At 39.7% G+C, this 144,179-nt stretch overlaps 1 protein-coding gene across 1 annotated transcript; it reads left to right on the top strand.

Moving 5' to 3' along the window:
* The first annotated feature begins 39,845 nt into the window (after positions 1-39,845).
* On the top strand, positions 39,846-98,988 carry SACK1B (scaffolding CK1 anchoring protein B). Its single transcript, XM_087777199.1, has 5 exons — positions 39,846-40,076; positions 44,886-45,389; positions 79,980-80,144; positions 88,323-88,447; positions 90,583-98,988. The coding sequence occupies exons 2-5, from the start codon at positions 44,946-44,948 to the stop codon at positions 92,939-92,941; spliced, it is 3,093 nt and encodes a 1,030-aa protein (XP_087633325.1). The 5' UTR covers positions 39,846-40,076; positions 44,886-44,945; the 3' UTR covers positions 92,942-98,988.
* The last annotated feature ends 45,191 nt before the right edge of the window (positions 98,989-144,179 follow it).

The following is a 144,179-nucleotide window of genomic DNA, read 5'->3' as shown; positions in this document are numbered from 1 at the left end:
GGCATGTGCCCACAGCTGGGCTATGTGTCTACAGAGTGTCCCTCTGGCTGATGCTGGCTGAAAGGAGGGGAAGTTAAAGTCCTTTTGCTTTCAGTAGACCTGTGCCTGAGCCACATACATATACCAGACACACTGTGGTCAGGTAGGAAAACACCACTCGCCCAGATGATCCTACAGGCTGATTACAACCTGTAACAGAGGAAGATTACTGAGATAGCTCAGCTTTCTTTTTCCAGTGAGGATGACTTTAGGTAAAGAACAACACAGAAGTTCAGCTTACTGCATTCATTTTTAGTTGAGTTCTTCCAGAAAAGGCACTGTGCCACGGAGATCTCCTTGTTACTTACTGTTCCAACTCCACCAGGACCTGAAGAGTACAAAGTTCCCCATCCTCTCTTTTTGAAATAGTGTTTTCTCCCTAAATGAAATTATTACCTACTCCCAACACTATCTTTCTCTTCTCAGTCTCCAGTATAACTCTTTCAGGATGTATAGAACTTGAGTTTTGACAAATGTGTTTTGGACATGTAAACAGGTATCCTTTTATAATTTGGTTTTTGCTCTTCAATTTCTATAAAAATAGGGAAAATTTCTATTTCTATGGGGACTGACAGTCAGTCACTCCCTATGTCTAATAGCCAAGGCTATTTGGAAAGATTATTTGCAAAGCAAGAACAATTTTTTTATCCTGCTGTTTACTACTTCGTAGTGAATGATAAAAAATAACCAAAAACTTCAATAAAATTTATTGTCCTTTTTATCATTTCTTTTTTACATTTGGGATACCAGAACTGCAGCATAAGAATCAGTATTATTTCACCTGTGTCCTCCCTTACATCCATCTCTTTGAGGGACGACAGCTGCAATGTGACATCTCAGGTGAATTTTATGGTGATCTGTCTGAAACTCTATCCAAGAGAGACTGACATTTCTAGTGTAAAGCAAACAGAAAGATATGAGTTTTTTCCCTTATTAAAGTTTGAAGGAGCGATGGAACAGTCTTTTTAATACAGGAAGCATTACAATGTAAGGCCAGTTTATTTTGCTGTGTTACAGTTTAGATTTTTGCTCCAAGTGGCAAATGCTTAAACAGAAATGCAAAAAATATAAGCTGTATTTTGTTGTTTGTTTAGATTTCTCCAGAAAACAAAACAAAACAAAGAAGTCCCACCATTGCTGAAATATACTTAATTCTCCTATTGGCAATTTATTAAATCTTTCTCCTGGTAACACATAAGATTCAAATTAGAGCCCAGTAAAACCATCTGGAGTCAAGAGAAATGCTCCTGGAGACTTTAGTGGGAAGCAATGATTCAGAATATTCGTTGCCAATGTAGATTGAAGCTGAAGCTGAAATGAGGTTGATGATGAACATAAGGAGAGGGCTGCATGATAATGTAACCTCCCACACCTATATAATGGGAAGTTCCCTGTATCAGGTAGAGCTAGTGGGTAGTCAGGACAATGCTCTCTCTTTTCTCCCTCTGCCCTCTATGTCAAACTGTGCTGGGTCTGCGCCAGCCAGACAGCTGAGCTACTCCTGGAACAATTCCACAGATGCCTTGTCACACATTCCCAGGAAGACATTAACTTTATACACTTCGACTGATATTCTTAAATGGTACCACAAAATGCAGAGAGAAGAAAAAAGATGACGTGTATTCTTGTAAGAAAAAACATTACACAAAAATGTCTGTCCATCTGATCCAACAGGATTTTCCAACAATGATAATAAGGTTGGCTACTGCATAGATGTCTTCTGAGAAAACTGGCGTGAGTAGCCTATACAGGACGACTGGGAAATAATTGTTTACCATTTCTTGGAATACAATGCAATACAACACAATACATTTAGGAGTTACTCATCTAAGTGAAAGACAGCCATCCTTGGCTCTACTTTTGGTCACTGGGAACTCCTACAGAACAGTCCATTTCATCTGTCCTAAACACCTACATTAGGATAAGTTGAATAGCCTTTGGGGAGTGTAACTTTTCTTTCACTAACTGTATAAAAGAGAATTTATGGTGATTGTCTTAGACAACTTTTAGAAGTTTAAAAGAGGTCCATTCTTGGTTTCCTTATGAATAGTGAATGAAACCTGAAGTTATCAGGGTCCTAATAAGAGTCAATGTGATTTATGTTAGGTGTTGTGTCCACCACATTAGGACTAATCCATATGTAACTTGAAAAGAATGACACGGTATTAACCTTTGTTGAACATTCAGGGTGCTACAACTCTGGCTGAATAAAAATGTTCTGATCTAAGTTGAAATCTAATTCTTGTGCAAACTAAGATGTCAATATCATTTGCAACATTAAGTGCAAAATATTGATTCCCATTTTGGTGGCACAAAAGTTTAAATTAATTAAAAAACCCCCAAACCTACAAAGGGAAACCCTGTTTTTATTGGATTCTACTATTTACTATTTCTGTCATAACAGTACTAAAAAAATCTCCATTATGATTATACTACTGAGCTAGGTACTCTGTAAATTTGAGAAAACAGATTCCCTCATCTGCAAAAGCATAACTCTAAGGGAGAGTAATTACAACTGACTTTTTTCTTCATAGCCTCATCACAAGAACATTTTTTTTGTTTTCAAATTCAATCAGACATATGTGAAGTATTGCATATAATAAATATTGAAAAGTCAGTATCCTGGTCCTTTTAAGTAACATTTTGGAAAGTCCTGAGCACCTTCAAATTTTATATTCCATAGCTGACTTTGAACTAATTTTTCTTTCTCTTCGCATCAAGGCAAACCCACACAACTTCCAAACCCTCAGCCTAGATCTGGAACAAGCATGAGACTCTGTAGCAAGCAGTTCTCACTCCTTTTTTGTTTGTTTCTTGAAACAAAAAGGATCAGAAGGAGAATAATGAAAAACAGCCATGTACTTGGGGTTGATGCAATAGAGACTGACCTAAACCAAAAATTACAGAAATTATAAATATCCCATTCCATTACTGGTAATTGTACATTCAAATCATATCTTAATCATAACATAGTCTCATATTTTTCTAATAATTTGGAAATTAATTTTACTGTGTATATTAAAAAATCCTAAATATTAAAAATTAACTACTGAATTAGTTGGATTTTATTGACTTGATGACACCAAAATCTTTCAATCTTTACTCAACAGATGAAGGAACAGGTTTGATTTGATTTAAACAGTATAAACAAGAGGTTTGTGATGGATCCTCTAACTGTCACATTGGTTTTTTTGTAAAATTACCTCATTCTCATTTTGCTGTTGAAAAAGAATTGTAAGCAATGGTTAAAACACTACAATATGCATAGTATGACAACAGCAAAAATACTTATATAACAGTACTGCTCCATTTGGTTTGTGGTTTTGCTTTGAAATGTAGAAAATATTATTAGCAGATGGAAAAGGGTTAATCAGCTTTTAAAAAATGTTGATTAATAGTCAAAAGCACCAAAGGTAGAGCTGTATCTTCAACACAAGTATTTAATGCAGTTTTATTCCTTACAGTTTCTGGGTGAATAGCCTTTGTGGCTTATTATGTTTTCATTACTGGCTGAATTCCTGAGACTTTCCATATGCATCAATGCGATATAGCCAACTTTCAAATCTATATTCCTAAAACTAAGCTCAATGCTGCATGATGCAGAATATGTTAGTCTAGTCAAAGAACAGAAGGCAACCAGAAAAGCACACTAATCTTTAACAAAGCAAGGCACATTAAAAAGAATGAAACCTACTTCAGCTGCATTAGTCATACAATCACACTTCAATAATGACTAGATGTGTTGCTGGGTCAGACCTAACAGCTATAGTATCATACAGATACCACTGAGATCAGCTACCCAAATACTTCTTTCTGTCAATGGAAACACCAAAATGCATAACTTCTCAGCTTTTATTTTGGAAATTTGTCATCTTATATCTTCTTCTTCCAAGCTTGCAAACTGTGATAATGCATAATGAGGGGTTGTCTTGTTGGCTTTGATTATTTTTTTCCCCTTTAAAGTTGCCTTCTTTAACTATAATACTGCAGGAAGCACTTTTTTAATGTTTGGCACTCTGTCAAAAAGGTAAATGTCATTTTCCAGAGAAATACCAAAACCTTATAGGCTCTAGTTGTGTACACAGCCAAGACATTTCTTTTCAAGAGCCCTTAAGTATAAGGATGATCATCAGGTATGAGAAAATTCAATTGGAAAAGTACTGATGTTACAGAAATATTTTTTCCATGTTGTAACATGAATTTGAAGATTCTTTACCTAAGTATTGAGTTATGCGTGAGTACGCTGTGAGACAGCCGCCCTCGAGGCATAGTACAGCTGAAGGTGCAGACGAGTGAACTCCCCAGAGGAGTCAGGATTTACTGCTGACCACACCTACAGCATTTATAAAACGTCAGTACAGCACATCTTGGTGTGGGAGAGAAAAATACAGCCAAGCAATGCTTCCTTTAAGAGCTCTTCTTTTCCAGCATTTATGTCTGCTGTATGTTTTCACTGAGTTCAAATGCTCTTTTTTTTTCACATCAGAATTATCATGCTAATGACATTTACAAAGTAGCTGCTGTGTACAACTCCTCCAGAGGAATTTTGTGGAAGGATTCCAAGTCCTCCTTTCTTTACATATTTATACATATGAAAGAAGTTATGGTGTTTGTGGATAAGATAGAGTTGGAACTGCTTGCGTCTAGATGCCTTTTATTGTCCACGGGGAAAACCTTGGTCGGTGTCTGGGCCTCACTACTCCATTTGACTCCTCTTTCTTAGACACTAGTGCTGCTACAGCTTTCAGAGGGGAATGTGGTCTTGGTATGAGATCCCACTAATGTCAAAAGTGGACACCACATAAAGAAGACACATTGTGTCTTCTAAGTCTACAGACAAGTTCTAGTAGAGCTGCTTGTGTCATGGTCTGTTTTGTGGGAGGAATAACAGACTGGCAAGAGATCAGGTCAATTAACTATGTCACTTCAGATAACCTTCTAAACAATTTCTAGAAGGTAGCAGCTTCTTACTGTTAACAGCCTGACAGATGAAATGGTGAAGGGATCAATACTTTCTGTTGTATCTCTCATAAAAAGAACACCTGGTCTTCAATGGACATCTCCAAAGTATTGTCTGTGAGTGCCTGTGAGTGTCAGACCTTTTAAAGCAAAAAATTTAGCATGAAAACTGTGATAGCTCAGGAGCATTTTTACTTGCTGAGCAAGTTTGTTTCTCTGTCAGAAATAAGCGTTGTGTTTAAAGGTATTCAGTGAGGATCTGTATGAACATGTTCACAACAAGTACAGTCACACCCTGCTGCATGGGTTTTACGGCATGAATCAGAGACGGAAACACAGTTTGAAAGTTTGGCCTGTTCTTTTGCAGAGCGCAGATATCCCACAGTAGTGGAAAAAATTATCACAGAATGGTTGGGGTTGGAAGGGACCTCTGGAGATCATCTAGTCCAACCCCCTGCTAAAGCAGGTTTACTGAGAGCAGGTCTCACAGGATCGCGTCCAGGTGGGTTTTGAATATCTCCAGAGAAGGAGACTCTACAACCTCTCTGGGCAGCCCATTCCAGTGCTCTGTCACTCTCAAAGTAAGGAAGCTTTTCCTCAGATTCAGATGGAACTTCCTATGTTTCAGCTTGTGCCCATTGCCCCTTATCCTGTCAACGGGCACCACTGAAAAGACCCCCATCCTCCTGACACCCACCCTTAAGATAATTATAAGTGTTGACAAGGTCCCCTCTCAGTCTTCTCCAGGCTAAACAGACCCAGCTCTTTCAGCCTTCCCTCATAAGAGAGATGCTCCAGTCCCCTAATCATCTTCGTAGCCCTCCGCTCGACTCTCTCCAGTCGTTCCTTGTCTTTCTTGAACTGGGGAGCCCACAGCTGGACACAGGACTCCAGATGTGGCCTCATAAGGGCAGAGGAGAGGAGGAGGATAACCTCCCTCGACCTGCTGGCCACACTCTTCCTAATGCACTCCAGGATACCATTGGCCTTCTTGGCCACAAGGGCACATTGCTGGCTCATGGTTAACTTGTTGTCCACCAGGACTCCCAGGTCCTTCTCCGCAGAGCTGCTTTCCAGAAGGTCAACCCCTAACCTGTACTGGTGCATGAGGTTATTCCTCCCTGGGTGCAGGACCCTACACTTGCCTTTGTTGAACTTCATTAGGTTCCTCTCTGCCCAACTCTCTAGCCTGTCCCAGTCTCGCTGAATGGCAGCACAGCCTTCTGGTGTATCAGCCACTCCTCCCGGTTTTGCATCATCAGCAAACTTGCTGAGGGTACTCTCTGTCCCTTCATTCAGGTCATGGATGAAGAAGTTGAACAAGACTGGACCCATTACTGACCCCTCGGGAACACCGCTAGCTACAGGCCTCCAACTAGGTTCTGCGCCACTGATCGCAACCCTCTGAGCCCTGCCATTCAGCCAGTTCTCAATCCATCTCACTGTCCACTCATCTAACCCACACTTCCTGAGCTTGCTTGTGAGGATGTTATGGGAGACAGTGTCAAAAGCCTTGCTGAAGTCGAGGTAGACAACATCCACTGCTCTCCCCTCATCTACCCAGCCAGTCATGCCACCATAGAAGGTCATCAGATTGGTCAAGCATGATTTTGCCTTGGTGAATCCCTGTTGACTATTCCTGAAAATGTTCTTTTCCTCCACATGCTTGGAGATGACATCTAGAATGAGCTGTTCCATCCCCGTTCCAGGGATGGAAGTGAGGCTGACTGGCCTGTGGTTTCCTGGGACCTCCTTCTTGCCCTTTTCGAAGATAGGAGTGGATTATGTACAAACTTTACTTGGGAACAACCCAAGGAGGACATTTCCCTGTTTCTGTAATGTTCAGCTTAACAAGAAACTTTGCCTTTGGGATGTTACTCTTCCAATTAGTAAATCCCAAGACAAACTTCACAACATCATGAAGTGCCTATTATGCACTCTATCAAGGGAAGACTATCAACAGATGACTTACCATCTACAGCAGAGGATGGAGAAAGGAGCTAAAAGATAAAACATTAAACATAAAAAATGGCAAAGACAAAATTAATTATAAATCACACAAAATTCTATTTTAGCCACTCTAGGGTTACCGTGTAAGCACTCTGCTTAGAGATCTGCTGGGATGCTTCTGAAATGAATTTTAAGCTTGTGTCATTTTTCAAATTTAGATATTTTGAGAAATCGGTTTAAAGCAAAATTATTTTTTAAATTTAGTTCACTGCCTGATACATTTATATTATTTATATTTATATTTATATTTTTTATATCCTGAATTTATCTATTTGTTGGACAGCTGTTCATAAATGACTCTGCAAGTGAAAACCTGGGTTCAATCCCTGACTGTCCTCATCCTCTTGGTTTCAAGAGAAAGAAATCAAATATTCCTGAAAAACCTGGCCAGGAGTGCTCTGCAAAGGGAAACAAATATACCAATAAATGCCTTTGCAGATAACAAAATCAAAACAGAGAGAGGTGACATGATTTACCCAAGGGCAATAAATGACCAAAAGCAGAAAGGGGAATGGTTCCTGGTCTCCTGGTTCAGGTGAGTTTGTCTGATTCACAGTCATGTGTACCTCTTGGAACACTGCTGCAGAGGACAACTCCTTTAACTTACACCTTAAGGACAAATTATGAAATTCAACAAGGATGGACAAAGGCAAATAACCCCTGTCAACAATCCAGCTGGGGCCTGGCTGCCTGAGCGGCAGATCTGCTGAAGAGGCCTGGGAGGTCCTGGTGGGCAGCGAGCTGAGCCTGAGCCCTAGCAGCAGGGACGGCCAACAGCATCTGGGGCTGTGTTAACAGAAGCATGGCTGCTGGATTAGGGAAAGGTTTATTCCCCTTTGTTTAGCACTCATTAGACTACATCTACAACATGGCATCCAGTATTGTGCCCCCCCCGTCCCCCCCCAAAAAAGACAAACATTGATAAACTGGAGTGATTTCAGAAGAGGCCACCAAGATGGTCAGGGCTGGAGCCCTTGCCCTGTGAGGAGAGGCTGAGGGAGCTGGGCTTGTTCAGCCTTGATTAGACACAGCTCCAGGGAGACCTATGGGGAGGTTATTGAGGAGATGGAGTTAGGGTCTTCACAGTGGTGTATCACAGGAGGATGAGAGCAAATTGGAAGCTGAAATGGGAGGTTTGGAGTGGATACAAGGAGAAACTTTGTCACCATAAGGATAGCTTGGCAGTAGAGCAGGTTGCCCAGAGAGAGACTGTGCACTCTCCTTCCTTGGAGGTTTTCAGACCCAGCTGGGTAAATCCCTGGGCAACCTGTTCTGACCCCAGAGCTGACCCTGGTGTGAGCAGGAGGTCTGACTATAGACCACCTGAGGTCCCTTCACACCTGAATTATCCTGTGATCCTATGACAGTGACTGTGACTATTTATACCTCATGTGAACATTTTGTACTGGCAATAACACTAGAAGTCAACTCACTCATAGCATGCAACATTCACGTTTTGTACAGTATTCTTGAATGGGTTTTCACACTTTCAGACTAATTGAAGTGAAAATATAAGCTTAAAAATATCAATTAATATCTGTAAATATTGTTCAATAAAATGAATGCTTTCCAATAGTTACTATTAGAAAAATGCATAACTAACTTTAACCTAATGTTCCTAATAAACAATAACATAAATCATTCCCTTAGTGACATTTTAGGGGTACCCTTCTCATGTCACTTGGTACAGCTGTTGGGTCTCTGCTTTAGAAAAAAAACACTCTGTTGAAACCACAGTAAAAAAGAAGCTTCCTGACTGTGTTGGCAGAGTTCAGTAACATCCAGTTACAAAATACACCAGGGATTGCTCCACATAATTGTGGGTGCAGTATTGGTAATATACTGGTAATATAAATGCTCAGCTATGTTGGCATTGTTTGTGAGGACACACCATTTCTAATAATTTTGTTATTTTCATTTTTTTTAATTGAAGCAACACGTACAACACGTAAAAAGGGATGGCAAAATCCTCATGGACAGTCTGCACTGATGCTTCAAGGATATAATGGAATTTTTTTGACAGAAATGAGTTTCATTCTCAGGCAGTCCAAAGCTGCTTATAACTAACACTGAGGTCCACTATCAGAGAGAATCCCTCCAGAAGTCTGTAGCTGGCAGAAAAGGGCTTGAATTTGTGCATTTCTGCTAGTACTAAGTTCCTGTTGCTCAGGCTTCTAGTTCCAAAAACCCACTGTTGCAGTCCTTTTCAAAGATACAGCCCATGATGCCACGCATAAGCAAAGGTGAACTCTACTGGTTCAAATCTGCTAGATGGTGATTCAGACACAGCTGATCCACAAACCATGTACTTCCAGGTTTTTTGTGACTGTGGTGGATTGACCTTGGCTAGATACCAGGTGCCCACCAAGTAGTTCTATCAATCCCCCTCCTTAGTTGGACAAAGGAGAGAAAATATCATGAAAGGCACGTGGGTCAAAATAAGGACAGGGAGAGATCATTCACCAATTACTGTCATGGGCACAACAGACTTGACTCGAGGAAATTAATTTATTATCAATCAAATCAGAGTAGGGTAATGAGAAATAAAAAATAAATCTTAAAACACCTTCCTCCCACCCCTCCCTTCTTCCTGGGCTCAACTTCATTCCCGAAATCTCTGTCTCCTCCCCACCAGCAGCGCAGGGGGATGGGGAATGGAAGTTGTGGTCAGTTCATCACATGTTGTCTCTGCCGCTCCTTCCTCCTCAGGGGGAGGACTCCTCACACTCTTCCCCTGCTCCAGCATGGGGTCCCTCCCACGGGACACAGTCCTCCACGAACTTCTCCAATGTCAGTCCTTCCCACGGGCTGCAGTTCTTCACAAACTGCTCCAGTGTGGGTCCCTTCCACGGGGTACAGTCCTTCAGGAACAGACTGCTCCAGCATGGGTCCCCCGCGGGGTCACAAGTCCTGCCAGAAAACCTGTTCCAGCCTGGGCTCCTCTCTCCATAGGGCCACAGGTCCTGCCAGAAGTCTGCTCCAGCACAGGCTTCCCACAGGGTTACAGCCTCCTTCAGGCATCCACCTGCTCCAGTGTGGGGTCCTCCATGGGCTGCAGGTGGATATCTGCTCCACCATTAACCTCCATGGGCTGCAGAGGGACAGCCTGACTCACCATGGTCTTCACCACAGGCTGCAGGGGAATCTCTGCTCGGGCACCTGGAGCACCTCCTCCCCTCCTTCTGCACTGACCTTGGTGTCTGCAGTGTTGTTTCTCTCACATATTCTCACTCCTCTCTCCACTGCTGTTTGTTGCTGCAGGCTTTTTTTCCCCCTTCTTAAATATGTTATTCCAGAGGTGCTACCACTGTCACTGATGGGGCTCAGCCTTGGCCAGCAGTGGGTCCATTTTGGAGCTGGCTGGCATTGGCTCTATCAGACACAGGGGAAGCTTCTGGCAGCTTCTCACAGAAGCCACCCCTGTAGCCCCCTTGCTACCAAAACCTGGTCATGCAAACCCAATACAGTGACACAATGAAACCCTTTGCTACAAACCATGATTAAAAATGTGGCTCGCTAGTAAACCTAGAATTTAGCAGGTATCTTCTCACACGTCTGCTCAGTATAACTGCATGACTTTCAACCTAATAAGATCACACTGCAATCCCATGCAATTCTGGTAAGGACAGACAATAAGCTGTTGGTTCCACATACATTTATATGTAAGCTAAAACACAACAGCTTAAATGAAAAACTAAACATCTTCAGGTGATTACCTCGTTGTCTTTCTTTTTTCTTTTTGTGGGTGTTCCAGAAAGCTATTAATACTGGCATAAAGAGGGATTAATTGACAGTAGTAGTGACTGAAATACAAGGCTCCTTTTAAGCTAGGGCTTCTGTCTTTTCACTTGTTGCTCCTATGTATTTCTTGTATCAGGCCATTGCATACTATATTGCTTAAACTTCTATCTCTTCTCCTGGGCTGACTCCAGTGCTAATGTCTATCTGCTTTTGCTGCTGTTCAGTCAGCTAAACCAAGAATATTGGTGGTGAATATATAATTTAGGCTAAGGATAGCTTTAAACCTAACCTGGTTCCAAAATTCTTCAATTAGTTATAGAGGATTGCAGACTCAGGGAACCTAAAAATGAAAAGGCCAGGTCTTAAAATTGTTATTATTCCAAGTGCTTCACCTCAGAATCAACCTGACATTTGCACAATTCATTCTTCTTTTTCAGTCCCCTTCCCAACAATTCCAATGTCATTTCAAACCCAAATTTATGGAAATAAATTTGTAAATTAGTACATTTACTTGAAATATGTCTACATCTAACTCCTTTCCTTATGTGTAAACTAGCATAATGACAAATTCATCTAAATGTGAACAAAGCTTTATGAACAAGGGGATTCTCTGAACCTCAAAGCAAGGACATGGCCACAGTTCATAGATGAACCCCACAATAACAAGTCTCCATAGTGCCCCTGATAGCGATGACTGGCAGAGTGCCATATGATACATCATCTCTGCAGACAGATCTTGCTCATGTTCCTGGATCCAGAGGGCTCAGATGCTGCATTTGAAAGCTAGAACACCATGGGTTTTTATGTACTTCCCACCCCCACCGCTGACAAGCACAGGATGCTCTAATGTAGAGATTTCTTCTGAGCAGTAAAAGAGAAGAAAAATAACACAGGATCTTTGAATAGAACTATGTGACACAGTGTGTCAGATGCATAAGAATATTTTTATGTTTTACTCCAAGAAAGACCTGCCTCACATCTGATACCTTTATTGGCTCTGGCTGTCAAAGTATATGTGCTTGCTTTAAGTTACTGTCCTTACTGTTGTTTCTATTCCTTGTCATCCCTCTTATCTCTGCCTCCTTTAAACTTAGATCATGGTGTTTATCCAGGGAGTGATGGGGTGCTGATATAAAGATGTGATAATCAAAACCCTTCTGGGTTCCTCTGTGGTGTGACGACCTAGCGCTCTACCTCAGCCTGCCTTCCTGCCAGCACTGCCTGGACGCAACAGTGTTGATGGCAACTTTGGGATGTGCCACGAGTCCTGGCAGCCTAATCGCATGCATCGAACTTTGCATTTGTCAATAAAACCAACTGCAACTGTGTCGCTTAACATTTTCCTTCTGGTAACCAAATATTCTACAATTAGGGATAAAACATATCCTATGTGAGTGTTTATAATTAATAAGGGATACATTTTTTGGGTATCTATAATCCAAACCACCAAAATACACTAGTGTTAAATGGCCAAATCTATGCCTAAGCTGTGTGGCCATGTCTCTTTACATATGCTTTTTTAAACACCTGATGCAGCTTGCTGTGTATCAGAATATACATGGAGGGGAATGGTGTAATTTTAACCTGTGGGAGACAAGCCCTATATAGTAGGGAACAGGGTACACATTTGTAGATACTGAAACCTCTTAAGTGAGAACAGCAATAAGGTTTCATTTTCACTGTTCTTGGGGAGATTTCCATGCCAGCTAAAGATCAGAAGAAGCATTGGTAACTCAGCTTTTTATTTGTGTTCACTGAAGTAATCTTAGGAGGGATGGAAAAGTATCCATGGACATAAGACTCTGTGCAGAGGGATTCTCAGAAGCCATGGCCAACCATTGTAAACTGCTGTAAGCCATTATTTTGATCAGCATACACAGTTTTAAGGTCATACATTTTTGAATGACTTGAACCAATTTTGGCCTTGGATGCATTGGGATATAAAGTATTTGTGTCTGTTCATACAAATTTTTGGAGAGTTGAGTGGCAAGGCATTTTTTTATTAAGTATCAAAACCAGCTATATGCCTATTTCATTAGAGGTCTTCATCAAAGCCATGAGGTGTGCATCAAAGGAAACTGTCTTTCCTGGTGTCATACACGTCACACAACCTTCACCAGAGACATTGCTAGAATGGGAAACCCCCTTGGGAAATGAGTCTGGAGAGATAAAACAAAGGTGAATGATGAAACAAGGACAAAAAGGAATAAGAAAAGAATTTCCCCTTTGCTATTTAGATACCTGTTGTGACTCTGTTCAAAGCAGCAGTCTACCTATGGTTCCTTAGATTTCTAAAAAAGTAATATTTTTTGCCAAGAGAAACATAACCACCCCACAGCGAAGCATACTTACTTGGGAACTTTCTACAGGCCCTTGAAACATCACCAACATTTCATTTTGTGTAAACAGTCAGCTATGCTGCAGATGACATGTAAAATTTGTACATGTAAATCACTTGAAGCCTGAACAAATGCATAGGTCACGTGAATAGTCCTCTTAGCATCATCTGAGCTTCCTGGGGCCTGGGAGTGTCAGAGAACGATGCCTGGATCCGTGAAGTCTAGTAATTGTGTTTGCAATGGAGGTGACAACAGTAACATTATGCCCACCTGAAGTTCACGTCCTCTTGAGAAAGAGATTCCTTAGCAAGAAACAGTTCAGAGAAATGGCAGGGGACTTATTTTTACTGAGAAAGAACAAGTTATAGAGAAAGAGTAAAGGACATAAGAGCCTGAAAATACTCAGAAGTTATAAACAGAGAACATATTTATCAGTATGGTGTTGTATCTCCCATGAGACCAGGTCTCCTAAGCTCTTGCTTCCTATTTCCCTGCTGACATGCTGGCAGCCCTGAAGGCAAGGAGAAACTGCACCTTAGCCAAGCAGCTGTGTCTTTACACAGTTACCGTGTGAAACTGTCTCTCTGCCCTCCTCCACACAGTGCTGTGCTCCAGTTTCAAGCCACATGAGCCACCTGGGAGATGTAGGCCAGGTGCATGTAAGTAAGATGGCATCAGCCTCACTGTCCACAGATGAACTGCATGCACATCCAAAAGTAAAATGGAGAAATGTATTCAACTTTTCCTAGAAAAATATGGAAAAAATTGTGGAAAAGGAAATTTAGACATTCTGCCAGAAGAATCCAGCCTAAATTAAATATGGAAAAATATTATGGAGCAGCAGAAAAATCACATTGCTTGGCACGTTTAAAATCAGCCATGCTGGTTTAACTGATAAATCCACTTGTAAGGAGCAGTCCTACACTGCTGGAAGGTGACAAGGTGACCTAGTAATATCTTTTCACTTGCACATTCTTTGGCACTAATCTGTGCTACTTCACACCAATTTTGGGCATCAGCAAAATTTATTGCTCATTCTGAGACTGCAAGTGAGAGCAGAACTGAACAACTTGACTCTCTGATAACCCATTAGCTAATATGAAGTTACGTGTGTGATTTTCCAAGTGCTTGTTTTCTGGACAGAAGGTATTTCTTGTTCCAAGTTACAATGGCTGCTAAGAGTGAGTAGCTTATATTAATACATCAAAATCAGACATTTGTCACACATTTAAAAAAAAAAAAAAGTTAATGTCGTTGGTAAATGTCTAGGAAACTCAGTTGTATCTGTTTCCATACCCTGTATGAACCAGATCCATATGGGTCTTCAAGAATCAGGTAAAAATGTGGCAAAGGGAAAGAAAGTAATAACTTTGACCGTCCTTATATTCCACTGTCTTCAGGTGACTTCTTATCCCTAAGGGTGCTGTGCAAGTGACAGGTGTAATCTGCTCTAATAAAGCTCAGTCTGCTATGAATGGCTGTTTGAAGGGGCAGTGTAGGAGTCTATGAATCAGACGACCTCAGATGAATGGCCAATGGGAGTCAGAGCTAGTGGACCATTTTTCAATTCTCGTTTTTAGCAGGAGATTGTTCTTTCAGCAGCAGCCGATGGCTGGTGGCAATAAATGTTTGTGTCACGCAGATTCTTCACGATTGTTTTTCTTTCTCTGAAATAGAGATAATTTCATGTTCTTCCTACGTATGGTAAGAAAACACCAGTATTTACATTAAATTGTCTTAAATTAATATAATAATATTGTATATACAGCATAAATGAAAGATGAGTTCTCATTAAGTAATATAGCCTGCCCAAAGTTTTGTGGCATCCTACATTATAACACATGGTAACTGAAAACATTTTTTTTCCTCATGCTTGGCTTCTTTTGTATTTGCATTCCTACCTCAAATAGGGTGCCTGGGGCTTTCCTTGGATGATGAGGACTCTTCAGTCATTTTAAGGATTTCTGTGGTCTCTAGAGACTTCCTACTTGAGGCCAGAAGTGAGAAAGAAGATATGAATTCCACATTCAAACCTGGGGATTGAGAGGTGGCTAACCTATTGTGCAACTTCCTCCTGTCTGAGTAAGAGAAGTCAGGTAGAATATGCGAAAACAGCTTGTGGCTACTGACTGAAAAGGACCCCTTTGTAGTCTAAAAGGATATATAGGTTTAGTACCACTGCAGTCTTTCCCAGAAAAGGACACATCATCTGTCAAAGAGATCATATATTAGAAAGTAGGAGAATTTGGTTTTATTTTCACACTGGCACAAGAGATAAGGAAGCTTCATTTACCAGCTGAGTCTGATCTCAGAAATACCAGGGATGTCTGTTCAGGAAAGAAACTTCAAGATCAGATCGAGCTGACAGCAATTACATCCACAACTATGTCACCTGCCTGTATAGTATCACGATTTTCCTGACATTCTTCCTTCTCTTTGTTTCTGTTCACCATAGCTGAGCAGAAATAAAAAAAATGTTGATATTAAAAAAATTACAAATACAAAAATTGGAAAAACATTTTTGTTGGAATTTTGTTTCAAGAATTTGCTTCTGCTGAAAGATTAAAGCCCCAAGTTGGAGGTGAGGGAGAGGTGAGAATAGTCAGACTTCAGCTGCTAAGATCTGAAAATATTTTCATGTTCTGAGTATAACATTGAAATATTGACATTCTTGCAGATAATATTGGTTTTTTGAAGAAAATATGTTCAAAATTCAACTGAAGTCTTTCAAGTAGGTCTACAGTAAATGTCAGGATTTTATTTTTGTTTTTTTGGAAGAGAGAGGGTTATTATTGATCACAACTTGCAATATCTTCATGTATAAACCATTTTGTATGTTCTGCCATATAACTAAATATTTAGATTTCTGGAGGAGTTCTGTAGCTTCCTATTTCTCCTCTATTTTTAAACTGAGATGGATATAAAGCATCTGAGTGAAGACAAACTCTCACACTCTTGCCATACAAGGCACAATCTAACCACAAAAGTGTGGATAAACTCTCTCTGATTTCCTCCCACATGTGAGAGTGATGCACTCTGCTCATGATGGGCACAGTCTTGTTTTCTCCATGAATGATGACATTAGGAGATGATTTCAGGAAGAAAGAAGCAAGCTCATAATTATTTTTAACAGAAATATACAGTATTTTTGTCAGATACTAAAAAGAGCTGTCTACCTCAGCAGCTAAGGTCTGAGTAGATTCTTGAGTAACAGTTGGTTTTAAAAATAATTACCTGAGTTCAGGGTATATGATGTTATGAAACAGAACAGCCAAGTACCAGATTAAAACAAAAAAATTTGTGCAAGATCAATTTACACTTTATTGTAGTTTTTCCAAAGTATTTGTAGGGAATTGTGTACAGTACTGCACTAACAAGTAAGGTGTTTTCCCTGTTCCAAAGAACCTACAGCCTTAAAGTAGCATGCCAAAACATAGGATTAAAGGCCAAAATAAGTAAGGGTGTGAGATTATTACTGTGGCTTATAAAGAAGAGAGTTAGCTTGGAGATAGATGTTTGGGGGAAGACTGCAGAGTGCGTGAGAAGAGGGTCTGATAGATGAAAGCAGAAAAGGTATTCTAGCAGGATAGAAGGAAGGAAGCAAAGCAGATAAAAGGAGCAGGAAAATGAAAGGATTGTGAAGAACAAAAAGAACAAGAGAAGGAAGATAAAAGCAGGGGTGAGGCGATGAGATATGCAAAATTCTACATAGACACTTATAAAATTAAGAACACACCCTGGTGTGTGCAAAACTTACCCACACCTTCTTTTCATCCACAGATCACTCTTATGCCACCTGACAGTCCCATAGATATGCACCCCATTTCACAAATATAAAGGCATATAAAATCCACATGCAATTAACTTCTATTCTAAATCAGATACAACCCTCAGCTGAGCGGCAATTTATATACACATTGAACTTATTACCTTGAGAAATCATATTGATTATTAGTAGGGCTATACACCATCCTGAAGCTTCATATGTAAATAGATACAGGTTGACCTCTATGTGTATGCTTCCTACTTTATTTCCAGTCTAGTGCTATGTCTATAACAAAGAACTTAGCTACCACTAAAAAATATAAAAGCACACTGATGGTACCCAGTGTGACATAGCACATGAAAGTATCATCATCTGAGATCTTCGGGTGGTGAAAGAAGTGCGGTGATAAAGTCAGAAAGCAGTGTTTGGGAGGCACTGCTTTCATGTATACTCAAGGCTGCAGACAATGCAGGTGAAGGTTTTCTTTTTCTTTCATTTGGTTTGGTGGTCAAACCCATCTTGCTCTGCGGGCCAGCTGGTGGCAGGGTGTCAGTGGGAAAGAAATTACAACAGTGGGCTTTGAGATCATCTTTGAGATGTAACCTAACAAATGGTTTCAGAGCTGGAGCGTGGGGAAAGTCAACTATTAGAAGATGCCTTGAGCAAGAATCCATCATTCTGGCTCTGTGGATGTGCAGTAAAATCTGAGAAGGGATTTGAAAGCTTACATAAATGAGTATGGTGAATGTTAACCCAGACACACATTCACGTGGGTGTACACAGTCTTCTATGCAGAGAGACAAACATACAAGTAGATGTAATAGTTAAAAGAGGGAGTGATAGCCATAACCAAGTGCCTACACATTTTAATCCTAGGAACATTTAATCAGATTCTTACAGCTCTGAGACCTCCATTTTTACTGTTACTGCATGTGGTGTTTGCAGCAGGGTGATCTGGCACTGAAAAAGTTTATCCTGATCTACTGTATCCATGCAGTCTAATATGGGATGTGACTGTAGGAAGAGGTAATATCACTCCCAAAAGATTCCTGTATCATTTGGGATATCTGTTTTCTGGCTCCCAGAATAAGGAAAATAAAGTATAGATAGAGATGGTCAGCTTCTCAGGACCACTCATTTTTCATGGGTCTGATCAATACGTACCGTGTTTAATTAATCTAATAAATCCTGTCACACTTGACCTGGGTTTGTACTTCTCTCTTAGCCATACAAATACAGCAGTATCCTCACTGTCACTGGCCTGCTGACTCACTACCAAATAAAATTGCCCTGCTGGATGAGTCTGACCCTTGGATCACCAGTGGCTCAGCTCTGTAGCTGATGAGGAAGAGGAGAATGCTTACTGTGAAGAGTAGAACACGGGGCTCGTCTCTCCTGCTTTCCGTATGGCAACTCCTGCCTGTTGGCCGAAGCCCTGAATGTTTGCTGAACATTTGCTGGAGCACTGAACGTTTGCTGAAGCCTTTGCCACAGCCTAGTTAGGATGGCTGGCAGCACTGCTTGCCTGTGTTGTGGGGAAGGGGGAAAGGAGAAAAAGCAGTGCTGGGCAAAGGGTTACATCAGGAATGCCTTGCACGCAAGTGCTCCTGAGGGTTGTGGTCCTCCTCTGCACAGAGCAGGTGAGGGTAGATGGTTAGTCTTTTCCAGCCTTACTGACCTTTGGTTCCTTTCCAGACTTTTTGCCACAGAGATGGCTTAAAATATCATCAATCATCTGGTGTGTCTTTCATGCACTGAAAACAAGCAAGCTAAACGTGCCAGTGTTACGTACTATTGCTATGTCTTCGCCAGCTTTAGGGCTTTTCTATCAATTATAGTGAGGTGCCTATCAGTTTGATTACAGGCACTGTCAAGTTTGCCACTTCCCTTCATTATGTGCATCAACTCTGTTACCCCAACACCAGTGGCAAAGGAGATAACATCACACACTTGTTCTTTCTCCTGTCACCACATCCCAGATATTTACAAGCAGTTTGGCATGCTTAGAAGTGATGGTGGATAAGTTCTGTTTAACAGGCCTGAGTAAGAACTGCAGCAGCACACATTAGGAGGGACTACTGTGGGAGAAAAAGGCCTCGCATTATAATGTGTGTCAGATACTGGCTCCCATGGACAGCCTCACTGCTTGTTTGGAAGTTTCGAGTACATCCAGAATATCTATTTGGAGATCCGGAAGAAATATGTGGCAAATAACCTTATCTCCAAGCGAGAGATGCAAAACAATGAGATGTCTGTTCCAGAAATAACAAAATTGGTCTAATGACTGACCACAGTGAAGGGCTTGGTACTAGAAGGTAGGAAGCGAGTGCTTCTATCATAACATCCATAAAAATTTCCATAGTGTAAGTTCAAAAGTGAGTCTGAACAATTTAAGATTCAGGCAGCTGCTCCTCTGTGAGGAAATAATTTCTTGAAGGCTTTGTGGTATCTTTTTAGTGGTAGTGGTTACACCACTAAAAATGACAAATACATCTGAAAACCATTGGCACTGCAGCCTGCACTGTCATCCTGCATGTCCAACAGGTTTCATGTAAATGCTTGAGGAGGGAAGTTTATAGGTTTCTTTAAGTAGTGTTTTGTCTGTCTATTACCCATTGCTTCTCCGTGCTCTGTCAGAATATTTGGTTAATATTGCATCATCATGCTCAAGTAGTATCATGTTGCTGGGTTAGTATCTGGATTAGCATGTGGATTAAAAGCTGCAGAAAAGTCTAATAAATGAAACAACATTGTTCATAGCTAAACAATGTTCACTTTTACATGCTGTGTCCCTAGCTAAACAATGTTCACTTTTACAGGCTGTTAAAATATTCTTGTTTATGTGCCAACATCATTAAATCCATCATTTCGGTGGAGGTCACCTACTGTTGGAATTCAGTAATTTTTACTTTGTGTACCTTTGTTTATGAATGAAAAGTTCAATAAGACTTATTGGTATGACAGAGTCTAGGTCTAGTTTATTTTTTTGGAACTACCATACAGTTCTGTACTTCTTAATGTTATTGCCAGTTGAACTTTGCGGAAGAAAGCATCTTTTTATGGCTTTTACTTTTTAAGGACAGTTACAAGTATATTAAGCAGGACTGTATAATACAATTGGCAGGGGAGAAATTGTATATACAGAGGATTTAAAATAAAAGAGAATTTGACAGGTAACATATGTTCACTTGGTATATGCAATTTCCATTTAACCCGGGTTCTGTTTTAACAAGATACAAGAATCTCATGTCTCCTCCTCTTTCAAACCCAGAGCAATTGTTATAATTGTAAGTATTTGACAATCTACTGTTTGAAAAAGTATTAAAATAGATGACATTATATCTAAGTCAACAGATGATAACTTCAACATAGTAATTTTTAGCTTAGATCTATTATCAGTGTATTTAATTTTCTTCCAAACTTTTTGTACATTTTAGGACAAAGCAGAATTCCCTGTTTCTCGAGGCAGTGAGGTCTTCAGAGCATCAGTGAAGGCATTTTAAATCTTTATTACTGTCTATATTTGCCTATACAGCTGCTCTAAAATACTCTAACGTGTCTATTTGTTTTAAGTTTAATTTCTTTTCCTGAGCACAATATCTTACACAACATCTCATAAGAAGTGTAATATGTCCTGGAAGCCCTTGCTATGAAATTTTTAGTGTTTGATTGGTTGATGGACATTTTTAACTGAAATTATCTGCTCACCAGAAGATAATGTGTAAAGCTTATCTGAATTTCTTCATTTTTCAGTGTTAAAGGCCCATGACGCAAAACATTTCCTTTCTTTTTCTTTTTAATAATTTTTTATTGCAATAAGTGACTGACTCTTCTTTTCACCACCACAAAGCTCCATTTGGTCCCAGCTCCTGAGAGGGTCTTATATCAGTGTTATCCACATTCTAATTAGATGAAAACACAATTTTTTTCTCTAGGATTATTTAATTTTTTTTGCAATGTTACCTGAGTTAAAGATCCTGTTGTTTGTATTTGAATTGCTACCCTGTTTTCTCCCTGACATTAGTGGCTGTAGGAGATAATTTCACCTTAGGGATATATTTACACTGCTGGTTTTGCTGTGACTGCAGATGGTGCCGACATACCTGAGCAAGGCTGCAAAATCCACCAGGAAAGCTGAATAAATAGTTTAGAAGTCAACCAACACCCACCACTTCACGCTGCTGCACTACGCTGCTGCCACCTGAGTGCCAATACCCATCTAATCCATTTAAAACTAGCTTAGATATGTCTTTTGAGACTGCAGCCAGCCTTCAGTGAGTGCCGTTCATGTCTGCCTTTAGAGGAACCAAAAATCATTCAGGAACTAACATGCCCATGAGCTTGGTGAAGTAACCAGTGATGTTCTCAGTGCAACAGCGACGGGCACTTCTAAGACTGCAGCCTCATAAACAGCAGTTAAGCTTCATGGAAAAATAAGAAGCAGAGGAGGCATTAGGCCATTTCATAGGTACTAGACTGAAATTGCAAACCCCTACTTACTGGGAAACAAAACAAAACAATAATTTATATTCCATGATTCCCTAACTGCAATGGGATTGATCTGACATTGGTGCCCAGACTAGTAGTTCTCAATAGACCTCAGCTAGTATTCCAAGTCAGTTATTACCTTAGTTTGATCAGTGGATTAAATTACACAATTCTGAATAATCATATTCCATTTACATAGCCAGTCTTTTACCATCATGGTTTATAGGGACCTTATTACATGAAGCCATGTATCTCTGTGACTTCGACAAGCACAGACCCTCCTCCTTGGCCTTTAATATTAAAAATTATGGATGTGTGATGAATTACATTCTTTGTCTAAAAAATATGTAATAGAGCTTTTTCTTCTAGCTTATTTCACACTACTGAAAGGACAAAACTTAGAAAACATGAATGGGCATTTCAGAGCCCAAGGAAAATGGTAGCTAGTTGTTTTCTGATTTCAGAGAAAAGCTATGCCAATAGTTGCCTGGGCCAACTGTACATAATTCCATGAAACAGCAGTGTAAACTGGGAAACACTCTGTCTGCCAGAAGTATTCTTCCCTGTTCTTTACTTCAAACAAATTTCACTTGCAACATAAACTTATTTCTAAATGGATTAGCAACACCCAAACACTATTTCAGCCTAATACAAGAAGTGAAAGACATATAAGTTACTGCCAATCTAAAACTGAAACACAATGTCTTTTAGCCTCACATTGTCATTGGATAGGTCACCTACTGGCCTTTGTAGAAATACAAAATCTCACTCATCTATTATATCTAAAACAGTATGACTTCTCAGATCGTATCAAAGTGTCGGCAAACTGCACTTTTTACCACTTTTATCACCACTTATAACAATGGTTCTAAACTCCTAAAAACATCTAACAGCCTTTGTACAATTTGCCCTTCAAATACTGTAAGCTTTGATTAATATCTTTGAGCTTAGACATGCTGCTACTTTGGAGATGTTTCTTCCAGTGTAAATTATGCTTTGTTTCTTAGTTTGCAATATTGGGCAAAAGGAGAATTTAAGCCTACTCAGTATTTACACAAGAGAGCACAAACCGGGGAACAAGCGAGGCTGTGATTTCACCATTCTTAATACCAGACGTGCATTACCACATCCCTGAACAAGACAGACTCGTCCTGGGTCACACAGGGGTACAAAATCACACTGCAGAGGATAAATGGGCAGGCAGCCACAAGACACGATGCACTGATTTGGTCAGATTAATGTTTTTAATTTCGGCTTGATGCCAGCTATTGGAAGACATATGATAACATAAGGTGAATATCTACATTAAATTCCATACAGCATTTGATCTATTTATCAAATACTGGTGTCTGTTCATTACTATGACATTATAGTCAATTAGAACAAAGTTTCACAAATCTCTACTCTTAAGAACAGCCCTTATTCATGTTGACTTCATTTGTGGTTAATAAGAATGTTCATCTTGCTTGGGCAGGTAATATTGTCTTTATTTCCTTGTGACCTTGTAAGAACTGAGAAAACAAAAAGGCCATAGCAATCAATTGATCTCTAAATTTTATATTTTCAAAATAACACCTAATCAGCATTTCAACACTGCAAAATCATCACAAACCGATCTTTGAATAAATGTAAAACATTTCTATTATATCTGAAGTTCCTTTTAATAGCAGCCCTATTTTAGCTTTTACCAGTTCTAGTGTAAATCAAAGTATCTGCCTGAAGTGGCATAAAAGGTCACTCTCCCTTTTACGTGCACTGAGAATTTCAACCATGTTCAAAAATTCCTGAAGAGTTCATTTGACAATAGGAAAAAGGCTACACAGATAATGGGCAAAGCCTTAGCAGCTGAATATAGTACGACCTGTTATCTGCTGACGCTTACATATAGGCTCAGCATTGTTTACTCATTGATGGAGATCATTGATTGCTACTAATGAATTATGTTATTTGAAGCAGCTAGGCAGAAAGCTAGAATACCAGCACTGAACAACACAACCTGTCAGCAACACAAAATGGTTTTACAAGCCTGTGCTCAGAAGTTGGAGGTAAAATAAGCTTTCTGCCACCACAGTAAGAATGCAATGGAATTGTACATCTGTAGATCTGTACAGGCTTATTTTAATTATATAAACCTGTGGCACAGTATATCTCAGGGACCAGACTCAAGCGCAGGAATTTAAAGTAGCTGACATAGGGAATCATTCACATGGAAATTAAATTCTCATAATTTTACTAAAGCCTTGTCAAAAGGCTTGGATTGTGATAATCAGCCCAGATTTCCAGGGCTGAGAACAATCTACAGCACAGAGGTGGCTCTAGTGGCTCTAAATATTTTTCCAAGTTCTGCCTTGTTTACAAATTACCGTTCTTGGGCAAAATGATTAAGAACAGATCAATGCTAAGTTCCAACAACCTGGTATTCCAGAAATGAACTCCAGTTTCCAGCATGTTATATCTGTCAAGATCCTAGACACAATTAGTGTTTCTGACCCTGGCAAAGCATCAAAGTAGCTCTGATGGTTGTAAAAGATTCAACAGGGAGCAGTCACTAAACACAAAAAATTCTTCAGGTATTTTAAACAAGATTCAAGAAATAAGTCTGTAATATGTAGTATGACATTTCCTTTTAATCCTTCCTGCACTGGACACTGAACTAGAGCTGGGACCAAGCTTGGCCAAATCCTTGGCAGTGGCAGAGAAAAAAACCCACACCCCTATTGTGCAACAACTCAGATATGAGCATTAGCATGCTAATAATATCACTGTTTCTTATCAGTCCTAAGAGTGGGTTTACCTTCACTCTGAATAATAGCAATGATAAAAGTGATCCCATAAGACTCTACAGAGGAGTGCACTAAAGGTTGATTGCATATCATCACACAGGCTTAGTGACGCATTATTTAGAAACATACAAAAGGAAGGATACCACAGGATATTTGTGGAAATAGTACCACTCCTAGCTTCCTTATGGATTGTCCTCCCTTGCCTTGTGTACATTTGCTTGAAGGAGCACAGAGAGCTGGGGACAGGAACCAACCTTGCATGGCCTACATTAGGTCAAACAAACACTGCAGTTAAACTTTAGGGCACACTGGAACTACTCTACTATTAATCCAATTTAGGAGCATGGATCTTAAATTGAGATGTGGAAAGAGGCAAAGAAGAGCTTGGTTTAATCTTTCCCAAACATCGTGCAATAGTGACAGCTTTTCACACAAGGAAAATCAAGCTGTACTCCAAAAAAGGATGTAGTGATGGGTTCAGAGAAAAGCAATCCTTGAAAGCAGGCAACAAAGTCCTTCATACTGCTTTTCCTGAGGTGGTATGCTTCAGTGTAGCCCCTGTCCTGAAGAACTGCCAACAGCACCATGTAGTCAATGCTATTTTGGAGAAGGAACAAATAAAACGAGGATTATTTCATGTAGCAACATAATGTTGTGTTTCAAGGATACAAAGAATGAGAAATTGTAGGAAATGTTTATGTCAAAGGTAGATATGCTAAATATCTATAAAATTTGATGGAAAATTCATGTAAGTGAAATAAAAATGAAAAAGAAAGATACAAAATGCATGTTAATTCATCTAAAAGAGCTTTAAAGATGCACATAAAATATATGGGATGGTAAGACATAAAAATGGCAGATGCGTTTAATATGGCTACGAGTGCAGGAAAGTACAGAACTCTAAGAAAAAGAAATGTAAGGAAAATAAAGGAAAGCAAAACTGGTAACACCTGAAGATGATAAAAAAAATTTTTTTAAAGCACCATAGTAAGAAGACACAGGGTTTTATACAGAAACTCTTTCTTTTGAGAGAAAATAAAGACACTTATAACCAAGTGAAAATACTTTAACTCAAGTCTGCATTCATTCCTTCATTCAAGAGAGAAAAAGCTTTTCCTTGGTGGTGTTTGCAGTTACAAGAATATGTTTCTATCACTTTTCCTTATAGTAACATCTTTTCTGCGAATAAATCTGCCAAACAGAAGATTGCTTCCAGGCAAATCATAAAAGCTGCAAAGGTATGAGTGTGTTTCATAGCAGTAAGGTGTTCACATCTCAAAATAATTGAGGCTGTTCAGGTGCTAACCTAATTAAGGATGCCTGTCTCAATTTAAGTTTTGACTAGATGCAAGTTGGGACAGTAGTTATCAACAGATGATCTTCTTTCAGATCAGTTACTTTGGTTTCCATTAAAGGCCACAAAAGCATTAGAACGTAGGCATTGTTATTAAGCTCCATACTAATTTATTCAGAAAGGATTCTCCATTTACCTACCTATTTCTTTAGCAGGAATTTCCTGATACACTGCTTCAAGTTAAAAAAAGGATTGAGACATCTTCTTGGCTTTTTTCCCCTTTCATCAGCAAATTTCCCATTCCTTAGTGTGACTACCCTTTACTACTGTAAACACAGATGCCAGCAAATATCTTCCATAAATCCTAGACGTTGGGCATTATTTCCTCAAAGGTTGGTAACTTAGTCATAATAATTGAAAAATTAATTTCATTAAAAGCTTTTGTTTATTTCCTTTAGTGATCCAGTTTTAATCCGAAGTATCTACTGAGCATGTTTTACTTAAGGACTAGTCTGTCTGTGATTTTTCTGTCTGTTAGTCCATCTGGTGTACTTGTCCACTCTCCACCCCTACAGTGCTATTAATCCATTGGCCAACTGCACACAAACCTGCAGGTAACACCTTATTAAATTGCTCTGGATTTCATTAAAATTGATTCCTGGGGAGGGAAAAGGAACACAGATAAATGCTCTTCCTGAGCAAAAGCCTCCTGTGTGCTCCATTTCCCTGCCTGAGTGGCCTGGCCAGTCAGTCAGAAGCACATGCTGATCTTGCCCTGACAGTGTGCGCAGTATGGTGGAAAAGCTTGAAGCATGGGGCCTTCAGAAAGGAGCTGAGGTTACTGTGTCAGATGCAGCCTTACATGGGACCTGTGTAAGGAGCCTTACATGGGACACATATCCACTAAAAAATAAGAATTTAGAAAATTATTCTAAGGAGTCGTTCATAAGAAAATAAGAGACCTTGGTTTTGATTCATGGAAAATAGAGAATTTTCAAACATCATCTCAGGGTTAGCTTGCAGACCACCTGGGGAGCTCTGTTGCCTATCCTATGCACAGATTCTGCTTTCACTGCTGATACTTTCAACACCAAAAATAAGACTTAAGTATGGGACACCATGGTCGCGACAATTGTTCAAACATTTGTATGATTCTGAAGTCTTCCTTAGAGGTCTCATAAACAGCTCTGGGTACAGACGTTGCTGAACAGTGTCTCCCCTGAAAAGACCTTAATTTCAGTTGCTTCCGACTTTGTCAAATGTTAACTGGTTGGCTGGAATCTCTCATCTTAGATATCTCTCTTGTTGATCATTTTTTATCTTCCCATCTCTATTCTTGCACTACCCAGCAGAGAAAGATGCCTCCCTGTGCTTCATCACAATGCAGTAGCTCTGAGGAGGGTGCTGCTAAAGGATGAAACCAAACTCACATGCCAGCTGGCCAGAAGAAGGTCAAGCAGAAAGAGTTGTGAGTAGAAGCACGTGGGCTCTTTCAGAATGGCAATGGGAAGGAATTGGTGTTAGAGCCAGAAGGAATGGACAGGAAGGGACGAAAGAGGGAGAAGGTGGAAGGGGCACAGGGGCTGGACTCAGTTGCTCAACATGACTGCAGCAAGAAGCCACTGAGCATTAGTGGAAAACTGAGACCAGAAACAGAATAAGGCACACTAAGAGAAGATAAACTTGACAGGACTGATCACCTGTAATGGTAGAGAGGGACGTGAGTTCTGGGACTGATGGAAAACTGGGAGGCAGGACTACAGACACACTGCTGGGACAAAACATGAGCAACAGAGTGGCATCAGTCATGATTAGGGAAAGCGGGCACAGATATTTCTATGGGCAGCCTACCCTGTTAGCAGAGTGAGACAAGTGAGCTGGGTCCAAAACAAGGTAACTGTTGCCATTAAGTTACTATGGGTGAGCTAATTCGTCCATCTGGAAATTGGGGCTTGTTACTAGAGGTGTGTCACCATGCTGATATAAAGATACCACTTACCTGGTAGCACAGGATCTGTGCTTGTATTTCCTAATGTGTATAGCATCATGTAGACATTTCAGCTCAAGTGGCACTAGCTTAGCATCTCTATAATCTGCTCCATACAAACAAATGCGTGTCCAAAACTATCAGAGCACGCTCATTTCCAAAGCCCAGAACAGAACTGAAGCACCATTTTTCTCTTCTGGCAAGGCATATTTGTGACACTGAGTGTACCTCATCTCTCAGATACAGAGCTATAAATCCATTTGCTTAACATTCAATCTCGGTCTCTCCAGGCTGAGACACAGCTACAATACTGTTCTTAAAGTAAATGAACTTCAAGTTGATTAAAGCTGTGCTTTGAAGATAAAAAGTGTGATAAAAGTATTATGTGCTTTGAAAATGAAGCATGGGACATCTCATGTTGGGCATCCAAAATTAGGGGATGATTTTGACAATTCTGGCCTTAATTTTTGCGTGTCTCAATTTCTCAGTTATAAAATGAGGATAATAGTGGCACATAATTTTGTAGGGAACCATAGATGAGCTAATTTTATGAAGCACTTACATGCTATGGTGAGAGCACAGCACAATCATCCACGAAGATATCAGATAATTTTACATTTGATGCAGGATCTGCCTGTTGGATGTTGAGTAAGATCTGATACCAACCAAATACTGAAGGAAGAAGAAATATGAATTAACTGCCCCTTTATTGAATAAGGCAGGATTTCCCAAAGAGGGAAAACCCAATGCCTATACAATCATGTAGTCAAAAGCTGTCTGATAATGTGGATACATAAAAAGGGCAGAATGAAATTTGCACAGGAAGCCTTTATTTTTACATTCCTCACATTTTAAGCACCTGACTTTGCAATTCTCGTCACTGTTTTGGAATGGTTTCTCCCTGTAGGCAACTCTATTATAATTACATAAAGAGTTTATTGCATAAACTAGTTAAGCAGTTTAAAAGTTTGAAAGTTCTGGTTTTCATACACAATGTCATTAAAATTATTTTGATTGTCCTTTTTATCTTTACCATGTATTTCTGATTCCTTTGTAAGTATTTTTATATTATGATAAAATAATTGATTGCTTTCATTATTGTTGCTGAAATCTTATCAGGAAGTTTACCAGTTCATTAAATTACATAATGCATGAAGTATGTGGAATCAATTAAATTAATGGAAAAATAGACTTCTGACATTTTATTAAAATAACACCTTTCATTCAAAAAAGATCCAACTGGTATCAAAAAGTTGTAAATGAGATTTGCTGTTCAATACAATGCTTTTATGAATTTATGTGCACAACAGTCCAACTTTCTCCCTAAGGGTAAAGTGAGTCTCCAAGAGAAGAAATTTTTCGTAGGTCATTTCAAGACATGTAAAATTATTTTGGACAGAAAATAATAACCATTGCATGTTTAGCAATTTGCATTTCAGATGCAAAGCATGTCTCTTCAGTCTTAAATTTTCTAGTAAAAACATACCAGTTCTTTGTTTGTTTGCTGTATTTGTTTGTTTATTTTTTAAACCCCCAATTCTTTCTGGGAAAAATCCAACAAAACCAAGCAGTATAAAATGTAAACAACTTTCCTTCTGAGGGAAAAGGAACAGAGTGAACTGTATCTGCTGTTTCATATACCATTGGCAAGGCTTAGACAAAACTTGGTGGGGTGATGGATAAAACAGTGAAGGATAAGAAATAAGATCTGTATTGATTGGAATATGGTTTTCACTGTATTTAAGAGTATTTAATGCAGACTGTAGTACATATGCATTCAGACTTAAAATATGTCTACTAGCACTAAATGTCATTTAATATTGCAGAAATCCCATTACAATTGAGGTACAAGATCTGAAATATAAAGCTGCCCAGTGTAAACAATACACAAAAATATTGACCTTAATTCACTACAATCTTTCCTGCATTACGATCTTTGCTTCTCCTCTTAGTAACTAATGTTAATTGAAGAAAAACTGTATTCCAAGTATAAGCACCAGCATATTCTGGACAAATGTGTTCATTTAGTTCTATGAATAAATTAATTAGTTTTTTCTTATGAAATAAACCATCACTGTCATATTGATTTCCTTTTTTTCCTTCTTTTTCAATACCTGTGCTATGCGCATCATTTTTGTGTTAAATTTGCTGATCTGAATATTTTAAGCTCCACCCTGAATATTTTAAGCTCCATATGGATTATTTGTATTTTCAGCTGTATTTCCATTTACTATGATTCCAGTAATTCACTCGAGTAATCTACTTGGTTCCACTGTGACAGCTCTCCTCAAAGTTGCCAGTCGCTCCCACGCATTTCTAAGCATTCTGGTTAATGCATGTCTAGAATGTACTTGCTAAGAAAACAGATTCCAGTAGCGGTTATGAATTATAACACTGAATTAGAACTTTAATTTCACACTACACAGAATTAAAACTTGTATGAACCTCCTTTCTCCCTGTCTTCATATTTCCAGTCTCAAAGGCCAAGATTACCCTTACAGCCAGGCATTTTCAGAAATCTCTCAAGGCTTCTTCTAGGGATAGTGTGACTCCTACGTGTCAGCTGACAACATGATGATCTCCACTGTCCTATTTTCTCTCTGGCCATGGAGTAAGAAGAATTCAGTCAAACACATAGTTACTCAAGCACTTCTTACCATAAATATTGTTGACGTTTGTTGTACCTGGCTTTCTGCAATGCCCAATCTGAAATTAAATCAAATCAAAACTTATAGACAAGGTGTGGAGCCTCAGTGCTATGTGCATTTTTGCACTTTATTAGGCTATGGAGGAATGTCTTGTAACAATAATGGACAAGCCCACAGGGGAAAGGAGGATGAAAATTTAGTATTTTCATTTCAGTCTTTATTGGGAAACTGAATGACGACAAGGAAAGAGCAAAATTCTGACAGTGAAAACTACATTGCTAAGAAGGTATGTTACAACAGTATGTATGTGCACATTCAGGTAAGGGGATAAGGGAGATTACACAGTAGGCTTACACAAATGTCTTAATAGACATTTGCCCATAAAACAGCCCTCAAGGAACACTTTTGTTCTTATCACATCTGCAATTACTTGTATTGATATTTCTCACTCATCCTTTTGTCTCTCACTCTGTGTTGCTTTTGACATAGGCAGTAGTTTCCCAAATTCAGACCATGATTCATTATGAACCTCCTTCACAAAAAAATCTATTTCTGCTATGAATAATATAGCAATTAAATGCCTAATGTTACTGCCAATTTGGAGGTTATTGATCAAAAACTAAGTGTTGTTGTTTACTTGTCTTCCAACTCCACTATTCTTTTATTGCTTACTACTACTAGGATATGAATAATAACAGCTGGACATAACCTTGTATTTGTTGTTCTTCCTGTGGGTGTGGACATGTTGCATGCTGGTCCATGATGCAGAAGGTCACCAGCACTGCATGTTTCTGAGGTCACCGGAAGCCTTCCTTACTCACTGCAGTCTATGCACCAGTCTTCTCTGATGTGCTCTGCTCATGTCTCTGCTGAGATTTGCGCTGTTTATTAAGGGTCTGAACTAAAGACGATTGAAGGAAATTACAATGGGAGCATTTTCTTTCATTTCACTGCAAATCACAGTAAATGAAAACTGAAAGATAGCTGAGAGGACTAGAGCCAACAGAGGACCTAAGTACCTAAAAACCTTTTGATCTGAGCATTATGTGGGATGTAAGAGGAGGAATTCAAAGCTTCTGGATGTTGATCAGGCTTCTGAGTTAGGTGTGAAGGTGCCCAGAGGGGCCAAGATCTGTGTATACACAGGCACAGAGCAACAGGCACCCTGGAGCTTTAAAATGGAAAAGTAAGACCCTGTGGAGTCAGTTTAAATAACAGTTGAGAAGGGTTTATTTGATGAGCAATTTTCAACACAGGTGCCTGAGGTCCTGTGTTAGTCATCAAAGTCCCTTGTTAGAGTTGAAATCATTTTGGCTACTTCATTCAGAGGTTGCTTAGGCTTTGATAAAAAATGAAAGGATAGTGTTTACTTCATTTGGAGAAGGTTTTTATGCTGCCTTACATTTTTATGATAGTCTGCCTCATTCTAGCTTGCCATGCATTTATAGTTCAGCATGACTGAACTTTAGATATTTTCTAGATTCAAAACATTTTTTTTTTTCTGTATAAATGATTCCATTTTAACACAAGTTTAATTCTTGGCAAGGGCAACTGCCAATTTCCATGTTCATAACCTAGCCATTTTTACTGAATTACTCCTTAGTCTATGTATTTTTTGTCCTGAGTTGAACTACCCTTATTCATTTACTAATTAAGTACAAGTCAGATTAGGATTGCCACTTAAATGTTAATGAATTTGTTTGATCAAAATGAACTGCAAGCACATGATGTCTCATAATTGGTAACTGTAAGATGATAGCTCAAATCCACCTCTGGGCCTTTATCGCACAGGTTAACAATTTTCCATTTCACATAGCTGAAGGGAAGGGAGAGAATCCACAAACGTTTGAATTTATGAGTATATTTTGCAAAGATACTGTTCAGGAGCTTGACTGTTTCAGGTTAACCATTAAATATCATAGAGGACTCTAAGTGTTGAATTATTTCAAGGTTTGATGCACAACACAATCTCTTGCAGCCATATCTATGTTATTCATAAAGTACGGAAACTTTTCAGCTTGTTTGTTTGTAAACATTTGACACAAAATTTCTCTCTGACATGAGATGGTCCAATAATAACCAATAAATTCTCACATTATTTGTTTTGCTTGACTTGCAGTTTAATAAGTGATAATTGTGTATATTCCGTATATAAGGAACCCACATAGCATCACAGAATTATGGTTTCAGATCTAAGCTTGTGTTTAGAAACAATACATATTTCTGGGCTTCAGGATTTCAAGACAGACCTTAAGGACATTAACAGCTAACTGAAGACTCCAGTGTTGGGAGTGGTCTCCATTGGTCTCCATTACTCTTGCTCTTTTAACTCCAAAGCCAATGTAAGTATCAGAGAAATTAGCCATTCCATTGCTCATAATATTAGTAGATACAATCAGGTAATAACATTATTTCATAATCTCAAGCTATTTCTTCTCACTATTTCTCAGTTGCTTCTCTTATGAACTGGCAAACCCCTCAGTTTCCTAGAGGTAACTTCTACAGTGCTCTTATGTGCTGATAATATAAAACTCTGAAGCTCGTAAAACCAAAATTTTGATTATCACCAGTAATTCCAGTTAAAGACTGGGGACTATAATCTAACACACAACAGAGAAGCATAAAGGAAAACTGCCTTTTAGTGAAACTCTGGTGAGGACTTTACCACTCTAGGGATGGAGTAAACTCTGTCAGAATTACAACTGTTACAGGAAAGAGAATAAGTATAGAATCACAGTATCACAGAAAAATTAAGTTGGAAAGGGTTTCTGGAAGCCATCTAGTCCAATCTCCTGCTTCAAGCCAGTCTAACTGAAAAATTAAAAGAGGATGGCCAAGGCCTTGTCCAGTCATGTTTTGAAAATCTTCACGGAGGTGGATCCCACAGTCTGTCCAGGAAGCACAACCCAGTGCTTAACCACCCTCACAGAGAGCAGTTTTTCCGGTGCCCAATTAGAATTTCCCTTGCCGCAACTTGTGATTGTTGCATCTCGTTGTCTCATTGTCACAGACAGCACTGCCTAAGTGCCATCACAATGTATCTCCTTCCTCCCACAACCTCACAGCAAGAGTTTTTAAAAACATATTGAAACAAGTGATTCTGTATTTTCTCTACTTGGGTTTTCAGTTATGTTTGAGTTTTCAGCGCACTTTATCCGTCATCTCCAACTCACATATGCCTCTGAAAGAGCTGGCAGCTGAAGATGGGAGACTACAAACTTGCCCAAATATTTTGTTCTAACCACTTACATCAGAGACATGATGTTGAATTAGATGGACCTACTATATCTACTCCTGTATTTGTATGTTCTTTCTCTTCTGTACTTGAAACATCTTTAATTCAACTCAGAGCAATTGTTCAGAATTTGTACTTGGATTTGAAGTTTGCTCTGTCTGTTTCAGACTTAGAGAAGCTTCAGTGTCCATAAGCTTGTCTACTGTTCACAACAGCTGATTTGATGAAAGACATTGCCTCTACTTAAAAATCGGTATCAACACCCTTAGTTTATCAAGGTCAGAGTAACACTACTTCTACATTAATTCTGAAGAGAGCTTGATAAATGCAGAGTAAATTATATTTGTTTCATTAATTGTACATATAAGTTAACAACTTCACCAGTAAAGCATCGAATTCAGGGGATAGCATTTGCTGAGCTCATGTGTGAACGCCAGCATTTGCTTTGTATCATTCAGCCAATGACCAGTCCCTAATCATAGGCCATTTGTGTTTTCTGGACAGGTATGTGGACAGTTAAGAACACCTTGTCTTTGAGGATGGAATATGTTTGGAACTTGTTTACTGCTTATACCATTCATAATAACTTCCTTGGCTATAACTTCATTGGCAGTTCATGAATCTACCCAGAAAAGAATAAGCCTGCCATTTCTAGCAGCTGCATTCAAACTTACGATGTTGAGGCTTTGGAACATTAACATAACTTTCTGTGCTGTTGAGACTTTTATGTGATTTTATTATCTGATATAGGCTGCTCTATTCCCTGGTTTATTTTTCCCTTCTACTTCTGTCAGTATTACTACTGATGGCCAGACATCTCCCAAAGGCATTAGGAAAACTTTAATCCTTCCTGAATTTCGGCATTAGAAAAAGGTTACATGAAAGATGGGCTTGGATTTACAAAGCTCATTAGGACCACAGGCACCCGAGCGAACAGTAGGGTAACATTGAACACTTTAAGCATCCACTGACCAGCAATGGGAAGAAAACTAGCTTCAGGCCCTTCTGGGAATGGAAAGAGACAAAGACCTTTCATGCTTTTGCCAACCTCACCTCCAAGCAGAGAGGTGAATACTAGGCCAAAAGCAGGTCCTTGTAAGTGCCAACACAGGCCTGTCAAAGTGGTTATAGAATCATAGAATCATAGAATGCTTTGGGATGGAAGGGACCTTTAAAGGTCATCTAGTCCAACTCCCCTGCCTTGAGCAGGGACATCTACAACTAGATCAGGTTGCTCAGAGCCCCATCCAGCCTGGCCTTGAATGTTTCCAGGGACGGGGCATCTCTGGGCAACCTCTTCCAGTGTTTTACCACCCTCATCGTAAAAAATTTCTTCCTTATATCTAGACTAAATCTGCCCTCTTTTAGTTTAAAACCATTACCCCTTGTCCTATCACAACAGGCCCTACTAAAAAGTCTGTCCCCATCTTTCTTATAAGCCCCCTTTAAGTATCGAAAGGCTGCAATAAGGTCTCCCCGCAGCCTTCTCTTCTCCAGGCTGAACAACCCCAGCTCTCTCAGCCTTTCCTTATAGCAGAGGTGCTCCATCCCTCTGATCATTTTTGTGGCCCTCCTCTGGACCCTCTCCAACAGGTCCACGTCTTTCCTGTACTGAGGACCCCAGAGCTGGATGCAGTACTGCAGGTGGGGGCTCACCAGAGCAGAGTAGAGGGGCAAAATCACCTCCCATGACCTGCTGGCCACGCTTCTTTTGATGCAGCCCAGCATATGGTTGGCCTTCTGGGCTGCAAGCACACACTGCTGGCTCATACCCAGCTCTTCATCCACCAGTACCCCCACGTCCTTCTCTGCAGGACTGCTCTCAATCCCTTCATCCCCCAGCCTGTATTGATACTGGGGGTTGCCCCGATCCAGGTCCAAGACCCTGCACTTGTCCTTGTTGAACCTCATGAGGTTCACATGGGCCCACTTCTTGAGCTTGTCCAGGTCCCTCTGGATGGCATCCCGTCCCTCAGGCGTGTCAACTATGTCACTCAGCTTGGTGTCATCTGCAAACTTGCTGAGTGTGCACTTGATCCCACTGTCTGTGTCACTGATGAAGATATTAAGCAGTACTGGTCCCAGTACGGACCCCCGAGGGACACCACTTGTCACCCATTTCCATCTTAACATTGAGCCATTGACCACTACCCTCTGCATGCAACCACCCAACCAATTCCTCATCCACCGAACAGTCCACCCATCAAATCCATATCTTTCCAATTTAGAGAGAAGGATGTTATGGGGGACCATGTCAAAGGCCTTCCAGAAGTCCAGATAGACGACATCCATAGCTCTTCCCTTGTCCACTGATGTAGTCACTCCATCATAGAAGGCCATTAGGTTGGTCAGGCAGGACTTGCCCTTGAGGAAGCCGTGCTGGCTGTCTCGAATCACCTCCCTGTCCTCCCTGTGCCTTAGCACAGCTTCTAGGAGGATCTGTTCCATGATCTTCCCAGGCACAGAGGTGAGGCTGACAGGTCAGTAGTTCCTAGGGTCCTCCTTTCTACCCTTTTTAAAAATGGGTGCAATGTTTCCCTTCTTCCAGTCACCAGTGAATTCACCTGACTGCTGTGACTTTTCAAATATCATGCAGAGTGACTTGGCAGCTACATCAGCCAGTTCCCTCAGGACTCTGCAATGCGTCTCATCAGGTCCCATACTGTTCAGGTTCCTCAGATGGTCACAAACCTGATCTTCTCTTACAGCGGGAGGGACTTTGCTCCCCCAGTCCCCATCTTGCAGTCCATCCACTTGAGAGGTGTGGGAAGAAAGGTTGCCAGTGAAGATGGAGGCAAAGAAGTTGTTGAATACCTTCACGTTCAATCATCCCTCTCACCTTGCCCTTTTACCCTATCTCTCAGCGATATATATTGGGGGCAGAAAATAAAGACTGGTGGATTTTTATTTATTTACTTGTGTCTCAAAAATAAGATGTTTTGCATAATTTTATTCATCTCTTACCATAAATTCCTTAAAACCTCAGATTCTCTTCACAATTGAACTACCTGAAGTCATTTCAGTAGGTTTGCACAAGGCTTTCACACGGGACCTGACCTAGGACAAAAATCTACCATATAGTATATAGCATATATACCCAGGCCACCATATATGGGTTAGAAACCCTCTCTCAGTGAAAGATCTTGACTTTAATTCTTTGTATTTCAACTACTGGCCATTTCTTGATAGAAGCTGTGGGGGTAATTGATAAACGAATCGGTGTTTGGACATTGCCAAGTATTTCCATTATGTCACTATGACCAAATTAATGTATCCCTGATTTAAGAATATGATACCAAATAGAGTAGGTTATGATTATTTAGTTTGAAAACACATGTGCTGAGAGTAGGACACCTGCTTTTCCATATTAATTTGTACTTTTCTCTGTCATTTTTCTCTCTGCTACTTTATGAAAGGTGGGGTTTTGTATCAGTACTCATCAAGCTTTGTATAAATGCAGTGCAGCTCCTTTTATATCTGTAATAGTACATTTCCTCTAATTATAAGATTAGTGCGTGAAGTCTCTGTGCTTATGCTTTAGGTAAGATGGCCTTTGATTTGTAAATAGTATGAATCTTCAGGACTGTACTTTTCTTCATCTGTTGAAAATCTAATGAAGCTCAACTCACAGATGTCATGAATTGTATAAACATCCACTGCTTCCAAACAAATGTCCCCTTTAGTAAATCTAAATTAAATCTTAGTAAGCATGCAGAAGGAATATAAGTATCATTCACATAAATATTTATCCTTAATAATTATTCATATCATAAACTTATGGACTGGTGTCTTTGTATATGTGATAACCATCTTTTATCTTCTGCTTGTATTCAGCTAGACCCATTCATGGGAAGATGATCTGTCAATACAAAAAAAAGTCTCAGAACTGACAACTGGAAACTGGATGGAAGTCACAGAGATGATCATCCATCAGCACCATCATCTGACTCCCCAGGCCACTTAAGACAATTGGTGTTCTTTCTGATTACATTCTCAAGATGCTGGTACCAAACATACAGAGTTGATTCTTTTTTCCCATGAAAAGCTATGTCTATAATAAGAACTTTTTTTGTAGTTTTGAGGCTTCATGAATCAGTGGGATTCCAGTAAAATGCTTCCAATCAATCAGATGCTTCAACTGGTCTTGCCCAATGTTATGTTTCCAATGGCAAAAGGGAAGGCTGTTTAGGCAAATGAGAGCCTGGCCAGTTTCTGCAGTCTATTCCCCTCAAACTGCTGCAGCTCCACAACTCTAGGAGTAAGAATGCTGAAGGGCATATCCCTGCCTCATCCTTTTAGAATCCAGTTTTATACCTATTATTTAAGAATTTCTTACCACTTATTGAGCTTGCTCATACCGTCTGCCTCCACTGTCTCCTGTGGCTGCAAGACCCCGAAGTTTACTACCTGCAGAGTAAAAACATTCTTTATTTTGACAGTTGACTGTGGATAGCTGATTTCCAAAACACATTATCCAAACTAGGTTTTACGAAATGTCTGGTCTGGTACAGCTGCTGGAGGGCTTCAGTTGATAAACTCAGGCAGCCCCCAACTACGTGGAAGAATCACCAACAGTATTTGCCATCCCTTTTTTCTATCTTCTATTCAAGGGCTTTCTCAGTATTTAAAAAATCTGTTTAAGTTTTCTTCATCTCTTCTCATCGCTCTGTTTACCCATTAATTTTAAAGTTGTCACAGTGTACTGGCTACTTAGAGATCCCATCGTTCTCCTTAGTAAGAACAGCAACAATAATGCCTTATTATTACTGATATTATTGTTGCTGTTTTATACTGTAGTGTTCATTTGTATTGCATGTGTGCATGCATGTTGCTTACGATCTCAGTATTAGATCAGTTTCCCACTGAGCTGGGCGCTGTAAAGGCACAGAGTAAAACCTCTTCTTGTACAGATACTAATGTAGCAAAATAACCTAGGTCCTTTTTTTCATGCAGATTTCCTTATTTAGAAAGCTATTACTGGTCTTATTACAGCTTTTTGTTTATGCTAAGCCGGTACTCAACCACTGACTTCTCTAAAAGAAAAACCCAGTAATACTTGTAAATTTTATGTAATAAAAGTCCAACCGATTCAGTCAAGGTCAAAAGTGCTTTTGTGATCATCCATCTACCTTCCTACCCTTTCAAAAATAATTTTAGAAAATAGATCAGCTCTGTTAAAAATTTACATGGCCCCACCTCTTTATGGACAAGTTTCCACAGAAACATGTTCTCCTTCCTGACCACACATTTTCATGGGATAAAAAGTGCTGTGTACTAACTAACTAAAAAGTACTAAGTACATTTTAAAAGTTTGTTTGTTTTTGCAGCAGTTTTTCCCCTTTAGTTTTCATCAAAACCAGGGAAATTCTTTTTCGGGTGTGAGAAGAGTCTAATCATTTAATCCAGGCGATCCTATGTCTGTAAAGGGTAGTCCATGAATATATTGACAACAACTATTTCCTCTTGTACATTCCATTACCTAAATTAACTGTACAGAAAAAAGTCACTGCCTGGTGGCCACTAGACTTATATGTTTATATACATATATTGTTGTACAGATATTGCATATTTTTACCTTTTTTTTTTTTTCTTAGAGAACCGTCATCAAAAAGTTGCAGTAGAACCATGCTTAGCTTCAGAAATAGGATATACCCTGCACCTACTATTGGGCGGTAAAGGTTAGAAAAAACGTTTGTGCCTAAAGCCAGACTGGATGAATTATTGCTGATAAAGCATAAGTGTCATGGTTACACTGCATTGTCTAAAATGGCCCAAGAAAAAGTGGCCTGCAGTTATGTACCACAGGGTATGATACGGACAAAGCCTATAAAAAGTTTTCTATCTATTGCTGTTAATTTAAAATGACAAAGAAAACTGGGTGTGCTTAAGCCTCGGTGTGCTTAAGTCATGCACACATGTGACGTGCTGATCCGTTGGCGGTTGCATGATCCTGCAAAAAGATGATCGTGTTTTGGAAGAGCCTTTCAGAGAGGACTCTCAAACGTTTCCAAACACGGGACTGTGGTGTTGGCGTGCCCAGCCTGCGGGCAGGTGAGGAGGATGACGCTGGCTGCAGGAAGGCCTGGCTGGCACCACAGCCGGGATGGGAGAGCTCTGCCTTCAGGTCCGTTTCTCTAACCTGAGACATGACGAATAAAAAGAAGAGCATTTTAAAGCAACTGAGCTATGGAAAGGGGGCTCATCCACGTAACCTAATTTAAAGGTCTCAAACGGGTATCGCTCCCTTGCCGTGACTTGCTCCCCTGGAGTTAACCTGGAAACCGTGACTCGAGGCTGACGGGTTTATTTTTTCTTCAAGCCAACCTTTGCCTTGAGTTTTATCTCCCACGCACACGCACACCCCGCTTCCAGGGCCCCCCCGCGGGGCTGCCGATCTGCGCGGCTCGGCCCGGCCCCTGCCCCGCGGGACCGCGGGCGCCCGCGGCTGCCGGCCCCCCCGGGGGGCTGGGCGGGCCGGGGCCGGGGCCGGGGCCGGGCTGGGGGGCCCCGCCGCGCCCCTGGGAAGGTGCTGCCCTTCGCTCCGCGCTAGGGCCGGGCTTCCCCAGTTCAGACAAGTCCTTGCCCCGCTCCCGCGGCGGCGGGTTTGGTGCGACACCGTCCTGACATGTTGTAACTGGTTTCCACACCCACCGCGCCTGAGAGCGACGGGAAGTACCTGCGATGAGCCCTGCGCCGCCTTGACTCCGCCGCCGCCGCGATCGCAGCAGCCGGGTCCAGCCGCCCCGCCGCTCCGGAGGCGAGACCCCCACCGCGGGGCACCGGCGCGGTAAGTGGGTCTCCCGGCTGCCTCCCCCGGGACGGGCAGGGGCAGGGACAGGGGCAGGGGCAGGCTCTGCCCCCGCCGGCCCCCGCGCTGCGGACGGGCGGGCGGGCGGGCGGGTGGGTCGGCCGCCCCCCGCCCCGCCAACGGCCCGCTCCCTGCGGAGCCGCGGGGCGTTTGAAACGGGGGCGCGGCGATCGCGAAGTGGAGGGGCGGCGGCGGCGGCGCGGCTCCGGCCGCGGGCACCTGAGGGGAGCCGGCGCCGAGCGGCGGGAGAAGGGCCGGGCCGGGCGGCCGGCAGGGCCGGGCTCCCACGCCGCGCTCCCCCCCGGGGCCGCCTTGCGCCAGCCGCCCCCCGCGCCGCCGGGGTGCCGGAGGGGCGTGGGGCGTCGCGGCCCGGCGTGGCCGGGGGTGACACCCGTGCGGGGTGTCCTCCAGCTGGGGCGTCTCCGAGCACGTGGCGGCGCCAGCGGAGGGCTGGTCGCCTCCGTTTTGCCTGAAAAGTTAACTTTCTGGTTAAAAAAAAAAAAAAAAAAAAAAAAGCGGGAACGCTTGCGGTGTTGTTTTTCACTTGAATTTGATGCCCTTTGCATCCACGGAAAATACTGTAATTTCATTAATGATTAAATAATTGCCTGTCACTGCTTAGTGTAGGTAATTATTATTTATTCTTGATACAATTCCTTAATACAAAGGTTGGTGGAAGGCAGCTGTCGTAAAACGCCTGCTTATTCTGTTAAAAGCTGGTCTCACCAGGCCCTTAATAGCTGGGGAGGCTCCTCAGCAGAGCCGCGGGTCAGAGGTGCTCAGGTGAATGCCCCAAAAACCATACCTGAGAGAGGGGCCAGCGACAAGATGTTCCCGTGGTTTAAATTTCCTTTAGCTGAGGTGGCAAGGTTGAAACTTTATGCAGAAACTGTCAAAGCAATGACATTTCCTTTGGAAAAGAGAGAAGGACGTCCTGAAGGGAGCACCATGGCCAGGGCCTTGCCAAGGACCTGCTGTTTGAGCCTGGGGTTAGAGCTGCTCCCCAAAGTTGCTGAATAGGAAATTTTTCAAATCCTGAGAAAAAAAGGCAGGGAAGTTGCTTGTCTTTAGCTCTAGCCTGGAGGACTGTTCTCCTGGAACCACCACGGAATGTTGCATCATTTTCTTCAGTGGGCATTTGTCATCTGCTGCTTTTGTAGAAGCTGGGATACTCTCTGTATCTTTCTGCAAAAAGGCACGTTTACTTTTCTGTCAAAGAAAAAACTCTCTTCTTGCTGGGTTCCTGATAACGGCACTGGAAAGGTCCGAGCACGTTGTTAGTAGAAGGACAAGATGATCACATCAGTGCAGGATTCAGTATTCATGTTCTTCAGCAAAAGATTTAGTTTTAGCAGCTGCACTGGAGTTTAAATTCAATTTAAGCCCATCAATGGCACTTAATAAAAAAGTTTTAAGTAATCGATTCCTGTGCCCAAGCAGAGAAGATGGCAGATACACTGGGCTGGGATTAACAGCCAAGGTTATTTCTCAGAGGATGAACAACAGCTTTCCTGGTGCTGGTAAAAGTTGTAATCATGTACATGAAGTCTGATAAAGCTCTGGAAGCCTCCCGAGATGGGCCTCATTCTGCACAACCTTGCTGATAGAATTGTTGACCTGACGAGGATCTTCGAAGAATCAAGTTGGTTATGCAGAAATCATTATACACAGTTGAAGAAGACACCAAAAAGTTTATTTTAGAATTTTATCTGAACCTCTGCCTCTCTATCCAAAATTATATTGGTTTCATAGGTACATTTCCTACAAAATAGTTCTTACCTTCTAAGGAGGACAATACCTGTGTCAAGACATCTAGAGCTTTTGTTAAACATACCTGAAGCCATCATTTTAATTTGGGCGTTTTCTTTTGTTTCTTCTTATGAATGTATCGTATGCTTATGTCCTTAATTCAAAAAACCAGAATTATAATTTTTTCATTTTTCTCATCTGTTCTGTGATTTATTTCCGTGCTGACAGATTTTACATTTACTTTCTTAAATAAATGTGCACTGCTTTAAGCTTCTTTTATAAACAGCACTTGCAAATCAAAGATCAACATCAAAGATGTTCACTGGAAAATAACTATTCTTGTTTGGAAGACGCTGCACTAGAAGTCTCACCTTTCCAAGATTATGGTAAATTTATACCCTGCTTTCAGCATAAGTCTGAGCATAAGTTACTGCATTTGACCTATGTCGCAATTAATTAATTCATTGTTTTCAATGAAAAGTCAAACAATATACTATACTATACTGTTACAAAAAACTAATCAAAAGAACCAAACCAAACAAAAAACGCACGTGAGCCAGCACACACATGCAATCATGTTTTGCCTTTTATTTGTTCATAACATTCAATATTTTATATTGCACAACTTTACATGTTAAGTATAGCCCTGTTTCCTTATATTATTTTCAAAGGAAAGAGTGAGAAGAAGAAAAAAGGGATTTAGATAAGCTTTTGAAATAAATACTTCTGTCTTTCTCAACTGCATAGATGAAATCAGTGGCAAAATTCCTATTTTAGAAGTATATCCATTCGAAAGTAGTACGAATTTTGGAAATGTCTTTCATTTGCCTTTGTAAAATCAGATTTAGTCTCAAATGTCATGATATGACTGACTTTTACTACACTGTTTAGAGAGTTACTTGTCCTGGAGGGCCCTACAAGAGCCATGTATTAGATTCTCAGTAAAGTCACCTGTATCAGTGTTCAGACTCTTGAGAACAACTCAGCTGAGTAATCCTGCATTTTGTACTCTTGGTAGTTTTTCATTCTTCATCTAAAATGTCTTAAAAAGCTGTTTCAGATGCTTGGCTTCCATGGGACACTGATGCGAAAGTTGTAATTTTGCAATACTGTGAGAGCTTGACCTTTGAATCGGTCTGTCTTGTCAGTACCGCGTGCTCGGTTCTGCGTCACCTTACACCACGGGCTGTGTCAGCATCTGGGCAAAGTGAAACGGTATCACTCCTATTTTATAATGTTTTATTTCTGCCTGTGAGAGCAGCGTAGAGCGAAGTCCTGGATACCTGTCACAGGAATACATGTAATTCTCACAATCAGATCCCTTTTGCTTGCTGCTTTCCAGTTCACCACAAAGAGCTACTCTGGAAGCAGCCAGAAACACTCCTTTCCCCCAGGCTCGAAAGCAATCCTATCTGGGAAGATCTACCCTGCTACTTGGCTGAGAGACAGGATTCAAATGGAATTATTTCATATGACATGCTGATGCCAGCCTCAGATCTGGATTTTTCTTTCTTGGTCTTTTTTTAACCTCAGACTTCCCAAGTTCCTCAGAAATCTTGGTTTAATTGAACATTTAATTGGACTTTGGAGTATCAGTAGCATATGGAGATTTTGATTTTCATTCCTTTAGGTTAATGTAGCTAATTTATGTTTCCTTTCAAGAAGATTTGAACTGTTCCCAGCAGACAGTAGGAAGCAAATGCAGCGTTTGCAAAAATATCTGAAAGGTCTTGATGTGAAGGGAGAATTGTGTTACGTTTATGTGCCGGTAAATGCAATTAGAACTCCGTACAACTATTCCTTGCTATTATACTGCTGTACTATTAATTAGGCTTGTAGGGAAACCCAATGTTAACTTTTAAGCTATACTTTGTATATGCTTTTTGGAACTATTCTGCCTTCGTTGGATGTCCTTCCTACTTCTGCTGTCTTTCTCTTAAGCTTCATGCCCTAGCCCTGAAAGATGAAACAGTGCTACCATGTATCATGTTTCTATTTTACATGGCCATGCTCATGACACTCTCATGAAAATCCCCCCCATACACACTTTTTTTTTTTTTTTTATGGCTTACCTGCCCGGTGCTGAAGTTCATTGCAGTTTAGGTTTTAGGTGAATGGTAGAGTTGCTGGAGTCCCGTAAGGTTGCACAGAGATGAAGGAAGAAACATTGGCTATTTGTCCTCTCTCTACCTTAAATCCCAAACTGTTGCAGCAGGAACCAACCCTCTCAGCCCTTGTTAAATGAAATAAAAAGATGGTAAGAATGAGTTTTTAAATCATAAGCAGTAAACAACTTATTATTAAAGTTTTGGGGAAAAAAAAAAAAGGTAAGATTAAAGCAGCCGCTCCTTTTGGCAGAAGGAAGGAGCAGGGTGGAAACTAGACATCAGATTGCTGATTCAGAGTTTGATCCCAGATGTGGGAGGAGAAATCTTTCTGGAGTTCCTCATAGCTCACTGAAATGAGGTAGGCTGGTCCTGCTTGGGAGCAACAAGTGGATTAGATCAGCATGGGAGAACAGATAGATAAGAAGAAGGACCAGAATAACTGTTGTTTCAAAGAAGCCAGAGAAAAGGAATGCGTTGCAGAGAAAGATTAATGCATGAAAAAGTAGGAAATATAATTGGTTTCTGAAGTGTTTCTTTCAACACTACTCTTGTCAGTTGTTAGAAAAAGAATTTTGAAACCCAGCCTTCAGTAGTGTATTGGAACATGCATTGGGTATGTATTGGTGTTAGTGGTAGAGATCTTCAGTGTATTATGAGCTCTGCTGTACCTTTTAATATAAGAACTTCATCAAATCACTTAATTATGATGTGTTTAGTTTTGCCTTATATAGAAGAAGCTCTTTATCTAGCTCTTTAATATTCATTTGGCAATATTAATCCCTGAGCCTTTTCAAGACCTTTTTAAATTTTTGGAAGGTGCTAGAAAAACTTAGAGCAACATTACCAGAAAAGTATTTTGAATAATATCTGTGTGCATGTCATAGATCTCTAGAAATATTCTGATTGTTTTCTTACTTTTCTCTCTTTACAGATACATTTCATCAGCTCACGAATGGAAGTTTAAGAGACTTTATACAAAATATATGTGAAAATGGAAACTTCATCTTTGCTATCATCCTTACATGATGAATGCAGATCAGACAACTATATTGAACCTCATTACAAGGAATGGTACCGAGTAGCTATTGATGCTCTCATTGAAGGAGGTTTAGAAGCCTACAAAGAATTTCTTTCCCAAGAGAGATGCTCAGAGTTCCTAGCAGATGAGGAAATTGATTATATTTTGAACAACGTTCACAAACTTCCCCAAAACACAGTTTATTCCTCTAACCATGCCATTGATGACACCTCTTCCTCAGGAACCTACTGGCCCATTGAATCTGATGTGGAAGCTCCAAATCTTGACTTAGGTTGGCCCTACCTGATGCCTGGAATTTCTGGTGGCACGAATATTGATCTGCTTTTTCATCCACCACGAGCACAGCCTTACACCATAAAGGAAACTATTCGGAAGATGATACGAGATGCAAGAAAGGTAAACATGAAAAATATTATTGAAAAAAGCATGTGGCAATAATAATCTAGTTGGTGTTTTACTAGAGGTTTTTTTTTTTTTCTTTTGGAAGGAAAAAACAGTCTGGCTGCTAACAATTCAAACGGAAAGGTTTTCCCAGACTGAGACTGGTCCCTTGGTACCACAGGCACCAATGTTACTAACCTTATTTACAAGGAATCAGGGATTAATTGGAGGGATTAATGAAGCATAATTACCTTTTTGCTGTAATGCTGACCAGTCCGTGAGAAATTTGTAGATAATCAGTACACCTTTTCTTTGACCTCAGTTGAATATACCTCAAGTGATACAATTCTATCTAACTTCAGGATATATCCTAAGGTTTCTCTCTTGCGTCAGTGGGAACATGCATCGGTTTGGCATGGTAGCCAGTTGTTGTAAGAAAATAACACCTTGGTGTACATCTGACTCATGTACGCTGAGAGTGTCAGGTTTTGTGATTTTGCATGCCAACTGTCCTTGCAGAAATTAGTCAGAAAGTATTAAAGAGAGCTCAGAAGAAAAAAAATGAGGTTTAGGCAACAAGGAAATAGTTTTTAGTTGGGTGACTTACCGTCATTTCTGTCTAATGACTAATTTATAAGAAATGTGGACACTTCTCCAAATATACTTGTCTCCACTTAGGGGCACTTGCATCTTGAGTTTCCTAAGGCACACACTGCTTACACCTCAGTGACAGGGTGCTGTATGTACAAACCACCTTTTGTTTTCCAGTGTCAATTTTAAAAAAAACACCAAAAAATGCATTAGCATGCAGATCTGTTTGACCCTGGGCCACGTTACCTCTTTAAACAGATCTGACAAGGTTTCAGAAGTATTCCTAGGAAGTACGTCACGCTCTCCTTTTTTCGCGGTAAAATAAACTGGGTTCTGTGTGACTTTACAGGCTTTAAATTGGTAGGATGGGCTCTAGCTCGAGTCCATCCATAAATACTTCAGTGGCTGAAATGTGTGTGTAAATATGTGCAATAGAAATGGACTGAAAAGGGTGGGGAAGGGAAGGACAGCATCTTTTTACAATGTGTCTCCTCTATTTAGATAGAGCATATAATTTGTTGCCATAATACAGTTATCACTAGGCCTTTTATCCTGCAGTTTACCGTCTAGAATGACTGTATGCACAAGGAAGAGGAGAATTAATTACTTCTCTCCCTCTTTGCCCCCTTTGAGTGAGATTTGGTGTTTTCTGCTTTTGTATGTGGTGAGCCTTGGCCATGACTTGCCCAAGATACTCCATGATCTTTTTCAACTGCAGCACCTGAGCTACCAATGAATCCACTGTAAGGGAAATGACAAAAACACAGTCAACTCTGTTGCCAAGACTAGTTCAGTTTTGCTATGAGGTCTTGAAATGCCATGAAGAAAGGCTGTTTCCCATTAGTTGCCATGCTTTTTGTGCCTTGCTGGCTAGCTGCATGCAATCCAGTCCCTTTCCGACAGCTCCCTTAGCTGGTGGTACTGCCTTGTAAAATGCCATTTTAAGGAGTTTGCCTCCTTTGAATGCAGCTATGAAGAAAAATTAGGTGTGATTCTTACCTCTCTTTGGAAAAAGGTTGAGTGCATACTATATTGGGGCTCCAGTGTGCTTGTGGTGCTTCCACTTTATAAAGAGGATGTTATGTATGTGTCACTGTCAAATCTGACAGCTGAAAGGTTTGTTTAGTTGATCCGCACAACCTCAACAGCAACAACCATGACACTTTTGATACAGTGATATGGGTTGCTCACTTCAGGAAGCAGCAATTAAATCTAAAAGACATAGTGTTGTTCAGCCTCTTCTGTCTGCAGATGCATAGAAGAGTTTAAACGATTTCTAAGTAAGGTAAAGTCAGGTATTTAAAACATGCTTACAGCAGGCAAACACTTTGTAAACAGGCTAACCTACTTCTCCTAAGCCACTTATAAAAATATAGTTACATTAAACAGGGTTCTTTGTTATGTAGTAGTGGAGATGTGTAGTCTTATGAGAATATTCAAAGGAAATAGGAAAAGGTTACACATGAAAAACAGAAACCTGTAAAGAATAAACAAGTTCTTCAGCAAATCACATTAAACCCAATACAGCTCTAAGCAAAATCCACGGGAATTTCGGCAAACTTCTGTGGGAAAATAAACAGACTGTTGGAGGCGGGCATATTCATACCACCTAACTTTAAGCACCAAACTCGAGTGCCTGATTTCAGGCACTGATTTCCCTGGGCTACCTGAAAGCTCAGTGCAGTAGGTAACCAGCTCCTGCAAGGGCAAGGCAAAGAATGTTTCTGCACTGATTCACCCCATTCGATATATATTTATATGTATATACTAGCCCAAAAATTCGTGAAGGAGACTGAGCCAGTTGAAACCTAGATTCTTTTGAATATTTGGAGATATATAAGGATAAGATGACATTATTAGTGGACTTACTCTTGACCTCTTTCATGCTTGATGCATCACAGTGTCACTCCTTAAAATGATCATTACATATGTTAATTTTGACCTTAAGAAGACTTGTTGTAAACAACATTAAGCAACTTGCTTGCTGACAGTGATTTTTCCTGACTAAAAAGGAAAATCATTTGTAAGGCTATGCTACACTAGACTAAAACCAGTGACTATGAAAAAGTGTCATAAGAAAATCTTGTCACTTATGTGTTTCTTAAATGCATAATCTGCATAAAAATTATGCACATCACCTTCATGGTAAGTACAGGCAATATAATAATGGAGTTCTTACAGAAAAAGATCAATATTATTAAATCCTAGAAAAATGAGCTAACCATTTTAAGGAGATGAATCCATGCTTGTGATACATGTTTCTGAACTCATATTAGAGCAGGGGAACTCTGTTGTACATAGGATGGCATTACATTGCAGTCTATACTACAGCACTTCTGCGGAATAGATGTGATGTTAGCAGAGTGCCTGAGGTCAAACCTATCATGTCAACAAAATGGGTTTACTGTTGGTGTAACTAGACCTCATCTCCACATGATACAGCTTGCCAACCACCCTCCTCTGTCAACATAACCTGTGTTCATACAAGAAGGCTGTTTGGCATGACTGTGCCAGCTGGGGAGACACGAGTCTTTTTCAGGTGTTGATATAACCATGTGGGGAAAAAGCACTGCAAAGTCTGTCTGACCTTAATGATGGACAGACTTTTGCAAACAAGCCAGTAGCCTTATTTCTCGTGTGTTTTGGAGGCTTCTACCTTTAATCATTGGCAGGTTTCCGGCTTCCCTGAAGCTTGAGGTGCTCCTACAGCCTGACTCATCCCAGCTGGGCTGTCTGAACTGCAACTGATAATGTTTAGCAGTTTTTTCTGAGACGATTATTCATCTGGGAAATGGTATCAAGATGATTACTCATCTGTGTCAGGTTAACGTGAAACTTCCTTCTCTTACTCTAAAGTAACATAGAGACTTCAGTAATGAAGTGTCCTCTCCCTATATGAATTTTCATAAGAGTTGCCTCAAAACCGTCAGTTACGAGGCTTGTACCTGTGTGCAAGAAACAGCTCATGCTATCTTCTCAGGCATGATTGACAGGGTGAGGCAACAGGGAAAGGACAGGACAGAGCACCGAAGGGTCCTTCTGGCAGTATGTTTTTCTCTTACTTCATTAACTGGATTCCTCTCTCCACCGCCGAGACATTCCTACACAGTTTTAGAGAGAATGCATAGCTCTGAGTCTTTTAGATGGATATCCAAATAAGGATCAGCTCTTCCTGGAGAGAATTCAAACCTGTTTTTTAAAGAATCATGTTGTTTAGACAACCCAAGGATTGATGATTTGCAGCACAAGCCAGAAAACACTGAAAGACTTCCCTGACATACTTCTGGGATTTCTGATGGAATGTATGAAGTTGCACGCTGTTCGATAAATATGCAATACTTTTCCCTGACTTTATTTTATTCAAATAGACTAGCAGTCTTAAGCCTGGGTTCATAAAAGCAGTGATAATTGTATGACTTTTAAAAAGAGTTAATTGTTTAGAAGCTTAAATAGAAATTTAGATGGTTAGTGTGTTATCATTTCAGAAGATCAAAAAAGGAAGTTGTTTTTGCTGAATTACTCATGGTTGGGCTTTTTAATGTGAGAAAGGGTTGCAAAACTTGGACCCTTGGGAAGGAATGAAGTTACACTGTAAACGAGTTAAGTCTTAACTTGTTAAGTCTTGCTGGACCCACTGTAGGTAGGCCCTTAGTAAGTCAAAAAGGACTTTCTTTGAATTCTTGTGAGAGAGAGTTATGTACAAAATCTGATGCCTGTGTTGTCTTCTAGAGCAGTGGACTTAGTCAAATAAACAAAAACAGTTGACTCATTTTACAATCATATAAAAAGGAAAATATTTTCTTATAGTTTGGGTTTTTTTCGTTTTCTTTTGTTTCAGACAAGAGTGAGAGGTTGTGTATTGCAGAAAAAATGATTATTCACTATTGATCTCGTTTGGTCATGTGTATAATACAATAATAATTTAGTACTGGCTGCAATATAGCATGAAAGAAAATCAAATTCTTTACACGCCTATATGAAGAGTGATGTTTCTCTACAGAAGGAAACTTGTAGAATATGGGTGCGTTGAGCAATCTTTTTTTACTCTCTCAACAATACCCTTTGCCAACTATTTTAAATATAATTTGAACACAGAGTGGAACAACGATAATGAATCGCGCTTGTGGCAATGCTTGACTTAGCTCATTAATTGCAGCAGTCCAAGCAGATGAGAGAGAGGGGCTGCATTTTTTTGTTTATAAAAGCTAGAGCAATCTGCTGAATTCAGGGAAAGAGAATAGATAAATGCAATAGTCATTCCACTCAAAAGTTTTCTATATTATCTGTAGAGTGTCTGATAAACAGTAGATATCTTTTTTTAAGCTGAGAGTAACATGTAGTACTCAGTTCCCAGCTGAAGACATATAGGCAACATTCTCCCTGCCAAAATATTCTACCCCACAAGGATTTCAGCAGGTGCTTTTTGGTTCAGCTGCTACGCTGAAGGGTGCATTCATCATCCACTTCCACTCACCTTCTGGTAAATGACTTCCTGTTAGTTGAAAACCAGCATGGCAGTCATGCGTGTGGTTTCCAGGTGAAACATGATTTTTAGCTTTTGATAGATTTATTAGAGAGAGTGAGGTCATGTCCCAGCTTTTCTAATCACACAGGGTGCATGCCATGCGTTGGAAGAGGACATGTGTCTTGCTCTTGGTGCTATTATTGTGTGACCTGGTATCAATTTTTTGTCATCTGCTCACAACAAGTAATTATTTCAGGTATTTTATCTGCTTGGATTTGCCTTTGGAGCCTTCACGCTATTTTACTTGCCTGTCCCCTTCTCCCCCTGTCATCCCACTCCCTCTGCATAAGGGTTGTCCCAGAGCAGTGCACTTATAATGCATACAGAGAGAACTGCCATCGATGGGACACATCTGCAAGCACTTTTATAATGTGGAAAGCCTGGGACTTCTGTGAAATGCATTTCTTATATGCACTTGCTCTAAACATGAAACCCACAATTTTTCCTGGTAGCCCTCCCGTTAGGTAGGAACAATCCAAAACTGAAAAGCAAGCAGAGGCTAGGGCTATCCTGGGGAGTGGGAATCTGATAAAAAAAAATTTAATCAGTTGCAGTGGTTTTTTACTCACAGGTTTCTATCAGGTCAGAGGTTTGCAAGACTATTTCAACATCTTTGATACTCATATTTTATATTTAAAAATGTAATTAATTTATAGGCATTGCCATTTTTATGTCACAACTGTGCTAATGTGTTATCAAAATATCACACCTCGGTGATGGATTTAAAACTGGAATAGGGAAAATTAAAGACCACATCTTACAGGCAGCTGTATTTCTTTATTGCTGTCTGTCTCATTCACATATATATAAGAATTAAGCATACACATGTGCTTTATAGCAATATTTTTTCATTAAAACCTTTTCTCTCATTGACATAAATCTTTGTCAGTCAAAACAAAAGTGCTCTTAAAAAGTCATTTGTGCTTTTTGCACATTCAGTAGATTAAAATGTTCTTTATCATATTCAACAATAACATTGTACTACAATATGCTGAAGCAATTATAGGTCAAAATATGCTATAAATACAAAACCGTCAATTTAAAATAATTTAGCCCAGGCAAAATGCTTCTTTCAGTGCCCAGCCCAGTGTATTTGGGTTTCATCCCTCTCCTTTTCTTGTTTGCAAAAAAAATGATAATGTTGAAGTGCTATTTTTGTTCTTCTGAATTCCTATCCTCAAGAGATCTGAGTTTTTCTATTTTTTTCAGGCAAGGAACAATCTTGCCTGAAGAACTATAGGCTTAATCACTTCACATTCATATTGCCATAGGCCTTTTTTGATCTCTTGCAGTTTTAGCATAGCTTATGATCTCTAATAGCTTTCCAACATAGCCAGTGATGCACTGAGGGATGGGGGACACATTTGGGGTGACTTTAAACTTTAAATTTGTTTCTTATGTATCAGAATTGGGAAACTAAAATGTTATATGTCCAACCATTAACCTAGCACTGCCAAGTCCACCACTAAACCATGTCCTCAAGCACCATGTCTACCTGTCTTTTAAATACCTCCAGGGATGGAGACTCAACCACTTCCCTGGGCAGCCTGTTCCAGTGCCTGACTACCCTTTCGGTGACGAAGTTTTTCCAAATAGCCAACCTAAACTTCCCCTGGCGTAGCTTGAGGCCGTTTCCTCTCGTCCTATTGCGTGTTACTACGGAGAAGAGACTGACCCCCACCTCGCTACAACCTCCTTTCAGGTAGCTGTAGAGAGTGGTAAGGTCTCCCCCAAGCCTGCTTTTCTCCAGACTAAACAACCCCAGCTCCCTCAGCCTCTCCTCATAAGACTTGTTCTCTAGACCCTTCACCAACTTCGTTGCCTTTCTTTGGACACGCTCCAGCACCTCGATGTCCTTCTTGTAGTGAGGGGCCCAAAACTGAACACAGTACTCGAGGTGCGGCCTCACCAGTGCTAAGTCCAGGGGCACTATCACCTCCCTGGTCCTGCTGGCCACGCTATTCCTGATACAAGCCAGAATGCCATTGGCCCTCTTGGCCAGCTGAGCACACTGCTGGCTCATGTTCAGGCGGCTGTCGACCAGCACCCCCAGGTCCTTTTCTGCCAGGCAGCTCTCCAGCGTCTCCTCCCCAAGCCTGTAGCATCGCCTGGGGTTGTTGTGACCCCAGTGCAGGACCCAGCACTGAGCCTTGTTGAATCTCATACAGCTGGCCCTGGCCCATCGTCCAGTCTGTCCAGGTCCCTCTGTAGGGCCTTCCTACCCTCCAGCAGATCGACACTTCCACCCAACTTGGTGTCATCTGCAAACTTACTGAGCGTGCACTCAATCCCCTCATCCAGATCATCAGTGAAGATATTGAACAGGACCAGCCCCAACACTGAGCCCTGGGGAACACCACTTGTGACCAGCCGCCAACTGGATTTGACTCCATTCACCACCACTCTCTGGGCTCGGCCGTCCAGCCAGTTTTTAACCCAGCGTAGAGTGCACCCATCCAAGCTGTGAGCAGCCAGCTTCTCCAGGAGAATGCTGTGGGAGACAGTGTCAAAGGCCTTACTAAAGTCCAAGTAGACAACATCCACAGCCTTTCCCTCATCCACTAAGCGGGTCACCTTGTCATAGAAGGAGACCAGGTTAGTCAAGCAGGACCTCCTTTTCATAAAACCATGCTGGCTGAGCCTGATCCCCCGGTTGTCCCGCATGTGCCGCGTAATGGCACTCAGGATGATCTGCTCCGTGACCTTTCCCGGCACCGAGGTCAGGCTGACCGGCCTGTAGTTCCCGGGATCCTCCTTCCGACCCTTCTTGTAGAGGGGCGTCACGTTTGCTAGCTTCCAGTCATCTGGGACCTCCCCAGTTGACCGGGACTGCTGATAAATGATGGAGAGTGGCTTGGCAAGCTGCTCTGCCAGCTCCCTCATTATCCTCGGGTGGATCCCATCTGGCCCCATGGACTTGTGAGCATCCAGGTGGAGGAGCAGGTTGGTGACTGCCACCTTTTCGACAACCAGGGCTTCATTCTGCATCCTATCTCCATCTCCCAGCTCAGGGGCCTGAAAACCCTGAGGATGACCAGTCTGACTATTAAGGACTGAGGCAAAGAAGGCATTAAGTACCTCCCCCTCCTGCTCATCTTACAGCACATGGGGACAGCCTGCTCCTGTGCCTTTAAGACTTCTTTCTTGAATAGCATCCAGCCTTCCTGGACTCCTTTGCCCTTCAGGACTGCCTCCCAAGGGACTCTGTCAACCAGGCTCCTAAACAATCCAAAGTCTGCCCTTCTAAAGTTCAGGGTAGCGGTGTTGCTGACCCCCTTCCTTACTTCTCCAAGAATTGAAAACTCTGTCATTTCATGGTCGCTGAGCCCAAGACAGCCTCCGACCACCACATCACCCACCAGGCCTTCTCTCTTCATAAACAGCAGGTCCAGCGAGGCACCTCCCCTGGTTGGCTCGCTTACCAGCTGTGTCAGGCAGTTATCTCCCACACACTCCAGGAACCTCTGAGACTGTTTCCTCTCTGCTGTGTTGTATTTCCAGCAGATATCTGGTAAGTTGAAGTCTCCCACGAGAACAAGGGCTAGAGATTGTGAGACTTCAGCCAACCGCTTGTAGAATAATTCATCTGTTTCCTCATCCTGGTTGGGTGGTCTATAACAGACTCCCACCAGGATATCTGCCTTGTTAGCCTTCCCTCTGATCTTTAGCCATAAGCACTCAACCTTGTCATTACCTTTGTTGAGCTCTAGACAATCAAAACACTCTCTAATGTACAAGGCTACCCCACTACCTCTCCTTCCTTGCCTGTCCCTTCTAAAGAGCTTGTAGCCATCCATTGCAGCACTCCAGTTGCGTGAGTCATCCCACCATATTTCCGTGATGGCGACCACATCATAGTTTTCCTGCTGCACAATGGCTTCCAGCTTCTCCTGTTTATTGCCCATGCTGCGTGCATCGGTGTAAATGCACTTCAGTTGAGCTATTGATCTCTTCTCCAACACAGGCATGCCACCCCTAGGCTCATCCCTAGCAAGCCTGGTTAAGCCTGCTCTGTATTTGTGTAATACAGTGTGATAGAAACTACATGGAAAGTGGAGAACTGCTGACATGGAGCAAAACAAAAAGCACAAAAGTCCAAGGAGAGCTGCCAGTTCAGAATTTCCCGTCCTCCTGTTTGGAAGGAGCAGGATTGAATGCCACCAAGTTACATGTATTAAGTTTCCTCATACATCAAATCCGAGTACAAGTATCTACTTCACTTGTAATTATTTCAGAACGATTAGCTTAATACTGTGTTATTTTCCCCAAGGAGTACTGCAAGTATTCCAGCGCAGGTGATAGAGGAGTCGAAGTACACTTTAATATTTATCTCTCTAAAAGAAGTGCAGACCTTGCCATTGATACCAGTGCAATCACGCCTTTCCCTTTAGCCTGGTGATAAAGTATGTCATAACCGTTTTCTAATAAAGAGGTGCTGTTCTGTACAGTAAAAGTTAAAGTCCACATATTCAAAAATGCTGTCAGCATGCCTGAGACCTCAGAGGGCTTCTACTCATTAAAATCCTACCGTAATTTACCTTTGGGAGGAAAGAAGCAATGGCCATCACAACAGTAACGGGGTGTAACTGGAATTGAGGTTGATACTTTATAGTAGGATCTGCAGACATCCATAAAATGACTCACCTCAATTTAGCTGTTCACAATAAGTAATTGCAAGATCTGGCTATGACGTGCACTATCAACAAAGTTAATAATTTTTCAGCATACAGTCCACTGGTCAGTAAGCCAGTTGAATTTACAGCAGTGTTATTTGCATTATAAATATAGAAGTGGAAGCAACCAAACTAGCCCTCTCTGCTTTCCTTGCCTTTGTTTGACATCTTTTCCCATATCCTGGGTGTTTGTTTTTTGAAGCTGTAAACATCATTATGTTTCGCTGCATGTCTGCATATCATATAGTTTACTGGCATCTTAGTCTTCCTGATTGGTGCCAGCCCGTACAGATATACCACTACTGCAGTATAAACAGTAGATTCAGAATTTATATGCTTTCCTTTATCCTTAGCCATCAAAAAAATGACCAAAGTGTGCGCAGTTTTATAGATGAGGATACTAAGCCACAAAAGCATTAAATTAATGTATATCACAATTCAAAAAGAGATACAATTATAATCCAAAAGCCTGAGCAAACAGTACTCAGAGCAAGTAGGGGCCAGATAACAAGTTTTTATTTTCTTGTCTCTGTGCTTTTAGTTGATAAAAAAATCATAGTTGTGCATTTAGTGTTATAGTTAGGAAAACTAATTTCTGAGGAACATCAGTACTTCTCCAAAAAGTTTGCATTAGTATGTAACTGTAGCTTTGTAGTGCTTACTTTTCAAAAATATTTGTAAAAGCATGAAGTCCTTTCTTATCTTCAGATAAAGAGGGTGTGTCTTCAAGACATACACAGAGTGTTCTCATACCTTAGCTAAGAGAGGATTATCTTAACCAGTTCTGTCTCTTGGTCTGGAGTGCTTGCACTGACTGCCCAGAAGATGTAAGATGTGAGGGAACCAGAACAAATCCCTCAAAAACAGGGTCCATGGTGACCCCTGCTCTGCCCAGCAAGGTATGTGGGCAGGGAGCTGCCTTCAGAAATCTTCTGTGGTGCGTCTTTTATTCAGGGGTTTTTGCTAACTGCAGCACCAGATCTCCTCAGGCCTTTTCACTTCTGCCAGAGATCCTGCTGTAAGAGATGAAGCTGGGCGATAGGATAATATGAGAAGTTATGCACTGTACCTCTTAGAGATGAAAAGAAAACTTTGATATCTGCTTCATCCCCTAGCAATCGGGTTCGAATAGTACCACAGGATTGTGCGTTCAGGTAGCCAAATGGGTGTGCCTTCAGTTCAAACGGCAGATATAACATCTCAGCCTTATTTTCATGCTGTTTCCTGGAGCTGCAGGCACTCTTTGCCAAGCAGGCTGCACTTCAGCTCAATAAACTCCCTTTATGGCTTAAGCGCTAGGTAAAGCACTAGACATCACCTTCTAATTCAGGTGAGTCTGAGTGGCATCAGCCCACAGAAAATATTGTAGTTAGTGTTTTCCTGCTGGGCTTTTGGTGCTCAATAATCCAGAAATAATAATGAGGACGAGATGAAATAACGAGCACAGAAGAAGAGCAAGTGCCTGCTGGTTCTCTGTGGGACCTTTCTCAAGAAATGCCCACCCAGGGACAGCCCTTTTTAAGCTGTGCAGAATTCACTGCTAGTGAGCTGTACCTCCTGATCAGAGACATCAGAGGCAGCAAACAGAAGTGACAGTGTCAGCCAGCAAATCTGATTTCCTTCAAATGCCAGGAGGATACTGCCCAGTGTCAGCCAGCAAATCTGATTTCCCTCAAATGCCAGGGGGATACCACCTGTCAAAGCAACCAGGTCGCCATCCAGCACGACACAGCACAATAATATCTGAAGCTATCTGCTGTTCTGATAATTTCTTGGCACTGCCTAATGGTGGATTAGCACAGGCACGCAATAATTGCCTAAAAAGTCACTGTCAAGGGTGTAGGTTTCTTTTAAATAATAGAGAGGTATGTGTGGCTGCACAGTGACTGTTTAATAGAGATCTGTAACCTGTCTTTGCTGAGGATGGGCCTAAAAATATCAACCATCAACGAATTCAACTCTTACAGTAGTATGTACTGTTACAAGTCTACAGAAAGCTGCTTTAAAATGTAATAAAAACTATATTATTTTGCTCAAAGAAGATGCTTTTGAAATGAGAAAACTAATCGTAAAGATGACACTGGGAATTATGACTGATTCTTCTATTTGTTTATTTATTTGCTATCACCTTATTTCATGTTTTAGCACTATATGATCATCAGTAATATCATATTTTATGATAGATTTTATGATGCACTATATGATTGCAGTAATATCGTCATCTATTTTGTTCATGAATTCTATGCTTATCGAATGACAGTAAGCCACTTGTGCCAGAAATCTAATTAGTCAGATGATTTGATTTCTTATGCATAAGTTAAGTTTAATGATGGAAGTCCAGTCCAGATCTGAAGTGCTGCGATACCAGATTGCAATCTCCTGTTATAGGATTTCTGTCCCGAGTAAAGGCTCGGTACTTTGACTTGAAGTTCAGAGGAGTTAAACGTTGTCTTTGCAATGAGCTCTTGAGAGCCCAGGAAGCTCTTCTGTGTAAACATTAGAACTTTGCAAAGCCAGGGCCCCAAGTGCTTCTTGGAGGAAGAAAAAGGAAGGAAAAGACGTGCTGTTCCTGGGAGTCGGGAGAGAGGCATGTCAGAGGAACAGGCATCTCTGCTAGTCCTTTCAGTTGCTGGAAGGCTTTCTATTAGAAACCAGTGCAGCAACTAAATGCTGTTTAGATCTCCTGAGGGACCATAACACTCTGGAGCCTGCACCCAGGGTGAAAATGCTGGCAGCTTTGGATTACTTAAGACTTACAGCGTCATGTGGAAGGGGCCAGCTTAAGACAAATGCAGATGGACCAATGTTTGATTCAGCCGGGCTCTGCTTCATGCTGTCATGCATCGATCAGAATTAACTCCATGAGCATCGGTATCAAATGGATGGAAGTAAGGCATGGAAGTTGTGCATGGTGTCTGTATTATGCAGGCATTTCTGAAGTGACCATATTTACAGTACGATAGGAAACCTACACATTTTCGGTTGCAGTTTCTCTTTCCTTCCCCTCCCTCTTCGCCCCCCACTCCAGCTCTTCCCCTTGGACAGCCCTCTTTCCTCTGCCTTTTCTCTTTTCATCGTGCACCTCAGCCAGAGGTGAGCATTTGCTACCTGCTTTATGGGCTTTTGGCATCTTTCCTGAATGCAGTTCCAGGCATGACAGCTGGGAGTGTGAGCTCCCTCTTAGGTCAATAAGGAAACGTGGGTGCTTTGGAGGGTGCCAGTCAGCACACCTGAAGCAAGCACTTGCAGTAGGGGGTTTGAGTCTTTTCCCCATCCTCTGTCTCTCCCAGTAAGAAGTGGTAAAACACTGTCGTGATGTTAGAATACAGCAATGCTTTTGAATTGCTAGTCAAATCCCTCAATTTTATTGGCAGGTTTCTGATATGTATTATCAATTGTATATCTAATAGATTAAATATTAGGGGACGTATATTTTCTGAATAGGACTGTCTTATTTGCCCTCTGTTTTATTTTGCAATAAATCGAAGATTTTGGCAACAAGGGTGAAGTTTAGAGATAGAGAATTTGTGTATAAGACATTACAATAGGCTATTTAATTACAAAAATTACTTGTATACACAATTGATTTTCACCTCATTTTGTCAAACAATACATCTAATAAAACTTGAAAAGAATTTTTTTAGGTATTTAGTAAAGGACAGAGAGAGAAAATTATAATACCTGCTCAAACAAGACACTTTTTTTCTTTTTCAAACAAAATTAGATCCCTAATCCTGAGAGGATTTAAATACTTTGTGTACATGAGAGGTTCTATTAACTTAACATGCATATGTGTTTGCAGGATTGATGCCTAGGGGGATATGACCATATATCATTAAGAATCTGATTTTAAATATTTAATTAATCTCTTTCTCTTAAATCCTGCCACAGTACACTTGTAGTACAAAAAGAGCATATATCTTCAGTTGATTGCAGCCACTGTGAGCAACTAAAAAGAATAACGTGTGTCCAAGCAGAATGCTGTAATTTTTTTATTCTAAATAAAAACTCTGTTGAATAACTGAATATCTGAAACCCAAGCAAGGCAGTGAAACTGGTGGAAGGTTTTCCCTTCCCCAAATGCTATTCCACCACTCAGTTCTCCTTTACTGATCCCAGCATGTATGCGCAGGCCCAGATCCCACAGAAGTCTAACCCAAAGGAATGGACACACATACAAATGTTGTAGAAGATAGGCTGGTCCCTTAAAAAGAAATTCAATTTATCATGTTGATGCATAAAGGGCAAGAATAGTTTTTGCCAGTATAGAACGCCTGTTAAGTCCCGGTCTGATTGTCAGGCTTGGGGAAGGTTTGTAATGATCCCAAGGGCAAAATTAAGACACCAACAAGGTCATGTGCCGCCAGTCAGATGTTTTATTGGGTAAATATAAAAGAGTAAAGCGATAGGAAAGGCAGGAAATATTAGGAGGAAATTAAGCAAACATTCAGAGAGATAAGCAAAGGATTGTCACCACCACGGATCCAGCGGCGTCCTGTTGGTTCTCAGTCTTCAGTTTTTCAGTGGTGGATGGCCACACTCGGGTTTTGTTGTGCCATCTTTTATCTGGTGTTGGAGAGGGAGTTTGCCCTCTCGTTTCGGTTTGGTTACCTAGGGCAACATCACCTACCCAACACATGCACATCTAATCACACAATATATATTGGTGGTGGGCAAATGGCCTGGCCCAGATACCAGTTGGTGTCCTATTCTTGGTGGTGCCTGATAAGCCAAAGAATGGCCTGCTGCTTTAGCAAGTTTGCACAAGTTTCCTTGCAAGCTAGTGGTACTTGATAAGCCAAAGAATGGTCTGCCCTTGGGTCTTATCAAAGGAGTGGTCTGCTTGCTGTCCCTTATCAGATAAACACACACAAGCAAGCTTTGAGACAATTGTTCTTAACACTTCAGTCTCTCACAGTGTCTTATCAAAGAACATTTTTTTCTCTAACTTCATAGAAATGGCCTCAACCAAAATGATTGAGTCCTCTGGTAGCAAACTTTAAGAGTTTGCACTGGGGATAGAGGATTCATTATCTTCTGCCACATTACACATGCTTACTGAGCTCATATAGAGGGCAAGGAATATTCCATAGAGAAGTTTCTCAATTTGTACTCTAAAGCTTTTGAAATAATTGCAAAATATGTATTAAAAGCACACATGCACTTTTTCATGCATGCTGGCATGAAAGCAAGCAAGGAAAATGAAAGAAAAAAACAGTAAGAAGTGAACATCTGGAATTTAGTTATTATGGTAGAATTGTCCAAAATAGTTTATGGATTTTGTTTTTTAAATGCTGCATATTCTTAAGTTAAAAAACAAAACAAAGCATCTTGAGAAATAGTTTCATGGACAGTTATGACACTGTGCTGATACAAAATTGTGTGTACACAGATAGACATACTTATTTTGAATTTTGTTAGTGGTGTTTCAAAAAATCCTAGGGATCAGAATTTCATAACCTGCTAAATTCTATGGAGAGACATTGCTGAGAGATGACTCACTACATTTAATTATACAAAGTGGTCCCTCTTGAGATATAAAGTAAAAGAAGAAAGCATTTCAGTTTAATATGTTACTCTCTAGTTCATAACCCAGCTGTCTATTTTTAAGGTAGTAGACTACACATAACAAAAATACAGATAGTTAGAAAACAGAAAAGATCTAATTTCTGAAATATGTAATAATAGTACTTAAGTGCAGGCATTGAAGTTACCAAGCTGAGTAGTGTATCTGAAATCAGCATTAGAAGATGATCTTTGACAGACTTTTTTCCATAGAATGTAATTAGTTTAAAAAGAACACAAAAAGCTAGGTGTTTAAAGATTTTGGGGATTTCCAGCAAAGTACATTGACTGAAACGTTCTAGCAGCACAGTTATATAGCATTATCTGTGTTGTGGTTTAACCCCAGTTGGCAATTAAGCACCACGCAGCCACTCGCTCACCCAGTGGGATGGGGGAGAGAATCGGAAAAAAAAAGCAAAACCCGTGGGTTGAGATAAAGACAGTTTAATAGGACAGCAGAGGAAGAAATAATAATAATAATAATAATAATAATAATAATAATAATAATAATAATAATAATAATAATAATAATAAAAAGAATATACAAAACAAGTGATGCACAGTGCAATTGCTCACCACCCGCTGACTGATACCTATCCCATCCCCGAGCAGCGATTGCTGTCCCCCAGCCAGTGCCCCCAGTTTATATACTGAACATGACATCATATGGTATGGAATAGCCTTTTGGCCAGTCTGGGTCAGCTGTCCTGGCTGTGCTCCCTCCCAGCTTCTTGTGCATCTGGCAGAGCATGGGAAGCTGAAAAGTCCTCGACTAGTGTAAGCACTGCTTAGCAACAACTAAAACATCAGTGTGTCATCAACATTATTCTCATCCTAAATCCAAAGCACAGCACTATACCAGCTACTAGGAAGAAAATTAGCTTTATCCCAGATGAAGCCAGGACAGTCTGTTGTGGAAATACTATACTGAATGAGAAACAAAAAGTTGTGGCACTTTAATTCCAAATACAGAAATCTCTCTGTCTTGTTTTAAAGAAGTAATGATAACATTGTTGGCTGCATTTCAGTTCACCCTTATGTTCACATAGAGTTTCTAGTTTTAAAAACCCAAATGGAACTTACTCAAAGCTGCTTGTTTTCATACAGTTTGTATGGGGATCTATACTATAATGCATGCAAAAAGAAATGGACATAGGTTTAAGCATAGTTTTCCCTTCCTCAGTAGATCCAAATTTGGGCAGACTCTTTGATCAGTCTTGGCTGAATGCATGTCACAAAGTTTAAGAAAAAAATCCCTGATATGGCACAGAAGTACAAAAAACTTCTTGTCGATGCCTGTTGTAGTCATTGCTGTCCTAGCAGCGGAGATGGTACTGATAAGTATACTAAATATTCTCCTGGTTGGAAATTATGCAAGAAATCACTTGACCAGGCTTTAAGTTATTTCTCTAGTGAGGAGAATTTTGGAAATATGGGAAGCATTGTAACAGACAAATTAAAAATAATCCAGTACTTTATTTTTTTTCCTGAATTCACGTCTTCCATTGACTCTAAATCCTATAGTGCTGAGTTACAGTAAAAATACACTGAATTATATTTTCGCATCATAGCATATCTATTTTTCAACAGCTATGAATAAAGCTATAGCAATTACGATGTAACAAGTGTTGATCTGTTCTGGTTTTGTTTTTACATTGCTTATCTGTGGCTCTGGATGGGATTTTAGCCTGAAACAGTAAAACGTCACACACACTCTGGAATTTCATTGAAAAGCTTGCTGTCAGCAGCTGCCACAGCACATATTGCACCACACAGGCTGTAATGCAGAACACCTATGAATATGATGTGTGCGAAAAATCTTTCATGGTAATTATTAACATATTTCATAAAATTAATGCATTATGAAAATTGAGAATGGCATTTCACTTAGGGCATTTTAATTCATTTCAAAGTCACGGTTGGCTCTTGAAGGTCAGCAGGTTGTCCAGGAAGGATTTTAATGTGAATATACCCTCTTTTTCCTTCCTTTCTCAAATTTGCTCAAAACCATAAGACCAAGAGAATCTCAAATTAAATGTTTCATTTGTTTTCAAGTTGCCAAATATTCCTCAGTGTTTCAGAGAATCATTCATCTGCAGTTTTTGCTTGCTTGGTTGTTTTCAGGCTTCTGGGTGCTTTGTGCCTGGGATTTTGAAGGGAATGAGTCTTCTGCACTGCATCCAGTGAGACTTCCTATGCTCCAGGTTCATTCTCCTCAAAGTCCCAACAGCAAGGCTGTTTTGAGCTTGTTCATAGAGACACGATCTCTCCCTAGACTAGTAGTGGTTCTGATATTTTAATGAGTACGATTTTTTTTATAAATCAGTTGTCTTCTTGATTATATGCTGTTGCTTGTACTGTGTTCACGAGTCCTCTCCATGGGTCCTGTCATGGCTTTCCTTTTCAGATATGATTTTCTAATTGATTTTATTGGAAGTTGTTTTGAAAAAGAGCTGGGTAAACATGAACCTGTAATAAATGTTTGTATCCTTTAAAACCTCATAGTTTGTTACCAATTTTGGGGGCCCTCCCTATTCATCTTTGCAGCCATTTCCAGACTGCAAAATCAGCAAAGGTTGATAAAGCTGAGAGATTCACAGATTCTGATCCCAGAAGGGACCATTATAATAATGAAATCTGACTCCCTGCACAGCACAAGCCTGATGGTGTTGCATCTTCAAAGAGCTGATAGTAAGAATAAATCTGACCTTAAAACACTTGGGTGCTAGTCTTACAGTCAGCACTTCTGGGTAACTAATTCATAATTGCTCAGGAGAGCAAATTTTTTTTTTTTACAATCACTTTTCTCTAAATGATGGAATTTTCTTGAAGAAACCCATTTTGCAAGCCCAGACCAAGCTTGCCTGAGCTTTCTGCTTGTGTATCTCATCACTCAACGTGACAGTCAGCCAGAAGAGAAGGTGCTGAGAATTTTAAACGCAGAACTGGAGGGCGAGGTGAGGCTTGGGCTGTTGCATAGCTGCAGGGATTGCTTTCAGAGGGACTTTGGGATGCTCAGCCTCTCTGTAAATGCAGGCCATTAGCCTCTGAGGATCTGTTCGCATGGCACCGTGAAGTGCAGTGAGGAGATTCACAAGGAGCAGGGCATTTTCACCTTTCCAGAGCATCATGTTAGCATGACTAGACTGTTTCCAGTAACAAAACTAATTAGCGATGGGCTGACTCAGATGTCCCTGCGCAGGAGGGCGGTGTGACACCCCCCCCCCCCCCATATGTTTTCAGTTTCCCAGATAAAAATAGATGCAATAATGTTATTCCCACATTTATGAAATGGTCTGCGCTTTACATATGAAAAGCTTTCTGTATGCACTTAAGTGTTATTGTAAGCAATTTAAGAGGAATTCAAAAAGGTGCTTATTTTTTCTGGTAATTTTTCTGAGTCTTTTATGACAGAGAAGTAGCAGACTTCAGTAAGTTTTAATGTTTTAGTTATGCCATGAATGATTTGGAAGGCCATAAATAACGTTAGTCTATTAAAAATATATTTCTATGCTAATATCTTCTAGAACTAGCTAAAATGCTTTTATGGAGTGATTCACATGCTTTTCTAGTTCCATGCATTTGTATTGATTCAAAGACCTTTTACATCCTTTAAAAAAATAAAATGTTATTCTTTGTATCCTTTTATTTTTGCTGAATAGAAAAGTCTTGAGATTAAAAGCATTGGTCTAGGACTTGGAAGACTTGTATACAAATTCCTTGTAGAACACAGACTCCTCATCTGTAAATGTGAATATTAGCTCAGAGTGATTTTTGAAGACATATACGTAGTTTGGGGTACTGATGTACTAGAGGTAGTGAACACAGTTTCAAGAGCTTAAGCTGGAATCGACCTTATCAGGTGCTTCTGATGGTTTACAACTTCATATTTTGCATCAACCTTTTGTGTATTTGTTCTTGTCCATGAGATTGTTTGTTTGCTTTAGAGCATTGAAGCAGAAATATTTCAGTCATATCCAAATACAAAGCAGAGTTGTTCACTTCTCTGATATCTGCCTATGTTCTGCTGTTACTTTCTTCTCACAGTACTCCACTATGCAGCTGTGAGAAACAAGAAAATACCTTTTTTGTTTTTCACTTGAAGGAGTGTTTCTGATTTAGGTTGCATTTCAGCGAATGCTCAGTCACCCACATAAATGTCATTAAAGTCTTACCTGTTGCATACCTGACTCTTGTTTCATTGCAAAAATTGTTCCCGTGTCAATTAAGATGATGTATATTGTATTTTTTATGATTGATAAGAGACTGGAGTATCTTTTAATTACCAACTACTGGTCACAGTTGACCGAAAATTATAAACTCCCTGAAAAATTCCTTCCTGACAGCTGCACCTCATCTCTCTTGTGAGTGCGGACTGCACCAACGTCTGCGAGAAGGTTCAGAATTACAAGGAAAGGCTCTGAAGAACAGCAAAAGATATATGCATTTTTAAATGAGCAAGAAAAAAGGACAGAAGCTGTCCTGTTATTACATCTGAAATGAATGTTGTTTTTTCCACACTTTTGTCGATACAGTGCTGGTTTGAAGTTTTTTATCTGAAGGAAAGAGGCAAATATTAGAATACTTTTTCAGTCAGTGTGTGTCCATGTGCGTGCAATCCTCTACATGGAGGCATACACACTGTGCTACAGAAAGCATGTAGGTATGCACACATGCACAGGATGCATAGCAGTCTGGTACGGAGAGCCTTGTTGGCATGAATTTGGAGTAGGCAGGTTACTCAAGGGAAGATGTTTCCTGAGATCAGAGAGGTACTTCATAAGAACAAATGTTTATTTGAAAGGCACTAGTTTGCATCAAAAAGCAGTTATTTTCCAAAGTGTTCTTGGAATAAAATGTTCACCTCTCCTCCACAGAGGTATTGCAGGTTCTAATCTCCATCCTTATTTCAAGCAACTCAAGTAATCTATTATATTAAGCTATTAGCATGCTTGGCACATTTTTCAAGAGCAAATTTTCCAACAGAATGTGGCTTAATGTAAGTCCATGGGTGGTTTGGTCAGTGGTGTTTCTGCCTTTTGTCCCTTACAATTAGACAGGATCTGTTTTCCACAACAAAACAAGTGAATTTTCCTCTCTACCCCTCATGTTTGTTAGCATATATACCCCTGAGGTATACATCTCTTCAGCATGGGAAAGTTTTGTGGCTGCAAGGGCCTCACTGGAACAAACAGGCAGTGAATCTCTCAAAGAAAGCTACTGAAGAGCTGCAGTAGGTCCCCCTGAGACTCATTTTATTCTTCCTCCATTCTTAAATCCAGGTGCCTGCTGTGAGGTTTTGGAAGAAACCCCCTTGCCCTAGCAGGAGCTTTGCATTTCTTGCAGGTGTTCATCATGCTTCATGATTAGATCTCTCATTATCATTACCCAAATGGGGGTGTGTGTGTGTGAACCCGCATGCAATGCACATCAGGAGGAATATTTTGTAGAAACGGGAATGATCTCACACTCATGAAGTTGTACAATGGAAGACTTGTGATAACATGTTTGTCTTCTACCCATTAATAAAACCCTTTTAACTTGCCACGTTGGTCACTAGCTCAATTGAGTATAAAGGGTTCAGTTACTTGCACACTGATAACTCATTTATTTGAATAACTCTTCATTTTATTCAATCATGAATGAGTGCTTCGCATTATCCTTGTTAGGATGAGGAATATGAGAGGAGTAGATCATGAGCATAGGATGACAGTGCCCATCTGTGTTTGACGTGATGGAGTCTGGGTCGCAGAAGTCTGTCCTGTAGCCCGGCCGTCTGTCTGCTCCTCCCCAGACGCATCCTGGAAGCAGCCTAGGACTCTGATTTAAGAAAATATTATGAATACATGGAATAAACTTTGAAACATTAAAAGTAAACTTTTACATTTAAATGGAAAGACTAGTAGATACCAAAGATGGAGCATTGTGATTATCTGATCTGACTTTATTGCAAAGACCAAATAATCTTTCCTGTGATTTTGCATAATTGCAGTATCAAGTTGCAAATGGTGAATTAATGCTTCTCCTGTGGCCTTGTTGAGGAGCTGTATGCAGATCAGTGAAAGCTGATGCTAACTGCATGTACAAAAAAATAAACTAAGCGTCACCAAGATCATTCTTAAGCTATATGGCTTGCTGTTGTCTGATAAAGATGGTTATTCAAAATTCAGCTCACATAGAGATTAAAATAATCAGTTTAGCAAAAACCTGGCAGAAAGAAATAAGAAACAAATGTTTCTTTTAATTTTTTAAACTTGTTTCTGTTAATTTCCTTTCTTACCCATTGACTTGCTACTCCTTCAAATGCCTCGCTATCTGTGGAAGATTCACCTATGAACAAGAATTGTCAGGTTTCTCTTAAAAAGCTTCTAGAGGGTTTCAAAATTGAAATATTTTTTTTTAAAATACAGTATTTTAAAGCATAGTATTGCTACTGAAATTATAACTCTTTCAACTAGTAATAATTTTACTTGTAATTCCTTTCTTGTTTGTTTTTTTTTTTTTATTTTTTTTAAGTGCTGCACTTGATCCAGGAATTAAATTTTGTTTACTACCTTATTTAGTTCCAATTCACTATCCACCCCACTGGGGTCTACGAGAATTGTAGAATTACTTATCTGCTTCATTTCAGTTTGCTTCACAGGAGGTTTGAGCAGGGCTTCTTTAATTGCTTCCCCACTATTTCAGACAGCTTGCTCCATATGGTAATGTGCATAAAAATTTGAATTTGTTTTCTTCCTGAAAAGCTGCACATAATTACTTATTAACTAGATTAATCTTTTCTTATCTTTAGGACATTCTGCTGATGCTTTCAGGCGAGTCCGCAATTACTTTTTCCTTTTTCATCTAATCTGTAATAAATAATCTAGCATGCCAGGGTAATGGATTTCACCTGAGGATCTCAACATGATTTGCAGACAATAATTAATTAATTAGTTTCACAACCTGTCTTTAAAATAGGTGCAATTGAAATGCAGCTTGCCAGCACATAGTCATTAGCAACACGTTGCACCATTAACAGCAACTGCTCTATAAGCAGGTGGTGTAATCGGCTTCTCCCAAGTATCAGGGAAAGTTCCTGCTGAAGTGGCACCATGTTTAAAAAAATAGTTAAAATCATCTAGTTGGGTTGTTTACCTGGCGTTCAGATGTAATTATGTGCCATATGGACATATGCAGGCATACATTATGTCTGTAATACATATTGCAGAATAGTGATCTGACATCATTGCTGTTGCTTTTTTAGCGACATAAATGTAACTACAGGTATTTGTCTGGGCATGGTATTTTTACTTATAAATGCATTTTGTTATGTCATGTAGCTGAACTGGAAAAATTTTAAAGAGATATATATATATAAGATGAACAGAGAATTTTTCAGAGTTTAACCCTGAGGAAACTTCTCATTATTCATCCTCTTCTATTTATACAGGAGGATCGTTGGCTTTCCTTCATACTGACCCATCACTGACCTGTGACCAGTAATTTTAAACAGCTTGGATTCTGTATTTTTCTGGTTTACCCTAACCATATTACTGCTTGAATTGAGCTCTTTAAACCAAATTAGGTACATCTATAGGGTTTGAAATTAGTGGCAGTGAAGTAAATAGCATCTGTAGCAGGAAGCAAAAGCTTTATTGTGAACATCATAACGATATGGTCATAAAATGCGCAATAAAAAGTGACGTATTTTAAAGTTCGCATAAAATGTGTAAGAACCCATTTTAAGCCTACATTCAGTATCCAAAATCAGATTTTTTTTCCAATCTCAGATTTAACTGAGTTTGAAGTTCTTGAAAAAGGGAGGGAGGGAGGGAGGGACAAGAAGGGAAACAGAAAGAATTAAGGGAGTGAAGGGGGAGAGGGGAAGGAGGGAGGAGAGAGGGAAGGAAGGAGGGGACAGGGAAGGAAGGGGAAGGCAGTGAGAGAAGGGAGGGAAGAGGGTAACAGAAGTAGGCCATAATAATCTGTAAATTATAGTGGTTTTGCTTGCACTTTTGTGACAGCAATATAAAAATCTTTAATATCATTGAGTCCTACAAGCTGCTTGAAGTACTCACACACAATCAAAATGTTTTCACAGGACAACTCCTTTAAACATCTGGCCATTAACCAGTCCTGTAGTGTGCATACCTCATGTGTCTATTACTGACTCTTAATCACATGTATGAAGCTGAATACAAAAGCCGTCATCTTGAAAAAGGATGAAATAAGCAGTATTTGAAAAGATTTTTTTTTCCCACTTACCCTTCCCTAAATATATGATTAGCCTTTATTTTTGTATTCATTGACTCTTGTGTTGGTTTTCTTTTCAGAAGTCAGGCTGAGCAACCAACTTGGTCATCAAGCTGTTTTTTGAATATTGGGCATAAGCATTATTTCCCTGATACTCAAAAATTTAATTAAAAATGACGAACAGCAGAGCAGGGAATTCCTTCGCTGTCTTAGATGTAAACTATCCAGGTCTGCTAATGGCAGATGTTGTAAAAAATACTACTCTATTGCCATGGACTGTAATGTTCCTTCTTAACCTTTAAGACAAGGAGATTATCCCACTTTTTTCCAAAGACTAACAGGAGCCTCTGTTGAGGGCTACTTTCTCCACTTTGGTATTACCTTCACTATACCATGAACTTAGGGGAGGTTTTTAACCAGAATTGGTTCTAGTCTCAGTTGGGGTTCTGTGGACACTTAACAATGTCTTCTGCAAGGACTTCCAATTTTTTATTCCTCTTTTTCTTCTACATTTATCTCTGAGACAATTTCACTAGCAATGTTCCCTAGGATTATGAAGTCTACCTTTTGGAAGAAGCTTTGAGTGTCTATAGACAACTAACCTCCAACAACTAATGATATAATTAGGGCTTGTTTCTCAGTATTAAGTATAATCAGGTCATGCTCATTGGTCTGTAGGCTTCCACTAATTTGCAATCTGACAATTGAATATTTTTTTTTAATTGGGCACTGCCATCCAAAATAGATTTGTTTTCCCTTGGATGCAATGTCTTTTATGTTCGAAAATAACGATATTCTAATGAAGTTCTGTTACTTGCTGCAAGTCACCCTGGTATAAGGCTCATGAACTTACCAGTACATGGCTTACAAGTCCTCCACAACTGTATGTTTTTATTTTTCCACATACTAGAAATGTTTGATAGGTCATCCTTATGGACTGTGGTTATCATACTGCATATAGGCATTCAAAAGTCCGTCTTTCTGAATCATAAGCAACTCTGAAACACATCAGGTCTGTGTGCTGACTTGGATGCACAAAAATCTTCCTGTGCTTAGAAACATAGAAAATAAGTGTTTCCTGCTTTTGAAACACTTGTTTTCATGTACCTCCATTATTTTCCAGGGTCTACTATGGAAGCACTGTTTCCACCTCTGTGTTAAGTCCATGCCTTTCTTTTTTGATTCTTTTCTTATGTGCTCAATGTACCTGTAGTACATACTCATTCCTTTAAGGAACAACAAGGGATTTCAGGCAGTATTATACAACTGAACAATATAGTTATGTTTTACTGGAATTTTTTTTGTTTGAAAAATATATATATACTAACAGCAGCATTGAACCCTGTGCACGATGTTTTAAATATGTTGTTTATTTATAAAACATGAATAGTAGATATTCAGCTCTTCCCATTTAATTTCATGTCAGAAACATGTGTTTACTATTAAGGTCACAAAGATGACAAACAGTGCACAGCTCTTGCATAAGCAAACTTAAAAGCAAAATTATTCTTCCCAGTCTAGAAAAGTGGGTCTGAATCATCTCTTCTTCCTATAAATCTGCCTTTGACTGAAAGAATCTTTCATTGTTTCCAAGTGTCTAATTAACAAATGCCGACAAAGTTGTCTGCTTTAAAGAAATGTTGCTCGTTTTTAGTTTAAAGTCTACAGCCTGCAAATGTTCATTAATATTGTGGTTTTCTGTACATTGTCTAGTGTTTTTAAATATGTAAACTCTGAGGAAGTGGGATTCAGTGTTGACAATGTCTTTATACAGGATTCTTGAGGAAACTGAGTGGAGCAGTGGTATGGCAGATGGACTCGGAACTTCATTCCATTCCCGGTCTGAGAAACCCCACCAAAATGTACTCTTAAAGATGGCAAAAAAGCAAAGTCTTTTCAAGAATTGTTACCCAGATTAGCTGAAATCTCAGACATGTTCTTTGACTCTTTGATACGCAGCAAATTATTTTAAGATTTCTTGAAGGAAGTCTCAGAAAGAGCCCTCAGAAGTGTTGGTGTCCAGTCTAGTTTACCTTGGCATGAAGAATGTTTGTAAGCAGGAGCAATTTGAATGGACAATTTTAGTACATTTTTTTAAAATGTTTTTGTCCCTTTGCATTCCCGCCCCCCCCGAGTTTGAGGTGCCCTTTTCCCATGTTTTTAGCTGTGCATGGCAATTTGCAGCAGCCACTCATAGTTTCAAGTGTTGAAAGAGTTCTTAACTGTACGGTAGTCAACTCATACTTCTCTTGGCCAGGTAAAAGCTAGCCAGGAGCTCTTACTAGTACTCCAATTATTTGGCAGAAGTCTCAAAACTGAGACTGGTCTCTGAGGTTGTTGTATGAGGTTTTCAATCCTGCATGGCAGATCAAAAAGTAAAATTTATTAAGAGTTTAGTTCTAATTACTATTGGCACTTTTAAAAAAATAATTAAGGCTTATCACATGGTTGCACATTGTTTGCTTTTGGGCAGTCACTAAGTAATGTACACATGAATAAATGAGTACTTCTACTTACCAACAAATTTAAAATAAAAAGTATAACATTATAATATTAATTCAAGTAGCCTGACCATTCCCTAAATATTAAGGGATCTGGTGAGAACCCACATATTAAAGCTGTTAATACTCTTTTAAATAAAAAATTATTTCTGAAGTAGAAAGTCTTTGAAATTCATCATAGAGAAAGCTGGAGGCTAGAGAAGTACCTTTTATTTTTGTCATGAATTTCCATTTTGGTATAGCTGAGTCGTAGGCTGTCAGAAATCCTGGCATTTCCTTTCCATTTGCTTTCCTCAGGAAAAGCTTGGCAGCTTCCCAAAATATCAACTGAATAAGAACATTCTGAAGAGCTAAATACAAATATTAAAATCCTGCTACCCAACCAGCTGCAGCCCACATGGCACTGAGAATAGAGCAACGACATCAATGGCAAAAGAAGAAAGGGCAGAGTAAGCTCCCAAACACATTCCCTCCATCCTGCCAAGGATTTTCTGTGCTGCCTTATGAACTTCTCTGTAGGACCTCTGCCCACTTCTGTTTGCAGTGACAGAACACAGCTTGCTTGTTAAATACCAAAAGCAGTTTAGTTATTGATGGGAGCATTGCAAGCAGAAAGGAAAAGTGTTAAAATTGAACATTGTGAATGCTTGTTGCTTTAATCATGCATGATGGTTCTTTGCAGATTTAGGTAAATCTGTTCTTGGCCATGGTGCACCAGTCGCTAGGCAGCAGCCATTTCTTTGCATATCCTTTCTTCCAAGGGTTAGGTTTATAAATGCTTCTTGGAAAGTCCCCACGAAGAATCCCCAGAATATCCCCTTCCCTCCTCTTGTCTCTGTGACTTGCTGAAACTCGATTCTGCACGTGTGGAAGCAAAGCTTCAGAGGAATTATTGCCTCTGCTGCCAGCCACAGCGAGGTGGTGTCTCCTCTAATTCAGTCAGCTCAAGCTGAGTTCTTACTAATCCTTCAGCCAGAATAACAACTACCAAACCCATAGATACAGATCACATTTATAGAATTAATGTAGCTCACTCCCATACGTTTTGCAAGATACTCACCTGTAAAATTCCCAGTTGCGTGAATTTGAAGAGGTAGCACTGAAGACGTTTTAAGACATATATGACTTGCTAGCTCAGCCTGCAATAGCTTTCTGAAAGGTAATGCAGAAGGCTACTGTACATTCACTTTTCAGAGAAAACAATCTCTGCGCTTCAGAGAAATTTTCTTTTGTGTTGGTTTTAGTTTCATTTGTAGAAGAGCTAATCCTGATCTTCTGATCTGCTTTTTAGAAACATAGTAAGCTGTACAAAAGTTGCCAAATTGAGCAAAAGGCAGAATTGTCAGGTAGTTACTGAAAGTTGGTACATTGTAAAAAATGGATTTTCCTGGTGTATTTCAAAGTTAAATCACATCCTTCTTCAGAGCTGCTGTTTTCACTGCCATATCATTCTTTGCTGCCAGAATCAGAACATTTTTCCCCATTATTGATAGCTAGAAAGTTCCCCTACCACACATCTTACATATCTTGGACAGAACAAACGAGGCTTCGCCATGTGGGCTACACAGTTAAACACAGTTAAACTATTTATATAGTGCTTAATGTGGTTGCCTGCATTCATAATTTTCTGAGAATAGTTTGCATTGGTTTTCCATATTAGTTTTCACCTTAAAGTACTTATATTGTGTAGGTGGTATGTGACATGATAAACTGAGGCTTGGTGACCAGAACAGAAGACATACGCAGTTCTGAGCTGTACACTTTGTGTGTCCTCAGAATTGATGGTGGAAATGTTCTTTGGAGCAGGAGGAGGAAAAGAGTACAGTGAGGCTTAGGAAAGCTTCCTCTGAGGTAGTGTAGCTGCCTGTTATAGTGAAGTGCCAGATTTCATGCTGTAGTTCATTAAATTGCTTTTAAAGAATGCAATAATGGAAGAACATTTCAAAGTACACAGGTTATGGTCTATTGCTCTCTGAATGCAGAGCCAAGTTAAATAAATTAAATATGATCTCAGGGAGCCAATTTTAGTGATAATATACTACAAGTAGTGACATTAACTTCATGGAAGTTGCGTAAGTGTAAATCACCTGAGTATTTGTTCCATTACATTGCCACAGAAATTGTAGGAGAATGGATCACACTCAGATGTTTAATTACTATTTGTATTGTTGTATCTGGACTCTATTTACAGAGGAGGGCTCCCCCCATGTACTGCTCTTTGACACTTTATTTCAAGACTTCTGATCTGCTACATTTGCTATGTGAGACCTCAGCAATTCAGCCAGCTCAAAGGTGACCTGAGATATTCAGGTGCAACTCACAGTGGTTTCAAAGTATGTTTTGCAATGGAAGGATGTGTTGTGCAAAGCATTTCAGGGCTGTGTTCAATTTTTAAAATTAATATGAAATTAATGAACTATCATGTTAGACGCACTCTGCTGTTAGCAACAGTGCCACGAAGTAATGATATCAGATGATTTATTAGGATGCTGCTAATACGAATTGCAGCAAGCATAAACTGGATCTAGACCCTCAACCATAAACAACACCATAATTAAAAAAACGCACAATAATTTGTGAGACGTATTATGTAGCTTACTAGTGGGAAGGCTGTCTGCATTGATCACAGAATTTGTCTCTCTTTCTTTTATGGTGCCTGAAACCCACCCAGTCAGTTTGCTGCCTGCCTGTTGTTGCTAACAGCAAAGTATGTGGTCCTGTACCTTTCTGCACCGTTGCAAGCGTCGTCGCCTGCCTGCTCTCTGAGAAAGGCCAGATTCAGATAGCACTGGGCCTGTGCCACAAGGAGATTCTCTCCAAAACAGAGATCTGTGAAAAGGAATTTGACTGGAGTACCAGGGACAAGGCCAACGAAAATAGAGTTAACATTTCTATCTGAAATGTTGTTCTTCAGTCTTGGGGTAAGGAAGGGTGGTGGTTTTCAAAAGCACTGCACAGCAATATGGATTTTTGTCATAGCATGCCCAAAGTAAGCGTCACATAGGTTACAAGAAATCAATACTCTTGCAGTGTAGGGTAGGTCTTTAGCACTATTCCCTGCTAGGTTATTGATATAATGGTAGGTGTCTCTTTAGCAAAGCCTGACCTAAGGAAGCAGTTGCATTAGAGGATTCCTCTTTTTTACTGTTTATAGCAAAGGAGGTGTTAAATGACACACTCTGCAAGATATCCCTTAAAGAATTATAATCAGTGCTTGTGAAAGGAGTGAAGATACTGGGATAATGAAACTGTCAGTAGTTCACAAAATAGACTTAACAGAGCACTAGCAGTAAAGGCCTTTCATTACATTTGTGCCCTAATTTCAGTACACACCCATTAAAAGGGTTGATTTTGATGTCCTAAAACTGAGCTATGAAGATTAAAATCCATTGATTTTTCTTACCAAAAAATGGGAGAAGTAAAGCAGAACTCCTTTACTTCTTAGTATTCTTTATTTATAGTCTCTGTTTGTTTTCTTTAAGCCTCACAGCAAAGTTTGTAATTAGTACCAAACATGGCAAAATTTGCTTGGATTTTGGCAATGATGGGAGTGGAGATCTCTGAATCTTTGAATTGCAGACTTGGTCAGGAGGCCTCCAGTCCAAACTCCTGCTTAAAGCAAGGCTAGCAATAGGATCTGACCAGGTTGCTCAGGGCTTTATCCAGTTGGGTCTTGAAAACCTCCAAGGATGGTGACTGGACAACCTCTCTGGGCAACCTGCTCTATTGCTGGGCTGCCCTTATGGGAATAAGGGGGTTTCCCTATATCCAGTCAGAACTGCTCTTTGACCATTGTCTCTTGTCCTGCCACCATTGTGAAGAACCTGGCTTCATCTCCTCAAGACCTTCCTGTAAGGCACTGGGGACTGCTGTAAGATTCCCTGAAGCCACCTTTGCTCTGGACTGAACAAACCCAGCTCCTTCACATGCCTGAACATCTTGGTGGCCCTCCCCTGGACATGCTCAGGAGATGTTTAGTGATAGATGTATTTGTACTGTTGGGATTGGCAACTTCTTTCTATATAAGCCTTTGAATACAGTTAAGTTCCTGGAGGTGAGAACCATTTAAGCAAATATAATGAATGTGAATGGGCCCAAACTAGCAACTCCTAGGAGCAATAACTGGCCCTGTAACATGATAGATCAACAGAATTGAGCAGAAGTCTCCATTTACAGTCTCATAATATCCAGTGTGGTGTGTTGTTACCATGTACTTAAGCTCCTGTTCTAAAAGAATCTGCATAATTTTGCAGGAAATTTCAGCTATAGCTGTCTATTTTAACCTTCAAAATATGTGTGCGTCTGTCTTTCATGAATCTTGTCACTAGTATTTTATGTAGGAGTGAGTCATTTCCTGAACTTGGAAATTATTAAAAACTTTTAAAGAATGAAAAGAACTTTGAATTAAAATGATCTGATAGATAAGAGATAATGAGTTTTAAAATGTTACTTTACGCGATACTGTGAGAATTAAATGAAATACAGCAGCTTACCAAAAAATAAGTGTTTTAAAATATTTGCATAAAAATAGTGCTATTCAACAAAATTATACTCTTCTGCCTGTACTTAAATATTTCTAAAATGTTGAAGTAATGCGTGAAGCTTTACTTTTCCATTGGAAACCATAGTCTTAGTGTCAAGATAGTAGTAAGAATAATAGAATATGGCTCTATTGGTGCCTTAATTTAAATTGATAAAACTATCGACTTTATTAGGAGTAATTTTGTGTTTATTGACTTCAGCAGATTTTCTTCTTCTGTAAGGATGCCATTGAAATCAAATTTTAACCTTAAAAAGCATTCACCACTTTTTAGAAAAAGAATTGGCTGATAAGATTAAAAGATTAGTAGTGACAATCTAAGATTATTTAAATTTAATTTTGAGGGAAGAAAACTAGTATAAAAATTGTTTTCTGCACCGTCTTCACTTTTAGTTGATTGCTGAAATGTGTTCTTCTATCTGGTACCGAATCAGGTGGTGGTAGTTCACTCTTGCTGTGCATATCAGTGTTATCTGATATTATGCAGAGCAAGTATCTGCTCTGCCAACTATTTTCTCCTCCCTGAAAGTGTAAAATTCTTAATTATTCCCAACTGAGGGTAATTTTTGTTCAGGGTGATAATCAGTTTCTCAAGGTTTGGAAAGTTCTCCCAGAATTCCGGTGCTTTCAGGAGAAAACTGCTGCACCCATCCAGTGTCCCCTGCATGGTTGGATGGCCTTTGTATTTCCTATAAAAGCATTGGTGCTTGCTTTTGAAAAGACTTCAGCATTTTGGAAAACAAATATGCTTTGGAAAGAAAATGGCAGTTTATAAGGAAACCTACTGTATGACACTGGAGTGTGGGGGATTTTCTTGACATGGGATAGCATTGTTATGCCCAAAAGAAACAGAATTTGTGGAATAGGCAATTTTCTGACCTATTTTGTGCAATTTAAATTCCATCAGTTTCTTCTTCCTTGCTGGATTTCACTGTTATGTGGCTTCTTCTTATAAGTATCAGGGTGGAAATTAGCTCTGCAATTGCAAAAACAAATGTAAAAACACACTAGTGAAATCTTTTCCTCCAAAGTGACGCAGCAAGTAACTAATCCTGCAGCAGTTATTGTAGCTTTAATTAAAGATAGATACACATTATAGAATACCTCTTTTGAAGTAACTGCCTCGTCTTGGTCGCCTTAATCAAAACTTGGGACCCTAATACCATACTGATTTTTTCTTTCCCCAAGCTCAATACTCCCTTCTGCTGCAAAATAGGCAAATGTATGGGGAAATGTACCTCCTTCCAAAAAATAAAAAAATAAAAAGGAAGTTTAACACATTGAAAAGCTAGAATATTCTATGACATTTATGGGACCCACTCTTTCTGCATCAAAATCTAGTTTATGATCAAACAACTAGTCTGATTTATAGAAATCAGTATACAGAAATGACCTCATCACTGTAAATGACTTTTTACTTATGAATGTATATCATATGCATTGTTCAAATTTGGCACTCTTCTTCCTCCAGCAATTGAGCCTAATTATGTTTGTGTTGACTAGATTGAGTGTTGCTGAGTGAATGGGCAGGCTAATGAGGGCATACAAGAGTCATCTTTGGTTTCCAGGGAATGCAGAAATGGATGTCCAGTTGGTTGTCAGATCATGACTGTGGCTTTGCATACAAGTCCTTAAATCTGGTGAGGATTTTTTAGCTAGAACAGGATTTAGGTTTCAAAATGTAATCCCTATTCCAGCTCTGGAAGTGAAACCTACTTTTCCTTGCAAGACTACTTTGATGCTTTGCAGAATTAACTCCAGAATTAATAATCTAAATGGTTTAAGAACAATTCCACTAGTGAAGACAATGAGGGTTTCCCTGTTCATTCCCAAGTTATAATATACCTGCGCAGTAGTGCACATGCATCTCTCTCATGCCACCAACTTACTGACCTCCTTGCTTATGTATTTATTTCTCTCCTCCCCTCTTCATGAAGATAGACATGGCCATTCTAGTCAGTGTTGGGTTTTAGTTTTTATTACTCATTCTTGTACTTTCTTTTCTGTATATTTCTGATATATCAGCCTTTGCAACCACAGATGCTGCAAACAGATTAGCATCTTAGATATCTGCCATAGGAAAATGTTAGAATGATTTTTGAAGGCTGTACTCTTGATTTTCAATATTTCATGTATTCATGTCAGCGTACGCTAATGAATCCATTCAGGATTTCTCTCTTACATTTAAATAGATCCTTGAATGTAATGAGCACCTATTTCTAAAAGATCTGAAGGAAAGGAAAGATTAAGAAGAAATTACAGAGTTCAGAGGGAGGGGGACACAGGTAATGTAACAGAACTATTTGAGAACAGACTTACTTCTTTGATCTTTTTACCTAACACACTTGATCTGTCTTGGCAGATTTCTGCTCAGACATAAGTGAAACAAGACAGATGAACAAATAGGGTTGCCATGTTCAGTTAATGTTGTATATCTCGGAAACAAGACCAAGCAGAAGGTGCTGTCTGAAAGTGATGAGGTCCTTAGAGTCAAGATAAACTTTTGTGGGTTTCAGTCTTTCCTTTCGAATTTAGCTAAAGAAATATAATTTGTACTGTTAAAAAACACATTTACGTTTTATTTTCAAAAAGTCAATTAAATGAATGAGGTAGTGCGTGGGCATATTACCTAAGATTTTTGAAAGAATTGAATTATTTCCTGCTATTCAGTTCCTCTTTGAGTGGTGGGTTTGTAAAGAGTCTTTTTATCATCAGGTGACATGTTACAGTAAAGCCAAGTCCTTTCATTTTTCTATTTCAGGAGCTGTGTTTTTACCTTTCCTAATGACCTTGTTATTTTACTTTTATTTTTTGTAGGTCAGCTCTCATTAATATTTCTCGTGTTTTAAGTATGTTTGGCATAAGTCCTAAGCAGGTAGGATTACTTAGGAGTAATCCTACTAAGCAGGTAGGATTCAAAAAGGTAGTTCAGACAACTGACTGGAGATGTAACTTTTACCTGGGTGTGCGCAACAGCATTTAGGAAATTTTGTAAGTGAGACAAATGTTTCAGTTCCAGAATAAGATGAGTGATTGTAACTTAACAATTACACCATTAAAGTTGAGGTACAGGTAGTTTAAAGATTGGTGAAAATGGTAAAGCATGCTCACTATCAAGCCTGGTCTGATACCTGTGAAAGGCTTTATTTGATTTGAATTTGCACCTGAGACATCTCACTGGAACTTTTCATGAAGACTCTAGTGGATAAGAATATTATCTTTAAAAGTTACACAGGTGATACCTGTTCTTCCTCTGTTATTTCCTCTGATGCTTCAATACTAGTTCTTCCCAAATTGCTAATGATACATCAATAGTATATCATCTCCAAAATACCATTAGCAGGACGTTGCTTTTCCCGATCAGAAATACTTAGTTTATCCCCATAGGTTGAAGGACTCTAATCTTCTTGAACCAAGCTCTCACCAGCAGAGGAAATTTCATCCTGGTAAGAGTGCTTAATCAGTATGGATCCTGAAGTTCTCAACTCCTTCCGCTCTCCAAAGTCTGCTTATTGACTCCTTCAAGCTCTTGAGCCATTAGTTTTAGAGAAGATGAAGAAAGATGAAGAAGCCCCTTGTACAAAGAACATTATCTGAATTTTATTTATGCACACCTCAGTTATGTTTTGATGGTTTCATTTTTCCACTGTATTCATATTGCTATTCCCCCTTCCCTTCTCTGCGACTGGATTTCCTTTTCCTCATATAACCAATAGCTACATACACCCACAACACAACTTTTTGCCAGACTTTGGTACTTGTGACAAATGTCACACAAGCAATCACCTGACTTCTCAAAAAGAAGATCCAGTGGCTTTGAAAAGCCTTACAGGTTAAGTACCACATAGAAAATATTAGAAATTCTTGATGTGTAAAAAATATTAGTGTGTTAGCTGCCCAGTGCAAGCTTCAGTGAAGAGTTTTATATATATGTTTATACAATAGAATAATTTGTGTCTTTTCTGTTCTATTCAGGTCATTGCCATTGTTATGGATATGTTTACAGATGTGGATATCTTTAGAGAAATTGTGGAGGCATCTGCTAGAGGGATTGCAGTGTATCTTCTGCTTGATGAGTCAAACTTCAGTCACTTTCTGAAAATGACGGAGAAACAAGGCTGTCAAGTTCAGAGGCTCAGGGTAAGGCTTCCTGTGTTCCTGTGCATAAGCATTCACTACTCATTCCTTCACAACCTACTGAAAAGGGACAGTTATTCAAAAAGTGATTACTGAATACTGTTTTTTCAAATTAAGTAAGAGGTATAAATAAGTAAGCTCCCAACAGAACCTTCTCTACAAATGTTTTTCTCATTAGAAAGATTATCTTTTTCATGTGTCAAAACAAGAGTATTTGATAGAATTACATAATTTTTCATACATTATTTATAAAATAATTTTCCATTATTATGTATTTAGGAATACTACATGTTTGAAAAACTTAGCTTCTTTTTGCTTTCTCTTAAAGTAGTGTGCAGATAGAGTCATAAAGCTTATGTAAATTAATAAATTGCATACTTCATTTTATGATCTTTTTCTTTAAAGTTATTATCTATTAAAATACTTTAAAAGGCCCAAGATTCTTTTTTATTACTGTTTTCCTTAAATCTATATTATCATGTCTGTCTGCATCATGTCTTAGAGTATTACTTTTGTACATGAAATACGTAGTTTTATCCTCTAAGAAAGATAACAAGAAGACTAACGTTCACATTTTTCACAAGATGTCCTGTGCTGCCCTAATATTTAACAGGGATTAGAATCCAAACCATGAGCTGCACTGACCTGACATAAATGCTTCATAAATACTTCTAGATTTACTGTACTGTAGATAGCACTGAAGAAGTTCCGAGGATGTTGCCAGAGTTTATTTGCAAAGCTCTGAGCACTGCCTTGGCTGAACTTCCATACAGTTCCATTTGCAACTCCTTGTTTCTGTAATTGGTTAGGCTATGTTTGCTCCTTGCAAAAACATTATGAAAGCTCTTCTTAGCAGCATGCATTTCAAGAACCCAGTCCAAAAATCAGATAGAGGTGTGGTGTATTTCTGAGGATAAAGAAGGCTTTTTGTTAGAATTTTGGAGCAAACCTGTATTTTTTACCAGTTTTTGCTCTGAAATGTTGACTTAGGTCCTTAAAAGTATTCCCACACCACTTTCCATGCTTGTTTCTTGTGTATGAGTGTGTGGGATTGTCCTCTGGTGGCGTAATACACACAGCTATGGGAACTTTTGGAAAGAAAACACTAAAAATATGTTGTGGGTCTGTAAACCCTGGTCATGATTGCCTTCATGAAGTCAGTATTTGGCAATATTTCCATACTCTGGAACATGAGATACCACTATTTGCTGATTACTTGGGTAACTATGCCATAGACGTTGCCAAAAATGGTGTACATCTTTTTATGGCATGAGTTTTATCCTCCCAAAATAAAATAAATTAGGAGCATGCCTTTCAAATGATATATCAAAAAATGCCATAGTTTGCCTTTTCAAATTAGTTCTGTGCAATGTGTATCTACAGATGTTTCAAAAGCTTAACTTCTTTTGGGTGGGTTCGAGGTTGTCTTTTTAATAAGGTTTTATAGACCTACAGGCATTTATACTGTGGTTGAAAGAATTAATGTACATACATTAGAGTGGATTTTGTATGGATTAGTGTGGATTGGAAAGGTTTGGACTTGGCCTCTCCAATGACATTATGTATTATATGTTTCTGTTTCGTAACTGTGGGAGAAATAAAATACAACTTTACTCTGCAAGATTTACTTAGAATACTTCAAGGTTTATCAGAAAATGAAAAATATATGCCAAATACAGTTGTGTGCTGGGTTTCCAGTTTAGCTTGTAATAAAGCTGTTCGAATTAATGGTCTTCTCATCCAAGTGCAACTCCCAGTGACTGTTGCTCTGGGAGTAGAAGCTTACTACTTCCACAGTAATTCTCCTGTGCCATTCTTGAGGATGAAGAGAAACTGCTGGTGACTATGAAAGAACAGTCAGTACTTTGGAGAAGTTTTCTCCCTTTCTCTTTTTCCCATCGCCTCAAGGCTCACAAAAAACAGACCATCTTTAACTTTTTGTGGTCTTGGCTTTTGGTCCTCCCCTTCTGTTCAGTGAAAGCAGGAATAGGACAGAGATGTATAGATCTGCTTCTTTTCCTCAGGGTGTAGCACCAGCAGCACTGGTCTTGTTATTCTCTGGCATGATTTGGTTCAGTCTTGCAGGAGTATGGCAGACGCTCCTCATGCCATGCACTCATGATGAGGAGTTTCTGTAAAGCTTTTCTAACTCAATGCCTTCTCTGGCTCTTTTTCTCTTTTTTGGATCAGTAAAAAATGAGATGCAGTGATGAGCAATACTGTACTTTTGAATTCAGACTTAAAATTCAGTAGTCTGTATGGAAAAAAAGAGGATTTTGTTCATAAATCTACAGTAAATGACTGTGCAGACAGTTTTTCTCATCTGTAGTCTGACTGCATATCAGGACATGTTTCCCTCTTTATTGAAAGATATAACTGAAAAAATGGAGTGACTATATAATCTGTGATTATTATGTAGATTCTGTAAAGGAGAATATGAAATCAGGGGTTTACTAGGAGCTTTTTTGGTCTTTCCTACAGCATTTCTTCTTGTGGGTTTATTTTTACTTAATGTTCACCTTGACATCGCCAGTGGAACTCAACTCAAATACAAAATTTGGGTTTTATACTTTCCCATTTCTCGTTCCCCACTTTCATTTTTCTGCTTCCTGACTGCCCTACATTTTTCCCCATTAATTAATGTGTTTCTCTTTTTTTCTCATCTCTGTCTAAGCTTCTTTTGATTAACTTTTTCTCCGGTCTGACTTGTTGTTTGGTCAGCAATTCCTTTGCATAGAAAGATGAAGAGTCATTACAGATTCTGACTTTTTCCAGATGATTTTTCAAAAACTAATAGCTGAATTTTTTGAGAGCTGCTTTTTTTTTCTGCTACTGACAGGTGCTGCAGCAAACTATGAAATAGATTTGCACTGCAAAATGCAGCACCGAGACAACAATCCCAAAAACCACCAAAATGCTCAATGCAGTAACTTAATTTTGGATTAGAAACAATGAACAAGTGTAGGCAATGTTGTTTAATGCCTAAGAAGTCAATCAAGCTCCTCAGCTGATGCCAGGTCTTCGTGTTTTATTTGATATTGAGGTGAGGCATGTGGCAGAGACTCCATGCTCTGCAGAAACCTATTTTTACTTCTTTGGCAATAATGAAGAATCATCTTGCTACAGCAGGATATTGAAAGCAATCTGGCAGGAACTATTTATCGCCTGATACTCCTTTCACTGTTTTTAATGAATTGCAGGAATGAGAAAAATAGAGCCACTAATGAACTGATTTTAATTTACTTTTGTGATGTCTACTCCCAGATATGCATGCTTAAATGCATAGTAGGAGCTGCTCGTGAGACCTGATTGCTGCTTGTTATTTCTCACCAATGTTATCAAAATCATCAAAAGTTTTCCAGTACTTCCAAGTCTAAGTCAAATTTGGTTATTAAATAGACGCGCACAGCACAATGTTGTATCTGTGAGCAAACTTCTGTGCTAAGGGACTCCAGACTCCAGTGAAGGCATTGAGATTTTGTCTTCAGTGGTCATTGAATCAGATTCGAGGTCAGAATAGAAGCAAACTTAAAAACTGCTTAGTTTTTGTGCACCAACTATTATCTCTTAGTAAGAAGAGAGGCCCAGGTTAATAAATAATATTGGTAATGATGAATAATATGAGAAATGTGTCTTTTTTTCCTTTAAAACTGTTAGGCTAAGTATTAGGTAGACATCCATTTTCTTCTTTGTGCATTTTCTTGACAGCAAGCACAGGGTGAGTAATTGTACACTGATAAAAACAGACTCTACAAATAAAAAGTGCTGAAATGAAATGTTTGAGACCATATATTCATTGTACTTATCTATCACATTGGAGGATTTTTACTGATTAAAATGTATGTGTAACATTGAATTATACTTCAAAATTTTAAATCATGCTTATGTGTCTCTCTCTGGGAAGATAGTGGTGCAGTCATACAGAAAAAGAGGTTAGAGCTTGTTTCCTGTTCATCATTTGGGTGTCATTTAACTGGATAGCCCTGATGGTCATCCTTAAACTGCAACCACTGGATGTTTTAAATGTCCCTGAGTGTCCTACACCCTGCTCTTGGAGGAGAGAGAAGATCCCGTGTCTGGCTTCAAAAACCTCCTAAAACATCAAGTCCTCGATTAAATTATTCTTCCATATGCATCCACTAGCAGTCACTGATGAAAACAGGTTACAGGACCAGACAGACTTTCCATTTGACTCGCTATGGCCAATCACATACTTCTGCGTGTCCCGTTGGGCTAGCTAGGATCCTTCATGATGTGTGGTTTATGGTTTGCCCATGATTTTCCTCTCGGGATTCATAAAGGATTCAGGATTGCTTTACCCACAATGATGCATAACACTTCTGCAGTGATCAGTGACACACTACTTTTAGTGCTGTTAGCAGGGGAGTCCTGTAGCCTGAGGATGAAACCAAGTAGGAAGGTGAAGTCCAGCGTTTCATACCAAATGGGGCTTGCAATTCAGTGCGTATATATTTACTGCTTCTAATCCTAAGTGGAATGCACTGTTACTATATATCCTCAAATACTGTCTGTATTTTGGGCAATTATTCAAAGTATGCATCCCTGGCACATAATTAGAGGGTTTGAAGTAGGTGAAGAATGCCAGATGAACTGTGAAGGAAAAGGAAGTGTTATGTGAGAAAAGTGAGTATGATCTCTGGCACATGCCTTTGTAATGCTGCCACATTCCCATCTTGGAGCAGATGACCTACCGAGACAGGGAGAGAGTTGGCAGGATTAAGGAAGCAGGACAGAAAAGCTGCAGGAGGAATAATACTGAAGAGAAAGAAGCGAAAAAAGAGAACAGAGGAAGCAGTGACTGTGATTTTTTTAAAAAACAGCAATTTAATGTAAACTTTATTCCTTTTTTAGATATGCCTACTTGAAGTTATATTTCAACCTAGGACTACCTAAGGCAAAGCTTTTTTTTTATATAGTATGGTAATTTGCAAGCCATTAGCTTTGCTTGTGCCTCCAGCATTCCAGATTCCCAAGTGATATCCTGTCCAATACCGATCAGGCCTTATCTCAGTAAGATTTGATGTGTTCAACTGGCATGTCTTTAGGCCAGCATTACTTGTTATGGTTGTTTGAAAATGTATAAGCTGCCTCTCAAGTTAACTTTTTCAAATTATAATGACATAAATATAATTTAATATAGTTAAATATAGATCTGACCTACAAATATAATTACATGGTATATAGAGTTGGGTAAAACTGTCATTGAAGTAAATGCAAATTTAATGACTAATTCACAAAATTTTATTTTATAGTAAACAAGGATTTGCTATTGTGATAATCTTTAGAATGGATAAATTCCAGTATTTTCTTTTTTTCTTTTTCGGAAATTACTTTTTCCACACTACTTAACTTTCAAATAAAAGCTTTTTATTTCATTACTTTTACTTAAAGCTTGAGTAGCTTCTGCAGAAAGAATAATTTTCTTCAGCGGGATTGGCTTGTTCAAAGTTCAACAAAAACCACACTAGAAAAGCAGGAAAATTGACTTTCATTGATAAGAAAACTTATAATCGGAGTGCAGAAAACTTGAAAGACACGATGCTAGATTGTCAAAAGTGATTAGCAGGTAGAGATGCAAAATTATGTTAACCTCCCATTCAATAATACAAATTGGATTGTTATTGTTCCTGATTCTTTTTTAGCTGTTCCTGAAAATAGACCTAAGCATCCACCTGTATTTTCACTTTTAAAATTTTTACTTTTTAAAATTTTACAGCGCTTCTAGATAATACTTCTTTTATTTGTCTAATTAAGAGGTAAACTTTATGTTTTATGTTTCTAGCACATTTGCAAGACATTTAGGTCACAAACAAAACTAATTTTTAAATGCTGTCTTTGTACATTTTAACTGAGCTGCATTTTTGTTCAAACACAGCTTGTCAAAAATGCTAAGTCAAAACTCACCTAATAAGTAAATAACATTTAAAGAACTTGGATAGCTTGAGTTAAACCATGATTTGCCAACTCAGCAGCTTTTAAGTGTAACTCTTGCTTCTTTGATTTGATTTTTCTTTTGATAAAAGTTTTAAGATACCAAGAGTGAAATATATACTGATTTAGAAAGCACATGTTATTTGGAAATATGCTTTTATTTCATGGAGTTTTTCTCCTAATTTTTTGAATTTTCTGTTTGGAAAGATAAAGTTCATTGGATTGTAGTAGGTACTATCATTAAAACTGCTACAACCTCTACCTATTAGAACTTCATATGCTTTAGGTAGAGGTTTAAGTGCTCCCATAGACAATAAAGGTTTATGTAACTGTACTGCAAACTCAGTCATACTATATAGGCTGGAATCTTAAATACTTTTGTAAGTTTAAACATCTCTACAGCTTCCTGAGAAAGGGAAGTGGAGAGGGAGGTGCTGAGCTCTTCTTCCTGGGATCCAGTGACAGGATGCATGGGAATGGCTCAAAGCTGCACCAGGGGAGGTTTAGAGTGGACATTAGGAAGCGTTTCTTTACCAGGAAGGTGGTGAGACACTGGAACAGGCTTCCTAGAGATGTGGTTGATGCCCCAAGCCTGTCAGTGTTTAAGAGGCATTTGGACAGTGCCCTTAACAACATGCTTTAACTTTTGGTCAGCCCTGAATTGGTCAGGCAGTTGGACTAGGTGATCGTTGTAGGTCCCTTCCAACTGAAATATTCTGTTCTGTTCTGTTCTGTTCTGTTCTATCCTATCCTATCCTATCCTATCCTGTCCTGTCCTGTCCTGTCCTGTCCTATCCTATCCTATTTATTTTATTCCCCTGATTTTGCTGAATTTACCCTGCACACAATCTTACCTATGTTGCCTCATGAACAGCCCTAATCCATCTGTACCTGGCCTATACAGAGCACTTGTCTGCTATGACTTTAAACCTGTCCTTGTAGCAGTCCCATGAAGCAAGACATTCCTCTGTATTCACAAGTCTTATATTCCACTATTTCCATATATACAGTCTATGTATTAATAATATAGATTCTGTTTTCTTACTGCCAGTGCTAAACTACAGTTTTCACTCCCACTGGAATACTTGTAAATTAACACAAATTAGCATTGCTAGAACAAATATTGCAAGGCTAGAAACTACAGTAAATATTGTGATCATTCACCGCTATATTCCAAGCTATTTTCATGCCTTGTGAAGGATTTTGTATCTCACAGCCACATGAGGTAGATGCTGTAAATTGGTTTGCATTGAATATAAATTTTATTTTTTCTATAAATAAGCACCTTTCTGTAACAATTTCTGATAAATGGTTTTGTATTTTTTTCTACATCCATATAAGAACTTTTTGAAAATTATTATCAATACAGTCCAGAAGGTGTTGTAACACTTCTTTTGAATTTTTTTATTTCTAGGAGCTTAAAAAAACAAGTGACAGTAGAGAGGGGAAAAAAAAAAAAAGACACTGGCTTAGCTGAATCAATGTCATCCACAGTCTGGGAGAAAAATTGACCACATTTTTGAGGTCCAACATGGAAAATTTCCAAAGTGCAATTCACTGAGTTCACATGAGTAAAACATAAAGCTTCTTAATAGAATTCAAACTTAACTGCTGCGTAGAGTTTGTGCTACCTATGCATATTGTGATAGCATCGTCTGAATTTAGAAAGGTGATTGATCCCATGGTGCAAAGCTGACTGAGAAATCTTACTGGTGGTAAAACTGCAAGGGATTCTGGCACAAGGTGTTATCATTCAATGGATCATCACAGATTGGGGCATCTGTGTTTGTAGGTATAGCAGCCTTGTTCAATTAAAAGAAAAGTGATTCTGGCTCTTTAGATGTTGTCTCTGATTAGCTGAGATGCTTGAAAATCTTCTAAATGTTGTACATCAGACGATGAAAAGATTTTTTTTTTTTTTTTTAAGTACAAAATCTCTTTCTCTTGTCAAAGACTTCGTGTGCCAGAACCTCATTTCTGGGAGTGGTGGCTATGGAAAAACAGAAATTCATTTTCTGTGGCCTAGGGAATCTCATCAGTCTTGAAGACAAAGCAATAACTTGCCATTTTGGGTCCTTAGGAGACAAGTTTGATCAGAGTTTACTTCCCTGCAGATTTTATTAATATGCAATAATATAACTCTTCTCCTACCGTACCTCTGCTTTTAAACCCCTGGATGCTAAATATGGAATATAGTATACCAACTGAAATATTTCAATTCTTTTTCAGAACATGAGGGTGCGGACAGTAAAAGGACAAGATTACTATTCTAAAACAGGAGCAAAATTCCATGGAAAAATGGAACAAAAATTTATTCTTGTTGACTGTAAGAAAGTCATATATGGTTCTTACAGGTAAGATCAGTCACTGAGGTGTCCGTAGAAAACCTGTCATCTCAGTAATTCTCCTATTACAAATTTGGGTTTTTTTCTATTTCTGAAAATTCTCCCAGGGAACTCCATGGGAAAATTTGATTATCTTTTCTGTAATTTAACAAATTATCATAGATACTTATTGCTAGCTAGCCTAACAAGGAACCAAATTTTGAGATCCTCTGTTAGTTTTTCCCAAATAAGAAATAAAGGATATAGCTTTAGCTACAGCTGGAGACTTGCTAAAAAGAGAGAAAAATCCTGATTTGTCTTATATTGTCTGAATTATTTTTGTTTAACATTCACTCCAGAAAAGGCTGCCAAAATTATTTCATAAGCTGTCTTGGGTAGTTCCTCCTCATAATAATCTTTTAAAGCTAACATTATAGACCTGTCCTGTGGCACTCTGTAGTGTATCATGGTCAAATTCAGAAATGCCCAAGTTAAGCTGACATAGTCTCTCCTCATATTTGGCTAAGTTTCTTTATTCTACTTTCCATTTTATTTCCAATGTATGTGTACAAAGCATAGGCTGGAATAACTTACAGCTTTACAGAGCTGGAAAAAAACAAAGTTAAAGCAGGGACAGTCTTATGTGACACATTAAGTGTTTTCCTTCTTTTCATGCTACACTTCTCTCCTTTGGCCTACTGAATTAGCTTCTGCCAGCGTAGTGCCTGGGTGCCAGATCTGCAACCGCTGACTTTCACAGATTTCCACCACTGTAAGCTTTCAAAAATCTGGCTTTTTATTTCCTCAGAGACTTGGCCAGCCCCAAATTCAGACTGATGTGTATAAATGGTAGTGAGGTAAGTGACATGTTGAAGAATGAATCAGTGTAAGAGAGTCCAGGGAGAGTCTGCCTACTTTGACATCTACACACAGTGTTAGAGTCTGTGAGAATGTGATAGTTTTTCTCATTTCATTTTGAAAAATAACACTGCTTTAAGACCTAGCACCACAGGGGCTGGAATCATCAATTGCTGTAGAAATTAAGCTTGATGAGTCTTTCTGAATTCTTGCTCTCTGAACTCAATTTAAAGTTTAATTTTTTTTCCAAATATTACAAAATTTATTATTCTTAATTGTGAAAATGAATAGAAAAGACTTATGCAGCATGATTTGATTTCAGCACACTATTATTTCCTGAAAAATACAAAACTAACAAAACAAATAAAATTAAATCAGCAACCTATTTACGTGAATACAACAAACCTGTTTTCTAACATCCAGAAAACAAATGCAAATAAAACAAGTTCATTGATTTAATTTTTTTTTCACTTTTTTTCATGAAAATAGGATAGCAAAACAAATTTTTTCTTTGCTGTAATCTACAAATTGCATGCTTTTGACACCATGATATTAGGCTTGTTGAAACACCCTTAATGTACATGTTAATGTATTTTATTTCATTTTGTAGCTGTAAAGTAGCTATAGCTACTTAGCTTTGAGCATGTGTTCAGCCTTTCTAAGTACAACAGAAAAGAGGAAAATTTCCTTAATCAGAATGTCATCATTGCAATTAAAAGAAATGCTCATATCCAATCTGGTGTGCATAGTAGAAAATGTAAATTTTTGAACAATTCTGAGGTGCATCTTTTTGAAAATGTGTTTAGAGTGAAGTACATTTAGAACTGTTAAAGCAGTTCTGCATATTATTTCAAATGTGTTTTTTTCACAACATAACTACACATTAACATTCTCTGACTCAGGAGTAAATACAGTGGGTCTAGTCAATCCTGGCTTAGCCTTTGTAGAGGTAATTTTGCTCCATTAGGTATTTGTATTCCACTGTTCTACATTTGTGAATACTTTTTTGCAATATCCACTTTTTATAAGGGCAATTAAGTAGTTATAGACTCATTCCTGCTCCCACTGAAAGCAGTGGAAAGTCTCCAGCTGAGTTCGACTGGTATTAGATTAGACCTTCCAAATCCAAATTCCATGAATCATACAGACAATTTATTTACTTATTTATTTATTTATTTATTTATTTATTTATTTAGAAAGATTTGTACAAAACCCAGGTTTGTATGAAAGCTTTCTTATCAAGAAGGACCAGTGTAATACTTTAGTTCAAAAGAACTGTTTCTAATGGTCATTTGTTCTTCTTTCAGCTTTATGTGGTCATTTGAAAAAACCAACCTCAGTATGGTGCAAGTTATCACAGGACAGCTGGTTGAATCCTTTGATGAAGAGTTCAGGACACTGTATGCTCGTTCTTCTGTTCCTAGTTCATTTGCCCCAGAATTAGTGCGGGTAAACAGTCGCAGGACACTCTGGGACAATGATACATACCAACACTCAGTGTCTTCCTTGGCTTCAGTTTCTAGCCAAAGAAACCTCTTTGGTAGGCAGGACAAGGTTCATAAGATAGATCCTATTTGTTGGAAAACTCATGGAAGATATGCAGTAAATGAAATAGATAAATATGTCTTGAGAAATCAAGCCTATAATAAACAACCATTTCATCCAGGTTTTAATATGCAAAATCCAATCCAGCAGTATCAACCTAGTGAAAAAAATGAGCACTGGAAGAGACATAGTTATGCTGGGGAGAAGCCAGAAAGGACACCTTACCTATTGCTCAACAGAGCTATTAATAGAGCCAACAATCCATCAAATACTTGGAAAATGCCATCTGATAGCCTTAGTATTGTTTCTTCATTACGAGGAGGATACGCAAATAACTACAATACACCCCAGCAAAGTTTTGCCAATCAGTTTTCACGACCAAAGATAAATCTTGCAGAAAGAAATTCAATTGTACGGAGGTCTTTTAATGGGACAGATAATCATATCCGCCATCTGCAGCAAAGGATGCCGACCCTCGAACACACAACGAAATCATTCCTACGTAACTGGCGAATTAAGTCATATTTGAATGATCAATCGGATTATCCAGTAGAGTCTAATGGGTCTGCCTTGGGTGACAGATATGACAGCTATGACACAGCTGAAAATATTAAAGCTCATGCACTATATTCTCATTCTCGCTTACGATCATCGTTGGTGTTCCAGCCAACTTTACCTGAACAGCAGGAAGTAAGCAGCTGTGCAAGTTCTTCAAATTCAACTATAATTGGGTCAGAGGGAAGTGCAACACCTAAAGGGACATCTAATCATGCTCCAAGTGTGGAAAATGGAACAGAAAATATTTTAGAGGAGCTTAACACAAACGTCCCAGTTAAATCAGATGCACGAAAAAACCACAGAATTCATATTGCAGACAACACAAAACCTAGCGTACATTCAGATGCAATGGGTGACTCATCTCTCTACTTGTACACAACACTGTGTGCAGACAAACATGCAGAAAATTTAAAGAACCTTGAAAATGAAAATATGCTAAAAAGGAGAAGTTTTCCCATGTTTAATTCAAAGTCCATATTAGACCCTGGTGCCAACAAACAGGCATCCAGTTACGTTTACAGTACATTGATTAGGCATAGACTTAAGCAGCCAGTTAGTACAAAACTTCCAGAAGACACGCTGAAGAGCTCTAAAAGTTTGCACAGCATGACCAACCACCTGCCACAGGAGGAAAAGAATCTCAAAGGAGAGCTAAAGAGCCCAACTGCTAGCAAGGCAATCTCTATGGCTGTTCTCACTGAAGCTAGCAAAGAGGAGTCTTGTAAGGATTGCACATCAAAGAAAGAAAGTAAGAATTCCCCAAGTTTTCTAAAGAAAGGATCCCAGAAATTGCGGTCACTTCTTAATCTCACACCAGACAAGAAGGAAAACTTGTCAAAAAACAAAGGTCCTTCCTTTTACAGAATGTGTAGTAGTTCTGACACGTTGGTTTCTGAAGAAGAGAATCAAAAACCAAAGATATCTGAGAATAAGACAGATTCTTCCCCAAGGAGAAAGAGAAACACATCATCAAATTCTCAAGGAAGCTTGAACAGAAGTAAAGAAGATGTCACTGGAAGCCCAACAAAGTCTCCAAAGTCTCCAAAGTCACCAAAACCTCAAAAACCTCCATCTGATGAAGGCAATAAAAAGTGTCCTCTCTTATGCCCCCTTGAAAGTAAGTTCATAGAAACTGCAGGAGATGCATCTACCCCAAGATTTAATACAGAACAGATTCAGTATCAAGATGCAAAGGAAATCACCACAAATACTACTCCCGAAAGTGGCCCTGTTTCTGCTCTTCAAAGAGCAAGTTCAATGACACCACAGCTGGCAAGCTCAAAACGCCAGGAGGAGCTAAGATCTCGTTTGAGTGAAAGGCGTGTTTATAGCCGCTTTGAGCCATTCTGCAAGATGGAAAATGCTAGCCAACCTGCAGGAAATGCACCCAACAGCAGTTCGCATTTCTCAGATATCAAAAGTAAGACCTTAGGGAATAATTACGGCAGGAGTAATCACATGGTCAGCTACAACTCAACTACTTACCATCCGTTGCAGCCTAATGATAACAAGCTGAGAGGATTTATGCAAAAGTTTGGGAACTTCCTACACAAAAGCAAGTAAAACTTTTGTTGATTATGTTGAAATACAACAAGAGTAGCAAAGCTGGATGTAATCTTAACTGGACAAGACTGACAGGCAACTTTTGTAGAGCTTACTTGGGTTTCTTCTTGGGTCTAGGACATTGGAATGAATGTACATATTTTTACATAATTATCCTAGAATTGTTATACTTAAGTCTTTACAGAAATTCTGTGTCCAGAAGATGTCTCAAGGGTTGTTTATAATGTTTATATTGTAAGATTAATTTTATACATTTTCCTTGTGAAGAAGGTATGTACTAGCATATTGTAAGATTAAGTGTGGGGAAAAAAAGATGGAGGATGTTTTTAAACTTCAAATAATACTGTTTCCAAAGATTTGCCCTTTAAAAATAGGATAGCACTAGGAATAGTGGCTTGCATTTTTTTAGCAATTATGTACACTTTCAAATGATAAACAGAAATGTTAATGCATAGCATGTTACTTATCTTTAATTTTTGAAAACCTCTTTTAGGCTTCATCTTGTTAATAATTTACCCCATAGCATCTATTGAACTGTTTGGGCAGCAGATGGATCTATCTTACTTTATTGAATTTTCCATGTAATATGATATTTTTCTGAAGTATTTGGCACACAGATCTTAAAGTGACCTTAATCTGAGCTTTCACGGACTTGTTTACATGGTTAAACTAGTGTGAATGTAGGATGAACGTTTAAAAAGCTATTTATAAAATAAATAGCCTTGAAAATAACTTACAACTAGTTCAAATTTCAGTGGGTTAACTACATTTGTATAATATGCCAGTATTCTGTAATGTACTCTAAAAATAGCTTTTTGTTACATTTTTCTATTTGGTGTTTCAAAAAAAAAATTGTCCGTGGACTTCCATTTCTCAGGTAAGTTTTTGAGTTTCACATGCGACAGTATGTTTTAGATGTTGCCAGATATATTTGCAACACTGGCTTTAATAACTTCTTTTCTTTTAAATAAGGTTGCAAGTGCTTAGACTAGGCATACGAGGGAGATTGCAAGCTTAACCCTGCAATGCTGCCTTATGTCAGGATGAATATTACAAAGCCAAGAGTAATTGGGCATCTAAAAATGAGATTCATAAAAGTCACCACATCAAACAATAAGGCACCTCTCCTAAGCCAAAGAAAGTATCAGTGAAGGGTGATAGTAGCAAGTGTTTAACCTTAATGAAGGTATTTAGGCACCTAACTGCAGTCTAAGGGACACATTTTTGTTCATCCAAGCCTCTCGGTCGTAAAAAAATTTCCTGATATTAAATGCCTATGCTTACAAGAAACACAGGCAGGGTGTTTGAGCAGCAGCATGGCATCCACTTCTCATCTGCAGTGTGCAGCCAGAACATCCAGCTGGCTCACACCCTCCTGGATGCAGAGCGTGTCTCTTAGGAGAATGCCATAACCATTTAGCTGCAAGATGCTCTACAACAGGTTTGTTCCAAATTCAAAAATTTGGGGAAATTCATTGCTGAAAGCTTATAATCCTTATACAGGGTCTTCATGTTTCAGGAGCATGTTTTAGGAGACCACTTCACTCTTAGATCTGAAAGGTCCTACAGCATTCTATGGAGGAGTCCCACTAGGAAGGTCTTGGCTTTATTCTTTAGAAAGAAACACCAAAAAGGCATTTCATGCACCAGCTAGATCAAGTTCATTTGTCTGTTCTACCTGTGGCCCTGGGAAGATATTTTATATATGGAAATCTGCTTCTCACCGAGAATCTGCTGTGGCTCCTGTGAGCTCACCATAGTTATTGTCATTGTCAGTGAAGCAGTGTCAGCTTTTTGTGCAAACTGTTTCTCAGGCAACCTTATTAAGTTGGTGCATCATAGCAATAACTGTTTCACTGTGGGGATGGTATTTATTTATGAGAGTGGTGAAGTCTTGCATCTCAGTCATCTGCTGAAAGTTTATGTCTCCCCTTTACCTGTGACCATGGAAGAGATTTTACGAATTTCTTGATGAACACTGCTTGCTTTGTTCACTCTTCGCTGAAACACTATAGTTGGTATTTTTCCCAAGTGAACGTTTATACTGAAATACTCTGTCCTGACAGAGGTAGCATTTTCATACTCAAGGCAAGGAGTGTCTCCTTGGTGCTCCAGGCATATTTACAATATAGGCACAACACACTTCCACAGCTACGCAGCCAACAGCAATGCAATACTGTACTTCTTATAACTCTTAATATTTTTAGCAGGGCAGACAGTTATTCAGGATGGTGCCTGAATTAACAGTGCAGCAAAGGAACTTAACTAAGATGCAGGTGGTGCTAAAAAGGGTGTGGGTAGTTTTTAGGAGGATCTTTAGTTTTTCCCTTGTACTCTCATAAGCTCTGACATACACTTGAAGGCAGTACTATATTTGGGAAGGAAATGACAGAGGGAGAACAAAGGTCTTGGGGCAAGTTTTGAAGTGACAGTGCTTTCCATTTTGTAGTAAATTTGGGGAAATCTATTTTGATAGAGTTTGGAAATACTTTACTGTATTTTTCAAAGTAGATTGCTAATTACAGAGTCCTGAGAAGGCAGATATTTTAATTTACCAATTCATCTATGTTTATAGATATATACTACTATTTTTGTGCCTACAGAGAAGATTAAGAGCCTTCAGTGAAGAGCCTGCTCATAGACTTAATAATGCAAAAAAAAAAAATCACAGTAGAACTAGCTTTTCTTTCATTTTCAGATCTCTCCTCAGACACCCTGCATAGGAATGGTGCTACATTAAGGCCTGATCCAAGATTAATTGAAATGAATGTGAAAGACCACCACAGACCTCAGTGGAAGTAGGATCAGACACTTAATGTACTCACACCACTGTTTTAGAAATGTTACAAGACCGAACGCTGCTTGGGGAGCGCGAGGCTCTGATGCCATGGGAACAGCAGCCCCATGCCTTGCCTGCAGCTAGGGCTTTGAAGGTGGAGGAGCACACTGGGGAGCTCCACACGTGGTGCAAGGACCAATTGTTATTTTATTCTTTCCAGAATTGGTTGTTAAAGGTGGGAAAACAATGCTCACCCAGTCCTGTCTGATTTGCCTCGTGTCTGTGGGGGAACCTGGCTGTTTCACAAAATAGAAAGGAAAAATATGAAAAAAAGATACCTGCTCTTTGCATCAGCACAGAAAAGGGAGATGCACATTTTTAGAGGGAAAAATAGAGTTTATATTTTTGAACCTCCTTTTTCCCAAAGCTTGTATTGATGTTTCTGCTTTTCCAAGGAGATGCATGTTGTTCAATGTGCCCTAAATGTGCTCTGCACATTGCAAGTTTGTTACACCCCGCACACACCCAATGCACTCCCAGTTTTGTAAGGCTGTGAAGTAATAGCTGTTGCCGTGCATGATGGTCATCTGCCCAAATGGCTTGGGAGTTGTGAAACCCACAAAAAATGACATGTCATTTCCACATTAAATAAAACTCCATTAGCACCATAATAGATGTAGGAGGGTGGCTGTGCAAAAGCTGATCAGAGTTATGCAATGCTGAGCGTGGCCCTTGGGAGTACCATCGGCAGTGGAGAGCAGTTCGGCCGGGAGATACAGGCTCTGCATACAGTGCCCATTCAATTCACGTCATAAATAAACCACCCCTACATGCGGTCATAATACCCAGTAAATAAATTGCTTCATTTCTCCAGCCTCGTAATAAACGGCTTTTACCGCCTCTCAGATTACAAAATGTTGGTTGTTCTGTTACTAATGAGCTTGCACTGCACTCTTTATTCATGCTAACAAACATGAACTAGATGTAAAGAAAGGTTAAAAATTAAGAAAAACTAAATTTCCAACTGTCTAATACATGAGGGTATTAGAATTTGTTATAAACCTTGAGAGAAACAGAAAGATTATCAGGCAATAGATGTTTGTGCATTGATAGGTGAAAAATTAGCATTTGGAGAAAAAATTGTTTTATCATTTTTCAGTTTTCTGAAATGTATTAGAAAATACTGTGGTTTATAAAAGAAGTCAAGAAAAAAACAAAATCTGTTGCAAGACAATGTAAAAATAAAATTTAAAATGGCTCCACTAAGCTGTATGATAAATATGTATTTTTTCATTTGTAGTATGATGTGGGATAAGCTGTACAACCAACAAGTAGCTTTGCAACTGTGTAATGCAGAGAGATCAGTAAGGTTACTGTGGTACTTATTGTAATTTATTCCCCATATCAATATTGTACTGCACAGTACAGTATTTGGGGTTTTTTTTAGTTCGTTTTCATTTAAGTCAGGAGAGTTAGAGCAACATAAAGCTGCAGTAGTTCACAGGTAATTGAGACATATTACTCCAATTTTCTCTTCACTTGCATGAGTACATATTCCATTAGCACCCCGGTGACAAGAGAGGAGACTGCAATGCTGAAAAGGCTGTCTTGCCATTTCATTCTTTATTTCATACAGGTGCTTACAGATGTCTCGGTACCTTTCTATAGGGTCTGAAATTTTTCATCGTTTTCAACTCAAAACTAAGACTTATAGTTAGGTCTCCATTTTTCACATTTTGACGTGATGCCAAAGACATGTTGCATGTTCTGAGAACTGTTTTCTGTATTGAGAAACAAGGCGGAAGAAAACATTTGTTACTGGACAGCTCAGAACAGAGCGGCTTTGCTGTTAAGCAAAGCTAGTAGTGCAGATTTCTACTTTAGTGATGTTGACTAGTTAAGTTTTGATCCCCTTAACCTCCTTCTTGCTTATAATGTTCCTCCCCCTCCCCCCAAGTCAGTATTTAAAAGCAATTTTCATATATGTAACACTTTAAAAAGTGGTCAAGTCCTATTTCTGAAAAACCAGGGGGATATAGGGTGCTGGATTCCCAAATCAATCTTTGTATATCTTGAAAATATCTTTGCATATTTCTGGAAGAGAATGTCATTTACTACAAATGACTGCACATCTCTTCAGAACGAGGTGCTGTGAAGACTGTGCATCTTTCTCCCATCACGTATGTTACGCTAACTAAAAATCCACAGATAAGTGCAAAAGATAGTTGGGGGGAAAAATAATCACTTCTGATAAGAGGTCCATGAAACATGTTTATTTTGATACTGTTGCTTCCATATGTAAATACAGCTGGGAGAAAAAAATGCTTCTTTTCTCTCCAAAGGAGACAAAATTTATGACAGTTGAAATAGAAATGTACTAAAGACTAGGCACCAGTGGCAATATTTTATTGTGTTTGAGAAATGAATGCAATTCATTTATTAGCATTCAAACACAGGACTCTTACATGTCTGTTGTACATTGTTTGTTCTTGCCTCATTTAGCAATCAACATGCTCAAAATTCAGACTGATTGTCTACAGCTTCCCAGGCCCTTGAATAATACTCTGAAGAACCAATCCAACAAGGCATTAAACACACACTTAGCTTTTTAAACTAGGCAGTCCCAGGATAAAGCATAACACCAGGCATACGTGTGTGTTAGATTTTGGTGTAAAAAATCGCAGTGTAGTCCCAGCTGACGTATTTTGGAAGACTGTTGAATACATGGTTTCATTCTTTTTTTTCAGCCATGTCTAATTTTGACTTATGGCAACACCATGTTTCGACATCATGTCTGGAATGTTTCTTCCAAATGTCACATATGCTGGTGTTAAAATATCGTTATTCTGGTTTCGGGGTTTAGATCAATCTTCCTTAGTACAGGGTCTGTGTGGATCCCTGGTGATCCATAAGATTTCAAAAGGTGACATGGAAGTGAATTCAAGTGACTGAAAAAATGCAACCAGACAAAACAGAAAAGCATTTGCACATATTTCCACATACAACAAAGGAAGCAAGTAAAATCAGATGATAAAGTCGTAAGTGAACATTCATAATGTACTTTTTACCAGTTGAAAATGAAAGCTGGTACACCAATGCTGCAGGGAAAAACAATAATAATCAGGTGCTCTTTGATCAAAAAAAGCTGAGAAACACTGATCTAGATGATGCAGAACAAGCATGAGGAGGGCTACAAACACACAAAACCCAGAATAGGTACTACTGGGTAATTTCTGGGGGGAAAAAGAAGGAATTCCATCAGGTTGGTTTCAATACTGACAGATGTAGAAGACTGCTGGTTTCATTTAAAATTGTTATTTGATATGTAAATCCTTTTTCTCAGATGGAATTCCTGGATTACATAGCAGCCATGTTATGGATATACTGTGTATGTACAGATACAAACCAAAAATTGTCTTGAAATAATTTATTACTTTTATTTTTTACCAAATAAAATGTTTCCTTTCAAGCTCAGCTTGTTCCTGTGTTCTGGATTTCACTGGCTTATACTGTTATTAACATTTTTCATTTCAAAATTTAGAACATCTTTTTAAAAAATGCTGACATCAGAAATGTGGAGTGAAATGTTGTAAATTGAGATCTCAAAGCTGCTTTGTGGCAGCGTCACTGTTTGCAGAACTGCTGCAACTTCTACAGGACCAAGAGTCCACCCAAACAACAGAGAAAAGACTGAAGCCAACATCACTTTAATGTAAAATTTCTGGAATAAAATATAGGTAGCAATAAGCTGGATGAAGAATTAAACAGGGTAAGGTCAACTGTGTTAGCATCCCGTGTTTACTTTCAGAGCCTCGTATCACTTCGTTGAGCTGACATTTCGGATTTGTTTGCCTTCCTGTTAATTCTGCCTTGCTAGCGATGTCAGGTTCAGTAATCTTCTCTGTGTCCTCCTTCTATCTCCACCTTAATTTCCTCTTTCCTATTTACATGAAACAGCCTTCAGAAATCTGTTTGCCTACCTCTTGCCTTGTAAATGCTATTGGGAAAAAATCACATCCATCACATTGCTTGAGAGAATTAGCCTCAGACAATGCCATGCATGAGTGCATGCTACTACTGAATGCCTAATGAGAAATTGATTTTGAATCCTGCATATTTGCTCGGTGCCTTTGAAAAACCAGTAGGAAACACAGTAGCCTTTCTGAACTGCTTACAGTCTATATTTAGACTAAATGGATGAAGGAAATGAAGAGGAAGAGAGGAAGTGAAAAGTTAAAAAGACAAAGATTATTAAACAGTGAGGCGGTCACTCAGTTACCACACATGAAAACTCTGATGGTTGGGGTTGTGGCGGTATGTATGCAGGCACACATACATGTACCTGTATGCATAATACCAAGGCTCCTACTTGTACAGGAACTTCTACTTACATAGTAATATAAGTAAAATTCATCTCGGTTAATTGAGCTCAAGCCTTTTCTCAGTTCCCACACACAAGAAGTCATTATAATTCCCATCTCTTCTTTCCTTCCTGTTTTCCTCACTTAGGTCCAACCTAAACTTACCCTGCCAGCAACTCTGGCTGCAGCATTTCAGCATCACTAGGTAAATACCAAAAAGAAATCAAACCCTATAATTTTCATAGAATCATAGAATTACAGAATAATTTGGGTTGGAAGGGACCTTTAAAGGTCATCTAGTCCAATCCCCCTGCAATCAGCAGGGAAATTTTGTGGATGTATCAACTGGATTGAGTAGGAAGCTACGCCTATAGCCAAATGAAGACAAGACTGATGGCTGTATGAGTTGGGGATTTCTGACAGGAAAGTACTTGCATGCCATTCATTACTGAAAGTTAAAATGTGCCAATTTTTGACAAAACACTGTTGAAAACTAGAATAATTAGGGTGAATTATGGCAGAATTACTTGCATCTCAAGGAATTCCTCATTCTGCACACCAAAGCAGCTGTGGGTGCAGACATGAGTGTATCCTCATTTTACCTCCGTCCAGTTCCACTGCCTTGAATTTACCAATAATATGCATGACTTGGAGCATCCATTTCCAGGTGTGTAAACTGGGTCTTGTTTGATACAAGCACATACTAGCCGAAAATCTTGCTTCTGTTAAGTGCCTGTAAAATTGTCACTCTTGATATTGCAGATCTTTGTATATAATAAACAGCTTTTCCCTATGTAGCTCAAAAATGACCAACTTTCACACTGTATTGAGACACCCAGCTATTTTTTATCTCAAAGCAATGACTAGTGGTACTTGGGGCACTATATAATGATAAATGTCAGTACATAGTCAACACTTAAAAAAGATTAACCATTACTCTTTGCATGCAATGGCCAGTTTCAAACCCATCAGCCATGGTCTTCTCAATTTTTATATTTGACTTGCTCCTCAAAATAAAAATATCTCAGTGCTTTCCAAGGTGGGACAGACAGTTAACTCTTACAGTTTGGTACAGTTGAAGCCCGTGGATGCCTGCATCCAAGTGAAGCTGAGGACTTGGTCTTTAAGTGGACAAGTCAATGAGAAAGCCAGGGCTAGGGGTCAGGGTGCTTTTGGAAACTCCTCATGATGTTTTCTCTAATTAAAAGCGTTATAGAGATCAATATAAGCCATAGGGAAGCAGATGGTTGCCATATACTTATTCTCACACTGATAAGCCTGTCAGCCAGAGAAGTGCTGTAGAGTTGTTATGAACACCTCAAGATTCCTATCCTCTGTTCCTCCTCTTCTGAGCAGGGCAAGGGCGTTGGGAAGAACACACAAGGAGCTAGAGGAAAAAAGATCTGGGAAGATCAGAAACCTGTTTGTTAGCAGATTATGTTCTCACACCCCACATAAGCTTTTAGGAGGGCAACATCTGTCACTGTTTACTTGACTCCTAAATAAGTATATTGCTGTTTTTAGTTATTCCACTGACACCCATCTCTGGCTCAGATGGTCCCTGCCCTGCAAATTCTTAGTGGCGGTGGGAATATTCTGGAGAAATGTCACTGTACACAATCTCTTTTCAGCCAAGTAACTCACAGCGGAGTCTGCCATTGTCCAAGGGACCATGCCATCGTCCTTTGATGCTTCAAATGACCAGGCAGAGACAGGATCATGGATCTAAGAGAGTGTCCTTCTCACTTGCTGGGAAGCCATAAGCTGCGAGAGAAGTGTGCCTCCCTCTGCAGATTTCAAGAATGAATGCTCCACAAACTAGCTTTTTTTAAACTTAATTTCCTTGCGGTTTTGTCATACAGTATGCAGACTTAAAGCAATAAAACTGCCCAAAAAATAACATATAGAACCTTTAGGAGGTTATAAACAGAATGAAAGTTTTGCCTGGGGCATTTTTGTCCTTTTTTCCCCACCCATCCCACAGACGTGGCCAGAGAGCAAAAAGCAAGGAAAATGACAAGTAAACCAAAGGGCACCTTTGTGTCTCATACGTGTTCATACTTTTTCTTCTGCTGGCGCTTGTGCACTACATACTGGTTTTAGCTCTCTGCTGAAAACCTGTGGGCTCAAGTTGCACCTCTTCAAACCCACTTTTCACAGACTTGTCTTTAATCCCCCGTTTATTGCATTATTTCGTTGACCCCTCTCTGGGATTTTTAAAACATAATCTATGCTTAAATATATTTTTCCTGAGGAGCGTCACTTGACAGAGCTAATATTTTGAAGTTTATATACATACACGTATATACATAAACACACATGCTTATTTCCTAGCTTGATCAGCTCTAAAGACATCAACTGTATTCAACAATAATCTACAATTCAAAAGAGATTACTTTCTCAGTAGATAAAAATTTACAGTCTATAATCTTTAGGTTAACAGGCCATATTTTATTCAGTTCACAAGCCAATAATTTGTTTGAATTATTTTCAGATCACTTATTTATAACAATGTTAATCTCATGACCTTGAGAGATTAATAGTAAATGAAGTTGATGATAGTTGACAGTCTGAATTCAATCAACATTTACTTAATTTGCATTTCCTTGAGCAAGCACTATTAAACCTCATCAAAAAGAGTGAGCATTACACTTGGATATACACTTGCATAAGGTCTGACACACACCTGCTTTTACTGATCTACTAGCAACAGAAAGAAGTAAACAGCAGCAGGTATTATAAATCTCTCATGCTCTGTTTTGAAGCAAAATGTTAAAAATCATGGCAGGGATTTGGAAATTGAAGTCCCATGATCGTTTTGGGGGGGTTTGGGTTTTTTTAGGGGGGGGTTAAGCACTTACCTGGACTTACTCCTTGTATTTCGCAGACAAGCATATCTTAAAAAGACTCACTGTGCTTAACTCTTACTGACTTTTAAGGGAGAGAGATAAATACTTTTCAAATCTGTAAAGCCTACAAATTACTTGTGTGATTTTGGAAAGCATGCCTTCAGTCACATAATGAGAGTCCCAGGGTTCACACCTGAGTCTGCGCTTCAGACGGGGTATCTTTCTAGGGAATAACATACTGAATTTTGGTCACTTGGGCAACTTGGAGAGTTTATTTTCAGAAGAACGTCAGGAATGTATAGGCATCTTTAGACAGCAAGTCTTAGAAAGTCTGAATAATAAATAAATATAAATAAATAAAAATATATAAATATATATATATATAAGAGCAGGAATAATGTATTGGTTTCTCTTTTTCTAAATAAATCTTAATTTTTCCTTCCCCAAGACCAAACACCTTTTATTAATTAATAAATCCTCTTCTTTTGAATTTTAAATAACTCCCTTCATTACCACGACTGCCTTGGGTTCCAAAATTATAGGAAACACAGAAGACATGACCTTGCAAACTTTAGCTACCTCAAGTTTCAAAAAGTACACCGTGACGTATATTTTAGTGTGTTCTTTCACGAGTAATTGAATACTTTTTTCCTCTTACTTGAGAAGCAAGAACCATTATGCCCTTGAACTCTTTAGAAATTGTTTTAATGTGAGAGGAAATGTGGGTCAAAGCATTTCCCATAATACTTTAAAACATGCCTATAAATCTCTTAATTAAATGGGAAAAAGAATCAGAGAAGAGAAAAGAGATATTAGTCCCTCCATCTGCCCGAGGCACCCAAAACATACATGGGCATATTCCCTGCTAGCAGCAAGCCAAATTTGCAGCACTTTGAAGTGACAAAGAAAAATAAGGTGACAACTTAGCTAGCATTTCACACAGAGCACCATGCTTACCTGCATCTTTAGTCTTTAAACACAAATCTCAGAAAATTACAAAAGCTACAACCCTCTGTTATTTACATGAGCAGAGAGCTGATTTTGCCCATGGTGAGCATGACCAAGGTGAGGCAGAGGCTGTGCCGGCACAGTGCTCAGGGTGCTCGGTGCACAGCAGAGGGGGACCCTCACCTGGTGTTTTTAAAGCTTCCCAGCAACTGGATGAACTCTTGTCCAACCACTCTGTAGGTATCCCCTATCCTCCCTATAATTGTTTCTGTTTATTTATTTCAAGTGTAGAGCTCAAATCTAGAGGCAGAAGACCTGCCTCCTGTTCTGGCTCATGCATTGTCAGGTTAAATAGTTAGAAAATCCAGTTCCAAAATCTTTTCTCTTGATGTTGATGAATGACCACTCCGGGTCTCAGAGATTTCTGTTACTGGCAGGTGGGCAGTTTGTGAAACTGAAACATCTTCCTGAATATCACAAAAAGGGAAAAAGCAAAAAAGTCTCTCCCCCCTCAATATTTCTGAAGTCCCTTTTCAGGTGGGAGCAGACTGTTGTGGCACGGAGAAGCACTGAGGAGGCAGGAGAAGGGACCAGCGGTGTGCTTTGTCACTTCTCCAGTGGAAAACACAAAATTACATAAAACCATAAGAAACAGGAATCTGACCTTATCAGTACAGTGAGTTAATAGCTCTACTCCTGCAAACACTTCTGAGAAGTCTCAAGCAAGTCTGGTCCGCAGTATTCCTGAAATGAACACTAAATGAAAATTTCACACAAGCAATGATGATAAAAAACTGGGTTTCAGTTTTTTCCTTACTTCCCGAAAGAAATTCCTTTCCTACCCACACTACTACCCATGCATTTATGGGTACAGCATAGCAACAACGTCACTGCATAATGATACTCCAGAGAAATGTTCAAGCAACAGCCCACTTTGCAGTTATAATGAGATTACTAAAGTACCTGAAGTGCCATAGTTCAAAGCCTGCGCAGGTATCTCCATTCTTTTGTGTTGGCAAAAGTATAGACACGACCACAGAAGAGATGACAAAACTGGCATTTAAGCCATCCACAGTTTCTGAGGTTCGGTACCAATGTATTGGTTTGATAGCAGTCTTCATATGATAACTGATTACATTTGTATATAGATAACATTTATAATATTAAATTTTAAAAAATATTTAATATTTATGTGTTTGACCTGACAAGGTACTAGAATGCCTCAGAATAAAGGGCATATTAATGAACAGCCCTGGTTTTGAAGATGGTTCCTTACTGACCTCCAAAATCAAGAACAGAGCATTCTTTGAGGTTTACTTTAGCTATTAATCAATTATATGAAATGATAGTTAGGAAACATATAATTAATTTGCTTTCAGTATGATGATGATGCAGGCATAAAAGGATGATCATCAGAAGAAAGGGTATAGAAAAGAGGAACCTGATGACAGACTTTTTCAAGTACTTTTTTTGGTTGTTTTTTTTTCATGTACATGATGTATATTCCCTGTATAGATGAAAAACTACAGATGAATCATACAATAAAAGTAGTGTGAATGAATGGGTCCTGCTTGCTGTAAAACACAGTTAATAATGTATTCATTACTTCCAGCTAATACTAGAGCCTACAGCTGCTACATCTAAATAACACTGAGGCAATTTCCATGCTGATTTACACTAAAGAGAGGGCAGTTCCAAGTCCTGATTTTCAGGATGGGCAATATTTTTAAATGAAGGACTGGACTAGCACTTGAGAGATTAAGATTCAGCAGTTCTTCCATGGGTTTCTTATGTAGCCAGCTAAGACCTGATTTCTCAACAAGCCATGCAACTGCATTTTTGTATCTTCCATTTGCCCTCTAAGCTAAAATAAAGAAGCAGAGCTGGATGCAATGACCAAAAGGCAGGCTTCCTTATTCCCCTGAATAAATGCCTCAGTCAACAGGCACCTCTTTTTTTGTCCTTATCTGTTTTGCTACCTGATGGCTCAGCTTCAACAGTGGTGCTTCTACAGGGGTAATTTTGAGGAGCTACTGGTTCCCCCTCAGCTTTGTGTGAACCTTCTGCATCAACCAGGGACACACACAGACCAGGCATAGATGGACCAGGTACCTCAAGTGCAATAAATGGAGGAAAGCTTAACTGAGAAACTTCAAAGGCATAGATGTGAGAGAGATGATGATTCTCTCTCTGCCAGCAAGATCCAGGCCCCTTAGGCGTGACTAAAAGCAGAACTTAAGTGATCAGAAAACTGTAATACTGACAGCTGACTGATCTCCAGTGACTTCCCAGTCAGACAAAAACCAGACTGGCTTTTGAGGCTTAAAAAATTTGGATCAATGTGAATAAAATGGGTGTTGTGCAGCTGGTACTTTTGCTGATCTTGTTCCTGGTCCATTTTTTGCTCTTCCCAGTACATAGTAACTCCACTGCAAAAAGAAAAGAAAAAGAACACTTCCATTTATCTGTCTGTGTCTTGCCAGGGACAGGTCACCATACCTCTGCTGTGTCCATTGCACAGCTGGCTGCCGCAGTCTCATTTCCTTTCCGTCTAGCCAGTAAGAGATCCTAAATCGCCCCTTAATGTATCCATTTTTAAATTTTCTTAGTTATTTGCATTATAACCTTCAGGACAGAGTGCTGAATAAGTTTCTCCTGCTTCATCATTTGGCTGAACTACTTCTCTAACTTACAACTAGGTTTATTTGAATAGGCTGAGTCTAACTTTACAGGCTTGTGAAAAAGATGGGAACAACTGTGCTGTATAAATCTCTTTTAACATTAGTCAACGTAATTTACAGCACTTGCAGCAGTACAGCTCCAAATAAATATCTTTGGCTTTTTGAAATTTTAACTAAGAAGGTTTGTACGTGACTTGTTCGGCAATCATTATATTAGTTTCAATGGTGCTCTTAAATTAGCATGTTTGATTTTGCTTTAAGAAATCTACTGTGGCAATAAAAGGGTAAGTCTTTGTATGTTTCTTTTTTAAGCAACATTGCTTAACATTTGTAGGATTAATTCCACTCTGCTGTTTGATTTTTTTTCCTCACAATTTTCTGCCAAGATGGGAAAATGGGCTGACGAATGCCAGGTGTCCATGTGGCTGCTTCTCCTCATGGCACTGAGAGCAAAGCAAATGTTGTGCTGTAGGGAGGAGGCAGGCTGCTGGTGCTTTCCATGGAAGGGAGCGGGATGACGGGGGCTCCTGGTCAAACCACCCAGAAAGGATGGCAGAAGATATACACACCTTCTGCAGAGTCAGGAAGGGTTTCACTGTACTCCTTCATCGGCCATGTGTTCTCTCGCTGGCCACAGAGGCAGATTCCTCTGTGGAATGGCTCCCAGGTGGGTCAAATTCAAGGTACCCTTGTTAACAACTGGTGAAGAGACTGAGAGCTGAGCATTGAGGCGGTCTGACCTGTGCCTGGATGCACACATCTCACTGGGAGACATGGCATGGGGACTAGGGCTGGTAACCCTCCCCAGGGACCCCAGCACCTCCAGCCCCTTGAAGCCACAGCTCGTCTCCTCACTGATGTTTCCAGAAAAGATGTAAAATTAATCACCAGGCCTCTGCCAGTAGCTCCCAAGGTTTCAAGGAGGTTTTTGCTGAGCCGTGCTGAGGGAGTGGCTGCACTAATTGAACAAGCAATTGAAATACCCGCTGTAAGCCAGAGGCTAAGCTTGACTACACAACAACGTGCTACACACCCTTGTGAAGAGCTGGGCTAGCACCGATAAATGTGACATCAGTCTGAAGCTTATTTCAAAAGCAGAAACTTTTCTTTCTTTTTCCTTCCCTGTAACAAATTTCTTTTGGTTGTAGATCTGCATATTGTACCCAGGGTTCACTGAAGCAGCAAAAGTCTGGGGATGCATTTTAAGACAACCAGTAAGAAACCCTACAGAAGAGAAAGATTTTTATAAAGTGTTAAGCACCTCTCTGATCATAACACTCTCTAAAGCACTTTGAACTGAGTAGCTATACAGGACCAGAAATACTCAAAATCAAACTGCTTTTGGCTTTTATTTATCTATATTTACTATTTGTCTGTTTTCATTGTTTATCGTACCATTAAATTACTCCCATACACCTATATCTTTATCAATACATCATCGCATAAGTGAATCTTCTTAACTTGCATCCTGGTAATGAAAAAAAAAAAAAGATGTAATCACTCCTTAAAGAAAAAGAGATCATAACTGGACTGAATATGAACTGCACAGACTATAGCTAGTCAGACATTTTTAGCTGAAATTTTTTTGGAAGGAGATGCCGATGCCCTGAAATGAAAGCTTTTTAATTTCATTTCTCATTTTCATTTTGCCCTTCCAGAGTGAGCTATTTCTGTGAATTTTTCAACTTGAAGAGATCTAGAAAAAATTTCCAAAGCAGCTTGACCGCTGCGTTCAGTCATTCTGGAAGTGGAAATTCCAGCCCATCCAGTTCAAAATGAACACTGGCTTTCAAACAAGAGTGCACGTACTAAAGTGTAAACATAAACAACAGCCAAACATGATTGACTGGAATAACTTATTAAATATAATTTTGAAACTTATTTTACTAGACAGATTTCACTTTTTGTCCTTGGTTTTGAACGGGAATCTACTCTTTAAATCTCAAAGAAACAGTCAGAGATGGAAAACAGGTTTCCTTCCCAGCTCTGGTATCATTGCTCTATGCAACAGGTTAAAGACACAAAGTAGTTATTAACCATGCAGATTAATGAAGGAAGATTTAGCATGAGTGTTACTATCAAACCTTCCTTGTTTTTCTTTCCAAAGGGGAATGGTGTTACTGCTTGTTAGCTGATACACAGCAACATGTGTGAACTAAGGAGGACAAGGGACAAAGGGTATAAACTGAAAAAAAGAGAGGTTCAGACTAGACCTAAGGAGAAACTTTTTCTCCAAGAGAATAGCCCAGCTGCAGAGCAGGTTGCCCAGGGAGGCTGTGCCTTGGGGGTTTTCAAGACCCAACTGGATAAAACCCTCAGCAACCTGGCTTGACACCACAACTGGCCCTGCTTTGGGAAAAGGTTGGACTGGCGACCTCCTGAGGTCCCTTCCAGCCTGAATTATCCTGTGATCCTAGTGTATCAGGAAGGCTAAAGGAGCTGCCTTTTCTCTCTTCTATTGCACTGTGATTTTGGGCACTTCCAAACAGCTGGCTGCTGCAGCATGGCCCTCCAGCATCCTTGTGGCTCTGCTGAAGCTTGAGGAGTTGAACTTTTGTGCAGCAGCCCAGTGTGGCATGTCCCATTCCCACTGCTGCCTGCAACCCCCAGCTTTGGGCATGTCCCCAGCATGTGACACAGGAGGCGGAAAGGTGTTATGCAGAGGGGAGAGAGGGAAACCTCAGTTCTCCCCTTCCTGCATGAAGCCTGAAGCTTCTGCTGCTGCACATGGAGCTGTTGCTATTCTTCTCATGTGGCAATCTGTCTTCCTTGAGAGAGTATCCTCAAGGGATGCACAGTATTTATTTATGGTAACCTTTGGGTTTAACATGCAAGCTGCACTGTGCATCTTATAACTTTGTTTTATCTTCTGCAGAATATGTCTATGTAAGCCATCTCTGTGGGTACAAAGTTGGCTCTGGGGTCTTATTTTGACAGATTTAATGTTTCCTGATTTAGTTTAGCATTATTCAGCTTGAGATCTGTGAACTGCTGTTGCTCCACAGAACATCAAAGATGTTCCACAAAAAGACTGCAGACTGTCCCCCTCCCCCCCCAAAAAACCCTCTTATGCAGTCAAGCACAAAATGAAGCAAAATTAGGGAAATCAAATAATAAATGAGTAGTTAAAGTTTACACTGTTGTTCTGGGTTGGAAATTAATAACATTGTGCTCGAACTGCATGAGATAGATAGCCCTTTCTTTTTCTGCCCAAATAGTAGATGGTCCTTTAATTAAATAAGTTAGTTGACACATCAGTTAAATGAAATTAATTTAGATTTAGTTTTAGATGCTCCAAAAGGCTTTTTGCACCTTATTGATATTCCAGCCACAACAGAGTACTAATCTGGGCAGTTAAAATTTCTAAGCATTGCTTTTTTCAAAAGTGTAGCTTGTTAATGCCAACTATGCTAATAACGAGATTTTTCATGAGTTTGTGAGATAATGGATAAAACCTTCAGAAAATCCCTTTATTTGTATCTCTAATGTTTCTGTAATTGCCAACTGCAATACTGCAGCTGCATTAATTTTTTTTTTCTGAAATAGAAGGAAATGATTGCTTACTTTCCACTCCGTGTTAAGAATATTCTGTGGAAAGATGTCTTAGAATAAGTTTTAGGGGATGCAAAGAATATGTTGTGGACTTACCCAAAGAATATTTTTGCTCTCAGCTAGAGTTTTATCAATATACCCTCATGGAAAACTCTCATTTAGCCCCAGATGCAGTTCCTGTAGCTGAGCAACCTCTCCTAAGCCTGTTTCATTCTGCTACTACTCCTGAGAGCCTCAGGATCCTTCCTTCACCCTGTGGCCTCAAAGCAGGGCAAGTTGGGGGTGCCACTCTCACGAGGTAGAGACCATCAGCAGTTAAGAAAATTTTTCTGTATGAAACAACCCAGCATGTACTGATTGCCTGAAGGCAGTCGACAGCACAGTCCTTGAGGGAGACTGTTGTGTTAGCCCATGGTGTTAGTTGGAGAGCGGGTAGGCTGGCCAAACTCCTTTCTGCAGCCCCCAGCCCACCCTTGTCTGTATCCCAGCCTCTCCTGTGGCCCAGGGTCAGCCTCTCCCTTTGCTTCCTCTATCTGTTTTAATCACCTGATGTCTTTGAAGTCACTTCAAAGGTGTGCTGTTAAAAATTAATATCCAGTAGATGATGCTTCCTGTTGTTTTAGGCAGGGAAACTGCCTCAAGTAATGGTCCTGCTTATGTCTTGACGCTTCATTCAACAGCTGGCTACATTTCCCTGCATCTCCTTGCCTCCTGACCATGTAGTTAACCCTTCATAACCCCTTACAAGCAGAATGCAGGAAAGAAGACAAACGGTGAACACAAAGTATTTTATTATACTTAAACATGCAGCTGTTGTACAAAGTTTTCTAGGCATTAAGTGTTTAGGAATATGGCAAATTAATGATGACCACTGTATCGTGAGGAAACTGCTTCTCTCACTAGTTTTACATCTGAACAGATCCACTGGCGCTTACAGTGATATTCCTGCATTTCAGTGATATGAGATTGGACTGAAGTCTCATGTGTGTTTGTCCCTTACAGAAGATTTGCCGTACCATTGTGTAAGTCAGGATCACCTGTACTGAAGTCATTACTCACAACCATAATCCTTAAATATTCTTTTATTGCTGTTAATGTCATTATTTTGTGTGAAGTTGGACATGTAATCATTTGATATCCATCATTAAAATCCTACTCAGTATTTTCTAGGTATAGCTGTCAAATGTGTAGTAGTGACATAGTTTTATAGGACTAAAGATGAGAAGCCTTAGAGCTACCAACTAGCAAGTCTGACCAATAGCTTGAAGGACTCCATGGGGCCAATCAACAGATTTTAGGCCTTAGACATCTGTTTTGTCCCAGGTAATTGGCTACAAATGGCCAAATGAGGATTCCCTCAGCATTCCTTCCACTCGCAGCCGTACCTGCTTCTGTTTCAATTTGATCAACTTCCAGTATGGATGTCTGGAGAGGGACCAGAGGCCAGAGCTGCACTGATCTAGCTTTTAGTTCATATGTTCCTCTCTGAATTACAGCTAACCTAGTTACTCTCTTGCTTTCTTCTCAGTTGTGAGTATCTCTGCCCTAGAGAAAATATGACTCATTGTGTGCTGGGAGTCTTCATTTTATCACTTCTGTTTGGGAAATTTTGTGTGCTCTGTAATGGCATCTTTATGTTTCTGAATGCAGATTCGGTATATGCTGTTAATTTTTCAGCTTTGATCTCAAAGTGGTGCACTGATTTATATCAAATCACAGTATTGCTCTTAAAAACACCTGGTTCAGATCTCAACTACAAATGTGAGTAAAGTCTAATAAGTAACTAATCTGCAAGATAAACTGTTAAGGGAATGCAAACTATATCAAAGTGGAATTGATCAATTCTTCTCTAAAATGTCTTCTCTGAATCTACCCTGAAATGACCTAGGATATTTCTATATTCATGTCAGAAAGTGGGACCTGGAGCTCTCCTTAGTGGAAAATATTTCGCTCTAAGGAGGGGAAGAATCACGAACAAGTCCACAGTAATGACACTGACACAGCTACAGGGAAGGTTTGCCTGCAGAACAAAAAAATCATTAAAAAGGGTTTTCACTAGAATTACATTTTTTATTCATCTATTCTGAATTTTCTTAGACTATGAAGTCTGCAAGTCAACGCTCTTGTTTATGGGTATGGCTATCCATTTAAGGATACTCCCTGTTGACTCAGCTGAAAGTGCAGCTTACAAAATATCAAGAAAGGCTTGTATTCATTGGAGCAATGTGAACATGCAGAATTTCTCTGGGGTGGTTGTCTTGCATGCTGCACACCTGTCTAATAACAAAGGAGTGGAAGTCATTCAGGGATGAATGTATTCGAAACCTGCATCGCCATGGAAATAGATGTAAGATTAGGGTAGAATGAAGAACAGGCCTTCAATTAAGTCATGAGGTATGAAATCTGACCTAAGTTACCTCTTTGCAATACTTCTCAGGCATGTTTACTACTGCAGATGAAGGAAGTGTAAGTCATTGGCATACGTGTATCTCCCCCTACCTGCAGGCCTGCTTTGCTAAAGAAGGGAGTTGATTTTCTGACATCATAGGAAAACACATATTCCTTCATGAATATTAAAAGTTTTAGTTCCAACTAAAGGTCTTCTTGAGCTTAGCAGATGCTGCTTTTTTGAGTGGGTTCATCCTGAGTTCTGGCTCAGAAAGGAATGTGTAAATATCATCCTCAATTAGAACTAAATAGTTCCCAAACTGTCTTACTCATGCAAGTTGTATTCTAAGTAGTAAAGAAAATCTGAGACAGGTTTGCCCTATCTGGTATGATAGCTCATTCCAGCTCTGCCAATATAAAGGAAAGACAGAAAGCATACTACAGCAAGTCTTCTGAAACAATGCAGATGATAGACACTGAAGAGTTCTTCATTTTTCTTTATTGGCATAAGCTCATAAAACTCAAGCCAAGGTGTGCCATGAGGATAACACAAAAAGAGCAGCCGTAACATTTCTTGTCTTCCTGATAATGGAATCAAATGTGACTTTTAAAGTAAAATCTCTGAAAGGAGCAAAAGGAAGACTAGGGAAAAGTGGGCCCACTGCTTAATGAAGTGCGTGCCCTGGTGATGAAGGATGCAGAAAAGGTGGAGTTAGTGAATGTCTTATTTGCTTCAGTCTTTACTGCTAAGGCTGGCCGTCAGGAATCCCAGACCCTGGAGGTAGGAGAGAAAGTCTGGAAAAAGGAAGACTTTCCCTTGGTTGAGGAGGATCGGGTTAGAGATCATTTAGGCAAACTGGACACCCACAAATCCATGGGCCCCGAAGGGATGCACCCACAAGTGCTGAGGGAGCTGGCAGATGTTATTGCTAAGCCACTCTCCATCATCTTCGAAAGCTCATGGAGAACAGGAGAGGTGCCTGAGGACTGAAGGAAAGCCAATGTCACTCCAGTCTTCAAAAAGGGCAAGAAGGAGGTCCCAGGAAACCACAGGCCAGTCAGCCTCACTTCCATCCCTGGAACGGGGATGGAACAGCTCATTCTAGATGTCATCTCCAAGCATGTGGAGGAAAAGAACATTTTCAGGAATAGTCAACAGGGATTCACCAAGGCAAAATCATGCTTGACCAATCTGATGACCTTCTATGGTGGCATGACTGGCTGGGTAGATGAAGGGAGAGCAGTGGATGTTGTCTACCTCGACTTCAGCAAGGCTTTTGACACTGTCTCCCATAACATCCTCACAAGCAAGCTCAGGAAGTGTGGGTTAGATGAGTGGACAGTGAGATGGATTGAGAACTGGCTGAATGGCAGGGCTCAGAGGGTTGCGATCAGTGGCGCAGAACCTAGTTGGAGGCCTGTAGCAAGCGGTGTTCCCGAGGGGTAAGTAATGGGTCCAGTCTTGTTCAACTTCTTCATCCATGACCTGAATGAAGGGACAGAGAGTACCCTCAGCAAGTTTGCTGATGGTGCAAAACCGGAAGGAGTGGCTGATACACCAGAAGGCTGTGCTGCCATTCAGCGAGACTGGGACAGGCTAGAGAGTTGGGCAGAGAGGAACCTAATGAAGTTCAACAGAGGCAAGTGTAGGGTCCTGCACCCAGGGAGGAATAACCTCATGCACCAGTACAGGTTAGGGGTTGACCTTCTGGAAAGCAGCTCTGCGGAGAAGGACCTGGGAGTCCTGGTGGACAACAAGTTAACCATGAGCCAGCAATGTGCCCTTGTGGCCAAGAAGGCCAATGGTATCCTGGGGTGCATTAGGAAGAGTGTGGCCAGCAGGTCGAGGGAGGTTATCCTCCCCCTCTCCTCTGCCCTTATGAGGCCACATCTGGAGTCCTGTGTCCAGCTGTGGGCTCCCCAGTTCAAGAAAGACAAGGAACTACTGGAGAAAACCCAGCAGAGGGCTATGAAGATGATTAGGGGACTGGAGCACCTCTCTTATGAGGAAAGCCTGAGAGATCTGCATCTGTTTAGCCTGGAGGAGACTGAGAGGGGACCTTGTCAACACTTACAATTATCTTAAGGGTGGGTGTCAGGAGGATGGGGGTCTTTTCAGTGGTGCCCGTTGACAGGATAAGGGGCAATGGGCACAAGCTGAAACAGGAAGTTCCATCTGAATCTGAGGAAAAGCTTCCTTACTTTGAGGGTGACAGAGCACTGGAACGGACTGCCCAGAGAGGTTGTAGAGTCTCCTTCTCTGGAGATATTCAAAACCCACCTGGACGCGATCCTGTGAGACCTGCTCTCAGTAAACCTGCTTTAGCAGGGGGTTGGACTAGATGATCTCGAGAGGTCCCTTCCAACCCCAGCCAATCTGTGATTCTGTGTAAACGGTGAATACTGTAGGATAATGAAGACTACTTGCAATTATAGAACTTGTTCGTTAAGCCATTTGTCAGATAATTTAAACAATACAAACAAGCTAAAATGAAAAAAAAAATCTTAATATTTTATTTTCCTATAAGAAAATTTGCTTTGTCCGGATATAGAAGTTGTGGGGGTCAACAAGGGAGGCATGGGAAGAGATGTGCACCATGTAATAGTAGCCCTGCCACTCATATGTGTTTTTAGCTTCATATATCTTCTCCTTTTTTATCCATCTTAAGTCTTTGACTGCAAACACTGACTCTGCTCTTCTTGTGCTAGAGAACCAGCATTATGCCTGTGAAGAGCTGATTTTGAGTAGCTGCTGGCAGAAAAGCTGCTGACCTTGCCTGTGCCTGGCACACCTATCTACAAAGGGGAATATTAGATATGTGATGGGGTGCCAAGTGTTCTCAGCTTCTCACTTTCCAGAGACCTCTGGATTTGAGCAAATCTCTGTACCTACCTAATTTGTGTGCAAAAAACTGTGGGAGGTCAGGAGATATTAATGGAAAATGGTTGAATCCTGGCTTATCTGAGTGTTTAGACATATCCTTTGTCTCTGTGTGTCTCTTTTTATCTATGGTCTAACTCTGTTTGACTCCCCAAATACTACCACAGCCAAAAGAGATAACGGAGGTCTTTTACAGCAGACTAAAGTCCTAAACTCCTTTACTTGTTTTGTTATACTATACTTGACTCAGATAAGCTCCTTCTTTGCCCATTCTTGAATACATCCTTTCTTCCAGAAAGGTAGCTAAGAAGATGAATCAAAATGCCCTTTCAATAGAAAATAGCTAGAGTTTAACTTGATTACCACCTCAAACAAGGTCCTTTCTATAATATAATATGCTAACAGATGCATTCAAATAGCATGCCATCAACTTTAGGAAAGTTCTAGGTAAAAGCAAGAGATGCTTTTAATAGCTGTTTGTATTAGATTGTTTAGATTTTTGTAGATAGAATAAAGGACTTGCTAGTCCTAGGAGGTATACTTCGAGACAGAAGCTAATTCTCAGCTTAGAGAACTTAATGAAGAGTGAGTGCACCTTTTTGCATGGCATATCATAAGCAAAATAGTAAACTGCAAAGACTACTGTGAAAAAGGACGTCCTTGGCATCCTAAAATACAACAATTGAAGGAACTGAGTGCAAATTTAAGCTTAACATGGATTCAGAGGCCAAGGTAAATTTGGGAAATGAACTCTGGCAGCACTGGAAATATCTTTTCTCACAAGTCAATGAATCATAGAACCATAGAATGGTTTTGGTTGGAAGGGACCTTTTAAAGACTGTCTGGTTGAACCTCCCTGCCACAGGCAGGGACATCTTTCGCTAGATCAGGTTGCTCAAAGCTCTGAGCAGGTAACACATATCAAACACTTGCCTTTATCTGGACTTGTGTCCTTCAGCACCCTTAAGCCCATATCTTACCCTCTTCCTCCTCCTGAAGAACAGTTTAGGAAAAATAAAAAAGTACACTTAGCAAGCATCTAGAGATCATGGCATTTATACTTACTGTAAAGTTCATAATCCTGGATCTCAAGTCAGTGTTTAGAATCCCAGATCAATATCCTCAGGAGCCAAATCTTTGCTCATAGCGACAGCATTAATAGTTTTTAAACTATTATTCTCTTATTCTAAAAACAGTCATTAAAGTCACAACTAATCATAAAGAAAATGAGAGAAAAGATCAATTAAAACTTTTTAGATATGAAGTACTAATGACTTCATTTTAATTACTTCCATTTGACTGTTGCCAGAATTTTCCTAAGGAAAAGCTCCGGCTATATGGTGTTTCTAGACAGTGTTGCAGACTATAATAAATGGCTTTCTCAAGTAGATGAAAATAAATTAATTGAGATGTCCTGTAGGTGGTTTTATGAACCTCTGTCTTCCAAAGTTAAAGCAAATGTATATACATATACGTATACGTATACGTATACGTATACGTATACGTATACGTATACGTATACATATACATATACATATATATATAAGTATATATATGCTTGTATGTGTAGAGTGGGCAGAAAGAAAGGAAACACTGATTCTTAACAGAAACTTAAGAAAAAAAGTAGAAGATGCATTGAAATAACAAGTCCTCTTTTACACTAGTCTGGAAATCAACTTTCAGAATCAGACCAATGCAGAAGTATCTAACAGTCACCTGATGGGTTTGAAGGACATTTCATGCCTTCCTTACACCAACTTCATTGCCACGAAAGAAAAGATAAGTGAATTCTCTTCAAACTAGTAATTTGGATTCATGTGGCAATTTCCACAAACACTGAAGAGTCTGAAGATCTGCATTTTGTAAAGTCAGATGCTCACTGATGTGGAAAAGACACATGTCCTAATATGGCAAATGGCTTTTACTTAAATTACTTACCTATTTTCTCTCACCACCAGTGCAGTAATGAGAAAGGCCCTTTAAGTCAATACACATCAGTGAAATTAATCAATAATTATTTTAATTGCTCTGCAATACCAGAGGAAAATTGTAGAACAGAATAAAAAAAAATCTCTCTTTAAAAGTATCGAGGTGTTCAATCCATCTAGCATGTGACTACTTCCTGTTATCTGTCTTATGGTATCTTACTTGACAATCAGCATTTGGTTACAACATATGCCGTTTGGGTCTGTTGTTGGAATGTGCATATAGTGTACTATTTCTATGGTGTAACACTGCCCTGTCCTACAAATCGCTTAGTAATGAAGGGCTTTTGATGATGTTGTTGACTCCTGAAGGTTTTGCTCAATTTAATCATTGTGATCACTGTAGTCTACTATTATATTTTCCATTAAATATGTTCCAAAATCTAATGGCTACATTGGGCAATATGTAGGAATAAAATTCTTTCTTAATAATGGATCAACATAGAAGAATGACGTATCATCTTTCATGATAACAGAATATAATTTCCTTGTGAAAAAATAGATACATTTACTAGTTCACTCAAACACAATTTTTTGCAGTTTCCTATGTGACACAGATATGAAAAAGTCTGTCCCAGTAATTCTTAAAGAAAAAATGCAACCATTTTGAAAATGCAAATTTTGTCCTGAAAGCAAGTTAGATGTCTGCTTGTGCAGTACACTGGAATGTTCAAGCTAGCAATGCCTGAGCCAGCTCCAGGACGGGAAGTGCATGAAGGCAATATGCACCAGCCTTACTGAAAAAATATTTACTAGCTGGTGTGCAGTGTGGAACAAATGCAGCTATCGTAGTTCTGAGACATAATTGGTACATCCCTGCTGCCCTATATGCATAGTATTGATACAGCAAACTGGGATAATCTAGGATTTTTTTTATATATTATATTCACATAGGCACTTATGAAAATATTAGCATTTGAGCTGGATCCCCGCCTTATTTATTATGTAGCCATTGGCTTATCTCATATCTGTACCTCTGAAACCATTGGCTTCCATCACAATGAAGAAGATGAGCTTTTGTCCACATCCAGTTCTTTTCCATACGAGGGTCAGGTCTCAGAACTTTGTATCCTATTTGGGCTTGCTTGTGGTTTTCCTTGGTCTGTATGTGAGCAGCATGGTTTCTGTTTTGTGTGTTGCATAGGGAATAATAACATCAGAGGAATCAGTGCTTGTAAAACTAAATTAAGTAAGGTGGTGTAGCTGCAAGTAGGTTTCCATCAGCCCTATGTACACAAATTGGTGTCACAGTGGCACTTCCAGCCTCTTCCTTCCTGCAATCTGTGTACCTCCCTCCAGGATCCAGTGTTTCTACATCCTTTCCTTCCTTTATTTGATTGCAGTCTGTATTGTTTTCTTATTTCCTGGGGTCAAACTTAACTAGAATTAGTCGTACCATGAGAACGTGAAGGAAGCTGATGAGCTTCATGTACCTTTCAGCACGCTGATCTACAGCATGGCTTGGACTACTGATGCTGCCTGGGGGACCAGCAGGGTTATAAGTTGTTTTGTGATTCCTGTTTGGTACTAAATCCATTTGGATATATTAACATGCACTGTGACCCATTAGTTCATATGCTAATTTCAGCACGGTACCCCTTGTAAAATGTTGTCAATACCTTATCACAGTTCTTGCTGGCGAGATTTAGCTCTCAGAGGCTGGTAATTGTGACCACGTAGTTCTTGATCTTACAACTCTAGAGGTCTGTCCCAACCTTTTCTAAAAAACAGGCTGTGATTTCTCAAGTCTGAAAAGTTTCCTTCTATGAGTAACCAAAGTATTCTTTACACACCTTGCACTTTTCCCTATACGGGTGTTCATGTCAAAATACAAGATGGCTGCCTGTTTCCTTTCAGGCATAATGTTGTCTCTAGGCATGAAATATGCACCCATTAAATCTTCTCAGCTCTTAAATCTGTTGATATTGCTGTCTGGATCCTCTTAAAGATGCACTCTTCCGCCCACAGTACACCCCTTTGCTGGCAGAAGAAAGTAACTAACTTTATGTGATGCTGTACTTAGGTTCTGGCCAACAGAGGAGTTTGTTATTGTTTGGAATACCCCATCTTTGTTGGGTTGCCTGAAACTGCTCATCAGAGATGAAAATACAATGCAGTGTATTAATTAATGTCTTTCACAGTGTCCCATAGTGTACTGAGGTAGGCATTATATTCACTGCCTTGTATTCAACAAAGGTTATTTAAGATTTCTTCATTTCTCCTTTAGCAGTTTGTGATGAAGATGCCTGTCTTCCTTGTGAACTGGTGGAACTGTCCTATTCCAAAAAGCATAGTCTCGAGCACTTCTGTCAGATAACACCTCTACTCTGTGCCTGTGACAGTTAGAAAATCCCTCTTTAATAAAAAAAAAAAAAAAATTGGGGGAGCCAAAAAAATTCAGGCAATACTTTCAGGTTGACCTAAAACTTTTTTTCTTTTCATTAGATACAATATATTTTTGTTGTCTCCTGGTCTTGGATATTTTTTTCACTTTTGACATTATGAATTTATCAGCATCATAGTTTTGACCACTGTTTTGATCTTTCCCTGCCAATTCCTTTTGACGTTTGGAGGCAAGGCTCACTTTCTTTCCACAGCCTCTCCTAGAAGCTGGACTAATATACCTCACAAATGAGCAAGCCCCTTATTATCAAGTTTTTATCCTTGATTTTTAATATGGGTACCAGAATGCCCAACTCTGCTCTATCACTGTCTCTCCTCATTGTTGGTTTTAGTTTTAAAAGATAAGGCCAACCAATTATCTCTCTGCAGTCTGTCTCATCAAACATTTTTAGCACTGTTACAGTGTTCTGAGCATCATTCTTAAGACTGTAAAGCTATTATTTACTTTTTTAAAACTTAATTTTCTGATCTGTATCTTCCATGGATATATCTGTGTTCCGAAGTGATTTCTAACTCTCAAAATTGTGCAGCATTTTAATCTGCAACACCAGCATTCCCAGTGGTCTCAGTCCCTGCATGCTGTCTAGTTGCTCTGCTTTTCACACCTGTCTGGCTTCCCCATGGATCACACTTTCTTTCTTCTTTGTGGGTCTTGCTAAACTGAGTGGTGCCTAACAGCTAGTCGATAGCACAGGAGGAATCCCTTTTCCTATGAAAACAGGTGTTTTATTTAAATGTCAATTTGTTACAGCTTCAGTTCAAGTAACAGTCATAAAGAAAAGCCTCTGAATACCTTCTTCTTACTTTTTCCTCCCTTCAGAGTTGCTGTGGTATTCAAGTTCACAGAGGCTGCGCTAAGTCCCAAAGCCTGTCAGCTCTCTATCCATGGGCCATTATGACTGGATAGCCCAGTGATCCCAGACATCAGTTCCGTGTTTGTTTCCTTCTATCATCAATTGACATGCAAATTTTGTCGTAAAGTAATTGCAGCTTAATTAACAACCATTTTCAGCTGTGCTCAGCTATAGATTAGACTATGGGCTTGGTTTCTTAGCTAAGACTTCAACCTGCCTGGACACTCCCTCTTCCGAGTGCAAACTCGTTCCATGGCAGCTCTGTCAAAGCACAGGGACAAATTCTCTCTTTATGTAAATGTTTGAATTCCAGTGAACACAATGCACTAATGTGATTCTAATCCTTTGGGCACATGTTTTTCTGAGAAGATATTTAAATTAAATTTAAATAACAAAGAAAACATCTGGGCATACATAAGCATAGATTTTCTGAAGGACAAGTGACGTAAACATTAGAGTACAAAGGTTTTCTCTGCTCTGTCATGAGGTCTACCAGATGGTACGAACTCATTTGCTGTGTTTGAGAATCTGGCCAAGACTTCAGTAGTGATTTTGCCAGAGGAGGATGACAAGATATGGCCTGTGTAGATACTCTTTAAAAAGGCTTATGTAATGCTTCTTATTTTAGTCTGCTTTATACTTTGTCCCATGCCAAAACATAGACTACACAGTTACAAAACAGTAACATGTTTTATAGGGCATGGGATATTTCCATCTTTGATGAGTAACTTTTCAGAGGACTCCATAGTGTAGAAACTAGACAGTTGTTATGGAATTTGGCTGTTAATCAGGATTGTGTATTTGCAATACTTAGGCATGCCTGCAGGAGAAAATACACTGAAATACTGAAAGGGAGCCTGAATTTCACGGGATCCTCTTTTGTGGCATAATATCACTCAACTATAAGGTCTGGAGTTGAGGTACAACTCTTACAGGGAAATTCTATGGTTTGTGGCCTCAAGTTCCAGATAGCGACCTGCTCTGGATTTAAAATATATACATTAACTTGTGAAACATACTGTGTAGAGTATACTGCTCCAAATGAGCAAGGTCAGGACAGCTACACCTATAGAACAAGCTGTACCATATCAAAACAAAGTGTCACACAGTCACTCCGGCTTCTCACAGGGAAATTCAAGGAGCGATAATGCCCTGGGCTAAAAGTCTCATTGTAATACCTATATGAAGGTATGGACCAGATTCTAATAACAGGGCTCAAAAAAAAAACAATAAAAAAAAATAGCCTGTTTTTCATTGGTTTCCAGATTCAGAGTATGATACAGAATAAAAACAGATGGAAGTCCAGAATTTTAGAATTTCAAACCTGTTCAGAAGATTTTGTCTTGTGAGAGCTTGGTATAAGCCTGCATGTAGTAAAAATGTCACTGTGTATGTCCATTTTTAAAGCTGGAGCTTGATTTCCAAATACTTCAGTTTCCATAACTTATGATCAGCATCACAACATAAATACCTGATTTTCTTTATCAAGTAGTAATTTAAAAGTCTTAGTTCCTTTAAGGCATATGGATTCTGTTATAGATGAGAGGGAAAAACCCCAGGGGGGAAGAAGGATGGGGTAAACAAAGATCCTTGGCTTTAAAGATAATTAAAAAAAAAAGATTGCTTTTGCAATCCCACAAGGAGGTAGAACTTCTGGCTACACAGATTTGTCTACATATTAATTTATAAATGACTTTTCCTGTATGGTCTACTCATTACCAAGCAAATATACGACATTTGCACATTCACATTAATAAATTTCCACTCTGTTCTGCTGCATTAAACTGATCTCTGTAGATTAGTTCAAGTGTATTGCAGGTTATTCCTATCAGAGAGTTCAAAATCCCTATAGACTTGAATTAAAATATATTCCAGTGCATATTTTTTATAGATAATTATTGCTTAATTCAAAGAGTTGAGGAAAGTCACAGCATATGTGTAGACCCTTTATGCTGATCTGCAGTGGAAAAGAGGCACACCACTAAGGAAGTCATTGTAGGAACGGTGTCATAGATTATTATATGCAGCAATATAAGGGAACAAACATGAATTAAATAATTAAAAAGCATCTTAAGCAGCAAATTAAATAATTAAAAACCATTGTAAGATATTGCAAAAAATTAATGCCATTAAAATCACAAGCAATGCAGACAGGCCAGATGCCAGACATAAAGATCCAGCAGCACCTATTTGGCTGCAGTTCAGATCTGTTTGTTCCGTGAGCCCGAAAGCGTAGACAGAAGCCCAGTAACCTAGAGGAAAGGATCTGACCTTCTCTTATGTACTGACTCTGCTTTGCTGACTTGCTGTAACAGTTTCACTTACTACTTTATCTTCCAGATAGCCAGGATCTTTTTCCCAGATGCTAGTTGACACTAGTCTGCAGCTGGTGCACTGGCCACCAGCCACCTCTTGATCCTCTTTCTCTTCTTAGACTGTGAAAAATTCTTCTTTAGGTGTGGTGTTATTTTTTTTAACATTCTTAGACTCTGGTCACATTTGTTGTAAGTCTTTTCTCTTTCTGTACAGTATGAAGAGCTTTTGGCTCTTCCCTTTCCACTTTCACCCTGTGTTTCTTTTTGATAGGCCTCCATTTCTTTGTTTGGTCTATTCATCCCAAACCGTGAGCATGTAGAGGGCACTGAATAGCGATGTTCATCACAAACAAGGCTGTGAAAATTAAATGAATTAGTATACTGATTGGTACTGAATTTCATAGACATACAGACTTATATATATGCTTATGGTTTAATTGAAGTTTCACCAGAGCTCTGAAAGAGGAATACCCTTTTCCTAACATTGTATGACCTTCCCAGAAACAGAATACATACGTGAATGGCACTGTTGCATTTGTTCTTGTGGAGTTTTTGCTAGGTTTTATTAGGTTGTGTTTGTTTGCAAGTAAATAAAGCTGCAAGGTTTCCTTTGCTTTTGTGTCTACACTCAGCTCAGGATGGTCTCTTGTTTTGTTGGTTTCATTTTCTAAGTCCTTGCTTTCAACATTGTGGCATCTCTTCCTTTATTAACACTGAAAAGGTCTCATCTAGACCGTATGTTCAGTCTCTGTCCTGGGGCCAGAAGTCCTTTATCCGTCCTTTGTGAGGACTAGGTGGAAGAACACTGAACATTAATCTTCCAGGAAGCTGAACTGGATACCTGGCAGTGCTTGCTGAAGAATATATCTAGTGAGCAGCACTGCCTGGCTGCAGAGAAGTAAAAAAAAGCCTCTGGAAATTTTACACTGATTTACACTCACAAAAGATTTTGCTTGCAGAATGGAGACCAAACATTTTTTATTATTAGTCTGCAAAATGTGTTCTTAGGAATTTATAAAATTGCAGGTAATACTAATCATGAAATGCAAGAGAAGGCAATGATGTTTGTCATGTTACTTGCTTTCCTCCATCCCACAAGCCAAGGTACAGCAGACAAGTGCTTTAGCTCCATCTAGGAGGCAAAAAGACTATTACTGCATCTACCTAAAACGAGATTCCATAGAGATTTTTCTCATTTATAAACTTCATTTTAAAGGCTCTAATGAATTAGTCTTGCTGTATCTCCCCGAGTCAGATTGCCATTTCTACCATCATTTTTGTGGATGAAATTCTGCAATGCAGAGAGTCCAATCTAGCAGCAGCTAGGTTTACACTGTAAATAGCTTAGTTAAGATGAATGGAGCTCATAGAAAATAAAATATTATTTAGACCAAATGAATTCATACCTGAAAAGGGGGGAATTAATTCTAATTACATTATTGAAGGGGAAAGACCCATTTTAATGGAAACTGTGAGTAAAGCATAAGAAATAAATTTGGCCCGGAATGGCTCATTCAAGGTCACACAGAAAGTCAGGTATAGAGATGGAGTCAGCCCCTGAAACACCTTCTCCTACTTTATTGAGCAGGCAATCCACTCCTTACCAGTTAATGGGAGTCTGTCATGCTGAAGGCTGGGATGAAGAGAAACCTAGAGCAAATTCTATCCTACAAAGAGATTATATTTTAAGTTTATTTTAGCTCTGTAGTGTCGGGTTCCCAACACACACACACAGAGCTCAACACACTTCTATTCTGACATTTATACCAGACTGATGTTGAATTGCTATTGTACAAAGGAATGGTAGGTTTTTACCTGCCTGTTGTAGTAATGTTGGAACATAAATGTCTTCTGGCCATCAACATCCTGTTTTCATACTTTGCAAGACAGTTTATCAATCTAGTCAGTGTATCATGAAGTCATGGTTGTTGATCTCCTGCTTCTATGGTAGCCTTCCTACCTGCTTCTTCATATGCAGTTTCTACCTACAAGTACTGTCTGCTCCTTATACAACTAACTGATTGTTCATCTTTCATTCTTTTCTTCTGCTTAGCAAAGCCTTCATTTTGCACCTTTTTTCTGAGCTTTAAAAAAGACCACAGAGCATCTCCAGTTCCTTTCATATATCTGTGAGCTAATCCAAATTACAGAAGGTTTTTCTGCAAGCCTGGGAGCGTGTCTGCAGTTTTCTGATGTCTTAATAAAATTTAATACATGACTTCTGACATTAAATTCAGACAGAGGCAGAAACAGGAATGTTACCACCTGCTGCCTGGTACATTTTGTATAGCAGGTTCAGTTAAGCCTACCTAATTTATTATCATTCTTCATTTCATTCCTTCTGTATACACACATGTAGTCAAAATGTAATTCCCAAATTAAAATGGGATTTAAGGACCTGTCTAATTTTAAGAACTGGTATGGTCTCCTTGTTTTTCCTTTTCTTATGCTCACAGTTATACTTTAAGCATTCTGTCACCCTGGAACCATGATGTTTTGGAAGCTCTGAAGAAACTTTGCTGAACTTTGGTTTGTTAGATTATACAACTGCAGACTACTGCCACTACACCTGAGTGTAGTGTACTACCAATTACTTCACTGAATTTCATGGAGCTACTTATGACTAGCGAAGATGTCAGGGTCACCAGAATTCTCTCTCAATTTCTGATCTCTTCTCTGTCTCATGACCATTCCAAGGCTCTACAAGATTACTTTGATAATGGCTTCTTTTCATCACTACATAGAAATGAGAACATTCAAGAAAGTTAAATGTCTCACATGACTAAAAGCAACATTTGGATATAAATGATAACATTAATCTGGAGTAATTGCACTGATTTCCTTTATGCTCTTCCAAATTTTACAGTGACACAGCTGAGATAACAGTACAAGCATAAATACCACGGGGGGAGCAAAAGTACATTGGATAATGGACCTTGAATATATTCTTCTATGTATGCTTCAGAAGATAAAATAAGATTAAACAATATGCATCTAGGGAACAATGTTTGTAAATATAGAAGTTTATATTCTAGAGACTGTGGTTGCTTTGAATGCAATATATGTAGGACTTGGCTGATAGTGCCTATATACTGCCTAAATAAAATGCACATGTGTTCCTCCAGCCTCAGCATTGTTCTTTGCAGCAGCCAGAGTCAATGCATTTAGAAACATTTCAGAGGACTCTAATCACTGCAGTTATTTGGAGTATGAAAGTTTAAAGATCCTGTAGGGTTTAGATCAAACCTCTGTTCTAAACTCTCTGCATGCGACTTATTCAATCTATTTGCTGTCTGCAGGTCAAACTCTTCATTATAAAACATATACAAAGGCATTTTATTATCACTATTTTTTAACAAGAACCCTACATCTTTGCAGAAAGAAAGCACCCAGCTAAAATTCACAGTCAAGCTTTGTTCTCAATCACAAACGTGCAGACAACACCATATAACCACATAACTAAATGTCTTCTCACTGTAACCATTAAGGTTTATATCAGTGTTTGCACAATAAGACCTCTTCACAGCAATTTATAACAAAAGTTGGAAGTACTGCTCTGGTACACTATTTATTATAAAATTCGCAATTAGAAAAGGAATAGAAGGGTTTTAACTAGCTCTCTTGGTTTACATGTCAACTATTTGATTTCTTCACAAAAAACAGTAACTAAGGGCCTTGCTTTAAAATTTTCAGCCTGCCAGTATCTGGAGAATAAAAATGGCTTGTTATTAAAAATGTGACTGTATAACTTTGTTGTCTTCCCTTATTTGCTTTTTTCTCCAAGGCTGGTATAAATATCATAAGTTTTTGTTGGTTTTTGACTTACACGCTACAGAGGTTGACATTTTTACAAGTTACATTATGCACTTTTAATATCAGTATCCTTAAAAATACAGGTACACAAGAGACTAAGATGCGCTTATATTTTCAGTGAATACCAACTTTTTTTCCTCCTCAAAATTGCCATTTAACTTGTTTGTTCAGGAGATTAGAACTATCTATATCAATACAGCTCTTATACTTTTCTATGAAGAAGAGAGTTATGGAAAATTAGTTGAGGCCAAATGAAATATTAATTTAATTAATGAAGATTAATCCTACAGTTAAATATGTGCACACACATTTAAATAATAAAAGCCAGATAACTTTTGATTGATATTTAGTGATTTTTTTTTTCTTAGTCAGACAGGAAATCTTACAAACTTTCAGATTTCAGTTTCCAAAGAATCAACCTTTGATTTGTAATGTTTCCTCTAAAAATGCATGATGTAGCCAGCAAGGATACCAAACTGATAAACAGACATTAAGAATGGGCAAATCATAATAAAGTCAAGGGCACAGGACACATTGCTGGGAAATCACTTTTCCAATGATGCCATGACCTTTAAATTCATGCAATAGCATCTCACATATAACTATCTGTATGCTCAAAATGATCCAGTATACTGGAACAGAATTACAAAGTATAAAGATTTCTTCAGTGGGCTACAGTAATTTTAAAACCTTCATTATATCTGTTATATTTATGCAAAATCATCTTATTTGGGAACATTTGCATAAACATATATTTTTCCATCTGGGATTTTTTACATTTGTTAGACTTGAATGGCTGTACAAGATACATTTCAATCATTGTTTGATACAGTGTGTGCTAAGGTTTAGCTGTGTCCATCCTATGACTCTTAAATCTTTACTGAATATATTTAGCAAAATATTTGAAGAAACAGTTTCATTCAAGGAGATTTTGAGGGTGTTATGCAGATGTTTAAATAGCTAATCTTTCCCAAAAGTCAATGTTTTTCACTTAGTTGCATGCAGTCATGATTTCCATGATCTCTTAGTTTTCATCCCCATACAAGATCCCAAGATATTTTCCACAGGAAAAGGCAGCTGAAACTCATTTCAGTGTTCATCAGTATTCATGCAAGCATTGAAGTGGGCTGCTTTCAGGAGAACATATCTGGTTAAAGTGTTCATTTCCTTTTTCTTGTTCTTACTGGAGAAATGCTGGGCCATATTCTGTCTCCTCTGCAGCAGCTACAGTGGAAAATTAGAAGCAGGAGGTGTATTTGCTCTTCATCTTCTGCTACTTATTAGGGATCAGCTATCTGAGCACTAGAGAGGGAGTCTGAAGCCTGTTAGCAATTTTTAGCATAAGGGGAATACAGACAGGGAGAACAGAAAGGGTGACTGCACCAGCCCATCTGGCTCTGCATCACATCATCCCCAATGGCCACGGGGAGATGCCCAGAGTATAAGGGCATCAGGATGCTCTTTGAACTTTCAGCACTGCCGCTCAAAACTTCTTTATCAAGACGTGGATTTGTATTTAATAAACCTTCACTGAATCTTTCTTTCTATCTAATAACCTTTTTTGACCTATATGAAATTTAGTATTTGCATCTTTTCATGACTTTCACACAGGCACTTTCACAGCTTACACCTGCGCTCATAAGAAGTACCTTTTGTTTTTTTTTTTGAGCCAGCCACCCTCTAGTTTTATTCTTTTGTTAGAAGGCATGGTAAGCAATTTTTTTTTTTTTTTATCTCTAATATGAGTCAAGTTCTTCCATTTAATCCCGCTCCCTCCTAATCATCTCTGTTGGCTCCTAAAGCCTGCTCTGGGTGAACTAAAAAGCAGCCTGGAGGAGAAAAAAGCAAGTGCAGCAGCGATAAGGAAGTACTCATTGCTGGAGTTGTAGGAGTACACAAATGTTTATAATGCCAGAAGAGTTAAAGGGACAGGAAATGAGGTGCAACACCTCTCTGGTCCAGCTGGTAGTTGAGGACAGAAGCGCCTGAGAATGGTCATGTAGGAATTAGGGCTTGTCCCCGTAAAAAAGTGGTGGGATCAATAGCCCAACTGAAGTGCATCTACTTCAGTGCACGTGGCATGGGCAACAAACAGAGAAGCTGGAAGCCATTGTGCAGCAGGAAAACTACGACATAGTTGCCATCATGGAAACCTGGTGAGACGACTCCCACAACTGGAGTGCTGGAATGGATAGCTATAAACTCTTCAGAAAGGATAGGCAAGGAAGGAGAGGTGGTGGGGTAGCCCTGTATCTTACAAAATGTTTTGATTGTCTAGAGTTTAACTATGGTGATGATAGGGTTGAGTGTTTATGGGTAAGAATCACGGGGAAGACCAACAGGGCAGATATCATGGTGAAAGTCTGTTACAGACCAACCACCCAACCAGGATGAAGAGGCAGATGAAATATTCTATAAGCAGCTGGGAGAAGTCTCACAATCACTAGCCCTCATTCTCGTGGGGGACCTCAACTTACCAGATGTCTGCTGGAAATACAATACAGCAGAGAGGAAACAGTCTCGGAGGTTCCTGGAGTGTGTGGGAGATGATAACTTCCTGACGCAGCTGGTGAGTGAACCAATTAGGGAAGGTGCCCCACTGGACCTGTTGTTTGTGAACAGAGAAGGACTTGTGGGTGATGTGATGGGCATAGCGATCATGAAATGATAGAGTTTTTGATTCTTGGAGAAGTAAGGAGGGGGGTCAGCAGAACTGCCACCTTGGACTTCCGGAGGGCAGACTTTGGTCTGTTTAGGAGCCTGGTTGACAGAGTCCCTTGGGAGGCAGTTCTGAAGGGCAAAAGAGTCCAGGAAGGCTGGACATGCTTCAGGAAGGAAATCTTAAAGGCACAGGAGCGGGCTGTCCCATGTGCCAAAAGATGAGCCAGCAGAGAAGAAGACCACCCTGGCTGAACAGAGACCTTTGGCTGGAAGTCAGGAAAAAAAGGAGAGTTCACTACCTTTGGAAGAAGGGGCAGGCAACTCAGGAGGACTACAAGGATGTCATGAGGTCATGCAGGGAGAAAATTAGAAGGGCCAAAGCCCAGCTAGAACTTAATCTGTCTACTGCTGTAAAAGACAATAAAAAATGTTTCTATAAATACATGAGCAACCAAAGGAGAGGTAAGGAGAATCTCCATCCTTTACTGGATGCGTGGGGAAACATAGTGACAAAGGATGAGGAAAAGGCTGAGGTACTTAATGCCTTCTTTGCCTCAGTCTTTAATAGTCAGACCAGTTGTTCTCAGGGTACCCAGCCCCCTGAGCTGGAAGACAGGGATGGAGAGCAGAAGGAAGCCCCCATAATCCAAGGGGAAATGGTTAGTGACCTGCTACACCACCTAGACACACACAAGTCTGTGGGGCCGGATGGGATCCACCCAAGGGTACTGAGGGAGCTGGTGGAAGTGCTCACCAAGCCGCTTTCCATATCAGCAGTCCTGGCTAACCAGGGAGGTCCCAGTTGACTGGAGGTTAGCAAATGTGATGCCCATCTACACGAAGGGCCAGAAGGAGGATCCGGGGAACTACAAGCCTGTCAGTCTGACCTTGGTGCTGGGGAAGACTATGGAGCAGATCACCCTGAGTGCCATCATGTGGCAAGTACAGGAAAACTGTGGGACCAGGCTCAGTCAGCATGGATTTATGAAAGGCAGGTCCTGCTTGACTAACCTGATCTCCTTCTGTGACAAGGTGACCCGCTTAGTGGATGAGGGAAAGACCGTGGATGTTGTCTATCTGGACTTTAGTAAGGCCTTTGACACCTTTTCCCACAGCATTCTCCTGGAGAAACTGGCTGCTCATGGCTTGGATAGGCATACACTTTGCTGGGTAAAACACTGGATGGATGGCCAGGCCCAAAGAGTGGTGGTAAATGGAATTAAATCCAGTTGGCGGCCGGTCACAAGTGGTGTTCCCCAGGGCTCAGTGTTGGGGCCAGTTCTGTTCAATATCTTTATCAATGATCTGGATGAGGGGATCAAGTGCACCCTCAGTAAGTTTGCAGAAAACACCAAGTTGGATGGAAGTGTCGATCTGCTGGAGGGCAGGAGGGCCCTACAGAGGGATCTGGACAGGCTGGATTGATGGGCCGGGGCCAACTGTATGAGATTCAGCAAGGCTCAGTGCTGGGTCCTCCACTTCAGTCACAACAATCCCATGCAATGCTACAGGCTTGGGGAGGAGTGGCTGGAGAGCTGCCCAGCAGAAAAGGACCTGGGGGTGTTGGTTGACAGCTGCCTGAACATGAGCCGGCAGTGTGCCCACGTGGCCAAGGCCAATGGCATCCTGGCTTGTATCAGGAATAGTGTGGCCAGCAGGACTAGGGAAGTGATCATCCCTCTGTACTGGGCACTGGTGAAGCCGCATCTCGAGTACTGTGTTCAGTTTTGGGCCCCTCACTACAAGAAAGACATTGAGGTGCTTGAGTGTGCCCAGAGGAGGGCAATGAAGCGGGTGAAGGGTCTAGAGAACAAGTCTTACGAGGAGTGGCTGAGGGAGCTGGGGTTGTTTAGCCTGGAGAAGAGGAGGCTGAGGGGAGACCTTATTGCTCTCTACAACTACCTGAAAGGAGGTTGTAGTGAGGTGTATGTCAGTCTCTTCTCCCAAGTAACAAGCAATAGGATGAGAGTAAACAACCTCAAGCTGCGCCAGGGGAGGTTTAGATTGGCTATTAGAAAAAACTTCTTCGCTGAAAGGGTAGTCAGGCACTGGAACAGGCTGCCCAGGGAAGTGATTGAGTCTCCATCCCTGGAGGTATTTAAAAGACAGGTAGATGTGGTGCTTGAGGACATGGTTCAGTGGTGGACTTGGCAGTGCTAGGTTAATGGCTGAACTTGATGATCTTAAAGATCTTTTCCAACCTAAACAATTCTATGATTCTATGATTCTATGATTCTATGAAAACAGATGCTGCACCTTTTGGGGGAACAGTTTCCCATTCCACACTCATTCTGTGTTGTGGGCTGATTGTATTTGCCAGCTGCTGTTTTATATAATAACCGTCAACTTAACTTTAAAAGGTGCTAGTTATTATATTATTAATAACCCTAGCTCTTATCCCCCTTTTCTCTCTTTACTCTTCCTTATTTACTCCTGCTTGCAAGCTATGAAGTCAAGAACTAATCTCCAAAATCAATTCTTGCTTGTATCTCAATTAGTTGCATGTTTTCTGTGCTCTGAAAATTGACAGTTTTAAAGAAACTCCAGTGTACTGAATCAGTATTGCCTGCAGCAAAGTACTGTATCACTTCATGTAAAAATTAACTTAAAATCCACTGATCCCAAATGGTAAACAGCAACAATATTCTTCCTGGTGAGAATTCTAGTATGACTGTTAATTACTACTCTAAGAACTAATAGGTGTTGATTCCACACTGATCTGAACATATGTAGCTTACTTTGGAAGCGGTAACATCAGATTTAATGAACTGAAAATCTTGTGAATGATTTTAGGAGTCTAAGAAGAAATGTATTTCTTATGGATCTTGACATTTTCCACACTCTATGCAAAAGTTTCCTCATCGTTTCAAATAAAGAATCCCTTTATTTTTAAGTTGTAGCAGAGGAGAAAAGAACATGGCCTACAGTTTTTTATGTTTTCCATGTCCCTTTGGCACACAGCCATTAGTGAAGCAGAGGTGACGGTGACCACAGCTGAAATGGGGATGAAAAGTTTCCATAGTTCACAGGCAGAATGTAATTTGCCCTCATAAAAGAAAGGTTTTATAACAGACCTAGCTAAATTAGGGCCAGGAAATACAAAGGTTGGACAAGTTTCTTAATTTTTAATTAAATTTTCCATTACATAATGGTGTCAAGTGCCCAAACCAATTTGTTTCTCAAACTGACTGAATTACTTATAAAGTTCCTGGTTATTTGGTCATGAGCCTGTCTCCACAATTCATTATCTGGATATACTGTTTTCTCTGGTGTATCTGACTGTAATTTCTTGGTACTAGGGACTTTTTTCCATATACTCTCTGACCTTAGAAATGAGCAAATTTAAACGACACGTATGTGATGAGATAGGAACTACCTGTTCCTCTGTCAGAAAGCCTTTTGGTAGCAGTTAAGTGTCACTGTCCTTGTTGAATACACATCTCAAAAATGTTTAATAAAACATTCTGTGAATAGAAAAGATCTAATACACCTGAAAATGACTAAATATTCTTCATGAAACTACTGGTAGACAAATAAAAGACATAAATCTGGAGTTCTGGTCTTCTCAGTAGTTTTTCTTTCTAAAATTGCAGGTTCTTTTCCTTGAATAAGAACAGAAGCAGCTATATTATATAGTAATTCCAGAATAAACATTCCCATTATAGAGGACATCACTGTAAACCCACATATGTTCCCCAGTTAAAGTATAGATCCTTCTTTGCTAAATGAATTGCTTTATTTGGCTCTAGTGAGAGTCCAAGACTCAGTTTGTTTTAAATATTCTTGGTAACAGCTTTTGCTTTGTTTTTAGTTTCCTCTTTCTCTCACTCTTCTAGTCCCACATTACTTTTCTGTATCTGCCATCTAATTTCTTGAGAGCTGCTGAATGAGACACCGTGCAGTCTTAACTGGGGGGCAAAGATGGAGTCAGGCCTCATGTACTGCTTGCTGTGCATAACTTGATCTGTTGTGAGGTTGTTCTCATCTCTTGTCCTGAAACAGGAACATAGTATCCAGACTGATCTTATTAATGACACCTTGCAAAACTCCTTGCAATTTGCCATTGTCTGTGGATATCTGATTAAATTGTTTCCTTCCTCCTATTCATCCTCTTCAGGACTGAATGCAATGCCTACATGTTTCTGAAAATTAAGCTCTAAGTAACATTCTCAAAGGTGCACACAAAGTATGTGAGTTCTATTTGGAGTTCTGTTTCACTTGGAACAGATTTCCCAAAGAGGTCATGCAGTCTCTGTCCCTGGAGGTTTTCAAGACCTGACTGGAATAAGGCCTTGAGCAACATGGTCGGACCTCATAGCTGACCCCAAAGAGACTATAGACTCCTGAGATCTCTCCAACCTGAGTTATTTTACTTTGTTCTCCATCAATTCTATTCATTCTATAAGCTTCTGAAGCCCTCTAACACCTGAAATAAAACACAGCATATATCCCAACTAAGACATATTTATTTATACAATTGCATCTCCCTTAGTCTTAATTTTTCTGCTGAAATCATGTAACTGTATACTTCATCTACCCATGTCAGCTAATAGCAAATAGTCTGTCGTACAGTGTGTGCTTCTTATCACCTACAGAGTTTCCATAACAGCTTTTGGAGGCAGAATTCAGTTCAAGACTCCCATTTAGGTATCTAGGTGTGCTGCATGTGTTGAAGTTTCCATTACAGCCAATGGAGTGAGTTAGTTGACCAAGCATTATGGGCAGGATTCAGTTGCATCTACACAGTCCCCTAGTGCCAGGTCAGACACGCTGGGATGTGCAAGATACCTACTGAGGAACACAGAATATATGCACACCACCTGAAATGATACTTGACATCAATGTCTAGGCAGCTGAATTTCATTGTAGGTCTCTGCTGAAGGATGAGCTGAATTGCTTTCCTTGCGCCAATGACAATTCCTCCATTAACTATAATGAGAAATGAGACACTTGATGTGCCTATAGACACCTATTAATTTAGATATCTTCATCTCAGACTGAATCCCTGCATAGACAACTTAATCTCAAACTGAATTTCATCTTTATCATAGTTGATGAAGTATATCTTTGGGATGAACATATGTAGTATTCACAGGCTGATTAGTCTTTGGGGAAGGCTGACAGTAATAACGGCAGAGACATGTTAATATGTTCTAGTTTTATTTTGTGATTTCTGATCCACAGGAAATTTGTTTCCTGTAATGAGTTTAGAAGGATTAAAAGGGAATTTAAACACTGGGAAGTTGGAGGATTCTGAGAAAATGTGTTTACACTGATGTAGATTTTAATTCCTTTTCTTGCTTTGCAATCTTAACAGGAAATTTCTGCACTTCAGCAGTGATCTGGAGTCAGACAATGAGGTCCACTCTTTCTCTAGTGAGAGTTTAAGCTAGGTACAGCTGTGAATTCCCTTCTATTGCATCTCCTCTGCATTTAAGAAAACTATTTGTTTGGAGGGAGGGGGTTTGCATAAATGAAAAATAGCCTTGAAGAAATATACATTTGAATTTGGCAGCTTCAGTAATTTCTTTCATTTCATCAGCGCAAATTGTCAAATGATAAGCAGAAATGATGTAACCATCACTTCTTTTGATAACCTCTGGGGTAAGATGCTTGTCTAACTTTGTTACTAGGCATGCATCCTAATGCCTTAAGGGATTCTGATGCTTGTATTTCTGAGCAGGTATGTTTTGCTCACATTTTCCAGACAACTGCTCACATGCATGGTCTGTGAAAGGCATCACTTTTCCTTCAGAACTGACCAGCTGGTGGCAAGACTCCCATATCTCCTTGTCCAGACTCTGCATACGCATTATTTTGGCTGCATCCTTTATCCTTTCTCTGCTCATTTAGGCATGCAATTACTTGGAGATCCCAGATCTCCAGTATCCCAGCAATTATTTTATTTATAAAGCAACTGAATTGAAATCATATTTCACTTCTTGGTTTTGATATGGCAGCATGGACTCTATTCTTATGAAGTCCCTGCTCAGCCTTCTGCTTCTTTTTCTTGTTTCTGGGCTTCATCTACTATCAAATGTTGATGTGTTGTCATACTTTTTTACCAATTAGACTCTTAAGCTATTTTTCTTATATTTTATGATGTTATTAGTACAAAAGCACTCACAGAATGGAAGACTAAGGCAAAAGAAACAGCTGGGTAGTACTAAAATTATTTTCACACCATGTATTTCCCTCCTAGCTTGCTGTCCAGAATAACACTTTAAGTTTGGGCCCTCTGCTTTCAACCAGAGAAGGTAAGTCCAAAGCCACACTGGATTTTTTTACAGCACTGTAATTTAGTAGAGCTGTGTTGATGCTGTTAGTGTTTTGCTGCTGAGGTACCCTGCCTACCTCTGTGTGTGCATTTAGTTCTTTAAACAGCTTAGTGCACAGACCCAAGCACCCAGGCACTATTTTCCTCACCATTAATTTCTCAGTGTTGGCCCTGGCATGGCTGACCATCATAGCAGTGTCCCAGGCCCAGCTCAGGAATTAGCACATGCTGTAGATCACTCCCAGTGTAGTTCAGATGTGTCTCCCTCCTGGTTTTGTGGAGATGAAAACTGAATCTGTGTGTCAGCTGGCCCTCAGTTTATGCAATGTCAGTCAATCCATGTTATTTACTACGACAGGCAAAACCTCTGGGTTTGCCAAAACCCCTTCACTAGGAACCTTGACTAACAGATTGCTAATGGTGTTAATAACATCCTAGCACAGCCACAAAGTGTTGGGGGCTGGTGGGATGCTTAGGCCTGGACAACCAGAAAACATTTATTAGTTCAGAAGAGAGGAGAGAGAACTGGATTTGGGAATTACATTTTGTAACAACAGTCTGCTCTTTAAATTATTGTTAATTATCCCCTTTTATGCTGTCAGGTCTTCCTAGCAATCATTAAAGTGTTAATTCTAACTCTCCTTTTCACAGCCACAGTATGGGTATTTTCAGTTGCCTGCCAACAGTTAGTCATGAAAAACGATGCAAAAGCATTCGGTTGGTGTTGAGGAGGAAGGGTTGCTTGTTTTTAACATACAACCTGAGCAGTTATCTTTTGGACATGTATACAGTGGGAGATAAGTGGGAGGTTCTCAAAATGAGAAGTCCTTTTGTCCAAAGACTAATGCAAATGACAGTGATAGGAAATAATTCAAAACAAGCCTATAATGCCTCAAAACCAAGAGTGTTTGAAACAGGCTAGAATTAGCCCCCTGCAGGTTCACTAGCAGTGCATGTAGCTCCAAGATGGGACTTTTCTTGCCCTGGTAGCTCCAGAGAGACTGGCCCATATTGGGCTCCTGGCCAAGATCTGTGCATAGGGCATGACAGGACACGCACTGAGGACTCTGACCCAGTCTGATGTGTCATGTCATTATACTGGGGCAGCTCAGCACAAACCGAAGTGTTGCCAAGGGACTACATGGTGATCTGCTCAGGCTCGCTTTGAACACTGACTACAGGATTGCTCCCAGGAGTTGGATCAATGGCTGGCTTTTAAAATGAAATTCAATATCTCTGCAACAGCTTAACATTCCCCCACCTCTTTTTATGAACTGTTTCAATGTTTAGTTTTCATCCTCAGGGAAGTGGCCTGGCTTCAACTTCTAGCAGCTGTGCTATCTCATGCCTTTGTCTGTAGGACTGAAAAACTTCTCTATTTCCCACACTGGGTAAGTACCCATTACTTGTTATGGACAAATGACCTCCATAGTTTCTCTCTGACTAGGTGGATAGAGTGTGCTTTTCAAGCTGTGCATCACAAGGCTCCCTTTTTTTTTCTGAACCTCCCCTCTTTTAAGACTGTCCTTTCAACCTCTTGCAAGGGTTGAAGTGTGAGTATATAGTCAGTCACTCTATGCTGGTCAGATATGTGCCAAGTCCTTGTTGCTGGCCCTGAATTAGCTACTATGTTGCTTAGAAGTGATGCTCTGTTTCACCTTTTTGCCATGTCTAAATATTAGAAATATGTGAGCAGTCATCTTCCAGAATTTTTTGCCATTTTCAAAGATTAATTCCTCATGTACCATTCATTAAACTATATGATGGTCACAGAGCTTTCTGGCTACTTTCTTTAAGACCATTAGGTGTAATTGGCCTGGGTCATATGATGTCATAACCTGAAACGGTTTCATCCTGCCAGATCACTTTTGCTGTTCATAAAACATAAATAAATAAAAATTTGTTTTCTACATATAAATGTAAAGTCTTTTATACTTCACATGTAGCACTGGGCTACAGACTTTCTTTTTCCTATTTTTTTTAAAAGCTTCCTTTTGCCATGTTGCCTACTGGGATTTATTTTCTTTACTGGGCCTTCTCAGCCCCTTTTGCCATTTCTATATTAGTACATTAAGTAGCATGGTAAAAGGAACAGGCATGTCAACTCAAATGTATAAACTATTTAATTGTTATAACCGTACCTGGCAGCCTTGACCAGCCAATACTGCCCCAAGCACTTCCTGAGCACAGTCTGGGATTTAGCTGAGTCCAGACCTCCTCTTCAGAGGTCTAAGACTTTCAATAAATAGCATGCATGTGTTGGCCTTTGAATCTCAAAACTGTTTTGTTTGCTAGTTTAGAGATATGTTTCAATATGTAAATTAAAATCATTTCCCATTTTTTTAATGTGGATATTAAATGCAAAGTTAGAAGTGATGACTATTTTGGTAAGAACTTAACTTTTTAAAGTTAATACAAATATTACTGACAAGTCCAATGACACGAAAAGTTCACAGGAAATGAAAAAATGCAAGAAATCAAATAAGTGTCTTTCACATTGAGATGACTAAAGCCATGATCAGTTCTCTTCTATACTTCATGAAGAGAGATGAAAGCCTCATTTTAATCTTAGTATACATGTAGCATGACTGTAACACTTACAACCCCCATCCATTGTAACTTCCAAGTCCTTTTCAGCAGAATGCTACACTTCCAGCTACTTCCCAACCTGTTGTTATTATTATGGGGCTATTCTGCCCCAGGAGCAGAACTTTGCACTTCTTTTTGCTGAACTTTGTGAGGTTTCTCTTGGCTCAGTCCTCAAGCTTCTCAACCTCCCTCCGGATTAAAGCCCTACAGCTCAGCCCTCCACCCAAGTCCCTTAATTTATCATCACCTGATAACCTAGTCACAATCATGTTGATCAAGCAGGGTTTGCAGCTGGTAAATTCAGGCTGCCTGTTCCTTATTATCTTCTTGTCTTTCAAGTAACTGGCAATGGATTGCAAGAAGACATGCTCCAAGACCTTTCCAGGGACTGAGGTGAGGAAGATCAGCCTATTGTTCCCAATGTGCTTTGTACTTCTCATGTACTGACAGACAAAAAGCTGGACATGAGCTGGCACTGTGCACTCGCAGCCCAGAAAGTCAACTGTATGCTGGGCTGCATCAAAAGAAGTGTGGCCAGCAGGTCATGGGAGGTGGTTCTGCCCCTCTACTCTGGTGAGACTCCACCTGCAGTACTGCATCCAGCTCTGGGGTCCTCAGCACAGGAAAGACGTGGACCTGTTGGAGAGGGTCCAGAGGAGGGCCACAAAAATGATCAGAGGGATGGAGCACCTCTCCTATGAGGAAAGGCTGAGAGAGTTGGGGTTGTTCAGCCTGGAGAAGAGAAGGCTGTGGGGAGACCTTATTGCGGCCTTTTGATAATTAAAGCGGGCTTATAAGAAAGATGGGAACAAACATTTTAGCAGGGCATGTTGTGATAGGACAAGGGGTAATGGTTTTAAACTAAAAGTGGGTAGATTTAGACTAGATATAAGGAAGAAATTTTTTAGAATGAGGGTGGTGAAACACTGGAACAGGTTGCCCAGAGATGCCCCATCCCTGGAAACATTCAAGGCCAGGCTGGACGGGGCTCTGAGCAACCTGATCTAGTTGAAGATGTCCCTGCTCACTGTAGGGACTAGATGACCTTTAAAGGTCCCTTCCAACTCAAACTATTCTATGATTCTGTGATATCAGACTGCACATGAGAAGGGCTGGAAGCCAATTTTGACTGTGAAGACTGAGACAAAAAAAAAGTATTGAGTACTTTAGCCTTTTCTGTATCATCCATTACTAGATCTACTTCCCCACCCAAAAAGGTGCCACATTTTCCCTGAATCTCCTCTTCTTAGAATCATAGAATGCTTTGGGATGGAAGGGACCTTTAAAGGTCATCTAGTCCATCCCCCTGTGGAGTCTTCTTATCCTTTATGTATCTAGCTAGCTTTATCTGCAAATGAAGTTTGACCTTCCTGCTTTTGTCCCTAAATCTCTGAGCTATGCTTTTATGACCTTCCTTTGATGCCTGTCCTTGTTTTCATTTCTTGTATGCCCTCTGGGGCTATGTCCATTCTGTACTCTTAGTAGTGCAGGGTGAAAGATGAATATGTGTTTGGTCATCTCAATGAAGGATGTTGGGCCCTGTGTGACACACTAGATGTCAGCATTTCCAACAACGTCCTACTCATGCATAATTTTTTGCCTTGAACAGCTGTAGGTGAGGATAAATGTGCACCTGTCCATCAAGACTGGATTTGTGAAAACCGATTTCTTTGGCCCTTCTGGAACTGGTGCAGACACCCAAGAAAGCAATCAGTGCAGGAGATTACATGTCCCTTCTCCAAAGAAAGCTATCAAGAGGCGGGCATCCAGGGAAGGTTCAGTAATCTGACAGGAATGTGATTAAATGCTGATGCATTTTTTTGGCATGGTAGAAGTAACAGAAAAATTAAGACTAGATTTCCAATATCCTTCTGAATGTAGCAGTGGTGTTTGTGATATCAAATACAATCTCCTCCACCAAATAATCTAATTTTGTCTATGGTTATAACCAGTGCTTTTATCATTCCACCTATGTGACCTACTTGCCGAATACCAGCAACTCCAGCCGTGATGTTTCTTTTTTTTATTGCTGAAGGTCCATATACAATTAAAAACATATTTTGTTGCATACATTTTCTGTCTTTGTATTCACTTTAAGATTTTCGTGGCTATCTTAATGTATTTCATAGCTGATGTATTTAGCAGGAGCTAATAGAAAATCAGTTTCTCTGTGAGCAAATGCCATCAGATGGGAAGAGAAAAGGAGTGGCAAAAAGTACATAATGTTCTGTTGTTAGTATCTCTCCAAATTAGTCTGGTGAAAGAAAAAAGAACAGTGATTTCTGCACTGATTAATTTCTAGTCAATGGAAGTGGAATTGCCATCTGTGCTTCCACACAAGGCCACCACAATTTTAAGTGCTATAGCAGTCATATGTTGTAATGTCATTCATAAAAGGAAAATAGCATTTCAGTTGACCACAGCGCTCAACAAACCTTGAGTGAAAATCACAGGTCTATGGTTTGTTTGGGTTTTTTATTTATTTTTCCATTCTCTGTGAATTCAACCCAATTTATAGAGTGAGAGCCTCAGGTTATAGTTACCTTCACAACTGACTCTTTGACTAGGCACTCAAGTATATAAAAAATAAGTTTAAAATAAGGTTATCAAACTTGTTTTCAATCTTTCTTGCCAAAACAATACCTCCCTCCTTGCCAGGGACAATAAAAGTGGTCCAGTCCCTGACCTGCTTTCAGTGGCCCAGTCCCCTGCAGGCATTTTCCAGAAGAACAAACAAAAGAAAAGTTAAATCCACAGGGATGGTGATAATATAAGCAGTCTCCCTTTGAACAACCACCTAGTGGTCAGAGGATGTTTCCAGTATGTTTGGCATCTGGATTTTACTCCTTCTCAGTGAGGGTGAACTAAACTTGCATTCTGAGCTCCCAGCAGAATATTCTACCAGGGCGAGTATCAAGTGGGTTATCCCAAAGCATCCTTACGGCCACTTGTTTGTGGAAAAAAACCTCTTCAGAAGGGGAAATGAAACTCATTTGTGGAACTCCTTTCTTACGACTATCCTAATGACTGCCTGACAAAGTCATTTCAACAATGCTTAGTGTTTTAGCACAACCTGAAAATGAAAGTCTTCCAGCAAGAGAGTGACAGTAATGCATCCCAGAATCAAGCTTAAGGACACTTCCACAGGAATTCATCAGGAGGTAGGTTATGGTAGGTTCAAACAGACTCAAGCCGAGGAGGAAACTGAACAGAGGTCTTCCACCTCATGGAAGAGTGTTCCAAACACTGAGCTGCTGCATTAAAGAAGACCTTACTACCTCGTCCTCTGATGATTTTGTTTTCTATATCTGGAAACAAGAACCACATATAGCACATTCAACTCAAATCTGTAAATGTTTTCAGAATGTCTGAAACAGCCTTTTTAATAACTTTAACTGTAGAATCACAGAATTACAGAATCACTTAGCTGGGAAGAAACTTCTGGAGATCATCTAGTCCAGCTCAAAGCAGAGTGAGCTAGAGCAGGTCATCAGGACTGTGTCCAGTCAGGTTTTGAGTTACCTCTCAAAACAACCCGTTCCAGTGTTTCACCACCCTTGCAGTAAAAAAAGTTTTTTCTATGTTTAAGTGGAATTTCCTATATGTCAATTTGTGCTCATTGCTTCTTATCCTTTCACTGAATACCACTGAAAAGAGCCTGGTTCCCTCTTCTTTACACCTTCCCATCAGGTTTTTATATATCCCATCACATCAATGAGATTCTCCTTCTCCTCCAGCCTTCTCTTCTCCAGGCTAAATAATCCCAGTTCTCTCAGTCTCTCCTTGCATGTCAGATGTTCCTGTCCCTTAACTGTCTTCATGGTCTTGAACTGGGCCTGTTCCAGTATGTCCATGTCTCTCTTGTACTGGAGAGCCCAGGACTGGACACAGTACTTTAGATGTGGCCTCACCAGAGCTGAGTAGAGGGGAAGATGCCCTCCCTCAACCTGCTGGCAATGCTTTTCCTGATGCAACCCAGAATGCCATGGGCCTTCTTTGCCACATGGGCACATTGTCAGCTCATGGTCAATTTGTTTTTCCCCAGGTCCCTTAGGGCCTTCTCTGCAAAGCTGCTTTCCAGACAGTTGGACTCTAGCCCCAGCATTCCTCTAGCTTGTAAGTCTCTTCTGCCTCTGCTCCTGTGTATTCTCTTTTCCTTTGGCGTCTCTCCTGCTCCGGCATCACTCCTGTCCTGGAATTTCTCTTGTCTCTCCTAGTGGTCACTGTCCTTTCTTAAATATGTTTTTGCAGAGAGACCATAAACTCATCTGATCTGTTTTAGTTTTGGCAGGTCTGTTTTTTCTGTTGCTGAGCTGGCTGGAACCAACCGACCAGCACAGGGCAGTCCTTGACCTCCTCCTACACAGGTCATCCCTGAAGCCCCTCCCCCCATACCAAATCCCTGCCATTTATGCTCAGTACACTCCCCAAGGGCAAGACTCGGCACTTCCGCTTGTTGAACTTCATAAGGCTCCTGTCAGCCCATTTATCCGGCCTGACCAGGTCCTTTTGAATGGCAGCATGACTCTCCAGTGTATCAGACGCTCCTCCCAGTTTTGTATTATTTGCAAACTTGATGCGGGAGTGCTCTGTCCCATCATTCAGGTTATTAATGACAGGGTTGAACAATATTGGTCCAGGTATTGACCCCTGGGGTACACCACCAGTGACTGGCCTCCAGCTGGACATCATGCTGCTGATCACAACCCTTTGAGCCCAACAGTTCACCTCACTTATGTAGCCCAAACTTCACCAGTCTGTTGAGGAGGATGTTATGGGAGGCAGTGTTGAAAATCTTCTTAAAAACAAGATAAACAACATCCACTGCTCTTCCCTCAGCTACTGAGCTAGTCATTTCATTGGAGAAGGCTATTAGGTTTGTCAGGCATGTCTCCTTTGTAAATCCACGCTGACTAGACTTAACCAGCTTCTTGTCCTTCATATATTTGAAAATGCCTGCTCTGTCACCTTCCCAAGGAATCAAGGTGGGGCTGCCCAGCCTGTAGTTCCCCAGATCTTCCTTCTTGTCCTTCTTGAAGACAGGATTGACATTTGCTCCCTTTCAGTCCTCAGGATCTTCTCCTGATTGACCTTTCAAAGGCAATTGAGAGTGGTCTTATAATAACATTGGCCAGCTTCCAAGCACTCATGGGTGCATCACATCAGGCCCCATATGTCCAGTTTGTTTAAATATTCCCTAACCTGGTCCTCCTCCTCCAGGGGTAAGTCTTCCTTGCACCAGATTTCCTCACTGATCTTAGGGGCCTGGGATTCCCTGGGATTCTTGAAAGCTGATCTTACCAGTAGAGACTGATTCATTCAGTAGTACTGCTCAGATTCAGCTAGCTAGCTTCATATGCATCCAGCCTGATTTTCTAAAATGCTAAGAACTGGCAACTCCAGATGTTTTAAACTAAAGTTTGGATACTTATCTATTTTCTCACTCTGCAAGTTGGCATCCAAAATTCAGTAATCTTTCCCAAAAGTGTTAATATTCCTGCCAACTGTTCTCAATTAAACAACATCTCATATGCTTTCAGGACCCTGGTGCTTTGCACCCCATCCTGAAGTGCTAAAGAGATGTGCTGATGAACACCAACCATCAGAGAACAGCTTTACAAACACACATCCCTGCTTTACTTTTCATGTAACAGCCCTTGCATATCAAAAAGGTGTTCTCTGCACCTGTGCACCTGTAATTACCAAAAAATTATAGAATTTTATAAAGAAGCAAGTAACAAAAAAGCAGACAAGATTAAAATATTTATTCCAAGATCAGCTCTTGAAGGCTTGGTCCACCAGTTCATCCCACATCAGTAGGCTGCATTCACAAAAGAATACAGGTTGGAGGTGATTGTTTTATTCTGTACATCTCCTCTCACTTGGATTTTAATTGAGGATT

Source organism: Nipponia nippon, unplaced genomic scaffold (assembly GCF_047370975.1).
Source record: "Nipponia nippon isolate SJK-2023a ecotype South Korea unplaced genomic scaffold, ASM4737097v1 scaffold_4, whole genome shotgun sequence".
NCBI classification, from domain to species: Eukaryota; Metazoa; Chordata; class Aves; order Pelecaniformes; family Threskiornithidae; genus Nipponia; species Nipponia nippon.
This window is presented reverse-complemented; position numbering and strand designations above follow the sequence as displayed.

Bases quoted from the DNA above. Each gene is read 5' to 3' on its own strand.
- SACK1B (XM_087777199.1), top strand. From the start codon at position 44,946: ATGGAAACTTCATCTTTGCTATCATCCTTACATGATGAATGCAGATCA. The intron at 45,390-79,979 runs GTAAACATGAAA...TGTTCTATTCAG, and splicing joins TGATACGAGATGCAAGAAAG to GTCATTGCCATTGTTATGGA. The intron at 88,448-90,582 runs GTAAGATCAGTC...TTCTTCTTTCAG, and splicing joins GTCATATATGGTTCTTACAG to CTTTATGTGGTCATTTGAAA.